The sequence below is a fragment of the Acomys minous genome, assembly GCF_964271855.1.
Source record: "Acomys minous genome assembly, chromosome: 17".
Lineage (NCBI taxonomy): Eukaryota > Metazoa > Chordata > Mammalia > Rodentia > Muridae > Acomys > Acomys minous.
Window position 1 is genome coordinate 57,547,053 of NC_140500.1, and position 143,067 is coordinate 57,690,119.

At 50.0% G+C, this 143,067-nt stretch overlaps 2 protein-coding genes across 5 annotated transcripts; both read right to left on the bottom strand.

The window, feature by feature from the left end:
- Positions 1 to 3,777: 3,777 nt before the first annotated feature.
- On the bottom strand, positions 3,778 to 104,761 carry ADD2 (adducin 2). 4 transcript variants are annotated; one of them, XM_084765945.1, is made up of 16 exons: positions 104,514 to 104,761; positions 49,469 to 49,567; positions 45,905 to 46,121; positions 44,101 to 44,239; positions 38,470 to 38,621; positions 37,961 to 38,041; positions 33,011 to 33,160; positions 31,423 to 31,566; positions 28,603 to 28,701; positions 24,115 to 24,291; positions 22,506 to 22,763; positions 21,346 to 21,465; positions 20,856 to 20,945; positions 18,940 to 19,096; positions 17,834 to 17,956; positions 3,778 to 9,700 (listed from the first exon to the last, which is right to left on the bottom strand). In XM_084765945.1, the coding sequence occupies exons 3-16, from the start codon at positions 46,085 to 46,087 to the stop codon at positions 9,390 to 9,392; spliced, it is 2,184 nt and encodes a 727-aa protein (XP_084622071.1). In that variant the 5' UTR covers positions 46,088 to 46,121; positions 49,469 to 49,567; positions 104,514 to 104,761; the 3' UTR covers positions 3,778 to 9,389. The 4 variants fall into 4 exon arrangements, with proteins under 4 accessions (XP_084622071.1, XP_084622073.1, XP_084622072.1 ...); XM_084765947.1 differs by lacking the exon at positions 104,514 to 104,761 and adding an exon at positions 100,114 to 100,134; XM_084765946.1 differs by lacking the exon at positions 104,514 to 104,761 and adding an exon at positions 78,004 to 78,046.
- On the bottom strand, positions 79,363 to 121,256 carry FIGLA (folliculogenesis specific bHLH transcription factor). Its single transcript, XM_084765949.1, has 3 exons — positions 120,908 to 121,256; positions 115,424 to 115,576; positions 79,363 to 80,937 (listed from the first exon to the last, which is right to left on the bottom strand). The coding sequence occupies exons 1-3, from the start codon at positions 121,118 to 121,120 to the stop codon at positions 80,584 to 80,586; spliced, it is 720 nt and encodes a 239-aa protein (XP_084622075.1). The 5' UTR covers positions 121,121 to 121,256; the 3' UTR covers positions 79,363 to 80,583.
- Between the last annotated feature and the right edge of the window lie 21,811 nt (positions 121,257 to 143,067).

Genomic DNA, 143,067 nt, shown 5'->3' on the forward strand with positions numbered 1-143,067 from the left:
CCTGTACCTAGGCCCAGTCTTCCTTAGGGAAGCTGGGATCTGGGAGAAGAAATAGCGTAGTAGTGATTGTTAGGGCAGTACTCCAGGATGCCAAAGAGCCCCTTTCAGAATGATGGTGGCCATGGAGTCTGGGAGTGGTAGAGACCTATGCCCCAGGTTCCTGTGAGCCAGATGCCATATGCAGTCCCCTCTGTGTGCTGTGTGTGCTAGGACAGTCCCGGATACCTCTGGGGAAGAGTTATGGAAACCCAGGCTGTCTTTACAATGTGACTCTGTGGTCAACAGTGCATGGGAAGAAAATGATGGGTGTGTTGCACAGATCTGTAATCCTGGCACTTCAGAGGCGGGGAAGGGAGGTCTGCTGCAAGGTCAAGACCAGCTAGGGTTATACAGTGAGAACTTGACTCAAGAATAAATAAAGAAATAAAAGGAAAGGAAAGGAAAGGGAGGGGGGAGAGAGAGAGAGAGAGAGAGAGAGAGAGAGAGAGAGAGAGAGAGAGAGAGAGAGAGAGAGAGAGAGAGAGATATTCTATCTGTATTCCAAACTGAGTAGGTGGGTCTGGGGTGATATTCATAGGCAGGAGGGGAGGTCCACAGGCCCAGAGCAAGAGGCTGTGCCAGCAAACACCACTGCCCACAGTGCTACCAGAAGTAGCACTCTCAAATGCAACCCACGGCGGGGGGGGGGGGGGGGCAGGGGGAGAGAAGTGTACCCGAGAGTTGGGTCACCCTGGGTGACGTGAATGGCACTTTTGTGTCCCTCCAAGAAGGACCACCAGAAGGGCAGTGACAACACAGTCAGGGGCCCGACACTGCTCTTCATCTGTGCTGATCAGCCACCCCCAGCCAGCACCAGGGAGATCTAGATGGCTCACCATGAAGATTGTGACCAGGATGCCTCTGGAACAACCCCATCCCCCACCGCCCCTCCATCCCTGTGTAGCAGTCTGGCACCCTGTCTAGACCGAGCTGGGGCCATTGGGGTGACTACCCTTAAGTGGGTACCGGGTAACGTGTGGTATCTGGTCTGTTCTGAGATGAGTGAGAAAGCCCAGTGTTTTCAGTTAGTTCTAATGCTAGTGAGGAGAAAAAAGAAGAGAGAGAAGCTGCACGTGAACGCTTCGGCTGGAAGCTGAGTAAAAACAAAACCCGAGGAAGCAAGGAACTGCTGCCATCTGGTGGGAATCTTGAGGAGTGCTGGGGAATTGAATGGGCTGGCGGCTGGGCTCCTTACCTGGTCTTTTCTTTCTTTCTTTCCTTCCTTCCTTCCTTCCTTCCTTCCTTCCTTCCTTCCATCTACTCCACAGCCGTTTTAAAGGAATTCACATTCTGCTTATAGGCTATTTTCACTTCCATTAAACCAATATGTTTTTATTGCTGCATTAATCAAACCTGTGATATCCATGCACAGGCTTGTGTGTATGTACATATTTGTGTATGTTTTTTATCTACTTGGTATAGAGGTGAGGACGCATAAGACGTCTTGTCTAACGCTGTTATTTCTCTTTTACCTTCACATTCCTATTTATTTTACCTTCATTTAAAAAATCAGCCTTTTTTTTTTAAACGGTTGTTTATATTGTGGGCAGGAGTGTCGCTGTGCACACGTGGAGGTCGGAGGACACCTTGCTGGAGTCTGTTCTCTCTCTCACCATGTGAGCCCCAGGGGTAGAACTCACCTCATTAGTCTCAGAGGCAGGAGCTTCTGCCCACCGAGCCCCTGCCCTTCCCTCCATTCTGAGAGAGCTCACACTGCCACAAAAGCCGAGGTTGGTAGCTTTTGTCCAGTCCTTTGAAGATGTCACTCCAGTCTTCTTCCTGGCTTTCTTCCCAACAAGAAATGGTCCTTAACTTCTTTGTTTCCGATGCACATTCTGGGCTTTTTGTTGTTACTTTGTGTATGTGTGCATGTGCGTAGGTGTGCTCACATGCATTTCTGTGTGTGCATGTGCGTGCACAGGTATGTTGGTGTGCATGCATATGTATGCATGAACATGTGTGTGCACCTGTGTGTGCATTCATGTGTGTGTGCATGTGTGCATCCCTGTTTGTATGTGTGCCTGTGTGTCCATATATGTGTGTATTGTACATATGTATGTGATGTGTGTGCTTGTGTACATGCCTGTGTATGTGTGCCTGTGGGTGCATGTATGTGTGTGTTGTATATATGTATGTGATGTGTGCATTTGTGTACATGTATGTTGTGTGTGTGGAATGTGTGTACTTATGCATGATGGAGGCCAGCAGTTGGCATTGCGTGTCTTCCTTCATCTCTCTCCATCTTTATTTTTGAGACAATGTCTCTCATGGACTTGGTGAGACTGCCTAATGATAGCAGAGGAGCCTGCTCTACCTCCCAGCACTGGGATTACACATGCGCAGTCACACTCAGCTTTAATGTGTGTGGCAGGCTTAAATTCAAATCTTAATGCTTGCCTGGCAAGCACTTTGCCAACCAAGCCATTTCCCCAGCATGCTGATTTGTTTTTCATGTTCAACTTTTACGATTTGGAAGCTGAGTAGCCTTTTAGAAAAGATCAACTTTACATCTTTATGTCATCTCTATGCTAATAATTATCATGGACTCCTAAATTTATAGGTTGAGATGAATTGATCCAATGCTCTTGGATCAATGTATTGACTACTTTCTCAATGGGAAACTTAGCATATTTTACCTCCAGACTCCTCCAAGTTATTATTTATATTTATTCCAAAAACTACTTTTAAAATGTTTGCATTTCTCTGTAATTGTGACATTAGACTTGGCCGTCATTTAAATTGCTCACTAACCTGTTTTAATTTCTTGGGTGTTTATATTGATTTCTCAGTCATGTGAGTCCCAATGGCAGGTGTTCATAGGTGGCCCTGGGACCCATGTCTAGACATGTCTTATGTTTTTCCTCATTCATGACCAACTGCCTGTGTCCTTCCTTAAAACATGGTAGATATTTTAGTCAAAGGTTGCAGTAAGATGCTGGTCGCCCTTTGCTCCTCCCTTGCACTGGACACGCCCCTTCATGCTTTCTATTTCTAGTGAACAGGAGGATCTGCTCCCCTTTCTGTTTCCTTCTAGTAACTGCAGGGAAACACGAGGAGAAGGGGGCTATCCCCATCCTTAGGTATTTTTTAAAATTCTAATTTATTATAATTTATTCAGATTACACCCCAAATGTTATCCCCTCACTTGTATCTTCCCATTCCCACCCTCCCGCCCTCTTCTGCCCTATTCCCCTCCCCTAGTAAACCACGTGTGTGTGTGTGTGTGTGTGTGTGTGTGTGTGTGTGTGTGTATGTAGTTTGGAGGTTGACATCAGGCCTATTCCTTAATCACTTTCCACCTTATTTTTGAGCCATCACCTCTCACTGAACCTGGAGCTTAGATTCAGCTAGACCGGCTGGCCAGCAAGGCCCAGCAGTGTATCTCCTACTTCCCAGGGCTTGGGTGACGGCACACCCGCCTTTGCTAGTGGTCTAATGTAGTCCTCCACTCTGGCCTTCACACCTGCAAGTGCAGGACCAGCTGTCTCTGCTGCTCCTCATCTCATCTTCACCTGCACAGTCTTTGCAGCTGTGTCAGAGCCACCTAGCCTCTCTCTCCTCGGAGGCCACTGTTTCACAGCCTCCCCTCCCCCACCACAGCTCAGCAATACACCTGTTCATCTTCCTGTGTTAAAGTAAGATTAAAGTTCTCGGTGCGGATTTCCATACATTACCCCCCCTCTAATGTCCACCTCCCCAGGAGGTCCCCACGTAGCCGACAGAGATGGGTCACACACATTGGGAAGCCAAGCACATCTGGTTTACTAGGGTAAGATCTGCAGGTGAAATAACAGCACACACACACACAGAAACCCACGGGCAGAGTCCACCCCAAACACAGTCAGACACCAAAGCAGCAAAAGGCCTTTGGAAAGTTCTCATGAAAAATCAAAGGGCAACTTTGTCGCTCGTAGATTCAAACAGAAAACCATATAAAACCAACCCATAAATATATATATATATTATATATGTATATATTATAGATATAAAATTGCAAAATAAAACCCAAGAGCCTAACCATCCAACGGCATATCAGTGGCTCAATGTGTTAGCATACAGAAAGGCAGAACCATTGGTGGGGATGGTGTGTGACCTTGGGGGAGAGTGGCATATCAGAGCACAGAGTATGACATGGAACCCCTCTTAGAAACCTCACAATACTAGGAGAAGCCAAACACAGACAGCCTATATACAAGGGAAGACAGTGAGTCACACTCTGGTGTGACGATTGTCAGACAGACATTTCACCAAAACCACCCACAGCATTACTTACAAAACACTGCACTCCCTGGTCAGCCTGGGTTCCTATGACCCTGCACCCCATGGGTCCCGTTAGGTACCTGCTTCATCCATTCTGCCCAACCTCTTCTCTGAGAGGGAGGACCCTGGGACACATCACTTGCAGCAGTTCAAATAATTTACAGACAGGACAATCTTGTGGTATGAGCCAATGCACCCACTGGCGCAAGGCAGCAGTAAAATGAGGGTCTTTGGCCTTCCCCAAACATATGGCCATGATATAAGGGTCTGTGATGTTTCCCAAGTGTGACCCCCCGCCCCTGGTTTAGGTCCAACTGCCACCCTGGTTCCTATTAAAGGGGCCTTCACAAGATATACAGGCTGGTTTGCTGGAGAGGAGATGAGTTCAGATCCTTCTCTTCATCCCTTGAGCTCTGCCGATGTCATCTCTACCCAAAAGATGAGGGAAGAACCCGCAGGATGCAGCCCCGCCCAGGTGCATGGGGCAGGCAGGATGAGGGAGGAGGCGAGGACCTGACCTCTATGGAAGACTCTGCCTTCTGAGGCTCGCCTGTGCCTGAGCTCTCTCAGCATCAAGGGCCTCCTATATCTCCAGCCCTAATTTCTCAAACTGATGACCCGATTTGTGGGAGAAACTTGAAGACAAGTGGCACAAAAGCCGATTTGGCAGAACTCTAATGTCACCCACACGTGAATGAGGCAGAACGGGACTTCCATCCTTTCTAGGGACACCCAAATACTGAGTCCTGTTCATTGTTACCATGGAAAGAAGCCCGCCCTTGGCAGGGCGCTGTCAGTGCAGAGACAGCAAGTGAGAGGCGCTTTGTCCAATGAAGGGCATCCCACCGGGTGAGATCCCCACAGACTTCTGGACAAGGTGGCTTCCTCAGTGAGGGGCAGCTGGGCGCCTTGAGAATACAGCCTCTCATTTCTGACAGGAAGAGCACCACATCCTGGTTCTATAGGGCTCTGGGAAGTAATCACAGCACAGTGGGCATTCTGGGGTGCAGAGCATCAACGTACCTCTTCACATTGAAAAAAGGATGTGTACACACACACTAAAATGGATGTGTCTCATGAATTGCAGTTGTCTCTGGATCCTTCCTTCTCGTGTTAAATCACCCATTTCTAGCATGCATTCCTATGACATTTTAAGCTGTGAGGTGCCCTGTCCTTTCCATAGGAGTGGAGAGCAGTTATCTGGCCTCACCCTCAGTCCTCAGACTTTGTGAGTTATATAGGGTCTTAGAGAGTTCAGCTGGACACAGTGATAAGAAACAATGTAAGAAGCTCCAGGGCCTCACTGGCTACAGTTGTTGGCAGCTACACCAAGAGCCAGGGTTGTTTGTGGAGCCACATGTGTAAGCCAAGGGACGAGTGTTTCAATAGTCCCGTTTGTCTATCAAGAGCTCCTGACGTTTGGCCTAGAAGTAAGACATAAAATTCACTCTTACGAAAAGGCCCAGCACCCTGGCCTATAGAGGGCCATGTCCTGTCCCTAAGCAAGCTTGGACTTCCTGACCAAGTCCAAACTTAGGTCTTAACCATTCACACTCTCAGGAGCGAACGGTTCTTTCAGATCCATCCCAGCATTTCTGCTCATGTCACCATAAGGCCGGGTGTCTGCCATCTTGCCATCCCACAGGGGCTGGGTTCAGGCACTGTCTTGATGAGTGGTTGGATGGCTCAGAGCAGTGCCTTGCAATGGGGACTGTGAGAGACCTGAGGTCCTCGTCCATAGCCCTCACATCCCCTGTCCACGGAGGAAGGATTTCACAGTCATTACCAAGTGTCAGCTGGCTCTTCTCATGGCTTAACAGGGACCAGACCTTGGGTCAGCTGCAAAGAGCCCAGATTCAGACTGGGGTGCAGAACATCTCTGGGCAGGGTTTTGGGGTCTTTTTTTTCCAGTTTTGGGGGATGGTCACACAGAATGGGTGGCCCTCAAAGATCACAACTGCTCCCAGCGTATGACACCACAGGAGCCAGGATTGCCTCTCTCCCTGCACTACTCTACTGCGTGTGGGAACAGGCTGAGAAGCCGGTTCACTTTCTGATCAGCTGGCTGTGCAGTAGCATCAGTTCAACCGTCCTCCCCTTCTCTGCAGTAAGTGCAGTGGCTCGGCAAGAAACAAGCCAGTGACCGCTAAAGCCTGAGCTTACAAAAACCCCTCCTCACCAGTTGAACTTTGAGCCAGGCAAAGAAATGTCCTGCCTCGGCGGCACAGCCTCGGCGGCACAGCCGTGTCTACAGCCCACAGAGCCGTGCCGTCACATCCCTTATTCACAAGGGAAGAAGGAAATTGACAAAATGTCTCTATGCTTCTACTATGATCTCATCCCAAAGCAAAATAGGGCCTGAGGCTGGGAACCCAGCGTTATTATCTCAGTTAACCCCTTTTCAGCTGTTTTCATCGTGCAGTGGGTGAGAACACAGAGTGTGAGGCGAGCCAATGGTCTTACCCATACACCCTCGCTCAGCCACCAAAGGAACTCTATAAAACTTTTCTATTTATGATTCTACCCTAATTAACTGTCCTCAGTGTCCAGGACATGGTAAAATTCAGATCTCTCACACTGTCTACAAGTGTCCTTACAACCCAGCCTGCCCCCGCCGCCCCCCTCTCCGGGATGTGAACCACTTCCTGTCACCTTTTACATAATGCTCGGGAAATACTGAGTGGCCCGGAAGGACACGGTGTGGAGTTCCAAGCTCTCACGTCTGTCTGTCTCTGCTAACTTTCTTTTTCCTAAAAGTTTCTCTCCGTTTTAAAAAACCTAGTTCAGCCATCAGTTTTCCAGATGGCTTCCCTGTGCCCATCCCCAGGACGATTGGATGTCCCGGGCTATCTGTGGACCCTTCCTGCCCTGTAATTTGTCTGCCTGCCTCACATGCTTACAGATGAGCGTTTTCTGAATGCTCAAGGAATGAACAGAGGCTGGATATGAGCTGAACACGTGGCCTTGACCCTAGGGACACCACTCCAGCAAAGCTCTGACATGTTAGCCTCCACAAGCTTCTCTGTTACAAACGGAATAAAGAGAACAGATTGGACAGCGGCAGCAGACCTCATCTCTCAGCACCAGCTCACACAGATGCCACCTCTGTGCGATCGACTCCTCTCATGTGTTTTAAAATGCCTGACACAAGTAGATGCTTAATGAAGATTAAGAGAGAATGAATGAACAAATGCAAAATCTTATTTTTAAGAAGGCATCTCCTACAGAAGCATAGGAACCTCTGAGCATTTGCATACAGGGACACTGAGTTGTCTGCCATAAGACTTGACCCAACCAGAAAGCAGAGCAAAACTGGGGCCTGGGCAGCAGCCCCACATCTGCAGTAGGCTTTTGGCTCTGATTGAGAGACAGCCAACTGTGACGGGATTTCCTGCTTCAACCAGAGGGCCCAGTTTTCTGTTATCAGAGGCATAGACACTACCCACATTCACCAAGAGCTGACTGCACTACTGAGGGTGACAAACCGGTGGCTTCTCTATTTCATGTCAAGTGTTAACACTACCCAGCCAAGACCAGTCGCAGAGATGGCTAATGGGCTAAAGCCACTGCCCATTCTCCACAGCTAGGGAGAGGCAGGACTCAGCTCAGATGGACCTGGGTTCGAAGCCAGCCTTTAGATCCTGCCCAGCAAGTCAATTATTCCTGACGGGGTTCAGTTTCCTTACCATAAGCAGGGAGGAATGGAGTACCGAGAGGGCAGATGGTAAAGCCTGTACAATGTTTGTAGACACAAGTGTGCAAAGTGAAAAAAGATGATGAGTCAAGAAATTTCAAAAAATACCTTTACAAGAATCAGGACAGAAAAAGAGAAACACTCTTTGAAGACACTGTGCTTTAAGGAAGATGGATTGTCTCGGAGCCAGAAGTGTTCATTAACCAACACTACTCCTTGGGAGGATATGGAAAAAAACCCGTGTTGGCATTTAAAATAACAGCTCTGCCTATTGCCCAGCAGCCCCAGGATGCAAGAGAGTTACTGGGTTGTGAATATCAGCCATGCCTCTGAAAGTTGGTGAGAGAATTAGCCCCAAAGGACTCATTTCTGACTGCCTTCTGCTGGACCCTCCTGTGACTCAGAGTTGGGACCCAGACAGTCAAAGTCAAGGGCCAAGAGTAAGATGGTCTGTGGGCAAGGGCTCTTGGGCATGTGGGAAAGCCAAGGAACATCTGGCTGCCAGGCAGGAGTGAGGCAGGCACAGCCCTGCATAGCACGCAAAGCCAAAGTGGTCGCTGACCTACTCGCACAATGGATCCCAGCAGCTGATTTAGATTTCCCCATAATTTCTGCCCCAAGTAGGAGACTTTTTCTTATGCTACGGTTGGGTTTAGTTTCTCAGCCTGTGAGATGCACAAGTCAGATAGGTCAGACTCCTGGGCTCATAGACTGATGACCCCCTGCCCACACATCAGACTGACTTGGCTTGCCCCCTATCTGTTGGCTCTTGGATTCTTCTATCCATCTCTCAATGGGTTCCATGGAGAAAGCTCAGGGTTAGTGTTTGGGAAAGTGCAAGCTAAGCCATCAGCCTGGGGATCAAAGGTTAACTTCTATTGGGCGGGGAGAGACCGGTCAGTCTGCCTGGTTACTTTGAGCAGGGAGAAGGGACCCAAAATGGAAGAGAGAGGCATGGCTTCTTGCTGTGGAGGGAGACACCTCCATCAGCAGGAGGCAGGAGTCCTGGGAAGAGATGGAGCTTACTCAGAGGAAGCCTCGGCCAGTGAGCGTTCGTGATTGTGCCTGGTGTTTGGCCTTCCTGCCCTGGGCTCAGGTGGGCAGGCGGTGTCCTAACAACATAGGCAGCCCAGGACTAGGCAGTGTTGAACAGAGGGCAGACAGAGCATGACCATGGCAATCAGGAAGCTCAAATCTAGGGCGGCCTCTGCCGCCAGCTAATGGTGACTGTGGGCAAGACACCTGGTGGCTCTGGGAAGGCGGCTTTCAGCTCCCCTCTGAGTGGGATCCCAGGTCCTCCCCTACCCCTCTTTGGCCCTGTGCTCCAGGGATGGAGTTGGGAGAAGGAGGGTAAGGAAGGAGGGCAGGGGTGCGGCAGGACCCACTGAGCCACGGATCAGGATTCCACCTTCTCCTTCTTCTTGCTCTTCTTCAGGAAGGAGGGGGTTCGGAATTTCTTTTTCTTTTTGGAGGGCGACTTGGAGGGTGAACCCTCTGGGGACAAGGGGCCGCTGGTGACTGACTCGGTTTTGTCCTTGCCGCTGTCGCCGCCGTCAGTGTCTGCGTTGGTGGTCATCTGGCCCAGTCCTTTGCTCAGGGCCTCTTCCACGCTGGGCTCCTCCTCCTTCCCGTTCACCACCGCCTCTTCTGGTTTCTCCGGCTCAGGCTCCGTGGTGGCGTCGCCGCTGATTTCTGTTTTCTTGGCATCTAGGAAAAGACCAGAAGCCCCAGCCTGTAAGATCTCATGAAGGTGAGTGTTCAAGGGGTTCAACAGAAGCACTTCTAGGGGTGGATGTGCAGGCTGCCGTGGGGTGGGAGCAAGGGTCCTGTGACAGAGGAGGGACGGTGTTCTCGCCTCACCCCACCTGCCCTGAGGAACACCTACTGGGCAGGTGGTAACTCTGGGTTCTTGTCTACACATAGAAACAAGTGTTGACTTCTGAACACGCACTTAATGCAGAGTGAGTGAGGAGACACACCCAAGAGAGGAGAGCAGCTGGGGCCTGCACGTCACGGTCGTCTCAGTGGAGGCACCATGACAAGCAGCCCAGTTGCCCCAATCAGAACGAATCGCAGGTCTTCATGCCTACCCAGCAGCAGGGAACTTAAGGGGTAGCAAGGAGGGGGACCCAACATTTCCATAGAACCAATAGTCCAAGACGCCTTTCATTGCAGGGCTCAGGGCTCTACTCGGCCTGGGGATCCACAGGCCCCACACCCAAGGGCAGCATGCTCAGACCCCAGGCACTCAAGCCCCCAGCCGTCCCTTCTCCACAACTATGCAGGCTTTGCAACTCCTGTACGAGGAGGAGGTAGGGGAATACAATGCCACAGACTCTGAAACACAGAGTGCGACTTAAAGCTGTCTGGTTCCCTCCTTCCCGTTTCACAGCTCAGAGCGGAGAGCTGCACAGCACAGGCTCAGGTCTGGGCTTCGGCTTCCACATGCTCCCATGCCAGAGGTTGCGAGGCCTGCTAGTGTGTGTACAAGTGTATTGTGTATACCTAGCACAGCTGTGTGCTGTGTGAGCGATGAGCATCTGAGTGTGGTGTAGACTGTGCGTGTATGCGTTTATGTGCTGTGTGAGGTATATGCATGCGTACATGTGTGTGTGGTTTGTGTGCTTATGTGTGCGTATATGCATGTGTGCGTGTGCATGTGCTGTGTGAGCTGTATGTGTGTGTGTGTGTGTGTGTGTGTGTGTGTGTGTGTGTGTGGTTTGTGTGCATGTATGTGTGGCATAACAGTGGGTACCTTCAAGTGGGAGCATCACCATCAGGGTTGGCACATGCCCTGTTCTATGGGAAGGTGAACAGGAGGGGAAGGTGAAAGCATGCTGCAGAAGTCGGTGAAGGAAAGACCCTGGAGTCCACGGCGCAGAGGAGCTTTGTGAATGCGATCCGTGTGGATGGGGGTGGGTTTACGACAGAACAGGCTGGCTCAACAACGTGGAAAGAGCTTACAGCGAGAGGCCCTTCCTTCCGTCTCAATCTAGCCTGCCAAAGTTCTTTCTAGGCTCCCCTGGGAGTATTAGCGCAGGAGACGCGCTGCTGCCTCCTGTTTATCCGCTTTCCAGACTGGAGCCTGCCAAAATCTACGGTGCTGATCCCCACAGCCTGAGCGCCTGTCCCTTCACTTCCATGTGTACTCCCAGGGCTGTCACCTGGCAGTGCGCCTCAGTGCCATGGACCTGTCAGGCCATGGTCCTCTCTGTTCATGCTCCCCCCCCCCCCCCCCACCCCCGACACCTTCGACTTGGTCTCATCCATTGCTAGTCCCTCAGCCCTGGCCTGTGCTGTCTGGGGAAGGCCCCTCTCTCCTCTCTGTTCTGGAAACGTAACCTTATATAATAGGCCTGTTCAAGTGCTTGGCCTTCCTCAGTGTCTTTCCTGACCTCAGTCTCACCCCCAGGTAGAACTTATCATTCCATCCTTTCTGCATTCACCATAGAAACTTCTACCCCCAGCTGTGAGGCGATCACAGCTGTCTGTTAGAGCACATCCCACTGTAAACACAGAGAGGACGAGGCTGTGTGGTTATGTGCCCAGCCCCTGGAAGGTACCCAGGGAGTATCTGTGCAACCCACAGATGGCAGAGCGCGTGTGTGACTATTGAACATGGTAATTAAGTGCCTCGAACTCTGTCACCTCATATACCTCATCCCCGATCATGTCTGTCCCAGTGCATGGCTTCTAAGTTGGGCTGGAGCCACACATACAAACACACCCGCCCAAGTGCCACTATTTGCCCTCTGATATTCTCTCTCCCTCCCTCCCTCCCTCCCTCCCTCCCCCACCTCTCTCTCAGCATCTTGGTTCTCCAGACTCCCAATTTTTTGCAACTCCATCTCACTTGGGTGACATACTTTTTTTGTTGTTTTTTTGGTTTTTTGGTTTTTTGAGACAGGGTTTCTCTGTGTAGCCTTGGCTGCCCTGGACTCGATTTTTAGACCAGGCTGGCCTCGAACTCACAGCGATCTGCCTGCCTGCCTCTGCCTCCCGAGTGCAAGGATTAAAGGCGTGTGCCACCACCACCCAGCGAGTGACATACTTTAGACACATTTCTCAAACTCCAGCATGCCTTCTGTCCCCTAAGATGATTTCCACTGTCTGCTAGGGGGGCTCTGCTTTCTGCTCAATCTGTCATTTGTTGACCCCAGGGCACTGCCCATGTCTCTTCACCTACACCAATCAGGTGTACAGACCCAGACCCTGGTGTGTGTGCTGTCTTAAGAACACATTAAACAGGCCACGCCCATTGTACTCACCACCACAGGGACGGAGACCACTGGAGAGTTGGCTAGAGAGGTGGGGCAGCTACTGAGCACCTGGTGAACCCCACGGCTCCGAGAGCCAACTCCTCCCCCTGTGGGCAGCTCAGAAAATGAAGTTAAAAATTATCTTGGAGAGATCCCAAGAGATAGGTGCAGTGGAGCTCATGTTTGCTTGAGTGGGGGTGCTTGGAGGTGCTCAGGGAATAGGGGACACTTGGAGGATGTAGAAGGGACAGGGGCTGGAAAGTTCTGAGTTCTGTCTAAATGACCAGGAAACTGGGAGAGAAAACGGAGGAGTCAGGGGGAGTGGATGATTCAGGGCAAATCTGGGCACAGGGAACCTGGGGCCACTCCTAGACCCTGTGGGCTGGAGGTTGGGGGAGGGGGCACAGAGGCGCCCTGAACTCTGCCTTTCAGATCTGATTCCTTCCCACCCCACAGCCTCCAACCTCTGCCAGCAGCCCTGTGATGGTTCTGTGTTGATTTTGCTCAAGAGTTAAAGACTATCAGGCTAAGAACTGAGAAAACATCCTGGGTGTTTCTGGGAGAGATTAGTACTCAGTGTCAGAGATGAGTGGAGAACTACTTTATCAATGTGACCAGGTGGCAGCCAGCCGCAGCAGCAGGGGAAGGCAGAGCGCCCTCTCCTTGGGCTATGACATCTGTCTTCTGCCTTATCAAAGCTTCAGTCCTCAGACCCTCTGACTGGGGGAACGAAACGCCTAGATTCCCTGTTTGCAGCCCACAGACACTGTGGTGGGTATGCAGCCTCTATGGCCACATAAACCAATGCTCTCCCCTTCCGGATCCACACATGCTCCGTTGGCTCCAATTCTCTGGAAAGCCTCACTTCGGTCTCCCCCTTCCAGGAATATCCACTCCCCCCTCCTGGCTTCTACCCCAACACAGTCCACTCCACCCCGACCACCAGTCCAAGTACTTGTCTCCCCAAAGTTGGGCTCAATGACACTCTGTACAGCTTCCACTGAGACTAACAACAGCCTTGCCCTCCTCTAAGGGCACATTAGCACATGCTGCCTTTGTTCTCCATTCAGCGCTCTCTCCCTCCCACCTACCCACCCTCTCTCTCTCTCTCTCTCTCTCTCTCTCTCTCTCTCTCACTTTTCTGCAGACATCTCCCAGTCAGCAACAACAAGCTTGAGAATTTCTTTGAGCAAGGTCAGCTGCAGGTTCCGTACTGGGTACCTGGCCTCCCCTCACAGCTGGTAAGTCTGCGGAGGAGTTTGGACCTCATCTTTCCTCCCTGGGTAAGGCGCATGACTGCTGGCCTGTCCTGTCACTTAGGCAGTCACAGCAAGGGAGCTAAGAGAAGGGCCTGAAAGTGCGTTAGCTCAAGTCAGGGTCAACCAGACTAATCCTGACCTATATCCCAGGGCATGCAAGACGGGTGACTGCCATGCGTGGTTTACGTTTCCCTAATAAAAAGGATGCTCTTCCCCATTGCATGCAGAAGCCAAAGAAAGGTTTTAAAGGTTGGGGAAAAGTGTCATTCATGGTCAGTGCTGACACGGGGTTGGGGTACCATGCTGCACCAATCACAAAGGCCCACAAGGCACTCAGCGCCAAGCAGGAAGCAGGGGGCAGCAAGCAACTGCCTTCTGAGGCGCTCTGAGCAGAAGACAAACCAGCAGAGCTCGGCACCAGTTTCTGTCCTCATTTAAATTCCTGAATATCAAGGTCTGAAAGAATAATCCAGATTCAACTTGTGCAAATGCAGTTTTTCTCCATGTTAGGACCTGAAGCAGACAGTGGGCCACAAAGTGTGTGTGTGTGTGTGTGTGTGTGAACGTGTGTGTGTGCATGTGTGTGTGCCTCATGTGTTAGGCAAGTGCTCTACCACTCTCTAACTTCCTGTTTTTATCAAGCCATCAGGCCATTTTGATATAAAAGGACAATGGCTGCACAGTGGGACATTTGCATTGAGAATATGTTCCTTTCACCTGCTCACCTTGGCTGAGAATTAAAGTTCCCCTAAGTACCGGATATACTGCTGACATGTGGGAGAGCTCAGGCCCCAGAGTGCAGAGCCTCTAAGTGTGGACAGCTCTGTGGAGCCCTCGTTGTCCCCATGGCTTCCTATAGCACCCAGAATGCAGGGAAGTGCTGCAGAGCTGGGCTTCAGCCAAAGACCTAAGAAGGTCTAGAAACTTCTGCCTGACAGCTTTGGGAGACCTAAACCACCAATGATAAAGTCCAGTGACAGCAGTGGAAATGCAGAGAGACCACATGGAGAGAGAAAGGGTAGGAAGAGTGAGACACAGAGACAAAGACCAATCTAGCCACCCTAATGTCCCCAGTGAGCACTGCTTCTTCCTGTCCCTGCCAAGGTACCATCCATGAGTGTGCACCATCTTGGAACTCCTGGCCTAGGCATGCTCGTAGCTGGCTGTGGTCTTGGCTGATATCACACAGGGCTGAAGGCCCTCTGGGCTAAGCTCAGACAACTCCAGCTTAATCTACAGAACTGGCTTCCACTGTGGGCCACAGCTGGATAGTGATCTGATGCTACAGAACTAGTTTGCGCAAGTCTTGGAGGTTGACAGCATCAAGGTCTTGTAAGTTCTCACAAGTCAAAGAACACGGTGCATAATCAGAATGGATTTATGTGAGCACATTGCAAAATTGCTCATTTTTACCCTAACACACACACACACACACACACACACACACACACACACATACACACACACACACAGCTGATATCAGCTCTCTTCCTTGATGGATATCCATTTTATTTATTGAGTCAGTGTCTCTCAATTGAGCCCAGAGCTCATCAATTGGCTAGACTAACTAACCAGTTTGTCCTGGGGCTCCTCTGCCTCTGCCTCCTGAGTGCTGGGCTTCCAGGGACTGTCATGCCTGGCTGGAGTTCACATGTTTGTGCAGCAAGCACTTCTATTCACTGTGCTGTTTCCCTGCCCTCTGACGTGTTTTTGAGTGGCTTATATGAAGTAATGGATTAACCGGTGACCATGTGATGTGATACATGAGCTATGTCTTTGCAGCTCAGTCTATAGCCCTGGGTATTCCCCGGGGACCAGGGTGAGCAGGGATAACATCCGTGTGCACCTAGTCAAAGAGAAGGAAATGTCATGGTGAGCAGATGTGGAGAAGGAGACGTCAGGGAGGCAGGATGCAGATTCGGACTCAGCAGAAGAGCACCTGCAGCACAGTGACAGGTAGCTGGAGACAGTTACCCTCCATCAAACGGGGAAGACACATGCGGGAGCACAGCTACTGGGCAGGAGTCCAACCTGCCTGCCCCAAGGAGCCTGATCCAGGCCACCCAGCTCCACCACACTGCAGCTTACACCATCACCATGTTGTGTCAAGGTAGCTGTGCTTCTAGTTGTCTGTGGCACAGAACGCATCTTTAGAGAAAACTAGAACGCGTGTTATTCTATAACTCAAGCCAAGTTGGACCAAAGAGAGCGGGAACTCCGGCCACGGTGAGTGAGATGCCCCACGGTGGGTGAATGACTGTTGCGCTCCTCCACTCTTTCTGTTTTCTCCTCCTCTCAGGAACCGAATCTCCTGATTTGTCCCCTTTCTGCCAGGATCCCTTCTCAGGCTCTCCCTGCACTTCCTGCCTGTAGCCTACACAGGTGTGCCTGCAGCCTACACAGGTGTGCCTGTAGCCTACACAGGTGTGCCTGCAGCCTACACAGGTGTGCCTGTAGCCTACACAGGTGTGCCTGCAGCCTACACAGGTGTGCCTGTAGCCTACACAGGTGTGCCTGTAGCCTACACAGGTGTGCCTGCAGCCTACACAGGTGTGCCTGCAGCCTACACAGGTGTGCCTGCAGCCTACACAGGTGTGCCTGCAGCCTACACAGGTGTGCCGGTAGCCTACACAGGTGTGCCTGCAGCCTACACAGGTGTGCCTGCAGCCTACACAGGTGTGCCTGCAGCCTACACAGGTGTGCTAATGGACAGACATAGGCCAGGTCCTCTGCATGTCTCTAGGATGCATCTGGGGCCCTGGGAGAATCCAGGTCCTGCTCAAAGTTCTAGAAGAGGCTCCTTAGAGGAGTCAAAGCAGGGTTGATGATTAATTAATTCTTGCTGACCATGACCTCTCCTGCACTTCCCTACCCCTCTCTATGGGATTTGTTCCATGCGAGAGTGAGTGAGCATGAGTGTGTGAGTGTGTGAGTGTGTGTATGTGTGTGAGTGTGTGTATGTGTGTGTCCATGTCCTTTTCAGGAAGCCTAGTTCACGCATACAGCACAGGTGGAATTGGTCGTGGATTTTACATTTATGAAACATTCAAAGGCGGAGCTGTGAGCTGCAAGAAGAAAACCTTGGAGGAAACAGATTTCTTTTGAGAAGTTCCTCCCTGCTATTGCAAGTGCGAGGTGGGCTAGGGAGTGGCCTCTCTATACTTACTACAGAGACAAGTATTCAGACTCGGAGGAAAGTCCTTTGAAGGCACGGATGGGAAGAGAAGGGAAGACGTTGTGGACAGATTGACAACACACCACGGTGGGACATAATGAACACGCACAGCCAGTGGAGAGGTGGAGGGGGGCCATCTACTTGAAGAGCTGGTCTCAAGCAGATGGGTTTTCTCCAGCAAGGCTGGGCCTATATGCAAGGCGGTGGTTGGCTTGGGGAGGAAGCTCAGCGTGGAGGTGCTACCAGCATCACACAGGTGACCAGTCACCTAGGAAAGGGATCCTGCAGCCCAGCAGAGGCTAGTCTCTGGGTGGCAGGGTGCCCTATCTGGTGGAGTTTTTTTGGGGGAACCCAGTGGAACAGCATGGAGGTGGCATGGAACTCAACAGCATTGTCACAATGTATGTCTTAATTATAACTAGGTCCTGTGTTTAAATTATGCTCTGACTCCTTCAACGTATGCTGTCACCAATACTCCCCTTAGACACAGAACTGTAACAAGGGAAAAAGCATTAATAATTCCATTTGACACACAGGGAAACTGAGGCACAGAGGGTTCTCAGAATTGCTAAAACTAGCATTTTGGTTGGGCCTGGAATTCTACTGTCTAATCTAGTGTCTCTCTAATGACACCGTTTTCAACTGATTCACGTTTTAGAGAGCCCTGGAGAAGTGCTGCCAGTGGGCTCCAGGCCACAGGACTACCTAAGTTCACCGGAGGATTCCAATATGCAGTTACGGCTGAGAGCCACACCATCTGGCAACACCATCGGTATCACACCCCTGAGAAATGCAGAGTCTCAGGGCCCACCTCAGACCTGACAGAGCAGAGCCTTCATTTGAAAGAGCTCCTTCCCCCACATCAGCACCTGAGGACCAGATGGGACAACTGGCCAGCTTGGGAGGTGGTGGGGGGCTCTATGGGTCAGTCTGCTTGGCCTGGTTTTAGCTGCAGCAGCATGGCTCTCTAATAAGACAAATTTAGTCTTACCCAGATTGCCTAGAGCTGTCAGAGAGGACAGAAGCATTTCCCATGGGAGTGTGGCCACCAATGCCCCCCCTTCCAACTAACAGCAGTTCTCCACAGTGTACAGACCACCCTGCCTCCCACGCCGGCATCTTCTGACGCCTGCTCAGCTCCACTCACCCTCCAAAGTCTTGGAAGGAGAGACCGCTGGGCTCTTGGTGCCTGCTTTTGTCGGGCTCTGCACCGGAGACGTAGGTGTGGACTTCACAGGTGAGCCAGGCTCCTCCTCGGCTTCCTTCTCCCCTGAAAACAACAGAAAGCCACCTTAGCACACACGGAGACAGGGTGAGTGTGAAGCCAGTGCTTTTCTACGTAGTCACTTCTGGCTGGGGAGTTACTGGGTCCTCCTTAGCCCAGGTTCATCTGGGCTCCTTCCTGGGCAGGACCTGGCTCTGCAGGTGTTGCTGAAAAGAACCAGCCCCAGAACGCATGCATAGATGGAAGTTGGGGGGGGTAGTGAGGTGGGGTGACCAACAATCACTGGCTCTCCTCAGGACACCCAGGGCTTGTTCCCAGTAGCTAGCTTACTAGTTAACTCAGCTAATTCCCACCTTCCCTCCAGACAATCCCCAGCACGGTTTTCTATTTCCCCCACTGGCACATCTGAACTCCGAGCAAAGCAGGAAGCAGTACTTGCGAAGATGTCTAGCCCTGGGTGAGAAGAGGTGGCGGTGGAGGACCCCTCTCTGCTTAAGTCACAGCTTAGTCTAAGTGGGTTTCAGACCCCGGGGTGCTCTAGAAGAAAGGAGACAGACAGCTCCTTTGGGCAGAGTGGGATGGAGAGAGGGTGCCTTTCTAGCCAAAGAGAGAGATTTGAGGTAGAACCTGTGGTGTAGATGACTTAGTTCAGGCTAGCCCAGAAGGGAACAGAGCACGACCCAGCATACCACGATACCAGGAGCTTCAACAACTGAGGGGCAGCCTGGACTCCAGACTCCGCAGCAAGGCCGAGAGGTGTTAGCTGACAGAAGCCTGGCTACCAGGCTGATGGACTCCTGCTGTTGTTTACTGACCTTCATCATGCTCAAAGGCACAACTCTAAGTACTTTACAAGTGCTAACTCCTTCACATCCAGTGGGCAGGGCCAGGGAGGCCAAAGGTGCCTGCCTGTGCAACTGATCAGGCTTGACGACATGCTGCTCACAGGAGTGCTGCTTGGTGATGGGGCGCCAGAGCTCCCCCTGCTGGGCTGGCAGGAAGTGCAGCTCCGGCTCGCACCAGCTCACCTTCTTCCTGCTCCTGTTCTAGCTTCTTCCTTTCCACCTCCTTCTTGTACTCCTCCAGCTCCTGGTCGGTGAGTTGGCTGAAGGGGTTGGGCACCGTCTCCTCCGAGTCGTCTTTGGTGTCTGCTTCGCCCTTGGACATCAGCTGGCTCTCTGTAGACTGAAAGTTAACCAGAGCGTGTGTTGCTCTCTGACCGCTGTGCTGGGGCCCAAACTGGAGCTCCTCTCAGACTTAGGCTGGCAGTCAGCTGTCTTGCTAGGGAAGGGACATGTAGCTTCTTGGAACCGAGCTTGGGGACTTGGGGTAGGGTGTGTCCATCTCCCCATTGCTATATCCTCCCGACACTCAGACTTTGTAACTGCCCTGGTCAATATAGGGGTCCACCCTTTGCCCTTGAAATGAAATCCAAAGATGCTCCCAAGCAGAAGACATACCTTTATTGCAATCCCATCTACGGACACTTCCAAGCCACGACTGTGCATACATTTGGTGGCCCAAAGTCAGACAGAGTCTAGCAAGCATAGCATCGGCTAGAGCAAGCAGCATGCCGGCCCCCTCCCCTGCCACCCCCTCCTTGTCCCCCAACAGCGGCACAAGCCACAGTACACAGCATTAAGACAGCAAGACACAGGGGGGGAGGGGTGCTGCAGCATTCTCAGTCCAAGCAGTGCGTCCCGGAGTCACCGTGAGGGTCTTCAGCTGCCTGTTCTGCAGGCCCTGGCAGGGGCGCTGACAGAACCTCTGTTCTGCACCTTGGTCAAGTCCCTGGCTCTGAGATCTGACTAGGTGGACACTTGAAAGCTTCAAGAATCATCTGGTCCTGCTCGCTCAAGGGAGGACTGAACCACAGACCCTTTTCCTAAGCTGGCATCCTCGCTGTAGCCTATGCAAGGGTATCGTTTGCTATGGGGGAGCGGAGGCAGCTGAGTGAAGCCTCAAGGCAGGTGAGCCCAGGACAACCAAGGGTTCCGGTCGCAGGGTCACAGCGTATGGGCGTCACTCATAAGGGAGGCGGCCACTGGCTTATTGCAACGAGTTTCAGAGTCAAGGGTGAGTCTAAGACAGATTCCAAGGAGGAGGAGGGATGCTAACGCGCTCCTGCTGCGGACGGCACAACTGCTTTTAGACACTGCTGCTCCGTGCCTGGCTTTCATTCCTCTGGGAGCACAGGCCATTTCTAACCTTGACCCTGTGGTGTGTTCAGAGTTCCCCACATGGCTGAGTTGGGGTGAGGGGCGTGGGGTGGGGGAGGTCAGGAGGCAGATATGAGGGCATAACCTGCTGCCACCTGATCACAGCGACATGCTCTACAGAGAGGAAGGGCCCTGGCACGTCCCATTTGCAGCTGTCTAGGAAAGCGTCATGCCTTTGGCCATGAGCCATGAACAGCCACGATGCCACACAAGGAAGAATTGCAATGCCACTCTGCTACTAAGCCCTAGACGGGATGCCGTCCCATCAAACACAGAAACAGTGACTTCACGCTTTCTAACTCTAACTATGTTTTTATGGCTACTCTTTTACCCTCCCCACCCTAAAGCACAGCGGTCCCGTCCACACCTCCCTCCTTGTGTCTGGAGCACCAGCCAGATGATGCCACATCCAACCCAGGGGTCAGAAACACTTGGGCCCCCATAACTCATCAGGACACTGAGAAGGCGTGGAGCCGGCCAGCGGCCTTCCCATGAGCAGACGGGCTACTACGTGTTGCTCCCTATCTGGTGCACCCAGGAGTGAGCCGGCTTTATCCTCCCTGGACCTCAGAGCCACCCACGGTGTGGTGGCTCTTCACCATGTAGTGAGAGCCCGGGCACCTAAGATCACGGGATGAGCGGGCCCCGAGGACTCAGGGGTCCCACTGCCCAGTCCCTGGAGGCAGGTAAGCTTCCCCTTCAGTTGGGGGTGGCATCTGCTGTACCGGGCTCCGGCTCTTCTCGGCAATGACGCTGGCCAAGAGCTGGGACTGAGGCCCTGCGGACTTTATGTCTTGTCGGTTCTGCTCTCGGATCTGTGGGGCGAGGGGAGAAGATGAGGTCAGAGCATAGAGGGGCACTCTGGGGTCCAGTGAGGTCTGTGATGGGCCTAACGAGGTCCTCTCTGCTCTAACATGATCTGCCCATCCTGGGAGCTGCCTCCACGTCTGGCCCTGAGCCACTGAGCTCACAAAAGGCCATTCTGCGGACATGTCTTCAGGCACACCTAATGTGTAAAGCAAGCACCTTGCTACGTAAATGAGCTACAGAGAACCACAGAACCTTGTAAGTCTAGCATGAGGCCCCGAGCCCAGGATGTAGTCCATACCCAATGTCACACCAAGGATACTGCTGAGTCCCTCTAACCTAGCAACTCAATTGCACTTCTGGGACCCTAGATTCCTTCCAAAAAGCAAGGCGGAAGAGCTGACTCACCTTGTTCCTCATGTCCAGCACTTCTTGGGGGTCAGTGTAGAGAGGCACAAATTGGTTTGGGTTTTCGATGCGTATGGGCATGCCACTGCTGGACTTCTCTACTTCATCAGCCTTCATCCACTGACAAGACAAGGCAGGCCAGTGAGGGGTGGGGCCACCGGATGTCCCGCCCACCAGAATGGAAGGTCAGCAAGCCATTCAGAGTTGTTCTCTCTTCTTGGGTCAGAGCCGAGATGAGTGGTAGACGACCCAGATGTCAAGGAAGGGCGGTGGGTCACAAAGGACACCAGGGAGCTGGGGCTGAGGTCTGGGCATGCCACCACTGGGCTCCAGTCTCTGGGAAGTGGATCAGCACTTGGTGGAGGCCTATTCTGACTGGCTGTGGCCACTTTTTTGTTAAGGAAAAAATCAAATAAGGTGGAAGCTGAAGAGATGCCCAGTGATTAAAGCACCTGCCACTCAAGCCCAGGGACCCTCATTGGATGCCCAGGGATGCCCAGTGATTAAAGCACCTGCCACTTAAGCACGGGACCCTCATTTGGATGCCCAGGGACCTGAATGGGCGTGGTGGTTCACTGTAACTCAGAAGGCAGGGGCAGGGCAAGTGAATTTAACAATATCAGCAAATTATAGGTGTATCCTCAACAGTATAGAAGAGCCTTTGAGGATGGTTCCAGCCATCAACCGTGCGCCACATACATGTGAACCCATGTACATGCCAAAAAAAAAAAAAAAAAAGCACATTCACATGTGAAAAACAGGCGAGAAAAAAATAATCAAATAGGGAACTGTGTGAGTGAGGAGAAAGGGAGAGAGGAAAGGCAACAAGTGATCAACGTGTCCCCCTGGGTTTGTGTCAGACCCTAGGCCCAGTGCTCAGCCACCTCTCCCGGGAGTTTCCCAAAGCCCTCTGTGGGTGTGGGGTGAAACACAGAACCCAGTCTCTCCTGAATCTGTGCTGATGGAAGGGGCTCTGTCCTGTGGCCCTCGGCAGAAATCTGCTCCTCACACCCCAAACCTCAATACAGAAGTGCAAGAAAGAGGAGTTAGGGGCGCTGGGGCCCGAGCACAGCCTACAGGCACCCGGAAGACCACTGCATGCCTTGCTTCCCTTCAAATGCAGCCCACCCGACCCAGGCCGGCCTGACTTCCCCGCTTACCGTGGTTTTGGGCCGGGGACTGCCCATGTTCCTCTGCACCTCATCGGCCACGTTCACCCGCATGTAGGTGTTGGGCGTGTTAAGCCAGCGGGTCTTTTCCTTCTGCTGTTTCTGGGCATGCTGGCGCAGGGCAGGCACTGGGGCCCCATCCTCCTCAAACACAAAAGCAGTGACCGTGGCCGGGATCTCCACTTCGCTTTTGTGTTTGGTTTTCTCTTGGACAAAGGGGTGGCGGTATGTGTAGCCTGTTCTGTAGCCCTGAGAAGACAGAACCAGAACCAGGTGTTGTGGGGGACAGAGGTGCACACCTGGAGTCGGTTCAACCCCAAATATCCACCAGACAACTGAGCGGCCAGGCCTAGGTCACGGGGCTTTCAAGTTGCGATGGGCCTGGTCACTCAGCCTTGTCATCCCAGTTGCTCGGGCAGCTGAGGCAGGAGTGTGACAGGTTGAAGTCCTGCATAGACCACAGAGCAAGCTGGAGTTCAGCTTGGTAGCTTAGTGATTCTCTGTCTCAAAATAATTATGATAGTCAGTTGCCCTTGGATCATAGGAGCAAGCCCTGGCTTGGTTGGGGCATAGAGCTGGCTGAAGCTCCTGCCTCACTCACCAGCAACCCCCCCCCCCCCCGCGCCACCCCCCAGCCCGAGCGTTCGCAGTGAAATCTGATGGCGCTAGAGCCCTCCTTTCTCGCTGCTTCTCACAGCGTTGCGAGGGTTCCTGCAGGAAGCTACCAGCGAAGTCCTGGCGCTTTGCTTAGGGGCGGTGACTCTGCGCGCAGATGGGGCCAGGAGCTCCCTTCTCACCACGGAAGGCACATTGCACTGTTGTAAAGCCACCCTCATGGTCAGCTTAGCAGCAGAAAGTGCTTGGAGTTGACGAAAGGAGGGAAAGTATTGATGACTGCAATGACCTTGACCTGACTAAGCCGAGAAGAGGCCTTGAGAGTGACGACAGTGACGACAGTGAACCAAACAGGAAAGCCCTCAAGTCAGGGTTCACTTCTCACCGCTCTGAAAAGTCCTAGCTCCTCACTGCCCCCTCTATCACGCCTCAAGTGTCTCCTCTGATTTTCCACATTATTAACCCAATCATTACTTCCAAGAAGGAGGAGGCTGTCCGTCTGCGTCCTTTAATGAGCCATCCCATCTAATTCCTTATGGGCTGCTTCATTCATTCATTGTAATAGAAGACTGTAAAATTGCTGCTTGGGATAAGGGAGCCAGTTGCATGCTGGGATTTCAGTATTAAAGCTGCGGCATTAGGGAGGCAGCAGGACCAACTCTGGAGGAGGTGTGGACAGATGGATGTGAGGATGACAGTGAGGGGCTGTGGGCATGAGGACGGGGCACTCTGACTTCACTGGACTACTACTACTTCCTGTGGAGAACACGGACGGACACGGGGATGCCTCAGCCCTTCGCGGAGGGAGGAAACGTGAGTACTGGAGAAAACACAACAGTTGTTCAAGTGAACACAAACTTGGAGGCCTTTACCAGCTTGACCATGACAGAGGCAGTTCTTGTGCAACCCCAATGCTTTGAGCTGTCTGGTTCCGGGGGTGCTCAGTCTCTATGGAGTGCTGTGAGGGGCAGCACGGGGCACTTACTAAGTTGTCCAGCATTCTCATGAGGGCTTCAAACTCGTGCTCTCCCAGCCGGCTCTTCTGCATGGGCCCAAAGGTGCTGCCGGCCCACTGCACAGAGCCCACCTCATGCGGCCGGCGTTTCTCCTGTTCCAGGAGGATGAGGTTCTCCGTTCCACCAGCGCTGGACAGAGCCGACACCTGCAGAGAATCAGAGTGCAGGCATCTATGAACCCCTTAAACTGTTGTGGGGTACACCAGAGGGCAGTGGGGCCACAGAGGAGAACTTGGGGTCCAGAAAGGCCTAGGGAGCTGGAGGAAAATCCCTAGATGCTTGTTGGCTGTGACTTGTGATGGAGGAGCAGAGCATTAATAATTTCTCCTTGGGCTCAGTTCTTAGAGAAGCTAGAGAGGAAGAAATAACAAGTGTTAAACCCCAGGAATGAAACTGCACAGAGGACTGGATATTCACGTCTGGGATACAACACACCAGAAAGAAAAAATGGTACCTAGGACATAGCACCCCAGAGAACTAAGTATACCTAAAATATAATGCCTCAGAGGAGAGGAAACAGTGGGCACTGCAGAACTGTAGTTGTTTCTGGGGAAGATGACACTGGGGTGGACTCCAAAGGGGACTTTTTGTTGTCTTTTAGACAAGGTTTCATGTAGCCCAGGCTGGCCTGAATTTGCTATGTAGTCTAGGCTAGCCCTGAACTTCTGATTCTTCTGCCTCTACCTCCTGTGATCTGGGATTAAAAATGTCTTCTATTGTGTCCATCTGAAACCTCAATCATTGTTTGTAATATTTTATTTCTTTGAGAAGAATTAAAGACCTCTGCTACTGCGTTCTGAAGGAACTTCAATTACTGTTTGTGATATTTATTTCTTCAAGAGGAAACTATCTGAAGCAAAATGGCTGGAGACATTTGTTAAGTCAAAGTGGCTATGTCACTATCTTATTCTCTTTCTTTCCTTGTGTGTGCGTGCGTGCATGTGTGTGTATGCGTGCATGTGTGCACATGTGTGAGCATGCATGCGCATGTGTGTGTATGTGTTCATTAGTTTTAAGTCAATGTGACATAAGCTAGAATCGTGAGAAGAGGGAACCTCAGTTCAGTTAGATTGGGCCATAGGCAAGTCTGTGGAGCATTTCCTTGATTAATGATTGACGTGGGAGGGCTCCACCCACTGTGAGCAGTGATAGCCCTTGGCAGGTGGTCCTGGGGTATATAGAAAGTAGACTGAACAAGCCATGGAGGGCAAAGTCGGTGAGCATCATTCCTCCATGGCCTCTGCTTCAATCCCTGCCTCCAGTCCCTGCTCTGAGTTCCTGTCCTGATGTCTCTGCGTGATGAACGATGACCTGAGAGCTGTAAGAGGAAATAAACTCTCCCCCGCCAAACTGCTTTTGGTCACAGTGTTTTATCACAGCAATAGAAAACAGACTAACACAGTGAGAAACATAAGACTCTTGCCTGTTTGTCTGTCTGTCTCTCTGACACTTGAAAGGAATAAGGGGACTCTTAGGCCAATAACCTTTGAGTGTGGCCTACTGCAGGGACAGCAGTCTACAGAAGAATGCCCTGGGCAAAGGAAGAAGCCAAAAAATTTTTCTTCAGTCTTGTTACCCAGAATGAGCCCGTGTGCCTGTGCTGGAGTGATCAGTCACCAGGGCCAGCATCAACAGGACACAGCCAGGTGCAGTGCAGTGCAGTGTCAGACAGCTCTCCCCCAAAACACAGAGCCTGTCCCACTGTCACAGTTCCATGGGGTGAGGGCAGTGCAGGTGGCTTCAGGCAGCACACTTAACTATTAGGACAGAGGTATGTGTACAGAGTGGGCCATTTAAATCTTAAAAGCATCCATACACACCACCTAGTGGCTCTTAGTCAGGTGGCCTTGGGAGAGGGGAAGGGAGACCTAAGCCATGTCACTACAGCAGCATGTTCTGTCCTCGTACAAGCTGGGCTCTGATGGTCTAACCTGTGCTGCCTGAAGTTTCAGGATGGGTTGGGAGTTTGAGTTGTGGTTTTGGTGATGTTTGTTTTGACCAGAGAGAAAAGGGTCCATAAAAAGATGCAAGTAAATGGGCTCCAAGTTTCTAGGCACCACCTCCAGTACATGGCATTCTCCTGTGCCAACAGATGACCCCACTCTGATCCTTAAAAGTCAGCCCTTCAGATCTCCTCAGGCGAACCCCATCACCCTGGGAGAGGAGGACACCAACTACAGCGCTTTCCGTGCCTTAGTACTCGAGATGCGTGTCTGCATGTCTCCACTGTCCCCTGCTCCCCTCGAGAGGCAGTGCTAGGGTGTGTTTAAGGGGTGGACCTGGGTGGGAGCCAGGTTGACTGGTGCGTCACGCCACCTTCTCGCCGTGTGGCTTAGAGCAGCCATTTACCACCCTTGTGCTTTGGTTTCCATGTGAGTAGAAAATGGCAATGCTCTACCCCATGGCCAATCTTTTAAGGTAATATGGTAAAGTGTTTAGAATGTTTTGGACCTCAGGAGCTGCACACGGATGTTGCTGCTAAGTTAACACTCAGGAAATGAGAGGCGGCCTGGGACTGGCTGCTAATGGAGGAGGAGGGAGGGAGAGAGCACCCACAACTTTGCCCCAGCTGCCTCCCTCCATCGCTTCCTCCAGCAGTTTCCATGGCGATGGGTAGCAGATGGAGAAGAGCCGCCTGTGCTTCCCATCTGCCTCTCAGCAGAGCGGGGAGCTGCCTCTCAGCGAGAGATGACCCACTTTCCCCCAGAACTCCAAACCCAAACCGATAGGCAAAGAAAACACTGTGCCCAGGAGAGGTGAGCAGCGCGTGGGCTTGGACCACGGATATGTCCACAGCCACGTTCAGCTGTCCACCAAGGCCACTGAGGGAGCAAGCAGGGCCGATGGTGGACACGGGCCTTCAGAGCTGGCTGCCCGAGTACAGTTGCTGCAGGCTGTGCCCCCTGCGCTCACTCGCGTCCTAACCTTGGTGTCTAATCTTCCTTGTCTTCTAGACTAAACCTCCCTCTAGAAACCTCTCTGTTCATGAAACTGATGAGGAGCCACTGATGCTTTCCTGGGCTGGTTGCCAGAGGGATGTGGGTGGACAAAGTACACCATCAAGCCAGTCCCGAGCAGAAAGTGACAGCAGCCGGGAGGCTGTTAGGGACCAGAACTAACAGCCCTGCTCTAGGGCTGCAGGTCGGTGGGTTAAAGTGACCAGGCACCACTTCTAGGGTTGAACGTGGGAGAGGACCCTTCGCTGTAGACCTGTAGGAGACAGGGCTTTCCATCTGTGCAGAGGGCTGGGATATCTCTGCAGAGAAGAGCTTTTCTCGTGGGCTGTTTCCTCACAGAAGCTTCTGCAAAGGTGTGGTATGGGGCCCTTTACCGTTCAGATTGAGGAGAGACAGAATCTTCCTTTGAAGGCTCAGTCAGTTCTGATGCCAGCCAGTGGCCAGGTCAGTCAACATTCTTAGTAGAGGGAGACGGTACCACAGCAGAGACATGGCCCAGATCCAGGGCCCCATCCAGGTCTCTAACTCTGACCACTGCTGTTTCTTGGGATCCTCACTCTGTTTCCTGTAACGTTTATTCCTCTCTGGATTCCCAGCTGTCTATGTGATGCTCCACGGCGTGGGTACCAAAGTTCCTCCTCCTTCCTCCCCACACTGTTGGGCTGGCCTTACCCCATGTGACACTGAGAAAGGTGGCGACCTTCCTTCTGTGCCAGGCCAGCCAGAATGAAGGCAGAAGGGGACCACGTGGTGCTTGCAGAGAGCTGGCTTGCCCTGGAACTGCAGCCTCTGCAGTGTCACCATGTGTCCTAGCCTGGAGAGGCCATTCCTGCCAGCCAACTTTGATCCATACCAACATGGAGGGCACATCTCCATGGGCTGAAGATGATGGAGCTGAGGGAGCCGGACCATGAATCTATCCAGGGCTGGATAAACATCCTATACACACACACCCAACGTGATCACCACAGAGTGCATGCTCATGGCTGACTCTCACTATGCAGCTACCTGTAAACCAGTGAGGGCACAGGGACATGAGCTGACTCCCTGCATACCTTTGGGGGTGTCTTGGTTGTTCTGCTTGCCATGACAACACTGACTGGCTCACTGTCACTCCTCTCTCCATGCCTGACCACACTCCTGGCCCACGCACAGCCTGCCCTCACTCCATCCCACTCCTTGGCAAAACAAGAACAACCTCTCTCTGAGTCCCCCGGTACAGTTTGGTGTAACAGTCACACCAGGTGACACACACAGCAGGTGTGGTAGAGCTTGTGTGCGCCTTGGGATATTTTCCCCATCTTGGCCTCAGGGCCCCAAGATCTGAGTAGTACCGGTCAGATGTTGTGATGGATTCTTCCAGGCTATGGGTCCCATGTAGGCAGGAAAGCTTCAGCGTAAGGAGTGGTGACAGGTGGGGTGAATAGCTAGCAGGCCTACAGTTCCTAGGGACCCCATCAAAACAGCTCCCAAGCTCACTCCCCAGAGCACCTTACATACCTGTACCTCACATGCAGCCTGTAGGTGGAAGGCCTTATAGAAAGCTTCCTCCACGGTGTCACCCAGGGCCACCATGCCATGGTTTCTTAGCACCAGAATCTGTGGAGGAGGGAAGAGCCAGTTAACCTAAGCCTTGGCAACTCCCTCCTGGGCCAGCAAGATGGCTCAGCGGGGAAAGGTATCTGCCACCAAGTCTGAAGACCTTAGTTCAATCCCTGAGACCCACATGGTAGGAGGAGAGAACTGAATCCTTTGTATCCTCTGAACTCCACGTGAGCTGTGGCGGTTTAAACTAAAACCCCCACCCAACACTCCAACACATACAAACAGAATGAGTAAATAAAAATATACAATAAAATCAACCTTTAAAAAAAGCTTCACTCCAGCCATGCGTGGTGGCGCACGCCTTTAATCCCGGCACTCGGGAGGCAGAGGCAGGCGGATCACTGTGAGTTTGAGGCCAGCCTGGTCTACAAAGTGAGTCCAGGACAACCAAGGCTACACAGAGAATCCTTGTCTGGAAAAACAAAAACCAACCAAACAAACAAACAAAGCTCCATTCCTAAGAGACTTTCATCTTACTAAGGTTCCACCCCATCCCCAAGCCTGGAGCCCCCTCCCCAAACTCCCTGCTCTTTCTCTGTAACCAAGAACCCCACTGCTAACCTAAGTGTGGTCGGAGCCCAGTGCATCCAACTGCAGGAAATAGAAAAGGGCGTTTTAATCTGATTCTGTACGGCTTGAGTGACTTTGGGGGGCAATGCTTTGGTTTGGGACCTTAGAGAACTCAGAAGTCTGAAAAGGTTGTGAACAAAATCATCTGACGCCCCGAATAGGGCCGGGACCTCAACAGTAACCTTCTTCCCTGTAACTTAGTTGACAGTGGTGCTCTGAGAGGAGGCCTTGCAGGAACAGGCAGCCAGACGTCACCTCTTTGGACTCGTGGGTTATGTACTCCACAGACTTGGCTCCGGCACTCACAGTTTATTTCAAATACGTTTTTCAAGTGAGGAAAGAGAAGTCAGGAGAAATGGGAAGTCTCCTGGCAAACTGGAGGCACACTGTGGACTACCGGTGAAACAGTTTCTGATTTGGCAGGGGCATCCAGTAAAAGGGGTGCGGTGAAGAGACCAGAGATATGTTTGGATCAGGATCGAGACTCCGCAAGGGTCAAGCTCTCCTTCCTTCTCTGAAAGAAACAGTCATGGTTGGTTTTACCCTTGGCAAGGCTGAAGCCAGGCAATGTCCCTGCAGAGAGCTGAGTCCTCGGGGCTCAGCGCCTCATCGCATCCTCTCTTGCTAAGAATAGCTGGAGTTTCCCCTCTAGTGCCAGAGACTTAGAAGGAGCACACGGGAGCCTCCTCCCTTAGATCAGCACGCCCACACAGGTGCGCTATTTCAGCCTACTCCCAACACTGCTGAGAACACCCCGAGGCTGCTGGGAAGTAGCAGGGTTCCGCCCCTAAGGTGGAGATGGGGAGGCAGGGACTCAGGAACTCTGTCTGAGATGGCACCCCAACTCTGTGCTAGTAGTTGGTAACTAAAACATGGTACTGATTAATGAATATAGCACTAAGATTTGGGGAGACTGTAGGGAAACAGCCTGTATATTAGGCACGGGGAAAGGGCCAGAAGGGACAACTTTTGTGGGAGGCAATTGAACAATATGAAGTCAGAATTATAAAGTGTGTCCCCTAGAAGTGTCTAAGGGAGCCTCCTCAAGCCAAGTGATTAGCTGGAGAGATTTCCTCCTGGTTGTGTGAGGTGGAATAGAAAGAAACCCTCGGAAGGTTCAACCAGAGAGGACTGCTCAGATAAATTAGAGCTGTTCATAAGTGAAGTGCGATTTAGTAGTCTGACTGATGGAGAAAATAATGAGAATACAAAGTCATTGAGTGTGCATTGCTGAAGGGTAGGAGAACTGATTTTCTGCTTTTGTAAATACGTGTGAACAGCCTTAGAGCATGCATCAGCATCTCAGAGCAATGTGGGAGAAGTGGTTTTTTAAAAATCTCTTTTCTTTCTTAAAAATATAAAACTTGGAGGCTGGAGAAATGGCTCAGCAATGAGAGTATTTTCTGCTCTTGCAGATGACCCAAGTTTAGGCCTGAGCATTTATACCAGGTCACTCACAATTACCTGCAATTCCAGCTCCAGGGGCTCTGACGCCCCCTTCTGGCCTAAACATGCATTGTACACACACAAGCAAACCTTAAAAAATATCTATAAAACAAATATTCTCCAATAAGTAGATGTTGCTTTTGTGATGTTAATGCTCTCTGTGTCTGTCTGTCTGTCTGTCTGTCGTCTGTCCCCGCCCCCCTGTGTGTGTGTCTGTGTGTGTGTGTGTGTGTGCGCGCGCGCGCGCGTGTGTGTGTGTGTGTGTACCAGATGATTTTGGAGACACAGTCTTTCTTTTCTTTTCTTTCTTTCTTTTTTTTTTTTGGTTTTTCGAGACAGCGTTTCTCTGTGTAGCCTTGGCTGTCCTAGACTCGCTTTGTAGACCAGGCTGGTCTCGAACTCACAGCGATCCTCCTGCCTGGGATTAAAAGCATGCGCCACCATGCCTGGCCAAGAAACACAGGCTTTCATTAACCTGGAGTTCACGAACACAGTCAGACAGATTGGCCACACAAGCCCCAGGGATCCGCCTCCCGGCACTGGTGTTATAGGTCCATAACCGCCACACGAAGCTTTTTATGTGGGCACTGAGGATGGAAGTCAGCTCCTGTACAGCAAGCTCTTTACCAAGCTGTCTCCACAGCCCTGTGGTATCAGCTTTGGACAGTACCACTGCCTAGCACCCTCCCAGAAACAAACCTTGCAGGTGGGTCCAAGGCACTTCTGCAAGTTGATTCGATCCACTTCCTGCTCCATTTCTCCATTGAAGTCATAGTAGGCCATGTCCCCCACCAGCAGGGCATTATGGGAGACAGGCAGGAGGCCACACTTCATAGCTGACACCTACATGGAAACAACAGTTGCTTAGCAACTGCAGCCCAGGCCCCAGCGGGCACTGGCCCTCTCTCCTCAGAGCACATCAGGCCAGCCCTGCTCTGGGGCCAGGGAGTGTGGGAGAATCATGAGGAGGTAGAATTCTGCACCAGCCAGGATGCTTTCCCATTGAGGGCTTTATCGGGGGTCCGTCACATGTGCACATCACTGCAACAGCTGTGAGGACTGCTGGGCAGAGCACACCCGAGGAGGCTCCTGGTCTGTGACTCTGCGAGGAGGCAGGAGTGGCAGAAATGTTCTTGACCAACCAGTATCTCCCCCCCCCCCCCCCCGTGTGGTCCTGGGGCAGGATTAGTGCTGGACGTGGAGTTCTATGTTAACTCTTGACACAAGATGGAGTCATCTTAGAAGAGGGAACATCAGTTGAGAAAATACCCCCCCCCCCCACACACACACACAAAAAAAAGCTAGCAGCATCCTACCCTATCTTTCACTAAAAGCAAACAGCATAGTGAGGTGCAACGGGCCTCACTCCCCCTTGCCTCACTGGTCCAAATCAGCCCAAGACTGCAGAGACCCTCCACACAGAAACACCACTGAGTCTTGGTCCTAATTCTGGCCGGTGTCTGCCCTCCTGGCCTGAAATGTGTTGGAGCCATGTGCTCTGCCCTACAGGTGTGTGGTCTAGTGTCAGCAGAAAAGAAAACGGTGCTCAAGGCCATGCCCAGAGTCTACCATTCCTCAAGCGACCATGCAGGGTCCTCTGCACACACAGAGAGGTGGCCTCAGGCGCTACCTGCCATCTGTGATGTGCCTCTCTCTCTACTCCTTCCCAGTTTTACTGGACCCTTCTCCAGACCTCAGCTGCCTGGAGCTCAGTTTTCAACAGCTCCTTGTCCTCTTCTCTGAAGGTCTGGGGCGTGCGGGGCCAGGGCAGCCCTGAAACCCAACAACACTCATGTGGGGGGACACGCGGGGGGTGCAGCTGTCCGGCTGAGTGGGAGATGCTGTGAAGTGCACTTTCCTCGCGTCACCTTTCACCAAGACCTTGGTACATGAAAGGAGAGCTAGAACAGAGTCCTTCACTGACCATCTGCTCTCCTGGCCTGAGTTCTAGATCCTGCTAGAATTAAAAAAATTTTTTTTAAATTTTATTTTTATGTGTCTGGGTGTTTTGCCTTCAGGCCTGTCTGCGTATCACATGCTTGCAGTGCCTGTGAAGGCCAGACTAGAGGGTGTCAAATTCCCTGGGACTAGGGCCATGTGAGTGCTGAAAATGGGAACATGGGAGCAAGGTCCTCTGGAAGGGCAGCCAGTGCTCTTAACCCCTGACCCATCTCGCTGCCCCCTTTCCAGAATGTTTAAATGATGGCATTGCTACCCCGGATGATGTCTCCTCAGGAGATACGGGCTGCCACGGGAATCCTGGCACCGGGTGGGAGGCCCTACTCACCGCTGCTGTGGCCGGTGTGTGCAGGTGGATGGCACACCGCACGTCGGGCCTGGCGGCATAGATGGCTGAGTGCAGACTGAAGCCCGTGGTGTCCACCGGAAAGCAGCTGCTGCCCTTTTCCACCACCTCTCCCAGGATGTTCACCTTGATCTAGGCAGTAAAGAAGAGAACAGACTCGGAGTGGCGGACCCACGCGCTCCTAACCGTTTCCACACATGGACTCAGAGTGTTCCCCAGCCCGTGTCCACCGCTCCGGACAACAGGAGTAATGACTGGCTTTGGTGTTAGGGAAGAGCAACAGGGGGTCCTGCCTGCAGTGAGCCTTAAGGGGTGGTGGGTGGCGCTGATTTTATTATGCATTGCTTCGGGAGCTATCAAAATAAGACTTTAAGCATAGAGGAATTGGTGCTTTTAACAATTTCCCAAATGATGTCCAGGCTGTAGCCCCTAGATCCCCAAGCTGAGTAATGAACTAGAAGAGAGACAGTGATAGAATCTTCTAGAAGCAGTCGAGAGGAGTCTTGAGTGCCAGGAGAAACCTTCCCAGAGGAAGCCATGTCTAAGCTGAGCCATCTCATTTTAGAAACATCGTAGCACACAAAAGTAAAGAGAATGATATACCGGACACCTTTCACCAGGCACAGGAAAGAGCCCTGTGGAAAGAAGTCGCCCTCTTAGCCTGTTCTCTACGCCAGGAGACCAGCAGGTGGCTAAGAAAGGTCGCACACAATATGTGTGTAAAGGAGACAGCAAGAAAGAACGGAGGGGGAGGGAGAAAGAGGAAGGGGGCGGGAGAGGGCACATCACAAGCGGCCTCCTGTGTAGAAATGGGAGGATGTTTCATCCTCAAGATGGCCCCCACCAGCCCTCCCAGCGCACTTCAAGGCCCACCCCTCAAGTACCCAAATCACCCAACACAAAGCCGAATTCGGAGGCAAGGCCCTCCTAACCCAGTGGTTCTCAACTTTTGTAATGCTGGGACCCTTTAATACAGTTCCTCATGTGGTGGTGACCCCCAACCATCAAGTTATTTGGTTCCTACTTCATAACTGTAATTTTGCTAGTTATGAATCATAATATAAATACCTGATATGCAGGAAATCTGTGACCCCAAAGAGGTCCTGACCCACATGGTTGAGAACTGTTGTCCTAACACTTCAGCGAGCACATGCTCTGGTCCCCACCCTGCAAGCCTGGGCTCACTTGGATATAATTATACCTTATACACAAACATGCTATATTTTAGTTTCTTAAAAAAAAAAATCAAACTGGGCGTGGTGGTGCACACCTGCAATCCCAGCTCTCAGGGAGGCAGAGGCAGGTGGATCTCTGTGAGTTTAAGGCCAGCCTGGTCTACAAAGGAAGTGTAGGCTAGTTAAGACTACAGAGAAACCCTGTTTTGAAACACGCCCCCCCCCCAAATTCACTGTAATGTTAGCCCTCAAAACAGAAGCACCTATGACACCCAGACTTAACACTGAAGGCAGCTCCACAAATGGCCCCATGCCCCATGCCCAAAAGGCCACAGGCAAATGTAGGACAAAAAGACAGCGGCATCGTGGTGTGGGGAAAGGTGCATCATGTGCTGACATCCAACAGACCCCACTGCAAACTTCTCTGTGGAGTGAGTTTTATAAAATGAACCTGTCTCAGGAGTGGCCTGATGCTGGCTGGGTATCACAGTGGCTCCTCCAGCTCACACTCCTTAAAACAAGCATTTATTCTCAGTCTGATTCTCCAGTTCCTCAAAGTGGCCCAGTCAGATCCCCCTCTCTGTGGAGGCCCCTCTCTCTCTGTGGAGGCCCCTCTCTCTGTGGAGGCTCCTCTCTCTCTGTGGAGGCCCCTCTCTCTCTCTGTGGAGGCTCCTCTCTCTCTGTGGAGGCCCCTCTCTCTCTGAGGAGGCCCCTCTCTCTCTGTGGAGGCCCCTCTCTCTCTGTGGAGGCTCCTCTCTCTCTGTGGAGGCTCCTCTCTCTCTGTGGAGGCCCCTCTCTCTCTGTGGAGGCTCCTCTCTCTCTGTGGAGGCCCCTCTCTCTGTGGAGGCTCCTCTCTCTCTGTGGAGGCCCCTCTCTCTCTGTGGAGGCCCCTCTCTCTCTGTGGAGGCCCCTCTCTCTCTGTGGAGGCCCCTCTCTCTCTGTGGAGGCCCCTCTCTCTCTGTGGAGGCTCCTCTCTCTCTGTGGAGGCCCCTCTCTCTCTGTGGAGACCCCTCTCTCTGTGGAAGCTCCTCTCTCTCTGTGGAGGCCCCTCTCTCTGTGGAGGCCCCTCTCTCTGTGGAGACCCCTCTCTCTGTGTGGAGACCCCTCTCTCTCTGTGGAGGCCCCTCTCTCTCTCTGTGGAGGCCCCTCTCTCTCTGTGGAGACCCCTCTCTCTGTGGAGGCCCCTCTCTCTCTGTGGAGACCCCTCTCTCTCTGTGGAGGCCCCTCTCTCTGTGGAGACCCCTCTCTCTGTGGAGGCCCCTCTCTCTCTGTGGAGGCCCCTCTCTCTCTCTGTGGAGACCCCTCTCTCTGTGGAGACCCCTCTCTCTGTGGAGGCCCCTCTCTCTCTCTGTGGAGGCCCCTCTCTCTCTGTGGAGACCCCTCTCTCTGTGGAGACCCCTCTCTCTCTGTGGAGGCCCCTCTCTCTCTGTGGAGACTCCTCTCTCTCTGTGGAGGCCCCTCTCTCTCTCTGTGGAGGCCCCTCTCTTTGTGGAGGCTCCTCTCTCTCTGTGGAGGCTCCTCTCTCTCTGTGGAGGCTCCTCTCTCTCTGTGGAGGCCCCTCTCTCTCTGTGGAGACCCCTCTCTCTGTGGAGGCCCCTCTCTCTGTGGAGACCCCTCTCTCTCTGTGGAGGCCCCTCTCTCTCTCTCTGTGGAGACCCCTCTCTCTGTGGAGACCCCTCTCTCTGTGGAGACCCCTCTCTCTCTGTGGAGGCCCCTCTCTCTCTCTCTGTGGAGACCCCTCTCTCTGTGGAGACCCCTCTCTCTGTGGAGACCCCTCTCTCTCTGTGGAGACCCCTCTCTCTGTGGAGGCCCCTCTCTCTCTCTGTGGAGGCCCCTCTCTCTCTCTGTGGAGACCCCTCTCTCTGTGGAGGCCCCTCTCTCTCTCTGTGGAGGCCCCTCTCTCTGTGGAGGCTCCTCTCTCTCTGTGGAGGCTCCTCTCTCTCTGTGGAGGCCCCTCTCTCTCTGTGGAGACCCCTCTCTCTGTGGAGGCCCCTCTCTCTGTGGAGACCCCTCTCTCTCTGTGGAGGCCCCTCTCTCTCTCTCTGTGGAGACCCCTCTCTCTGTGGAGACCCCTCTCTCTCTGTGGAGGCCCCTCTCTCTCTCTGTGGAGACCCCTCTCTCTGTGGAGACCCCTCTCTCTGTGGAGGCCCCTCTCTCTCTGTGGAGACCCCTCTCTCTCTGTGGAGACCCCTCTCTCTGTGGAGGCCCCTCTCTCTCTCTGTGGAGGCCCCTCTCTCTCTCTGTGGAGACCCCTCTCTCTGTGGAGGCCCCTCTCTCTCTAGGGAGGCCCCTCTCTGGCTCATCTTTTCCTTATCTCATCAAGGATAAGGAACAAGTGTGGGAAAGACTAAGTTTTGTCACAGGTGAAAGCAATCTTGGCGGGCTTTACCCTTGGGCATACCATGGATACTCCCTGAGATTAACCTTGAGATAGACTGTGTGGAGCCATCCTGGGCCTGGAATTCAGGAAGGGGGCCTGGGGACTCCACCTGGACTATTGTGTTTCTAATCGACCCTCAATGGGAGAAGGAGACTGTCCTTCACAGGCGAGACAGGCAGGCAGAGACGGGAGAGCAGCAACTGGTTGAGACCGGGCTTGAGCTCACTTGGATGGGAAGGAGGATCAGCCAACAGGCTGGACCAGCGCGTAGGCCAGAGACACCTAGGGACCGATCCCGTGGAACGGATACCAGAAGGTTCACTCTTTTTTTCCCCTTTAACCTTTTTCCCTCTTGTGTAAGCTAGTTGTGTTGTATAATGAAGTTTAATTGTTAAGAAACAGAGCCAACAAACAAGACCTGTGACTTGTCATTCAAGAATCCCCATAGCCAAATAGGATGGTGGCCAGCCCATCTGGTGCCTCCGTCTAGAGGAGAACTCTGAGGACTGCCCCCAGCGACACGGGCTTTGCTTCAGACTCTGCTGCTGTGCAACTTTATAAAAGAGGCCAACTGGTAGGATAGCGCAAGAAATGGCACCCCAGTAATGTCACCTCCTCCTTTCTCCCTCATCAACCTCACCCCCCTTTCGAGGGTAGGAGTTTCACATCCATACACAGCACCCCAGACCACCTCCTGCTGGCGACCCCCACCAGCCTGCAGCATCTGCCCACACCCCAGACCACCTCCTGCTGGTGGTCCTCCTTAAGCCTGTGTCTTGGGGACAAACTGCTTCTGAACCCACTGCAGCCAAATGCCAACTGCCTCTGCTTCAGGGAACACCCCTCCCTTCTCATATTCACTCTCAGATGCCAGCCCCGCTGATCACAAGGTCCACTAAGCCCGCAAGCCCAGCCTTTCCCTCATAGATCACAGAATGAGCACTGAGCAGTCGTCCTAATGCTCCTGGCCTCCTCATCCCTGTCAAGGCAATCCATGAGCAAAGGAAACACACTTTGCCTCCACCTCCAGATTCCGAATGCTAAGCCACACTTGCAAGTCTCTTGTGCCCCTGTTCCAATGTGTCCCTGTCCAAGGAAGCCTTCCTTACGACCTGTGGTCTAACCTTACGACCTGTGGTCTAACCTCAAGCCCGCAGTCTACACGGGCACCTACCAACCCCTCCTCTCTCCCAGCCTGCACGCTGGCTGCATCGTGCCCTAGGCACCCACTGTGCCCATGCATCTTTGCCCAGGACAGGTGTAAGTTCCACAAGGGACAGAGCAGTAGGCTCTGATGTGGAGATGACCTGTCCCTCCTGGGTCAGATGGGTACTGTTGCCTCAGTAAGGGTCAGCACTGATGCTGGACCATACTTACCAGGCTAGATGCTGTGACCTCACTGCAGGAAACCCCCTTGGGGCTGATCAGGAAGTGGTCCTGCTCCTTGCTCACTCTCAGCTGGGGGAAGACAGGTAAGCATTTCAGAGCCACGCAGAGAGGCAGAGGGCATAGTTTCAAGGGCACTATTTAAATCCTTTCCTCCTTCACCTCAGTGTGCCAAGGCCTCCTCCAGTGAACCCTCCTCCGTGGAGACATGACAAGACATGAGTTCGGTTTTTATTTAAACTGTAGAAGCAGAGCTTCCAGAGGAACCACACGCAGTTAGGAACAGCCCTGGATACAGGAGCTGGTTCCCATCAAAGAGGTACCCACTGGGCGGGTTGTCTAGTCTGTTGACCATAGTGGTTAGCAATTTTCGAAGAGGTGAGTGGATTTTAAGCAAGGACCGCTAACAGCACTTAGCCGTGCTAACAGTCAGGAGTCTTCCCTTCAGGTTTTGTGGGGATAGGAGGATGGGGAATGGGCAGAGGGCACCTGCTCCTCACCGTGACATAGGTGTCGCTGAGCTGCGCCCAGCCATAGAGGTCCAGGAGGCGGTAGACGCTGCTGATCTTGCACCGCATGAGCCGCTCCCCCTTGGCCAGGTTCAGGGAGTCGGCAGTGTGGAGGTCATTGATGGGTGTCATCATGGAGAAGTCTGCAGGGATGGGAGGGGACAGTGCATCTCCCTGAGGACAGGAGTCCCCGCCAGCCAGCCTGGTCCTTGTCCTGTGTCTCTCTAGACCTCACTGACTGATGCTACCACTGTGCGGGAGACACCTGCCTGAGGGCCAGACCGCCGTTGACTCACACATGGAGGACGAAAAGCTGTAGAGTGGTCGTGTGTGGCTTACGGAGCTGTCTGCTCAGGTGAGTGAGACTGGGGCTGCTTCTGGAGGAAAACTGTGCCAAGAGCTGGGACACCACGCAGGTGTTTCAGTGCTTGCCTGACATGCGCATGTCTCGAGGTCTGATCCCAGCGCTACATAATATCAGGAGGTTGTGACGCATATCTGTAATCTCAGCACTCACTTGGGAAGCAGAAGCAAGAGGAAGAGAAATTCAAGATGACCCTGGACCAGCCTGGGCTACATGTGACACTGTCCCGAGGCAACAAAATAGGCAAAGCCCCATCAAGGTTCAAAGCCATGAACAAAGTGTTCCTGGAATGCCAAGGCTGCCATAAACCCTAAGTAGGGGTATCGAGTAAATGTGGAGTAAAGTTTCTGAGCAGGAATACGCAGAGATGTCAGCAACAGCTTTAGGCCTGCTGTTGCTGTGTTTTGAGTAGCCACGCAACAGGACTTATTCTGTGGCTTGGATACAGGACATATAGAAAGTCACATCATCTAGGAAGAAATTTCTTTAATTTTTCCCCAACTCATATTTGAGAGCCACAGACCCCAGAAGCCAAGGCTGGCTAGAGAGCTGCAGTGTCTGGTGGTGCACATCTGCTTCTCTTAGGACAGGCCGCCATTGAGGCATGTGTTGCTTTTCTCTAGGAATTTGAGGGGAACAGCTGAGAGATTTGGAAATGGGCTCCAGTGGGTAGGGGCCTAGACATTTTGTCCCCAGAGCACCCCAGATGTAGGAGGTCATGATGGTCACTGCCTATGAGCTTCAGGCAAGGGAGCAAAGGAAGGCATACAAGTTAAAGGCTGGAGCCATGTCAGCCGTCAGGAGCAGGTGTTGGTATTGCATGGACTGAGTTCAGTTCCCAGCACCCATGTCAGATACATACATGTATACACACACACACACACACACACACACACACACACACACACACAGTGCACCCACCTACTCCCCCACACTTTTTTTTAAGTATACTGGTTGAATAAAAAGGTTACAGTCATATTATTATTATCAAACCGAAAGTTGGGAAAAATAATCTTTTCTTGGGCAGAGACAGCCATTTGCAGGCCATACTATGCAGAGCAAGGTTCTATGATGAGGCTGCGGCTGCAGTGCGCGCCTGTGCTCTAGTGTACTATGTCAAGGCTGCTCGGGTGTGTTGGCACACTTCTGCAATTCCAGCACTAGGGATGTCGGGGTGGGAGAATCAAGGCCAGCCTGCTCCACCCAGTGAGACCCTGTCTCAAAACAAACAAGACATGATGTAAAACGACACTAAGTACAAAGAGAAATGAAGAGTAAGTGAAATGAACGGACCAACCCTCACTTTTGACAAAATCCAATGAAAATGGAGATACAGATGAAACAGAGTGTCCTGGAGTTAGACTCTAACCATAGATCACCTAAAAATAATTATATTAGGCTGCAAAAGGCTCTCAGCAAATCCTTGACATGGAACTTAAGCAGGACGTGTTTTCTAATTCTATGAAGCCTGACATTAACCGACCTATAGAAGAACAAGCATTTAACTGCTCTGCAATGAGAAAAGGCAGCTCCTGGGCTTAAAAGCCAGGCCGACTGGGGCTGCTCAGGACACGCTTGACACGCGTGCCACTGTGGCCCAGGGCCAGCACTGTCACACAGAACTAAAGCAGCAGCTGCAACTGTCCGTTGCATGAAGCCAAAAGACGCTCCCAAGTCCACAGCCACAGGTGTCCTCAGCACTGAGCTAAATATGAAAACACACCCAACTCAGTTTATTTTATCATAGAAAAAAACCCACAAAGGATAAAAATCATTCATAGAGAAGGTGCTTTTGTGAGCTGGATACAAATCTAGACATATCTAGGAAGAGGGAATCTTATCTGGGGAGTCACGTGCATCCGATTGACCTCTAGGCAAGTCTGTGGGCACCTTTCCTTGTTTAATGACTGATGGGGGAGGGTCCAGCTCACAGTAGGTGTGGCCAGCCCTGGCCCTGTGGTCCTGGCTTATTAAATACCAGGCTGAGCAAGCCATGGCAGCACACTCCTCCGTGCATTCTGCCTCAGTTCTTGCTTCCAGGCTCCTGCCCTGCGTGAGCTCCTGCCTTGACATCCCTCGGGGATGAGCTGACACGTAAGCCAAATTAAAGCCTTGCCTCTCCGCTGCTTTTATCACAGCAATGAGAAACAAACTAGAGTAGAAATACTGTGGAAGATAGTAACTACAAAAGCAAAGTTAGCCAGATGTGGTGCTGTCTACCTGTAGTCCTGGTATTTTGTGAGGTGAAGACAAGAGGGTTGAACTTTTTGGCCAGTCAGAACTGTGTGACTAGACTCTGCTCCCTCTCTTCCCACAAAAGGCTGTGGTGGAGCTGGGTGGAGCAGCGCTTGCCTAGTATGTGTAAAGCTCTGGGCTTCATCCCTGCTGCTGGAAAAGAAGTTAGTAACCAGGAAAAATTTTAGAACCAATAAGTAAATCCAAGAATTAGTGTCGAAGACCTATGAATAGACAAATGTGATTTGATCAAAAGGGAAACTGAGAACACACGGCAGCAGAAGCCAGCACAGAGCCCAGCCACCACTTGGCACAAAATTCAACAATGAAAAGAAAATTGTAAATCACTTCATTTTAAAGACAATCCATTGAAACAGATAACTTCATATAAAATATATGACCAAATTTTACTGACACGACAGCAAAACAAAAAAATCTAAATGCCAGATAAATTGATGTGGGGTAAATTTCAACAATTTCTGAAAATTTCCCAGATCTGGATGATTTCTCAAGAGAGATGTTCCTGCCTTGTTTAAACTCCGTCAGGGCAGATGAAAGGAGAAAGGCGGAGTCTCCTTAGGTCCTGATATAAAGTCGTGGCTGACTGCTCTGGAGTGGACTGCTCAATGCCACATTAGAATATGTGTGTACAAATCCTTAGCAGAATTCTAACAATAAAACCCAGAGCAGTGTATCAGAACAAGGAGTTGGGGCCGAGTAGACGGCTTGGTGCGTCACGAAGCTGCCATGCATGGAGGAGGGCCTGTGTTCATCATCAGAACCAACGGTGGGGGAGTCGAGTATGTAGTCCCAGCCCTGGGCAGGAGGGAACAGGAGCACTGGGGCTGCTGGCCTTGCTGACTTGGTGAGTTCTAGGCCTCACCTCAAAAAATGTGGTGGGCTGCTCCCAAAAAACTTCAACCCCTAAGATGGAACTTTGGTTTCCACATGTATATATGCTTACATGTGAACATGAATGCATGTATACACACACACACACACACACACACACACACACACACACACACACACAGAACCTAGAGGTGATTTATTTCATGTATCTCAAAATTCTGCATATTCCAATATTCAGAGATCTATTACTATAACTCATTGTGACAGTTGCTCAAGGGGGGGCGGGGGAAGAATCAATGCCCCAAATGCATTTTATAAACCTAAAAATCTATTTCTGAGAAAGAGTTGCTATGAGCTAGAAGAAAAAGACATTTTCTCAACATGATAAGGAATAATGATCTCCAACTCTGTGGTGAATTTCCATTAAAGTCAGATACAAGACAAGGATGCCCACTCTAAATTATTAAACATCATCTAATGCCTTGGGGGTAAACCCAGCCAACTAGAAAAAAATAAGCCCAAAGGCAAAATGCTAGCAGACAGAGGTAAAATGGTAACATTGCAGATTATGTGATTTCTTATATACAAAAACACAAGGCCAGTAAGATGGCTCAGTAGGTAAAAGTGCTTGCGACAAGGGACTCACGTGGTAGGAGGAGAGAAACAGCTCCTGTGGGCTGCTGTCTGACCTCTACACTCACATCATGGTGTATACATAACTCCAAAATTTCTTTATAGAATACATTTGTACAAGAAGTTAACATAAATTGGTGACTAACTATGGCCCTTTGTCCTACTGTCAAGGCATGTGGCTAAAGCAGAGACACATGGAAAATAACAGAGGGCTCTGTTCTATAAAAATATATTCTACAATAAAAAAAAATGCTGTGAACAAAATTAAAAGCCAAAAGAGAAACTGAAAAAATAAGTGTAATATAATTTGACATGTCACAAGGAAGTGGCTATCCTGGACTCACTTTGTAGACCAGGCTGGCCTCAAACTCACAGCAATCTGCCTGCCTCTGCCTCCTGAGTGCTGGGATTAAAGGCGTGTGCCACCATACCCAGTTTGCATATTTCTAAAGATTTGAAAACCTATTCAAAATACACTAGTAGGAAAATTGGCTAAGTATGGGCAAAAACATTTTGCTATAAAAAAGCACAGATGAAGTTCTAGGTACAGCCTGTCTCCGGGAAAGGAAATGGTAACTAACTGTCTAAGATAAAACGGGGGAAGGCGAGGCCCACCACACTCTGTTGAGAGCAAGGCTGGCAAGTCTCTTTCCCCAGGATGGTGAGAGGGCCCACTCTGCATTAGACTGTATGTCCTCAAGCACATATTTGCATTCCTTTAGCAATTCTTACAAGTTATCTTCAGAAGGCAGCTCAGTCAATTCATTATTGTCTAATTATAATTTATCTTCAGGAGACAGTTGCGCATATAACATCAAATTTATTTACCAGGATGTCTACCCCGTTGTGGTTCATAATAGCAAAAAGCTGAGCACAAGCTGAAAATCTAGTAAGGAGCAACTGATTCAACAGCACACATCCACAAAACTTCCATTGCCGAACCATACTTATGATGCAAACATTTAGTTGCTATACCATTAAAATTATGTATGATATATTCATATTCTTGATTCCAGTAAACTCTATTAAAAGAAAAAAGTTGAAAAGATACATCAAAATAAAACAGTGATTTTTAGAGTTCCCAGAACACAGTGGCGAATGTTTTGGCTTTTCTTTCTCAAATGTTTTTCTTAGCTCCAACCATTACCCTATACATCTGTGTCATATGGAGCGAGGGCAGCTTCAAGGCTGTGGGCAGAGTCGCATAGTCCCGGAAGGGAACCCACACACAGCCCCAGCTCCTCTTACTGCTCAACAGCCATTATCCCGGCTGGCCTCCTGGCTCCACTCGCCTCTTCTCATCCCCTGAAGTCACCTCCCGCCTCCCTACTCCTGGCACCATGAACAGTTCTCCTGTGGGTCTTTAATTCACAGCAACATCAGAGGCAGAGCCAGGCATCTCTCTGCTCGGGCCTGCTGACGCAACTGCAGCTTGGCCATTGCCTAGCAACCAAGCTGCCTCTGGTGCTTCCTCCTCCCTTCCCTCCCTCCTCCCCGCTCCTCCTCTGCTCCTGGCAGACGCCCAGATGCCCACGTACTCATGGAAGAAGCTGGGAAGACTGCGTGGGAGGTGCTGGCCATGAAGTCTGCGATCTGTCGCAGGGCCCAGATGTTGGACGAGTTGTTGCCTTTCTTCATCTGCTCCTGGATGAGGCCTTCCAGCTCCTCCCTGAAAGACTGCAGCAAGCGGGGGGCGCGGGGTTGGTGGCCTGCTAATTATGGAGGGCAGAGGGCCCAGCAGGTCCTCACAAGAGGCTGAGGCCCCACACGTCCCCGGGGACGGGTGCCCAGCTCCTCACAGGAGGACTGAGGCCCCTGCAGGTCCCTTGGGGCTGGTCCCTGAGCTCTGCACAGGGGATGACTTCCACCCAGTTCCCTCCTGCAGCTCCTTCACAGGCCACTGCTCCGGTGGGGGTGGGGGTGGGGGTGGGGGGCTGGTCTCCCAGCTCTTCAGTAAGGGCTAAGGGCCTGAGGGCTCCCCAGAGGCAGGTTCACTAGGCCCTCAGGTGCCTCCTCAGCTTTGCTGGGTAGGTAATCAAGGAGACTCTGGTAGTGGACCTGGGCCCCCCTTTCCTCTGGGGGCGGGGTAGTCCAGAGTCCAGCTCCCTCCTATATGAGTGATGGCCAAGGCCGTACCAGGCGTGGCAGGACTTGACTTCAGAGAGAATTCACTGCATGACAAAGTGTGCTGCCCTCCCTCCGCATTAGCACACCCAGGGCTCTGCTCTGGAGGAGAGGAGGACTTCTGCCATGGCTTCCACTGGGATGTACTAAGTTAAGCTCGGCCTTTCAGCTCACTGCTCCGTGAGCTTCTTATCCCGCCGGCCAGCCGGCAGGAGGAAACATGAGAGGGGCAGGAACTATATGATGCTGAGGAGCCTAAAGAAGCCAGGGTCCTGTATCCCGATACCCTGCCCCACTCACTGACCATGGCTGCTGCTGCTCTACTCTGCGGCCCCTCCCTGGTGATTCTCTGGGTGCCTAGGGGTTATCCCACCCTAAGGTCTTTAAGCACCTGCTGTCTTCTCCCTCCAGGACCCTGGCACGTGCCATGAAGGCTCTAGGCTCATTCCCTCCCATTCTTCTGAACACTCTGCGTGCTTCTGGAGAAAACTGCCCACAGACCATGGGGTGCCCTATTCTAAAAAGCCCCTGGAGATGCCAGCTTCCTCCCTGGGCTTGCCAGCCTGTGCCCTACAGAGCCCCAAGGGCTCTCCTCTCCCACTCTTCCCCACCTCTCTCTCTCTCTCTCCTTTGCTCTTCTTCTCTACCCAGGGTTCAGCGGCACTCTAGCCTCCTCAGCCATCCGCCTTTTCAGTGTCCTGCCCGCCTGGGTAATGCGCTCTGAGGCCCTGGGAGGCAGGCACCAACCCACCCTGGTCTGGAGACTCAGAGGCATCCACGTCAGGCTGGCTCCTGATCCCTTGCTCCTCTTATCTCTCCTCCTCAATCCTGGATGAACCTTCAGCCTCTACTTGCTCTACAGCTACTCAGCACGGGGAACCCCAGAGCAGCCCCATGGCGACCCATCCTTCAGCTTACACAGTCCTATCTGTGGCCTGTCTCAGGAAAGGAGGACTGGAAACCGAAGCTCAGCTGTGGCATAGGAAACTGGGGCAAGGGTCCTGTCTCTCTGCTACTTTCTGAACCAGAATTTATGCACACCTCCAGGCTTGCCCTTGGCCAGTGATTAGGGGTGGGGGTGGGGGGGATCAAACACGCACAGGGCCAGGCCCGTCTCACTCAGCAAGCCTAAACTGCCAAGATCCCGAATGAGGGAAGAGGAGCCTCTGGTCTTTCAGGCCTCTGGGGAAGCAGCCCTCCCTGCCCCCACCCACTCACAGGGCTCTGCAGGATCATGGTGACACGCTTCTTCTGCTCCATCAGGTTGAAGTCCTGCCGCAGGCCAGCTGCACGGTTGCGAAGCCGCAGGTACTCAGGGTCGTCTTCAGAGAACCGGTCAAAGTAGTGCTGCCCCTGAGAGGGTGGCGGCGAGGCCGCCTCGGGCACCGTGTCCTCACTCATGTTCCTGCTACGGCTTCAGTCCACTCTGAGAACCCTGCAGAAGAAGGAGAGAGGGTAAGCATAGGCTATGCTTCTAGCAGGCCAACCTCGTGCTGAAGCAGAGGGTGGTGTGATTCATCACGCCCTACGGCCGCACCCAGGTGAGAAGGCAGGCTGACCTCCTGAGATGATGACCCATCGGGGATGCTGATGCACCTTCAGGTTCTGGGCAAACAAGGGTCCAGGCTAACTGGTCAGTCTGGGGAGTGGGAGGAGACTTTTAGGGGGAGTGGAAATATGGCCTGCAAACCTTCTTGAGCCTTTCTGTGCCAAGCCCTTACAGAGTAGGGCAGAAGCTACTCCAATACCTATGGGCACTTTAGTAAAATGCTGGTCTCATTGTAGTGGGCTGGAGTGTAGTTCACAGTGAAAAATACTTGCCTAGCACATCCAGGCACTGGTTGGGGTCTGTGCTCAGCATCCTGTACAAACTACATAAATATTCCTTTTTTTTTTGCAGGCCTCCTCAAAAGCTATGGTTAATAAATTCACAAAAGAACACAACTGCCAGGAACTGGGGATGTAGCTCAGTTGATAGAGTGCTTGCCTAGCATGCTCCAGGCATGGGACACCCTTCCCCTCAACCACATAGACAGGGTATGGTAGCACATACTTACAATCCCAGTATTCAGGAGGTAGAAACAGAGGACTCAGGAGTCAAAGTCATCACCGGCTACATACAGAGTTCGAGTCTAACCTGTGCTACATGAGACTCTGTCTTTTAAAAAGCCCTGCAAGAGGCACCAACTGGTCCTATCAAGCAAACGTTTGGCAACAGGGGATGAAGAGTGAGGGACTGGGGTTCAGGAAAGATTGGAGGGGAGAAGGGAGGGAGGGAGGGGAGGAGGAAACATCGCTTAAGCTTCTAAAACAGATTTGGCAGGGTGCAAGTCAGATGCAGAGAACTTGGAGACATCCAAACACAGATTTGTTGCTTTCGTCTAAGTCAGGGGCGTCTGCCCCTGGGCTTCCCTAAGCCAGTCATCCATTCAGAGTCTAACAACTGAGTTACAGCAAAACAAAAACACAAAAACAAAAACAACTCACAGTGTTTTAAGTAAGTCCATTATTTTGTGTTGGATCTGTCCGTAGCTGTCCTGGGCCTCATATATATTCTAACTGAAGAGAGAAGCCTGGGGCTGGGCCATTTAGGTGAGCAGGTCTGGACTAGAAGTCAGACACCTGCACTTTGAACTGGCTGACTTGTACCCTGCCGATCTGTCCCTTGACACCTGCATGAGCTCGGTGGGTCTCTTTCCCTCTCTGCCTCACCTTCCATCCCTCTGCCTCACCTTACCCATCTCTCATGAGGGGTGAACAAAATGACCACCGCTGGGCTCCCTCCCAGCTCAGACCACACGTGTTTGTGAAAGTTGGGGACAGATGGACCCACGTAAAAGAGACAGGACAGAGGATCCAGGTGTAGTGGAGCAAGGGGACACCCTTCCTGCCCATCATCCCCGGGAGCCTCCGGTATGCTCATACTGCTCCTCCCTGGACCTTTGAGGTGAGAAGGAAAGGGAAGACAGTTGTAGAGGACATCTCCCATCCAAGCTATGAAGGCAGAACAGCAGCTTCTCTGGGCTTTAGCCAGAAGCCTCCCATGGGCCCTGCCCACTCGGCTGCTAGTGCTCTACCTGGTACCACTGTAGCAAGCCAACCTCCACAGCACTGTCAAAGCCCTAAGCCTTGGGTGTTTTTTAAATAGAATCAAGCATCCCCATCCTGGGTGTACCTGGGGTAACCATGGATAGATGAGCTGTCTGCACCCCAACACCCCCCCCCACAGGACTCTAGGCAGCCAGTTTCAGGAGCACCAAGCTTTCTATTTCAGCCCATTCTGTCTTCGCAGCTGCCCTGTCACAACTGGCTGCCCTCAGGCCATGGTTCCAGATGTGCTCCCCTGAGGACGGCTGTAACTCTGTCCCCATGGAACAGGGACTCTGTGAAATGAAGCCTCCTTTCTGCTACTCCCTTCCACCAGTTACCTGCAGATGGATCAGTGGGTAAAGGTGGCAATGCTGAAGCAAAACCATGAGGGTTCAAATCTCAGCAATGCCACTTAGAAGCTATGGGGTCATTGGCCAATTCACCTAAGTGCACTGAGCACCAGTTAAGGGATAGCAAAGTTTGCGTAGGCAAATGCTTAAGACATGGTACATGGCAACTGTGGCCAAGTCCTTGTCTTTAGTCTTCCTAGGCTCAACTGGGGTGTGGGGTGGGATCTTCTCTCATTAGGAAATTCGTGAGTATTCATCTGTAAGCAGGCACACACTAAATAACTATAACGAAGTGTTTTGGCCCAAGAAGCTAATTCTGTCTCAAGCGCTGCTAACACAAGGACCATAGACAGGAAAATGATGCAGCATCCCAGAGATCACAGGGGCTGCTAAGTTTCCCGGGCCAGGTATGAAGGAAGCAAGCTTCCGGGATGCTTCCTCTGTCCTTTCACCAGCTTCAAAACTTCCTTGGAATTTGTTAAACATTCAAAAGATAGCATTTTCTACTTCTCAGCATAAGCTCCCTGATTTAAGAAACACCTCCCTGTCGGCTGGGGCCTGAAGGTTCATCCTGGTTGGTGAACAGGACTACACGCTGGGAGAAAAGAGCCACATTAGACCCCGCATGTGTCTCTTCTACTGGCTGCCTCTGACTCAGATCCTTCGTGGTGACACCATGATTGCAAATGCAGCAGTTGGGCATGTTTTCAGTCATTCCAGAGAGTTGCTGCATCTGAGGAAGGCTTGTAGGATCCCCCCGCCCTCCACGCCTGTTTGTGGCCATGCCAGGCAGAAGGGAGAGTGGTTAGGGCCTCCACCTCTGGTGCCCGGAAGGTGGTCTAGTTATCTCAGGGATAGGATACTTTGCCAAAATGAGGTTGTGGGTCCAGGAAACCTCTATTTCCCATCGTGGCTTTTATACTCAGGCTCTCCCCATGTGTTGAGTGCCACTGTCCTTGTTTTCAGAAAGAAACAAGCCACCACTAAGAGGTTTCACAGGCAGCATTTATTTACATGGGACCCCGCCTAGCGCAGGCCTTTACTCCTCTACTCCTTCCTACTGCGCCCCCAACACCCGTTAAGCCACCTTGTGGGCAGAGAGCATAGGCTAGCTTCCTGGTCTGGGGGCCGGCTGGGCAGAGCGGGGGCTGCTGGCAGATTCTTTTCCTGGAGTCAGTGTCTCTGGGTGCTGTGCACCTAAGGATGGGACCAGGTGTGGAGTGCTAACAATATTCTATGTAGCTCCCAGTCAGATAGGGGAGTACAGAGCAAAGATCTGAGTGTCTAGAACATCCCCCTTAGTCAACTTTCCCCACGGTCTCCAAAAGCCATGACCACTTACCAGTGGGTTGAACCAGGCCTGTCCAGTCTCCGTCTTCAGTGTCAGGTCTTCACGACCAGGATGGCTGGCACAGCCACACTTCACGCAGCCAGGTGGGAACTGCCAACAAAAGTGCAGGTGTCGGTAACTCAGGCACACATTGATCCCCACCGAGAATCTTCACCCGAGTTATGCACAGATACTGGGGCCCACTTAGAAATGATCTGGAAATGGGTGTTTAAAAGCTACCATGACTACTGACAGGTTAAAAAGGCTCGGTCACTTATATAGCTGGAATCAAACTTCCTTGAAAACCCCATTTCCTGGGTGCATGCTGAGGGAGGAGTGATAAAAGGAAGGAGAAAGGAGGGTAAGGGAGGAAGAGGGACAGGGAAGACCTGAGGAGGAAGACAGGAAGAGAGGAGAGAGGGAGGAGGAAGAGATGAGGAAGACAGGAGGAAGAGAAAGAGAAGAGGTAAAAAAGAAGGGACACAGCAGAGGGAGAGGAGGGAGGAGAAGGAAGAGGAGAGAGAGGAAGAGGAGGACGGAGGAGAAGAAGAGGAGGGAGAGGAGGAGGGAGAGGAAGGGGAGGAGGGAGAGGAGGAGGAGGGAGAAGCCACTACAATTGCTCTGAGAGTGGGAGCAGCGGAGTATGGAGCCAGGAGATAGGCCTCTTGCCCAAGGCCCCCAAAACACTTTACTAACAGCCACTGGACTCACAGGTACTAAGGCGAAGAATTTGAGGATCACTCACAGAGACAGAAACAGCCTGAAGGATACCACACTCCAGGAAAGAGGGAGAGCCTTGTCTGCAAATAACTTCACATAGAGTGCAGGGGAGGAAAGGACCTGGCTAAGACTGGTTGGGTGTGTCATCTAACAGGGAAAGTCACTGACATTCAACAGACACAGGAAGTCATCCCTGCAAAAACCCAGGGACCAAAGATCCTCAAAGATTAATGAGTGGCGCACACACGGGTGTACACACACGCACGTGTGTGTGTGTGTGTGTGTGTGTGTGTGTGTGTGTGTGTGTGTGTGAGATAGCCTTTATTTTCACTTGGATGTCCTGTTGTCCAGTCCCTACGTGTTTTGGCGACTGGGCCAGCCTCCCCTATGTGCCCCACCCATGGCTGTGGCTTGGCTCTACTCTTCCCTGTCCTGACACTGGAGAAGGGGCCATCTGGAGCTTGGCCTCTCAGTGAGGAGCAAGGAGAATGGATGTGGGGGTACACATGCCTGTGCTCACCGAGGCAGCCCCCTCTGCAGCCCATCCAGCGGGCCTAAAGCTTTACATCTCGGTACCCTGCAATCAAGGCCAGCTCTAAGGTTCACCCTGCTACCTCAGGGACTGGAAATGCTTCTAAGAGCCAGGCTCTGTGTGTGCATGTCTGGCACCCACTGGTGACCAGTGAACAGGGATGTTATTAACTATTTTATCTACAACAGGGCCATAGCCATTGTAACACCCTCTGGAGCCCTGTCTTCCTTACTTGACCTCATGGTGGAGCTGCTGATATCGCTGAAGCCCTTCCTAAGAATTAGTCCTGCCTCAGAAGTTAAGACCCACTAAGATTTGAACTGCTGGAGGCTGAACAGTGTCCATAAGCTTTACTAAACTGCACAGTAAAGAATTCACCCAAGAAGTGACAAGGAGGCCGGCATCTGTCTCCCACGACCTATCTCAGTGCCCCAGAGCTCTGTGCCTGGGGTCATGGTGTCTCACCTGACTGAAGTGAAATATTCCTTCAGTTCTTTCTCATTATCTGTAACCCACCACCTTGGGGTGACAACTCAGCTTAAGTTTCGACTCAGGCTGCACTGGGCTGGAGCAGGCAGGAGATCCACACAGTGTAAAGATGGCTTTGCATGGGCCAGAGCACTCCCAGCAGCACCAGCTCCTGTGGCTTCCCAGTACATGCCTCAAGAGCTGCCCTGTCTTAGCTGGGATTTCCAGTGCTATGATAAAACACCATGTCCAAAAGCAACTGAAGGAGTCAGGGCAGGAACTCAAGGCAGGAACCTGGAGGCAGGAACTCAAGGCAGAAACCTGGAGGCAGGACCTGACACAGAGGCCATAGAGGGACTCTGCATAGCAGTTTGCTTATTGGCTGGCTCAGCCTGCTTATTACCACCCAAGACCACCAGCCCAGGGTTAGAAACACCCACACCGGGCTAGGCCCTCCCACATCAGTCACTAATCAAGAAAATAAACAGACTCATCTACAGGCAATCTCAATGGGAGTATTTTCTCAGTGGTGAACCCCTCTTAGTAAGTGACTCTAGCTTGTGTTCAACAGACATAAAACTAACCCCAAAACCTCTACATTTAGCTTCCAGCACCCCAAAGAGCTGGGAAGCAAAGGATAGAGTGGGCTATAGCACACAAATTGGAGGGACACTGCTAGGTGCCTCAGAAGGCCAAACACATGGCGCTCCAGGACCACCCAGTCTAGGTATGCTGCCAGGCTGGCACAGAGGCACCAAAAGTCTCACAGGGGATTCCAGCCCATGGCTGGAGAAGAGAAGGTGCACCCAAGACACAAAAATGCTAGTTTTCCCAGTTTTAATGACAGCCTTGATGTCAGCACAAGCAGTGGACCTTGGCTTTGGCCGGTGCATACTACGGCCTGGATGTGCCTGTACTGACCCACCTCTCTGTCCCACCAGCAACTGCCCCCAAGCAAACCAGAGAGCCAGCCTCCCCTCTCTTTGCCCTGTGGGTTTCAGCCACAGAGATCTAGTTTTATGTCCCTCTGTCTCTGTCCTTCAATGGGAGGCGGCCTGTGTGACCTTTCCTGTCTCCTGACTGCTGTCCAACTGGTTGCTGGAGTCACTGTCCCAAAATCGCAACCTGGCCCCTTCCTGTTGCGGTCCTGCTGAGTCCCGGTGCCCTTGGATAGGGTCCCCGAGTTGGCGTCTTTAATTCCTGCTCTTTCAGTCAAAACTTAGTCAAACTGAGGCCTGTTACAAAAAGAGCAGGCATTCTCTCCTTTTGCCTTTGCTAAATACAAAACTGCAATTATGAATTTGCTTTTAAAAAGCCAAATGCATGTTTCCCCTGTGTTGAATTCAAACTCATTGACCGCCCCCTCCCCCTGCCCTACACACACACTAAGGGAGCCATGGTGTCTATGCTCACATGTTCTCTCTCTCCCTCTCCCACTTCCTCCCTCCCCTCCCCCTTCTCCTCGCAGAGGCCACATATAATGAAATCATACCCGGATGTGACACTTAGTGCCTGCTCCATCCCACTTCCCATCATGCTTTGAGGCTTCTCGTAATTCATGGGCAGACTCTCTGAGGAGGGTGGGGTCGTCTAGGAATACCTTTTCCTATTCATCGCCTGACACTCAGGTGTCTTCTCTCTGGGGACTCTGTCCAATCTTCAGCTGTCATTCACTTTCCTTTACTATTTTCATTGTTCTTCTAACCCGACGGCAACAGCTATGACCCAGAGCTCCTAGCAAGTGGAAGGAGTTCTCGGTGTGTCTCTGCCCTGCGTGCTGGTGTAAGGCAGGTGCTGGACAAATGCTGACTAAGCAAACATATGACTAATGGTGCACTGGGAGGCAGGCAGTGCCAGCCACAGGCACTTGCTCAAAGTCTCAGACATGGCATCATAGCCCACACTCACTCATCCTTAGTCCTGCCAAACAACTCCAAGTTCACATGCAACACAGACCCCAGGGGTCTAAGAAGCAGGAAATGTCCAACCACACCCCACAACCTCTCACTTTCCAAAAACCCGTTACCCCCAACTTTGTCTCCCACAGGACCTTTGCTGTTGGCTCAGGAAGCCCTGGACCCCTGGATGCCCCTCCCAGCGTGACCAGGACTTTGTTCTGCCCTCCACAATTCCAGGTAAGCTGGAGGCACAGGTAAGCTGGGCTGCAAGTCACTGCCAAGGGCATTTTCCTTCCTGTCTCACTAACAGCAGGTCCCTTGTGGTCCTTGGAAGGTGCACTGGCTCCCTGAGGCTGGAAAGAACTGAGCAGATGCAAGAAAGAACAGATAGGAGCCCATATGGCCAGATGCTGCTAAAATCTAAAGATTAAGCTCTGTGTAGCTTAAGAGGTGGGTGCCGGTCTCCTACCAGTTCACTGGGGCGTCTCCGCATCAGAATAGACAGTTGTATGCTTGGCACACAGAGCCTGAACAGCCATAAGCTGCCCTCACCCTGCAGGTCACCACTGCCACAGGCTCAGCTGCCTGACCGCTCAGCCCTGCCCCTCCCAGGTCAGTTATGGACAAGGCTAGCCACAGGCACTTGCTGCAGGCCTCGTGCATAGCATCGGAACCCACACTCACCTATCCCCCATCCTTGTAGACTCCCACAAGTGCAAGAGGCGGTGGCTTTGCTGCTGTTATTCAGAATGGATGTGGGCAGTTGAATAAGAGACTCAGCCACACCCTGCCTGCCATGTTCAGATAAAGGCAGGACCCCGGGGGACACTTATCAGTCTCTCACACCACATGGTTCTACTTTCTTCCATGTTCCCCTGCATATAATAACCGCTGTGGTCACTTAGGACCAAAGTACTTAAAAAAGGAGGAAGGAGGATAAAGGAAAGAGGTAGCAAAACCCTCACCGGTCTCCTGAAACCCTGCTGGCCGGAAGAAGTTCATCACTGCTGCCTGCCTTGGGTGCCCCCTGAGTACTGATTTTTCAGCACTCCTGGAGCATGCTCCTCTGGAGAGGACCAGGGGAGTGTTAAGAGCGTCTGGCTAAGGGCCTCACACCCCGAGGGGCTAGTAGACAAGTTCCCCCATCCACCTGTTGCCGTGGATGACAGCTAGCACTTCTTCCCATGGGGCTGGACTCAGTCTGCTTCCTCTCACTGTGAAGCAATGGGTCTGGTCAGGAGCTTCAGAAGCCAGGAGTAAACAGGAACTGACACTGGATACCAGAGCAAGACACCCAGAAGAGACAGACATCTCCCAGCCCTCCAGAGAGCCATAGTCAGGCTGTGTTAATTGAAAATGAGGGTGTATATAACATACAGAAACACAGAAACACGTATGTAGACGTGTTAATTGGTCATCTCATACGGGATCTGGAACTGAAGGCCAGGCTAATCTGAAACAGACCTTGCTCAGGGCTTCTAGGGACAGAGTGCTGGAGTCTTTGGGTCCACATTTATGAGAATCAAGGTCTAGACCTAGATCTTAATCACAGATATTATTCAGTGCACAGAGCTGTGAAACCCAGCAGCTGCCTTACCACGAAGAGCCAGCACCTTGGCTTTCCAGGTGAGGAGCTGAAGCCTTGGGAGCCTCAGTGACTAGATCTGGGGTGCTGACCTGGTTCATAGAAGGGCCTGGATTTGAACACACCTAATTGACTGTCAGCTTGTTGTTTCTTAGTTCCCTGATCTACCTCCCCCTCAAATGAACGTGGATAGATGCCAAAGACCAACAAGAATGGTGGTGGTGGTGGTGGTGGTGGTCATGGTGGAGGTGGTGGTGGTGGTGGTGATGATGGTGGTCATGGTGGTGGTGGAGGTCATGGTGGTCATTCTGATGGTGGGGTGGTGGTAGCAGTGATGATGGTGGTAGTGGTGATGATGGTGATGATGGTGATGGTGGTGGTATAAAAGGAATAAGGAAATTAGCCAATGGCCAGAGCAAGCCCAAAGCCCAGTCTTTGTATCCGTGACAGAAGCCCCAACGTTCAGCCTGGGAAGGGAAGTCTGGCTCCTGCTCCTGACAAACAGGCTGAGAACTGATCTGGCTCTGGCCTAGGAGGCAGGGGTCAGGGAGGCACTTCTGGTGCTCACACTAACACAGTGGGCTGCAGGGGTGCCAGTGGCCAGAGGTCGCCCACACATGCTACCATGTCTGCTGACTCACAAAGGTAGATGGAGTCAGCTCTGGGCTCCACTAGACCTGGGCTCAAAAACAGTCCTCTCATGAAACACTCAGCCCGTGCTAGGCCCTGCCCAGCTGCTGGAGATGTTAGTAGCATAGCCCCAACCCCTGCTCTCAAGAGGCCTTCTCAGGGGTGGGGCCATTACATCTTTGGCGGTGGTGTGGAAGTGGACAGTTCTCAGCATGGAAGCTTTGCTGTTGCCAACGTTGAGGCTCCAACACTGGGCTTTAACCCACACAATAGGTACTTCTGCTATGGATCCCCAAAACCAAATGGCTTTCATGCCTTTGTGAGGAGGGAGGCGGGCATGTGGGAAGCTCTGGGTTTGCAGAGATTGGGAGGAACTAGCTTTCCACCACAATCCTTCCAGGGAAAGAGTCTGTGACCTTAGGACCTGTGCAGGTAACCACAGAGGCCAAGTCTCCCCTGAGTCACCATGTCTCATCAGCAATCCGTCCAGGCCATAGGAGGCAGTCACCCTGTCTACCCATTGCCTTCAGGCAAGAGTGCTAAAGCCCAGTGGAACGCACCTTGAAACCCTGGCCAAGTGCAAACATCACAGTGTTTTTATGTTTGGCCCAGGGTGACAGTGCTGCTTGAGGTCCTGTCTCATACCCTTCCATGCTCCCAGCCAAGAGCTCCAGGGAGCAGCTTCCCATGATGCCTTCTGCCACTAACAGAGCAAACACCACTGACCATCCCAGCTGGAAAGAAACACTCTTTTAATACATGGAGGTCAAAATCTTTTAGTTGTTTTTATCAAGGTTTGTGATAGGTAGTGTCTTTGTTTTGTTTTTCACAAAATGGGCACAAGAGAAAATTGTAATAACACCTTTAAGAGGTGAGAGGTTTTCAGATCATGGAAGTGTGCTCCTAAAGGAGACTGGGGGATGCAGTCAGGTCCTCTCTTTTGTACCCAGCCATGATGCGAACACTCGCAGACCCAGAGCAATGGGACCATCCAGCCATGAGCTGAATCCTTGACACCTGTGGCCAAAAGAGACATTTCTTCTTTTTAAGCTGATTGAACTCAAGTGTTTACGTCACAGTTACAGATGCAGACTAACAGTTACTGGGAGTCCAGGGGCCTTATCCCCATGTTTCCTCCAATGGTATCTTCCTTGCAGGATGCAGAGGACCAGATGAAACAGTCTGGGCAATGGATGCAACCAGCAAATGGAAGGCAGACCACGGAGCGGACGGGCGGACCACGGAGCAGCCAGTTGGACTTTCTAGGCCTGATTCCGCTGGCATCCTTCCTTAGCAATGTTCTCACACATGCCCTCTCTTTCTCTGAGACAATCGCCTGTGAACTCTGGGCTTCTGCTTCCCTCCCGCCGATGTGGGAGTCCCTTTAGGACCTAGGCATCCAAGTGTGGAATCTCTGGACTTAGTTTTCCTCTCCCCGGCTGTGGCATTGGCATTTTCCTTACCATCTCACTGCCCCTCACAACTTTTGTTTTTCTTTTACTATAATTTCAGATAAGATGAAATCAAATCCCCTGAGGTACAACCTTGATGGAAAATAGCTTCTAGCAAAAGTTTTCAGGAAGCCACATGTTCTCCGGAATGACAACAATGTTTACACAATTATCTCAACCTTCCATAGCTCCGGACAATGTCTGCACTTCATGACCAGTCCATCTCAGGGTAGAGACGTGAAATAATAAGGATGAAGGAGCCAGGCCACCCTACCCCCAGCTTAGAAACGGGAGCTCCACTTGTGGAAAACTAAATTCAGCTAAGCTCATCTGTAGTGATGGGGGACTGGGCTCCTAACAGCAGACGCGAGGGAACAAGGAGATAAATAGCCAGTTCTTAAAATATGATCTTCCATCTTAACTCTCAAGAGGCCGTAACAGTATTGATAAATAAAGAAGGAAGAAATGAGAAGTCAAATTAGGGGGACCAGGTTGAAGGTTGAGAACAGATACTGTGACTCAAGTCAGCCTCGTTTTCGGTATATCTCCTGTTTGAGAAAAGGACACAGGAGGTGAGTCACACGGGCCAGCATGGATGCTTGTCTTAGAAGTGGGGGTAGATGTAGGGGAGGCATCAAATCTGGGATGAGGGTAAGCTGCAAAAATAACCATCAGCCCCACCACGTTCATCTAAATCACAGCTTGAAGGAGGAAACCATCCCCCTCGGTTATAAGTTACCTCTGGTTAGAAGACACATCCCAGTCTCAGAGATCATTTAAGTGTGGAGGAGCGTGTCTTAGAATAAAACATGGGAACCCAGGTTATAAGTCAGTGTCACTGGAGCTGTGGAGATGGCTCAGCAGTTACAGCCTTTGCCTCCCAAGCATGAAGGCCAATGTCCTAACCCCAAGATCCTAGTAAAGGTTCTGTGGGGGGGGGGCGGGGGTGGCAATCCACATGCAGAGACAAGATCCCCAGAGACAACCATGTTAGGGAGCCCCACATTTCACTGAGAGACCCTGACCCAATGAGTGAGGTGGAAGAGTGGTCAAGGATAGTTTCCAACACCAGCCTCGGGTCTCAGAGCGTGCCCACACGTATCTAGACACGTGCACGCTCGCACACGAGAAAGAAAATGGTGTCATTACATTCCCATGGTAGAGAGCGTGTCATTACCCGGTGAAGGGGCTAAGAGATGCCACGAGAGAAACAGACCATGTTGCCTGTCTGTCAGTGTCTGCTTCTCCCTCATGCTGCATCCTGAGGTCCAGGACAAGGGCAGGCTTAGGATCTCACACAGCTTTTGTTTGTCTGTTTTAGGATGAGGAAGCCACTTCTCTTCTGTGAAACAGCAGTGCAAGGTCATAAGTGAGGAGAGCCTAGTACAAGATGGAAGAGGAGACTCAGATTTGCTGAGCTGAGGAAAACACAAGAGGACCTAGAGACACAGCTCCCTGGGTTTGATTCCAGACAACACACACACACACACACACACACACACACACACACACACACACGGAGGAGTGTGGGGGAGAGGAGGAGAAGGTGAGGGGAGGGGAGGAGCCCAGCGTGTAGCAGATGCTCCACTGGGCGCAGTGGCCATACCAAATCCCTCTGGGGTCTGCCATTCATTTCTGGACTACATACTTCCAACTTTGGAGGAAGAATGGGAAAAAAAATGAGGAGCCCTAGAAAATGCTAAACAATTTCTAGAGTACTCCAAAATTGTCTTTTTACAAAATTACGCAGAGCCTGGGTCTACCCACCAGTGTCAGGGTATGGCCATGCTGATGGTATTCTTGTGCCCCCCTCTGGCTAACAGACTGTTGGAACAATGGTCCCCGGGGAATTGGCATTTTCTCCTAGAATCTCATGCTGAGAGATAAAAAGGCTGAATGCCAGCCAGAGGCAGAGTTTATCCTCTAGGTAGAGAGTTTGCCATTTTTAGAACTTGCCAGACTACCTTGGGGGAGAAACTGAGGCAGAGGCTGTGATGGGTCAATATTGGGGTGGACTACAACTTGTCCAACACTGGTTACATGTCAGCCCTGTGGCCTCTATTTACACCTAACCCTCCTGTCAGTAACCTGAAGACAGCCTTGGCTGGGGCGGGGTCACGTTGAACACATCTCCACTTTCTGCTTTACACTGTTGTCTCTTCCACTGGCTTCCTGGGGGCAGGTGGCCGAGTCTGCCTTGTTAGGGCTACCAGGGCCCAGGCACTAACCCCAGGAACCCTGGAAATAAGAGCTCAGGCTTGGATCTCAGTTCTCCCCACCCCACTCTGTGTCTGTGCCTCTGCATGTGCATGTGTGACAGTCAGAGGTAACTGGAGTAGAAGAGCCAGTTTTCTCCTTCCATCATACGGACTCTGAGGGTCAAAGTCCGGTCATAGACTTGGTGTCGAAAGCCCGTACCCACTGAGACAACTCATTGGCCCTGACAGCTTCCATTTTCTAACTTCAGCTTATTCATTCATCTACTGTGGACAGGACACAGGTAGGATTATCCGAGGTACCATACAGAAAGCTCTGGCCTTGCGCAGGGCCTGACAACTACGGACTCACCCAAGCCAGGGGGCTACTGTTCAATCACGCCTAGTGTAGCTTACTGACAATCTAACAGTTTAAAATATAAAAACAAACCACTGCCCCAACTCCATCCTGCCAGTGAGCATGCGTCTGGACAGGCTGCCTCATCCCCCCGTCCTCAGGGGGAAAGTTAATGATTCTGAGTCTGAGATCAATAAAACTAAGAAGGCAGTGTCTGTGGCTGGATTTCTGTACTAAGGGGGAAGATTTCAGACCATACCTTCCCTTCTGAGATGTGTTGCTTTCAGAATGTTCCTTCCTCATGTTAAGACTTAATTTCCATGGCAGTGGTGTTAAGAGGGTTGGCCTTCGGGAGACTGTCGGATCAGAAGGGCAAGATGCTCGTGACTGGCTTAGATTAGGTCATAGTCTCCAGAGCCAGCTCTTATCCAAAGGATGGATGCAGTTGGCTGACCTCTCCGCCTGTGTCTGCTTCCTTGGTGCAGGATGTCTGCAGACTTCGCCTCCAGAACCATAGTTATGTAAGCTTGTGCTGTAGCTTCTTTTCTTGGTGCTGTGATAAACGCCGTTCAGGAGATCCTGAAGAAGGAGGTGGGTCTACTTTGATTCACAGTGTGAGGGTACAGCTCACCATGACAGGGAAGGCACAGCGGCAGGGGCTTGCGGCAGCTGGTCACATGGCACTCGAACTTAGGAAGCAGGGAGCAACCAACGCTGGTGCTCAGCTTGAGCTCTCTGTTTTTACCCAGTGTAGAAAATCCAGTCCAGGAAAGTTATCATCACTTTTAGGTTGAGTCTTCCCACTTCCATTAAGCCAATCCAGACACACCTACACAGGCATGCCCTGAGGCTTGTCTAGACCCAGCCGAGCTGACAATCAGTATTAAGTATCACAACCTCTATTCTTGATAAATGACTCGGTCTCTGGAATTCTGTTACAGTAGCTGAAATGGGGGCCTGCTGCAATGCTGTTTGCTGGTGAGAACTCTAGGCTGGGCTGTGGGTCTTCCAGCCCATCCCCCATGTCCCTGGCCTGAACACTTACTATAGGTATAAAAGGCTATGTCCTGCCAGCCCCTGGCACATTTGTGTCCTGGGACTCCTGGCTTTTCTTGGGAGTCAAGCGTGGAACACACAAGTGAGGGATGAGATTTTTAAGTGTGAGAAAACCAAAAAGTTCAAATGGCAAAGTCTGAGGTTTATGCAAGGTAAAAAGAGAGGACCAGGGCAGGGGACCTCATCTCTCACTGCACAAAAGGAGGGGAGAACTTGTGAGGTGAATTCACGGAGGGGTCACATGCAGGGGAAGACACAGAAGAAGTGTGTTAGGATGAGGCGCAGCATAGATGGAAAGAAATAGCAGAGAGACAGACGCATGTCAGATGCCCATGTAGCAGGCATCAAGTGCATGGCTTCACGCCGTCAACGCAGTTGGTGGGACGCTGTGCACATATGGTGGGAACCGAAAGTTATTGGAATGGAATAAGCATGTTTATACTCTCTGGTACCTGCTCCACCAAGAGCTGAGCCCTGCTCCAGCTCTCCCACTCTGTGGACACGAGGAAGCCAGAAGTTGTGGGACCTTGGCCAAGTCCTCTATCACCGTGGGTCTCATCTCAACATGGCAGCTATCGAAGGAGAAATGCTCAAGAGTGTCTCCGGGTGACCTCCTCGTAAAGAACAGGGCAATTAGCCACCAGCTTCCCAGCAACGCCATGCATAGTCGAGGCATCTGTGTCTGCCCCCTCCCTGGCTCTTTCATCCACGCACAGCACTGTGGGCTTTCCAGGGCCGTGAGTCTTAGCAGGTGCAATTAAGTTAAGGATCTCATGATGAGATTATCCTGGATTACTGAGCTGGACTCTAAAAATACCATCGCCATATTAGCGGAGAGCTGTTTTACACTGAGAGGAAAAGCTCATGAGCCCACGGAGGCCATGTCACCTTGACTGGCTTTATGATCACTAAGGGGAAAGACCTCTGTGGGTGTCTTAGATTAGGTTAACTGAGCTGGGAAGAGGCATGCTAGCTGTGAGTAGCACCATCCTATGCCCTGGGTTGAACACAAAGGAGCGAGCAGGTGAACACCAGCACTCAGGTCTCTGCTCCGACTGTGAACACAGTGTGACCAGCAGTCTTGAGTTCCTGCCACCATGGCTTCCCTCAACCATGATGGACAAAGGGGAAAGTGAACAGCCATGGTGGTAGAGTGTTAGAGTGGCATGTGTGTGTGCAGAGCTCTGGGTGCACGGCCTAGGACCAGAGAAACAAAGGAACCGGAAGTGCCCTGTGACGGAGGATATGACGACTCAGGAGCTGGGGATCCAAGCCGCCATGATTCCGGGCCAGGGTTTCAGCGTGTGGAAGCTCTACCTTTAGCAGTGCATGAAAGGCACTGACCTTCCCTGGCACTTGTTCCTGTTTCTGAATTGAAGAGCAGCTCAGCCGGGCAGCGCTGATGGGTCCTGATGGCTCTAGTTCATCGCCCTTGAGCAAGTCAATCAAGAGCCAGCTTGTTCTTTTCCTTTCTTTTATATAAAATCACACTATTGTAATGAACTCACAAATGAAAACATTATACGGCTAGAAGGAATTCTCTCAAACACGTGCCCATCGCTAATGCTATACATCTCAGCAAGCGTCTGTACAGTGAGTCTGGCTGTCCCTAACTCTATACATCTCAGCAAGCGTCTGTACAGTTAGTATGGCTGTCCCTAACTCTATACGTCTCAGCAAGCGTCTGTACAGTTAGTATGGCTGTCCCTAACTCTATACGTCTCAGCAAGCGTCTGTACAGTTAGTATGGCCGTCCCTAACTCTATACGTCTCAGCAAGCGTCTGTACAGTTAGTCTGGCTGTCCCTAACTATATACGTCTCAGCAAGCGTCTGCACAGTGAGTCTGGCTGTCCCTAACCCTATACGTCTCAGCAAGCGTCTGTACAGTTAGTATGGCTATCTTGAAGCCACAGCACTTGTGGCACTCAGCTTGGATTTTTATATTTCCATGAGGCTTGTTTCTGGTTTTGATAGGAAGAAAATTTAAAAGAACTTCTGTGTCTCTGGTTTTTGGAGGCCTGGGGAATTCCTGGAAGGATAGGAGCCTACGTCCCTAATTTGATGAGTTTGATCTGACCCATAAATCATCAGTTATCTTGATGTTTTGTAAAGTGAAAGCACCTGCGCCACTGAGATGGCACAGCAGGTCACACAGAGCCTGATGACCTGAGCTCAGTCCCCAGGACCCGTATGGTGGAAGGGGAAAACTGATTCCTGCAAGTTGTCCTCTGGTCCCACACACCCCCATGGACACACACAAATAAACAAATATAGCTTTTAAAAATAAAAAATAAGCAAAACAGGCTGGGCGTGGTGGTACACACCTGTAATCCCAGCACTCAGGGATGCAGAGGAAGTGAGTTTGAGGCCAGCCTGGTCTACAAAGTGAGTCCAGGACAGCCAAGGCTACACAAAGAAACCCTGTCTTGAAAGCCAACCAAAAAGAAAGAAGAATAAGCAAAGCAGTTGATCCAAGAAGACTGGAGCTGTAACTCGGGCTCCCAGGCACCTGGGCAGTGGGCTCAAAGCGTGCTAGGCAGGAGGAGAACCACTGATGTAAGGCTGCAGGTCGAGACGGAGTGTCTTCAGCCCTGTCATGGTCTACTCCCTCAAAGAAGGACAAGCAGATGGTGCAGATAGATGCTCGTGGCTTGCTTTCCCCCAGACTGTATCCTCCCATCCTCCCAGGCCATTCCATACACATGGTGACATCTCTAAAATGCTTCACAACAGTCATCCGTGACAGTTTCACTGTCCGTAGCCATCAGGTACCAGCCTTCATCCCCTGGGAACCACCATCCTAAAGCGAGGGAATTCATGCCTTGGATTTAAATATGGCCAAAACCACAGTTAGGGGGAAGGTATGGGACAGAACCTATTGGTGTCTTTGCCTAAAGACTAACGATGTCAAACTGCCTTCTAAGAACTTATGGCTTAGGCATCTCTGACCTTCCAGGTCAGAGGAGCTTCTCGTTGCAGTGGGCAGTGATCGATGCAGAGACTCATGGTTGTCAAGACTGCTGAGCACAGGAGACTGCTGAGGGCTCTGGCACAGACAGGATATCACCTCAACTGCCACCGTGGCTCACTCACATGTGGTGGTATGGGGGTGAGGGGTGAGGCGGGGGGAAGACCAGGGAGCAAGGAGGAGAGCTATGAGACGACGGCTCCTATTCACGACATGGATGCTGTACACGCCAACTCACAGCAGCTGTGGCCACCTGCACGAGATCAACCCAGTTAAAAATCCAACACAGGCCAGGGAAGGGCTCACAAGGCCCCGCCACTAGCTGAGGAGCTATCAGTTTCTGGGGAGGGGCACTCACTTGTCACTGGGGGGTGGTCACCGGTAGGTTGCCCATGCCCCAGTGGATAAGCCCACACCCATGTGCATATGAGCAGCAACTAATAAGATGCAGTGGGTTATAAAAAAGACATGAAGCTGTGAGCGACACGTGGTGGGGGGAGGAAGGGAGCTGGCGGGAGGGAATGCGGGTGGATACAGTCAAGATATAGTTCATCCATTTAATACATTTTGAAAATAACAAAGAAAGCAGCTGTATAAGTCATCTTGCTGTGGTCCACATGTTCCCCCATCTCATAGGTGAGAAAGACAAGACCTCGACTTGCCACCATGAGTTTCTCTGGCCACTGGTGCCCATCTTTAAGGCCACAGCGTGCTGTCAGTGTAACCTCATAGGGCATAGCCTCCTGTGCCAGCATTATGTTAACCCATCATACCCCATCTCAGCCGTGAGCCTTGTCACTTAGCCAGGCTGACAGGCACAGGGAGCAATGCAAGCTTGCCAGGCCACAACTGTCACCGCCTCATGGCCTGCTTCCACATCTAGGGAACTAAAAAAAAAAATGCTATAAAACAACCACTTCCAGAAGGCCCTAACATGTTTCTTAATATATGCACCAAAATTTAAGTCCTCAGATTTTTCAGACCAGATGGTTTTACAACATTGCAAAGTAGGTTTGATTCCACAGTTATTTAAACATGCCGAGCATTTTAAATACGCAGTGCTTTTGCTAATTAACACTTCATAATTTCTCAAGAGTCCCACAGGCAATTGCTACCATTTGTAACCAGTGCAAGATAGTGTCAAAAAAAATATTCTATTTCTTTTCTGAATAGTTGTCCTGGGATGGAAAATGTGAACTATCTCAGTGTTCCCTATCATGTGAATGAAGTAGTGTGAAGAGTCGTGTGAAATTAGGGGTGACATGTAAGCACAACAGCACATCAGGGCCTTGGACACTGATGCTGTTCAAGACAGACCCCCCACTGTGGCCACATGGCCAGGAACAGTCACAATAATGCAAGTAAGCCAAATAGCCACTAACAAGAATAAGTGCGCGCACACACACACACACACATGTGCACATACATGCACACACATATGCACTGAGGGCAGAAGGCATCATGGCTCAGCCAGACAAGCTGACCACCGGTATAGAAGACAGTAGTGGGCATTCTTTCCACACTCACTGAGTATCTTAGTTATTTTCCTATTGGTGTGATAAAACACCATTACCAAAGGCTGCACACAGGAGGAAAGGTTTATTTGGGCTTACAATTCCAGGGGGCTAAGAGTCCATCACGGTAGGGGAGCACAGCAGCGAGTGGCAGGCATGACGGTTGGAGCAGAACCTGACTATTCACATCTTCAGATGCACGCATAAGCAGAGAGCTGAACTGGAAGATCTCCAGGCCGCCTCGCCACCAGTGACACACTTCCTCCAGGAAGGGGGCAGCACCTCCTGAGTCTATACAAACACCACCACCAACTGGGGACTGAGTGTTCAGATACTTGTGCCTACAGGGGACATTTCTCATCCGATCACTCCCCTGAGGCAGGAGTAGAGGCAGGGAAAGAGAGGTGAAATGGGAGAGGCAATCTGGATGAAACAATCTCTCCACAGAGAGTCGATTCCAGTACAATTAGCAAACTGTGCTGTGAAGGGCAAGGGCTCCTCCACACTCCTTTTATAGGAAGATATTTTAGACAAGACCGTTAAAACAGCGGTGAGCCATGCTTAAGGCCTGAGCATCTATGACCTTCAGTGTAGCCTGCTTCTCTGCCAGATGTACATCTATGATTTTCTAGGAGTCTCACAAGCAAGATGAGGATCTCTATTTCTAGTGAAAGACCCCAGTGCGGCCCCTGTGACCCATGATTTTACCTTCTCAGATTAGAACCCTGTAAAGAGACTTCAGAAACCACCCTATGAGATCATCTACCAAAGGAAGGTGGAGGAGGTGGTGGAGGAGGTAGAGGAGCCAGGGGAGGAGAAGAAGGAGGAGGTGCAGGAGGTGGAGGAGCCAGGGGAGGAGGAGAAGGAGAAGGTGGAGGAGCCAGGGGAGGAGGAGAAGAAGGAGGTGGAGGAGCCAGGGGAGGAGGAGAAGGAGAAGGTGCAGGAGGTGGAGGTAAAAGAGGTGGTGGTGGAGAAAACCTCCTGAGACAACACTTTGCACTATGTCACACTGGAAGCCACCAAAACAGTCTACTGGGGCATGGCTTATCCTTTCCTGGGCACTTCTCTATTTACCCCTATGCTTAAATTCTTGTTAAAAATCTCTTTTTAATGAGATACAATTTTGCTTCATGCTGACTCCTCCTGAAGTTCTTTTTTGGCACCAAGGCAGGGCCAAATGTGTCCACTGCACCAGAGTGAAAGTCCCTGAACAAAATCCCCTAGAGGCAGTGGGTGAATGGAGCTATGTCGTCTCAGGCCCTATTGCCGTGGACATCATCAAGCCACCTGCCCCACCCCTCCTCCCTCTCCCTGGGCTTCGAGCATGAGATGTCTGTTTGGCAGCCAGTGTCCTAGGGAGACTTGGCCAGACATCTGCTCATCCATCTGACATCAATGTGACCTGATAAGATGGTGTTCTTCCTAACATTCCGATGACGTCAGGGTTACAGGGGACTCACGGGCAGCATGCCACAGCTAGGGAGACACATGGAGGTGGACACAGGCCTCCTTACTGTAATGGCACAGGGGACCCTGGGGACAATGGGCTTATTAGAAAAACTGATGAGCACCAAAGATGAAAGGCCTTTCTGGTCCACCTACCGGAACAGGCTGTGACCACCCACACCTACTCTCAATTCAACAGGGTTCCTCGTTGCGGGAGGAGATGTGGGCAGAAGGCAGGAGACAAACAGAACTGTGAGAATTCGGCAGAAACTCGTAAGCCGCTGAGACTAGACCAAGTTGTCACTGATGCTAGACTAAAGGTCCTCAGGGGACAGAGCTCACCTGACATTGACCCCCACAGTGTCTTCAGGCGAGGCGTATAGGCACCTAGAGTGTTCTCACTGGGAACTGTTTTGATGAGAGGATGGTGCAGACCAGGAGGGGATGCCTCAAGCCCCTCTAATTGCATTGCTGCACACTAGACCTCCCCGTCCGTGCATTCAAGCCTTTGTACTCTCACCAGAGTTATGGACAGGCCTTTGCAGGAAGAGCCCACAGACAGGCTCTGCTGAGCTGACGCTGCTGCTCTGAGTGGCTCTCTTAATTAGGCAGTGTTTGATTGACGTGTCCTGGGGGGCAATGTGAGAACACCTTCCCCAGGCGCCATCAGAGATTCCGCACGGGAAGGCACAGCACGAGCCTCCTTAGGAAGTTCTCAACTCCTCACTTCTGAATCACTGTAGACAAAATGAAACTGCTAATATTGTTAGACCCAATACCTCAAGGTGGTATTTTCTGTTCTATTCCCCTCTTTATCTCCCAGGGCTCAGAGCTTGGCAAGATGCAAGAAGCAGTAAGAGCCAGCTATAGTACTGCAGGATTAGGGAACAGGGTTCCTCACGTAACCTTGTTGTGAAGCAGTAAACACACACACACACACACCACAGTGAGGCCTAGCTGGGCCTATAATCCCAGCCCTCGGGAGGCAGAGGCAGGTAGGATTTCTGTGAGTTTGAGGCCAGCCTGGTCTACAAATCGAATCCAGGATAGCCAAGGCTCTGTTACTCAGAGAAACCCTGTCTTGAAAAAACAAACAAACAAACAAAAACAAAACAAAATCCCCCAAACCCAAAGTGAGGCCTTTGGGATTTTACAGTTTGCAAAGGCATTTGTCCTGCAGGTTTAGCTGGGGACCACCAGCACGCAAATCCACACAGCTTTACAACACTACTATGGGTGATAATGATTAACTCTGCCCAACGGAGAGGCCTGGGATTTGACAGGGAGCAGAACCAATGCAGAGCTCACCCTCATGAACAGGAAGCACTGCTCCCTGGCTGTACTTCTGGCTCATTGATCCAGGGTGCCAAGCGGGTAACAGGGGGCTCCGTGTCCAGGGGAAAGGCAAATGGGGCAGACAGACAACTGGGAGCCAGGTCCCTGATTCCCCGAAAGAGCCAAACTCAGATGGCCCTCAGGGAGGTGGGAGGCGGGATAGGAAGCTGGATCCTGTCTAGTCAGAGGAGCAGAGCCCCAGGGGAAAGGGTCTCCATCAGACAAAGAATGCTGGCAGCTCAAGCCTCCTCTAGGCTAATAAGCCCAGCATTTGCCTGGGAAAGTCAGTGGCTCTCTGGAAGGTGAGGGAAACAAAGGAATTGTGTAAAAAGTTTTAGATCGCTCAGTTCATCCGAACCCCCCACCCACCCACCCAGTAATGCCTGAGATACACTTGAGCCCTGGAGCTCTGACTGTCAGGAGAAGCCAGGCTCCCTGAGAGGCCTGGTGGAGAAGGTGCCCGTCTGGTATGCATTTTTTGCCACTGACACATTTGTCTGAAGCCACTGTCTCCTGTCATCGGAGCCACTCTCATCCACAGTCCCCATCTGTGTCCTTTAGCACTCAGACACCCAGTACGCTGACACAGACATAAAGAAACGTGACATTCATATACCTCTGAGCCTGAGGTCTGGGGCCAGCTCCTTGAGAGTTGCCACAGGCTCCAAGTCACTAGATTATTTCCCCGAAGCAGATGCTGCTCCTGCAGACAATATGAAATCTCCACTGGCTGCCTCCTCTCATGGTCCCTGAATGCTTCTGAAAGAGGCTGTAATAATGCATAGGAAGGGAAAGCATCCATGAATTCAACGCTAAGCCACTACCCAAGATGTGCTGCCTCCACGGGGCCCTGCTTCCGCGCTAAGCTAACTGGCCAGCATTGTGCCTGCAACTTCTGGTTTGCATCAAGAAGGAGGGATTGGCCCCTTAAGCCTTGTCTGAGGATGCCACCTGACAAGTGCAGGTGTGAGCCTGGCCCAGCTTGCCAAATGCTGGTTATCACACACACTGTTGTCAGGTGAGAAAGAGAAAGATGCTTTGGGTTTAGCTTTGAGAGTGGTAGTGACATTGTAAAAACATAGTATCAAAAAAGTATGGCTGGCAAGGTAAAAACAAAATAAAAAAGAACAACAACAAAAAAGCAAACAAACAAAAACCATTAGGGAGCAGAGGCAATGTGGTGGAAAGAAACAAGATTCTATACCTAGATTCCTAATGCGCAGATTATATAACTGATGTCCCTTGGCCACCTGGGAAGGTTTTAAATATTATTAATACAAAAGGCTTGGCACATCTCCAGAAATGGCTGCCTTTCTTGTCCCCAAGTCCCAGAGCTTTCTGTAGACACACAAAAGCCCATCCCAAGCAGTAGATGAGCAGACTTTAGCTCCGTTGTCAAGGAAACCAGTCTGCTCTTAGCTCTAGAATTAGAAAGCCTGGGTTTGGCTCCACCAAGCCTCCGCTGCCCACCCCTCCCGATGGAGCCTGCCATCTCTTCAGCACCACACCCCTGCACTCTGAGACCCTTTCTCTAGCAAAATCCCTAGCATTTTTCAGGAACGGGAACTCCTGTGACAGCCCAGCAGGCATGTACACAGATAAGCCCACGGGGAAAGGAATGTCTTTACACAGAAAGGCAAGACTCTGGGACCAAGGACAACAGCTTTACCAATGCAAGACCAAGGACTTGAATTACCAGTAACAACCTAAAGAAACACTGATTTACCGCTCAGCGCTGGCCCACATTTCTCTCTCCAAAACCCCTGCCTCACACCCCCCAAAAGGGGAGCCTTAGCCACAGCATCCACCAATGGGCTGAACCCACTGCTTCCTGGGAGGGCAAGGTATGGGCGGGAGGGATGTATGGAATCAAAACACTGCCCCATGAGAGGTTCTCAGAGCCTCCGGAGTAGTGGGAGATATAAGAGGAAAGAGAGAGAAAGCCAGTGTTACTAATAACAACTTAGGAGAGGCAGGATGGAAGCAATCGGAGGTGGATGTGGGCAGCTAGGGCAGGGAATGTGCTCCTGCAACGCAGGTGCAGGGGAGACAGTAAAGGAGGCTGCGAGAGGGTGCCTATTAAGGTCTTTGATTGATACGGATCTCCAGGGGACATCCACGGTGGTGTACTTTATAGCCATATTTCCCCCAGTGACAAAGTGCAGGAGTGGAGTCTACGCTATGTTCTAGACACACAGATATTCAGCACAGTGTGCTTGGTATTGTAGCATCTCCATGTTGTGCAGGTTGGCTGCCCGAGAGCCCAGGCACTAACTAGCAGAGTGTCCATGTGGGCATATGTGTGCTGTATGATGCTGGCCCATGACAGAAACATCAAACACACATTTCTTGAGACATCCCCATCATCAGGTGGCATATGTCTGTGCCTGACCTTCCGAACATCCTAAGCCAGTGTTTGTCGCTCTCCCGTCCAGGCCCTCTCAGCCCTGCATTAGGTCCATTTTGATACATGTCACATCTATCCTTTCAAGCCAAGAGCTCCGAAGAATCCCATGCTAGCCCATCTTTCCACACGACACAGCCTTGGAAGAACGGCCTGTGTTAAGCACTGGGGGATGACTGGCTTTGCCGAGTCTTTATGAGTAGGTCATCTCTTACTCTAGACAATGAGAAACCGCCTGCAGAAGTGTTCAGAATTTGGAGTTGGGATGTGCAGCTCAGCTGGTAGAGTGCTTGCCTAACATGCATGAAGCCCGGGCTTCAATCCCTAGCATTGCACACAAGCTGGGTGTGGTGGCCCACGCCTATAATCCCAGCACCAGAGAAGTAGAGGCAGGGGGATCAGAGGTTCAAGAACACTATCATCTACCCCAAAACAGTTTAGGCATAGCCTGGTACGGTGACACGTGCCTCTATTCCCAGCACCCCAGAGGCAGAAGCAGGAGGATCTCTATGAGTTCTAGACCAGCCTAGGCTACATAGAAAGACTCTGTCTCAAAAAACTACCAACAAGCAAACAAAAATAAATAAAAATAAAAAAGAAGCTAGCCTGGGCTCCATGAGATACTAAGAAAAGGAGGGGAAGAAGGGAAGAAGGGAGAGCTGATGCAGAATTTGGAGTGATGCTCAGGAACAGTCATCTCTGGAATCCCAAACATATTCATCTGGGTTTCTTTAGTGCACTATTCTGTTCTCCCAGTAGCATTTCATATGTGGCCGCTCTGCTATTCTTCCTAATAAAGACAATGCTGGTTTTCTTTCTTTCTTTCTTTCTTTCTTTTTTTTTTTTTTCTGTCAGCACCAAGAAGCCAGGAGACACCTGAGTAGGGAAGGGACCGGTCTTCCTGCTGGCAGCAGAAGAAATTTGCATAATGATTAATGAAAAAGAAAATGACTCTTTGTCTAGTAGGACTAGACTTTAATTAGGCAGACATGCACCTGGATCAGTCCTGAGAGGATGCCGTTGTCATGGGAACACAGTTCCTGCAACCCCCAAACTTAAAAGCTTGAATCTTTTGCTAGAACTGTTAAAATACCCCTAGGAATAGTAGACAGGTGGGGCTTTTGAAAATGTCATTTTCCATTTCCCACACGAGGCAGCTACCCACAGACCTTTCCCCAAACTTTAACCCTCTTTCAAGCCCTCTGTCTACGCTGGGGCCTGTCCCTACTTTCCTTCTCCTCCTGGCAACTGCAACATAGGGAAGCAAGTGTTAAGAATTCATCCAGTTGCCTTCCCTAACCACCTCCCCTCCCTGCCTTCTTCCCCCTCCCCCACCTTCCCCCACACAAGACAGGCGTGGCCCTTCTCCTCTAGGAGGTTGGACCTGCACAGAGTACAGGGCACAGAGCACAAAGCCAAGTGGGCATCAAAACAGCCAGGGTATTGAGTGTCGAGGCAGAGAATGGTCCAGCAGATGCTGAGGAGCTCTGGTGGGAAAGAAGTGGACCAGTCTGAAAGAGTGAACAGAGAACCAGAGGGCACATGCCCAGGGAGAGCTGGACTGGTGTGGGGCTGAGTAGTGGAATAAATGAAACAACAGCAATTTCCCTGGAGGCCACTCACACACTACTTTATGTATTGCGCCAGCCAAGAGGACAGAAAGTGTCACTTGCCTGGGCCAGCTGAACATCTTTAAGCATCTTTATAGGATGTCCCCCCTGGCCTTATGATGGTAGTTTTCTGAAGTCCGCCACTACATTCATACCACACTTCTAAAGACCACCACGCAGATAGATCAGTTAGCCCACTGTATGACTTCTAGAAGCTGCCCAGCTCTGAAAATCTTACTAACGCATTCCTTATTTTAGAAAAATCTACTCTGCTATACTCTTAACTTGTTTTTAAAGTGAGAGCTGGGGAGGTCGCTGTAGATAAAGGATTAGCACCACAAGCATGAGGACTGGACTTCAGATCCCAGGCCTATGTCAGCCTCTTTAATCCCAGGACTTGGGAAGCAGAGACAGGGGTTCGATCCCAGGAAAAACTAGCTAGCTAGACTAACTGCAATTGGGGGGAAGGGGGCTCCAGGTTCAGCAAGAGTCCCTGCTACGCTAAAAAAGTGGAGAGTGACTGAGAAAACTCCTGGTGTGAACCTGTGGCCTACACACACACACACACACACACACACACACACACACACACACACGCATACACACATACACACACATACACACACATACACACACACACATACACACACACATACACATATACACACACATACACACACACATACACACATACACACACACATACACACACACACACATACACACACACATATACACACACATACACATACACACATACACACACATACACACACACACACACACACACACACACACACACACACACACGACCAGGAGGGAGGACAGCGGCGATGGCAATAAAGCTCATTATACTATGACAAGCCACAGGGCGAGGATCACATGGAGATATCGCAGATTCCCAGAAAGGCCCCCTTTGATCCGTGTTTGACCAGGTGATGCTTTAAGTCTCTCCTCTGGAGACGTGGGGTGAAGAGAAGGGCTGGATTCATGTGGATAAGACCATTACACCATCGAGCAAGACCAGGAATAATCTTTACAAGTAAAACCTGATGCCATTTTCCATGGCTGCTGGGATTAAACACAAGCTCTTCTTGAGACCAAGAGACAAGAAAACAATGATTTCTCAGTCAGGAATATCATGTTAAGATTTTTAAAGAGCCATTTCAATTGTGTCATTACACATCTCCAAGAAAGCACAGGACGCTCAGCCTCGCTTCTAAAGGAAGCTGTTGTAAGGAGCTGTCCCTGCCCATCTGGATAGTTACTACAGAAAGAAATCAAATGGCACTGAACTCAAAGGAAACATCATCGCTGACTAGTATTTGTACAGATCAGCCTGAAATTGTGAATCATTCCCAAGGCACTGACCCACAGAAACATACTGACCCTGGAACCCAAAATGTGTACAAAGATAGATAAGGAAGATGGTGGCTTAGTTCAAGACAAAGGCAGGATGAGAGAGCAAGACGCCCACACAAGTCCATCTAAAAGTTTTGCGGACAGCTGTGAGCAGTGGCTGGGAGCCCAGGAGGGGACCATCCCACCAGCGAGCGTGGGTAAGGGCAGGGCTCTGGTGAGGCACGAGGACATTAAAGGCCAGAAGATTTGGCAAGTGTCTTAGGGGAATCAGCTACCAAATAGAGACCTGACTAGCCACTGGTCCAATCCTTCCCAACAGAGCCAGGCCACCTGAGTCAGAATCTGTGTTGTCCCTGGTTACTAGTGGTGTGACTGGACAGTGTTCTTGGCTCTCTTGAGTTCCTTTCTCCTCTTGGTGACCTACTTTCTCAAAGGGACGGTGAGGATTAATAGTTCACATTTGGCGTGCCCGCCCCTTTCCCAGGTTTGAGTGTCAGCAGCTGCTGGTGCAGCCCCACCAATGCACAACATCATCCATAAACTCCAGAGTGAACGGGAGCTGAGCTGAGGAGCTTGGGGATGCTGAAACCAAGACACCCACCAAAGTCACCTCTCTAAAGTGTTCCTGCGATCCAGGGGGGCAGGAGACAGGGGAGGGGCTTATTAATTCTACCCTGATGATCAGAGAACATGCCTCAAAAGGGAGGGAGGGCACAGAAACAGGGCCAGAAAAACCTTCTCCTTTCTATTTCTACTCCAAAGACTCCTTTCAAGTGCAAAAGCCTTTATTCTAATTGTGAGACACAACAGGTGACTGTCATACCTGCATGTTCACTAGCTCATTATAATTTGACAGGGGAATGTGTCTTAGTTACAGGCCCCCCCCCAACATTTACATTTGTATCACACACACACACACACACACACACACACACACACAACCAAAAACAACAAAACAAAACAAAACAAAAAACCAGACCGCTCTTAACAACAGAAATCTACCGGAGAGACATGCATGAAAAGTGCAGTTTCTCTATGGGGAGTGTCTGTTGTGCTTTCTCAGACAAGGGCAGCTCTCACAGCTGCTCTCCCTGGGGGGTTGGGAGGCTGTCTGGCTTCCCCTCCTTCACCCCAGTATGGAGCTTTGTGCTGGGACTGGGACTTAGAAATGAAGCCCCTCCCTCACATAAGGCACAGGTCTCTAATTCTGTTCTTTGTGAAGCAAAGAAAAACACAAGAACAAATCCCACAACCTTACACACATCAGGGGTGGGGTGGGGGTGGGGTGATATGTCTCAGGCAGTTCACTTTGAAATCCCACCTTTGAGGCTCTGCCCCTGCCCTCCCCCCACCCCCCATTTTGCTATTGATTGATTGACACAGTCTCACTACATAGCCCTTGCTGGCCTGGTATTGGCTATTCAAACCAGACTGGCTTCAAACTCAGAGAGATCTGTCTGTCTGTCTGTCTCTGCCTCCTGTGTTCTGGGATTAAAGATATGTACTACCACACCTGGTTCCCTTTTAAGCAAGAGATGTTTATCCCAATTCAGAGGTGAGATCTGGGGAACTTTAAGGTTTTAAGGCTTCTTCCGGCTCAGACTGATAATGCTTCCTGCTAGCATCCGCAGGGCTGGACACACAGGGTATTGGTGAGGGCATGGCTGAGGGTGGTCCAGCACACTCGGCTCCCTGTGCCACCACAGCTGGCCTCTCCAGGCTTCTTGCTCTGTGTCACTGCACTAGCTTTCTGTAGTAGTTGGACTTCTGTCACTGTGCTAAGACACTGACCAAAAGCAACTTAGGGGAGGAAGGGTTTGTTTGGTTTACACTTTCAGCTCACAGTTCGTCACTGAGAAAGTCACTGAGGAATTTGAAGGCTGCTCAACAGCTCACTCTAAAGTGTGTGCTTAGCTAGCTTTCTCATGCAGCTCAGAGACATCTGCCAACAGAATAGTGCCACCATGGTGGGTTGGGCCCTCCTATATAAATGAACAACCAAAACCATCCCCAACAGACATGTCCACAAGCCAACCTGGTCTGGGTAACTCCTCAGCAGAGGTTTTTCTCTCAGGTGACTCTAGGCTGTGCCAAGTTAAGAGTCAATGCTGCCCCTTCACCTTCTTTGGATGCTATGTCCACTGTGCTCCACCCTCGCACAGGGCCTTTGCACATACTAGTGTTTTGGGCAGCACTTTCCCCTGTGTCACTACTTACGCTTCCTACAAGATCAGCTCACCTGCCACTTCCTCAAGGAAGCCGTCTATCTGCTTTGATGAGGAGGCCATACTCTCCACCTGACAGCAACACTTTAACCAGTGGCTAGCCCACGAGCTGGGACAAGGCCTGGGTGCGCAGCAGCTCACATTATTGAGTTCGTGTTTAGACACTCTGTGGTGTGTGAACAGTGATGTAATCACCCAGAGGCACCCTTCTCGGACCATGCCCAACCCCAGGATTCAGGCATGGTAGCACCCGCCTGCTGGCCCCAACCCATGAGTTTGAGGCCAACCTGAGCTAAGTGCTGAGAGTCTCCTTCAAGAACCCAAAGCAAGGGCAGTGAGATGGCTCAGCAGGTAAAGGCACTTGGCACCAAGCCCTACAGTCTGAGTTTGAGTCCCAAAACTTACATGGTGGAACAAAGGAACCAACTGCTGTAAGTTGTCCTCTGACTTCCACATGTGCACCATGGCATAGTCACAGTACACACACACACACACACACACACACACACACACACACACACACACACGTACACGCACACACACGTGCACACACACACGCACTCGCACACGCACACACACACACACACACACACACACACACACACACACACACACGAGAGGGGGAAGCGGGGGTGGGGGGAGAACAAGGAACATACCTGTTTTGTTGATGGTTATATAACTATGCTGTCGTTCTCAGCACTGTTGCCCAAACTAAAGGAACTCCCACATTTGCTGGGTTACTGCTGCCTGCAACTACGGTAGTTTTGCCAGCTGCTTTTTCCCTCTCGGTAAGTAAGTGCCAACATCTGGCAACAGAGTTTGTTTCTTTAATACACGTGTACTGTTGTAGATTGAACAAGCTTCTTTGCCAATTAAATGATATTTGGAAGAAAATTCTTCTCAATGTACTTTTGATACTATTAAGTGTTCAACAGCAGTGTTAGACCTTTCCTCAGCTTTTGCCTCTGTCACCTACTGGGGCTTGATAATAACCCAAAGTATTTTTGCCTGGATATTAAGTGTAAATTTAATTTTCAATGTTCCACGAGTTTATGAGCATGAATATTATGATCCTAAATTGCCAAATTAGGGATTATTTGATGTATTAAAAATACCCCAAAGATATCCAAACTAGGTCACTCTTGTTATGCCCCATAGGTTTTTAGTTCAAAGTTTCTCATTAGAAAAACAAGAGAGTCCGCTTGTCTTAATGAAGCAAACTCTCCGAACACTTTGCCTTGAAACAGCTAATAATTTTATAGTAAAAAACAAAACAAAACAGCAACAACAACAACAAAAACCAAAACAAACAAACAAAACAGAGATTGGGGCTGGCCAGATGGCTCAAAGCCTAAAACTACCTGCTGCCAGGAGAAAAACCAAGCCCTGCAAATTGACCTCTGACCTCCACATATGTGCATAATTGTATACATACATCTGCTTACACACACACACACTGAAGAAATATATATGTCATGCATATAAAAGAGGCCTGTTCTATTAAAAAAAACAAACAACAAAAAACCCCAAATTCTAGAATTCACTGCCCAAAGTAGGATGCGCCCTTTAAAACCAATATCTCAACTTGCCTGGCAAATCAAACCTTGCTTTGAAGAGCCTACAGACCTCCTGAGATTCCACCTTTATCCTAAGTGGCACGCAGACACAACTTCTTTAAACTCTGCTAATCTTTCAGAGATTTAACAGCTTTAAAGCGATGACACGTACTTACTGAGAAGGGATGAGCCACTGTCTTCTCTTCTTGTGTCAGCTTCAGTATTTTGAAGCCACTTTCTCCCCCCCACCCCCACCCCCTGAAACAGGGTTTCTCTGTGTAGCCTTGGCTGTCCTGGACTCCCTTTGTAGACCAGGCTGGCCTCGAACTCACAGAGACCCACCTGCCTCTGACTCCCGAGAGCAGGGATTAAAGGCCTAGTAGCACACGCCCCTAAAGCCACTTTCTCCTGTGAATTGCAAATCTGCATGTGTAAAGTAGCAGCAAGTTATCTTTGTGTTCACGGGAAGCTGTTAAGTTGCTGTAAAATTCAGCAAGCAGGAATAAAAACGCAGGTGCAGACTTTCTGGCACAGGGCCTTCCATGTGTCAGGCACTCTACAGCAACTCACGCCCACTGTCCACCCTGCTGAGACAGTCAAAGGATAGTTCTGACTGTTCTGCGGGGGTAGGTCTCTACCTTGTCTCAGGTGTGACTTTGCTGTGACGTTTTGATCTGGTTAGCTGTAAGTGAGCAGAGCCACAGCCCTAGGGTCTTGGGTGAACTGTACTACCCACAAGCAGTCATAGTATTTCAGCAGTTTGCTTAATTTTTTTTTTACAGATTTATTTGTTTCGCCTTATATGTATAAACGTTTTGCCTGCGTGCGTGTAGGTGGCTATGTGTGTGCCTGTTGGATCCCCCTGGAACTGGGTTATCAATAGTTATGAGCCATCATATGGGGCGTGGCTTCCTTGGTCACAAGGCTGCAGTGTCTACACTGGCTGGAAGGAGTTGAGGCACACGGTGAGGGTGGAGGTGGGATGGGGTGGGGGTGGTTTTAGCTTCTACAGCTGGACAGGGATTCCCACTTCTGAATTTTATGTTCTTTGCTCCGTTACTTTTGCTAAGATGTGTCTGTATTCACTATTCTTCCTGTTGCCCTGGTAAAATGCCATGACAAAGCAACTTAACAGAGAAAGGACGAGCGTGAGGCAGCAGTCACATCCCATTCACCGTCAGAAGCAGAGCGGAATGAACGCACGGCGCTGCCCAGCTCCATTTCTCTACTTACATAGTCAGAATCTCAGCCAGAGGATGGTGCCGCCCATGGCGGGTGGGTCTTCCGGTCCACAGTGGGTGGGGCTTCCGGTCCACCCATGCCAGAGGACCATCATCCATGGGCTTCTAGATTCCATCAAGTTGACAGATAATACTCACTACCACAGTGGCCGACTCTGTATTTAAACCAACTCTTGGGTTTCTTGGTTTTCTATTTTGGCTTTTCATTGATTTCTTTTTTTGGTGGTGTTCTGAGACCTGATTTCATTTTGGACCGCAGTCTGGCCTGGAACTGACTGTTGCCTAGGCTGCACTTGAGTGTGCACTCCTCCTGCCTTGATCTCTTGAGTGCAGAGATGTAAGGCACCAAGATCACCACTTTTCATTGGTTTATATGATTCTAACTCATTCATTTCTTCTCTCCTTAGGCTTCTTCTATTCTTTCTAGTATTTAAAGTATTTTTAGACTTTTTTTTTTTCAGTACTGGGGATTGAACCAGGGTTTTGTGTATGTTAGGCAAGAGTTATACCACTAAGCTAAGTCCCCAGGCCTCGTTTTACTTTTTAATTTTGAGACAGAGTCTCGTGATGCTGCCCAGCCTGGCCTTGAATTCCTGAGTTTAGATAGTCCTCCCTACCTCAGCCTCCCAGTGGCTGACTAGCAGAGACTACAAATGCACAAGACGCCTGGCCTGTGTACCTTACCGTGTGTAATCACTACTGCTAACTGTGACCCCACTCAGGCCACCCTGGGATCTTCATGGTGCTTGGGTTCAACAAGTGAGGGTGGGGATAAAGATTTATTTATCCATTCATTTCTGGTACATGTATGTGCATCATGTGTGTGCAGAACCCACAGGGGTCAGACGAGGCATTAGATCCTCTGCAATGGCTGTGAGCTGCCCTGCAGGTGCTGGGAGCTTCTCCTCTGGAGGAGCAGATCCCTCTGTTCCTTTGCATTTATATTCTGTTGATCATAAGCTGGAAAGGATAGGGACTTTGATCCTCTCCTGCAGGAGAAGGTGGATGGATGTGCACTGGGAACACGTGGTGCACTGAGCCACTCTCCTCACCCGGGCTGCACTGAGCACTGTCCTTCCTTCTCCTCAGCTTGGTTCTTCTGTGTGCAAGAATTTTAGTCAAAGCCCTGGGCATCTCAGAAGATTCTAAGGGTGCAGGGACTCTCTGCATTCATATTTAAAGGAAAACAAAAAAACAAACAAAAAAAAAAAAAAACAAACCTTAGACCAAACAAAAACAAACAAACAAAAAACAAAAACAAAACCATCCTCCCGCCCTGGACAAAGACTTTTTCTATAATAAAAGAGCATTAATACAACACTTATTTTGGCTGGCATTTTGCTCAGCAGTGCGTTGAAATTTCTAACTAATTCTTCTGACTTACTCACGAATTTAACCCATAGTGTTTAAATTCAATGCCGAATACCTTCAGTCTTGAACTTGGCTCTTCTCTCTGTTCCAGGAGAGTGGTGGCACCGGCTTTCTTTCTGTGCCCAAGGGGCTTCCTTGGTTCTCCTGCCTGCCCTCACATCTCCTGTTGCTTTCTTGTCTGCACTTAGGTCATCACTTAACTTTTCTTGTTACCTTTTGCAGCTGTTGTCTGAGGCAGGTTTCCCGTGCTGTGTAGTCTACGGTGACCTTGAACTCTGCTCTTTGGCCTCTACCTCCCAAATGCTGGGATTCCAGGTTTGCCCAGCACACCTGGTTTCTGCAGTGCTGGGATGGAACCCTTCCCTTTGTTTAATACCTTCTATGTAAAAGCTGGTGATGGCTTACAAAGGAGGTGGGGACTCACTGTGTTCATATTTAAAGGCAAACAACCCACAAACAAACAAACAAACAAACAAACAAAAAACCTTAGGTAAAAAAAGGTCAAAACTAAATCTCCATCCTTCCCCCTGGACAAATACTTTTTCTAGAATGAAAAGGCATTAATAAAGCTTTTTGTTTCAGCTGGCATTTTGCTCATCTGCGTTTTGAAATTTCTTACTGTAATGTCAATACTCACTAGGCATCTTGCTAAGCAGTCTGTCAGCTGGCCTTGTCCTGTGAGACTGGAGGTAGTGGGGAGTGGCTTTAGGCCTGTTAATCAGGCTGTTCGGGTGCCTTACTGTCTTTTTGCCCCAAGACCTGGAATATTTGAGGGACTGACAAGCGTATTAATGTGGCCCATTATCCGTGATTTTATTTTCTCTCTCATTATTCCAACACAGCCCAACACTAGGTTATTTGGTATGCAATTATTCAATTTTTTATTATAGGATTTGCTTGGGGGGCAGGGTTACACTTTGAAGCACAGATTAGCCTTGAACTCACAGCAGTCCTACTGCCTCAACCTCCCTAGTCCAAGGATTAAAAGTCTGAACCATCTGGCTCCTTTTGTTTTGTTTTGAAAAAGAATGGTTTTGAACCAGAACTGCTGCCTGTGTCTCCCAGTGCTGGGGGAGGGACAGGCATGGACCACTCCATCCAGCCACAGGGTCTAAGCTGTGCACCTTGAGCTGTATTGTCTGATATAAATGTTGCAAAGGTTTAGCTTCCTGTTCATCCAGCTGATCATTGTCACCACGTTCTATGACCTTGTTGTGCTCCGTGTGAACTCTGTCTGCCTCTCACATCCCTCTTGGCATAGCCTGTTCTCATCAGCATCTTCAAAGCTGTGGCCACAACGCAGCCTCGGAGGAGGCCACGGCTCACTATGGTCACGTGGCATGACCGACACCCGCGCTGTCCTGGTGAGGAAGGGGTGTGAACAGTGGGCTCGGAGATCGTGTGGCACACAATGCTCTCTGTGGTGGGAAGGTGGGTTAGCATTCTGACGGTGGAGGCTTTGCTTGAGCTGGGAGGGAGGGTGGCTGCGAGGCAGGGTGGAGTCGGGGAGAAGACGGCTCTCCCTTCCACCTTCCAGCTGGGAGCTGTCTCTTTGCTGAGTGAAGAAAGAGGAGTGCTTTTTCAGATGCTCTTCCTGCCCCTCCTTCCGTCCCCTCCTTCCATCTAGTGTGTCTGGTGGTAGCATCCTTTGTTTGCCAGTGGCTCTGAGGTACACACCAGCCCTGATCCTTGCAGTTCTCCTGAGCTCTGCTTGCAGTGTGGGAGCTGACATTGGGTTTTGACTGAAAATTTTGTGTGTGTGAGGGGTGGGTCATCCAGACCCCATCCTAACCGGAGTTTCCTGGGCCATTTGGGAGATTCTTTGTATTCTCACCTATTAGGAAGGCTTCTAAGTGATGTTTATTTTGTTTTTAATTTTATTCTATTTTTAGTTATGTGGATGTCTATGTGTGGATGTGTGCACGTGCATCCTGGTGCCCCTGGAGGCCAGAACACTCAGGTCCCACTGGAGCTGGAATTGTAGGTGATTTGTCTCCGCCCAAGACAGTCAGAGCAGGGGATTTTGAGGAATATGAGCATTTCAAGTCAGAATCAGATGTGTTTCGCAGGGCCCGTCTCCCCCTCTCCTAAATTATATGTCTATAGGCCGGATAGCTTTATGTCAACTTGACACAAGCCAAAATCATCTGAGAGGAGGAAACCTTAATTAAGAAAATACCTCCATGAGTTCAAGCTCCACACAAGCCTGTAGGGCATTTTCTTAAATAGTGATTGATGGGGGAGGGCCCGGCCAATGGTGGGTGCGCCAGTAAGCCACGTACAGCAAAGCTGTAAGCAGTGCCCTCCACGGCCTCTGCATCAGCTCCTTCCTCCAGGTTCCTGCCCTTACTGGTTTTGATGATGAACTGTTATATGAAACTGTGAGTGAGACAAACCCTTTGCTTCCCAAGCTGCCTTTGGCCGTGGTGTTTCATCACACCAATAGTGACCTTAAATAAGACAGCATCCTAGGGAATACTGAGCCTGCATTCCTTCAAAGTCACGCTATTTAAGTAGTCACTCATGGCGTTTTTTGTCCTCTTGGCTGGTGCATTACATTGTGTGTGTGTGTGTGTGTGTGTGTGTGTGTGTGTGTGTGTGTGTGTTTTAAACAATGGAGAGGAGACCAAAAGCCAGGGAGTTTCCTATCCACTGCCCTTACTACAACAGGCTCTTGTGGTAGGCCACCTTGGAGACAAGACAGGACATTTCCTGCCTAGGACTAAAGATTTGCTCCTTTGGGGTGACTGACAACCAAAGATCTGAAAGCCACACTGCAGCATCTGTTGTCTGAGCAAGTGTTGTCAGTGCCTTTTCACTGTCTTGAATGCTGTCCCGAATAGACAGCCTGGCTCCTCAGATTTACTATGAGATGACCATGTTCAACATGGTGACAGTATGTCCAAGAGCTTTGGCAGGGGGTGGGGGTGGGGGTAGGGGGATGGTGTCTGGAGAGGTAAGTTCCAAATTCCATTAGAGCACATTAGAAACGCTCCAGAGCACAAGCACACATCAACCCACTGAATAATTCAGAGAGCTCTCAGAGAAGAGTCCAACTGCCTGAGTTGCGCGCGCAGCTAAAATGTTCAGCAGGGTCAAATCCGGCAGCTAATGCTAAGAATCCATAAGACACAGAGGATGCATGTTCCCGAGAAGGGTGGCTAGTACCACCCACTGCCTGTGTGCTGTTACCTCCGTGGCGTTCAGCTTGACTTCTGCCTCTCCAGCAGAATCTGTCTTGTCAAACCAGAGACAAATGTACCCACTTAGAAGCTGCACATGCCCACGTATCCTAAGGCCAGAAGCAACTACTTGCTATGCTATTGGCTCCTGATGGAAATAGCACTGGCTTTCTCTCACGTGGTCTCTCCTCTATAATGGGAAGGCAGATAAAAGGCTGGAGATGGCTTAATTTGATGGAATAGGGAGTAAAGGCCGTTACATGCTAGTCAAGGCAGAGGCTGGCCTGGCGTGTTAGTGCCCTTGTGAGGTGATGGGCCTATTTCCTAAGTGCTAGCCCCCTAGGTCAGAGAAGAAACCCCTATTTGGCTAAGCCTCCGTGGCTGAGTTTCTGTTTCCCATGGCTGGAGAAAAAATCTTGGTCAATACAGAGCACAGTACATGTTAACAGTTCCCAGCCCAACAGCTCTGGGATCTGCAGAGCAAGCACAGGGCCACACTGAACTGTGTCTGCTCCAGCTGCATGGCAGAGGAGGGCAGAGTATGGCCTCTCAAATTCTGATGACCACAGGGCCTTTTTAAAAATAATTCCTCACATCCTCTGTGGGGAACTGGGCTTGACCAATGTGTCCCAATGCCCCAAAGGTATTCTTGACGCACATACCCCAATCCTGAACTGCAGGAACAGCACACCCTCCTAGGGAACACAAACATAAATCCTTAGCAAAAGTTAAAACAAGGAAGCATACTAGCTTGACTCATGTCTATTAAGAATCCATGTCCGTGTGAAACTTTCAAATGTGTCTTTCCTTAGAAATAAGGCTCATACACACTCAAGGTAAGGCAAGGCCATAGTGGGCAAGAGTAAGTCCGAAATCAAATGGCCAAAGTCGCAGAGGGGATGTCCACAGAGGAAGGAGAATGTGTGGTGATGGCGGCAGAGACTGGTATGACTCAAGGATAAGGTGAGAAAAGTCAAAGGTCACTGGCCAGGCAGCAAAGCAGGAAAAGACAGAGGAGGCTCCTCACCCCCCACCCCAGAGCCCATGGGAGAGTCCGGCTCTGTAACAACTTGACCTCAGACCAGGAAGCCAACAAGCTGCTCTCATCTTAAGCCTGTCCATCTGTGGTACCCAGCTGAGGTGACTCTGGGAAACAAGTTACCCTGGCAACAGCACAACCACTACAGGGCTAAATCACTACAATATTTTCCTGTTTCCAGGGAGGAGCACTGAGAGTCAGCATGAAGGCCTGGCCGGCTAAAGGGTCCACCCCTTCCCACCCCAGGCCCCTCCACTGCAGTTTGGCTTCTTGTAAGAAGTGTCTGTATACTCTTCCTGTCAGTTTTCCTTGAGCTCAAATAGCATCTCGAGGACTCACATTAAGAAAGGGAAAGTTGGGCGGGCATGGGGGCGCACACCTTTGAGCCCAGCACCTGGCAGGAAGAGGCAGCAGAACTATGTGACTTTGAAGCGAGCCTGGTCTACATAGAGAGTTCCAGGCCAGCCAGGGCAACACAGTGAGAATCTGTCAGAAAGAAACGGTGTGGGGAGAAAGAGACGGGAGGACAGGGGAGCAGGAGAGGAGGTATGGAAGGGGAAGGGAAGAAGGTCGGGGAGAGATGGATGGGTGAGGGAGGATGAGGAGGGAAAGCCTATTATTTAAATAGATGGTGTGAATACTGCGTCTTGTTTGCCGTGGTCAGGGTCTCCTTGCTCTCGCAAGCCATCTCCTCTTGGTAAGGGTTGGAATGGCCCCGCTGTGGTTCCTCTCACTTTGAAATCACAGAGTCCTACTGGGAATGTGTCATGTGTATGACAACTGACACATGTTACTTTGGCCATGAAGAGGGTTAGGACTGGCTGTGATGAAACAGCAGATGTAGCCATCCTTCAGTGATGCTTGGGGCTCCACTAAATTCACTTGCATGGGCTTGCCTGGTGTTCCCTGACAGGCCCATTCGGAGTCAAAAATGTCCCTAAGGTGAAAATGCTTTGACACAGCTCAGCATCGCCCTCCCATGGTGAGCTCAGGACACTTATAGTAGGCCATGGTTGGAGCAGTACCTTCGCACATGAGTTCCATTTTATGATAGAGTATTGGCCAGTTGGGTGTCATTAACTGGCCCTCTGACACTGGAGGGCAGAGTGGGCTGTAGGCTGCTCTGAGAAACTGCAGCTTGCTGCCACTGTCCAACATCTTGGGAGAATGTCCCAATATCTTTACCTTGGGGAAAGATCAAAATTGAAAGTATGGTTTCCTGCCAAACTTCAGTATTGTTAAATTTAAAAAGTCACACCGACTCGCTGTCAGGTCATAGAGTCCTGCCTCTTGGGACCAATGTTACAATTACACTGGAGGAAAGACTGTGGTGATGTGTGCAGATGTATTCACTGAGACATAATCAAAGTTCTGAGAGGGGTTGACCATTTACAGAGCACCCTACAGGCAGGGAAAAACTAAGTGTGTCTCCTTTTTCCAGTCTTAAGAAAATAGTCCCTTATAAAAACCAAAAGTTTCTTTATATTTGTAAGATATACTTACAAATACAAACAAGTATTTGTAAGATACTAATGATTTCCTGTAGAGCAAGTTTTCCAATCTGAATAACCCAAGTTCATTGAGATGGGTCCTGCGTCTGATTGGGCCCTGTGCTATGACTGTGTCGGTTGCTTTGGTTTGAACCTAACCATTTCCTGACATGCTCTGGGTCCTAGTTAGCATCAGCTGTCAACATGACACAAACTTAGACATACCTAAGAAGGGGAGGGGCTGCAATTTAGGAATTGGCCCATCAGATCAGCCTGTAAATGTGTCTATGAGGCATTTTCTTAATCGCTAATTGTGTGGGAGATCCCAGCCCACTGCAGGCAGACCCACCCTCGGCAGGCATCCTGGGTTGTATACAAAAGTGGACGGAGCATGGAAAGCATGTGCTTCCATGGCTTCCGCTTCCATTTCCACCTTGGCTTCCCTCTATAATGGTCTGTAAAGTGAACAATGACGTCAGTCCTTTCCAAGCCAAGTTGCTTTTGATTATGGGATCACAGCACTAAAGGCCAAACCAGGAAACTCTAATCCTGCTGAACACCACAGAGCAAGCAGCTCTCAAACTGATCTGTAGGAAGGAAACTGAGGGAAGGAGCAGTGTTCTGGGGCTCAGGTGTTACACTCCCACCCCCACCCCTGCACCCCGTTCCTCCCAAAGATGCCTGAGGCCCCAGGCCTCACAACAATTATCACACAAATAGCTCTGGAGCTGTAAAAACATGCAGCCCTTGTCAAAAGCCAAATACACTACCAGTTCTGTGCTGAGCAAACGCCTTAGTCATGTACCTGTGAGCATTTGCAATGTAATTTGTGCCCAGAAAGGACACAGAATCCTTACAATAACATACTGTCTCCATGATTTCCTGAGTATACCAATAGCGCTATTGACTGCTACAGTGAGAGAAAGAAAACAATGATTTGGGTTGGTTGTTGGTTTTTAAAGATTAGGGGGATGAGGTGCATGCATGCATGCACCTCAACACACATGTGGAGATTGTATGACAACTCATGGGGGTCAGTTCTCCTCTTCCTCCGCACAGCTTTCAGGGGAATTGAACTTGGGTTGCCAGGCTTGGCAGCAAGTGCCTTTCCCCCCAGAGCTTTCTCCCCAGACTGAATTTGGTCTCTAAAGTTAGAGACTTGAAGGGCTACATGAAGCTTCTTAGCTACAGAGTTTCCTCATTTACCCAGCTGCGGACCCGGAGAATAAGATGTTCCCTGTAAGGAGCTGTGCTGTGATTCCATTCTCAATGCATATAAATGTGAGCACATGGTGTGAACAGAGCCCGGCGTGTGGGAGGACCTCAGGAAAGCTCCAGCCTCTGCTGTCATCATGGGGTGAGTGGGAGGACTCTGGGTACATTTGGGAGGACTGAGGCCACAGCAGTGCTGGCAAGGTTGGTCCAGGAAGGGGCTGGCACACAGTGCTACTGCCTTATATGAACCATTGTGAAGGATCCAAAGCATCGAGGCACACGAGAGCCTCAGGACATAGGGAGCCTCATGCCATCCACACTCAGACTCACAGGACCAGAATCTGCATTAGATCATTTCCTCAGGTGATCCATAGGCAACAGGGGGCTAGAGTTCAGCGATGATGAAGACTGTGGACCTCACGGCCTTGTAGATAGAGCCTAAAGCCAAGACCTGGGTGAGCTCTTGTCAGGGAAGACAAAGTACTATGCACAGCCCTATAGCTCGCTCACATTTAAACTCTCTCAGGAAGGTGGGGCTGGCTGCACAGGGACGTCCACTGAGGCAAAGGGGAACCTAGGGAGCAACTGTCCTGGTGGCAGCTGTACCAGTGCTGCCAAGCGGTCCAGTAAGATAAAGCAGAGAGTTTCCACTGTGTTGGCTAACGTGGGCACCATCCCCCACGGTACTCTCAAGAAGAGCGGCCTCGATGACACAGAGAAGACCGGTCAGTGCAAATAGAGGTATGATTGGGGAGACATGGAGAACATAGAGGAAAATGGGGTGCTGCCATGAAGGGAGATAGTGGAAAGGAGGAAGATCTGCTATGGGGGTGCTTTTGAGCTGAGAGAAGGGGGTCTGGCTCAGAAGGAAGGGCAGGCCTCCTTGCAGGCCTAGCCAACCACAGCAGTAGGCAGGGTGGGGGAAGAGCCTGGAGCTCTGGCTCAAAATGAAGTCAGGGGCACCCAGAGGCAGGTGGGGGAGGGGAGAGGAGGCCCTGGAGAAAAGAAGAATGCATCTGCCACCCGTGGAAGTGGGGGAGTGAAGGCCACGGACTGCCGGGCAGCACAAGGAAGTTTGGGGGAGATGTTTGGCCATCACTTTGCACCGGACAGCCACCTCCCTCTGTTTCCATTCCTTTGAATGCCCTATTGCACGCTGGAGATGCAACTCAGTTGGTAGAGAGACTGCCTGGTGCGCACAGCTCTGGATTTGACTCCCAGCACTCAGGATGTAGAGGCAGGAGGATCCGAGATCCAAGGCAATTCTTACCTATAGAACAAATTTGAAACCGGCTTGGGCGAAGTGAGACTATGTTGTTTGAATGAGATGCCACCCCCATACGCTCTGATATTTGAATACTTGGTCCCCAGTTGGTGGTGATGTTTGGAAAGGACGAGGAGGCGTGGCCTTCCTGGAGGAAGTGTGCCCACTGGGCGTAGGCTTTGATGACTTTGACACTCCCAGAGTGAGCCACCCCACACTGCCTCCTATCTCCAGTGTCCGAGTCCCCCTTTTTTCGTCCCTCTCATGGGAACCTGCATCTCACGTCTCCTCTAAGGCCATTCAACATGCATGCCACTGTCCCTTTCTCTGACTGCCACTGCCCTTCTTTTCCCCCTGCTCCTCTCTAGCTGGGCCAGCCCCCTGGCACAGCACCTCTAACGGCTAGCCTTCTCACCTGGAATAACCCTGTCCTTGGCTAAGTCTTCTATGACCTTCCTCCCGACCTTTCCCTGAGCAGCTGGCCCTTGTCCCCAACTGCCCAGAGGAGGCTGGCTTCAGAATCCCCTCCATCCCTCTCTGATGTTGCTTTGTCACTCCATGCAGCCTGTCTTTCCAGCATAGACTCTCTGAAAAATAGTTTCCCCTGTTTATCTCCCCGGGTCCACACACCTTCCTCACACCATTATCGGCCCATGAAGTCACCCAAATGGAACAATAAAAATGCCTAGGGCCAACCTTGTCCCACCAACTACCTGCATAAGCCCCTCGTTCCCTCAGCATGGGGCATCCTGGCTACTTAGCCAGGAACAGCCTCCTCTTGTCACTCCCCTGTTCTGCCTCAGTGTCTTCTCTTCAGCGCAGGTGCACTGCGAGCACTGCTCAGCTGCTATTTCCAGACTCAGCCCTCTCTCTCCTGACTGGAGTGTGAAGCCCAGTTCTGCCAGACAATCCCACACCTGGGGCAACAGCTACACACCAGGGTCCAGTGAACACACACTCTCTGGCTGATGGGTATGCACAGCCTAGCCACAGTGACAAGTCATTTATTGTTGTTAGCCCATCTCAAGTGAATTTAAATGTTCCTTTTCTTGGATATCTTTTGTGTGTCCCTCCTTTCCTCTCTCTGCATAATCAAAAGATCAATCAAGGGCTGCTGCTGTCAGAGCCAAAGATACATTTATTTTTCACCTTTTTTTCTTAATATTTATTTTTATGAGTATGTGTGAATTCCTCCACATATGTATATGTACCACATGTGTGCCCGGTGCCCTCGGAGGTCAGATGATGAAATCCAATCCCCTGTAGCTGGAGTTACAGACTGTTGTGAGCCAGTGTGCTCTGGGAGCAGAACCTGGATCCTCTGCAAGAGCAGCCAGTGCTCTTTAACTACTGAGCTATGCAGACCAGGCTGAGCCCAAATCCAGAGATGGCATTAAAGGCATGTGCCACCATACCCAGCCACAATACATATTTCAGAAGATACTCACTTAGCTAAAACTATAAAACAGAACGTGTAGTAAACAAATAAAGCAGAGTCCAGTGGCAACAGAGTGACGACCCGCCACCAGCAGCCTGCACAGAGGAAGGGGCCAGAGATCCTGGGCCAGCTCCCAACTTGGTCTGTGTGCCAGGCAGCTCCTGTCAAGCCCCTTTGAAACCAAGGAACACACCTGCTAACCTGAGAACAGTAGAACCTGGTGAGCCATCAAGGTCAATTAAGCCACAGAGGGATAGTATATTGCTTAAACATTCAGAAAGACAACGTTGCTGACTGTTAGCACATGAACTAAAGCTGCATTGAGAGACAGCTCTATACCTCCTGTGATAGTTAAAATTCACACACACACACACACACACACACACACACACACAGAGAGAGAGAGAGAGAGAGAGAGAGAGAGAGAGACAGAGACAGAGACAGAGACAGAGACAGAGACAGAGACAGAGACAGACAGACAGAGACAGACAGAGAGAGAGAGAGACAGAGAGACAGAGACAGAGAGAGATGGAGACAGAGAGACAGAGAGAGACAGATACTGAGAGACAGAGAACAATACCAAACACAGAGTCACATGGCTGTGGTCAGTAGGTATGTCCAATAGCAGTAAGAATACACATGCTTCCCTCAAGGTATTTACCCAGACAGCTGAAATGGCAGGTTCACATGTATACCTACATAAACAACAGCTTCACACCCACCCTGAAATGAAGATGACCTACATGTCATTCATCGCTTTGTTTTTGAGATAGTCTCTCGCTGTGTAGCCCAAGCTGGTCTGAAATGAACATTCTTCCTGCCTCAGGCTCATAAGTGCTGGAATTATGAGTGTACAGCTCTCTGCCCAGGCCATGTGACCTTACTGGGCACATATCTAAAAAGTTGCGGTGTTGCTTCGAAAGACACTGCAGAACAGTCAGTAACCACGAGTGGGCTAAGGAGACGGCAGAGCAGGCACAGAACTTGCCACACAAGTCTGAGGCCTGAGTTCAGGTCCCCAGGACCTACATAAAGCTGCATGCAGTGGTTACGAATGCAATCCCAGTGCTGATGAAATGGGCGGAGGAGACAGAAGGGTCCCTGAAGCTGGACTGAAATGGCAGTTATGTGGTCCTGTGTGTTTGTAAAATCTACAGAGCTATACATCTGGGGATGGTAAAATCTGAGGTAGGCACATTAAACCCAGGCATGGAGATTACACAGCAGGTTTCTATGATATGGGGCAACAGTTGGCTATAGAGCAGAGGAGCAAACTGCCTTTGGAGTACAGGCATCTGGGCCCGCAGCAGCTGCACCCCCACAGCAGCTGCATCCTGCATCTGGAGAACCAACAGAACCCCCGAGTGCTACAGAACCCAGCTGGCAGCCCAGCCTCAAGTCCAGGAGTCATGTGAGCCATCTACATATCCCTGCCACCCAGAGCTCCACCTTAAATAGCACTCACAAAACTGCACGCCAGGTCCACAGCCACCTGGGCCCTTTGATTGGTAGAACCAAAGGACTGACATCTTGAAAAGGCAGGCCACATTCCTGTAGCCCCATCCTAGTGCATCCTCCACGACTTTACCCTGCAACACGGGAGTTACACAGTGGGAACCCAATCTTCCTTTTTCGAGGCTAAAATCACTCTTAAAGGGAGATCCCACCAGATCCCAGAGAAGTGCTGCAGAGTCCCAAGCTGGGGACATGTGGCCAAGACAGACAGAGACAACAGCTTCGCCGCCTCTGATGCGGATGCCCGCCCCTAGTCCTGCTCATTTCCCAAGGGACTTGGTCTTTTTCAAGGTGCCTCTGTTCATCCGTAACACCCCAGGACCCAAGTTCCCAGCAGAGACAGCGTTTCTCCTGCATGGGCTGCAGCTCTTGACCCCTAAGTCTCTGACTTAACTGAGGGTTGCTTGCTGCATGCCTCGGCTGCAGAATCTATGGATTTATACCCCATTATAAATCATCTTGATAGGTTTATCCTCTGATGACATTCTCCAGTTGTTTTCTCGTTGTGTTTAAAGCTGGCAATGCTGAGCATCACCGGTCAATGTCAAAAGCTCGTGTTTATAAAACAGAAAATGAAGTAAGACAGTAGACGTCTTTAAAATTTTAGAAAATAGACAAAATTAAAGAGTGACTCTAATGGACCCCAAAGACCGGTCATGTAGCATCTTCAGAAGATGGCCGCTTACCCTAAGTTCCATTCATGGCCCCTGCCCTGATGTCCTTATGAACTGTACCTCCTTCCCCGTGACAGTGTATGAGGGTAGATAATGGAATATGTTCAGTTCCAGCAACTCACGGTCCACTGTAATCCACCTTTCAACCCATACAAAATATTGCTTTGAAACAAATCCTAGATATTACGCCACTTCATCCATAGATATAATACAGATGTTAGGTTGACTTTCAATTCCTTCGTATCCTCAATCCTGATACATCCATGGCCTTGAAACAAAGCGTAAAAAGTACAGAATGGTCTCACAGCCTGAGACTTTAGCAGAGTCAAGCTGTGTGTTGGAATTCTGAAGCCTGTGTCCAGCCTTAAGAACTTGGCTAATATATTTGAAATGCAGATTTAAGATGTTTTTTTAAAAAGTTTTTTAAAGACAGGGTATGCTCTGGGTAGCCTTGGCTGGTCTGGAACTATGTAGACCAGGCTATCCTTTGAATTCATAAACATCTGACTATCTCTGCCATCCAAACACTGGGATTTGAGGTATGCATGACCATACCCACATAAAATTATTTTCACTGTGAAAAATTTCCTCCTCTTCTCTTCCCCTTGTGCCCTGTCACTTTGTAGACCAGGCTGGCCTCGAACTCATAGAGATCTGCCTGCCTCTGCCTCCCGAGTGCTGGGATTAAAGGCGTGTGCCACCACATACAGCTGTGTCATGTAACATAATTTCAGCACCCATTTATCAGCTGATGGACATCTAGGCTGCTTCCACTTGCAAGGGACTTCAAATAGAGCAAACTGAGCACGTGGCTCTGTGCTAGGATAGCAAGTCCTTTGGGTTTACACACAGGTGGTATAGCAGGGTCTTATGGTAGGCAGGTTTCCCCAATGGCTACACGAGTTTGCATCCCACCAGTAGTTGAATAAGGGTCCCTCCTCCCCCACATCCTCACCGGGTTTATTATATTTTTCAAATTTTCAGTTGGTTCTGACTAGAGTGACATAAAATTGCCAAGCAGATCTAAATCACTGTCCTAGTTGGATTCCTACTGTTGTAATGAAACACCATGAACAAAAGCAAGCTGGAGAGGAAAGTTGGTGAGGAAAGGGGTTTTGGGGGTTTTGGGGGTTTTGGGGGTTTTGGGGGTTTTGTTTTGTTTTGTTTTGGCTTACACCTTCACAGGAAAGCCATGACAGAAACTCAAAAAAGGGCAGGAACCTGGGACCAGGAGCTGATGCAGAGGCCGTGGAGGGGTGCTGCTTACTGGCTTGCTCCCTGTGGCTTGCTCAGCCTGCCTTCTTATAGAACCCAGGACCAGCAACCCAATGGGATGGGTCCTCCCCCATCAATAACTAGTTAAGAAAATTCCCTACATACTTGTCTACAGTCATAGGGATCTGAGGAGAGGCACAGATAAGCTTCATTCTGGACAGTCATGGCAGAGGCTACTCTATAGTTGTGGGAGGGGGAATTTAAAAGTAGAGGCATGTGTGGCTTGCTTGAAGAGACTGACAGAAGATGAAAAGCACTAGCTAAATGTTTCTTGGCTTAAGGTTTGGGGTGATCAGGGGCAGGTGGTCCACTCCAGCCCCATTACTCCTGTCCGACTCATGCATGTGTGTCAGGTACAGTAAGGTTGGCCTGTAATCTCAGCCCTCGGGAGGTCAGAGGATCGGGAGCTTGAGGCCAGCCTGATCTGCAGAATGAGACTCCATCTCTAAAGACAAAACAAAACCTTGAGAGGACAGGTAAAAAAGAAGAGGAAATGTCAGATTCAATGTCTAGAAAGGAAGCCTGGCATGGAAGGGTTAAGGCACATCGTGTAGCTATGGTAACACATGCGTCTGACTTAGCACCCACATGAGGAAAGAGCAAGAGAAACAAGAGAGATGTGCTGTCAGAAGAAAAGATGAACAGATTCTAAATAAAGGGCTGCTGAGGTCACCAACATAGGTGCTCTGTCATCCTCACAGTGTGGAGGAAATAGCCCAGCCACCTGGAGGGTCCTGGAGTCTTTCACTGTAGTGTTTTTTCAAGTTTTCCTTCTTTTTTTTATTTTTTAAGACAGAGTTTCACTGTGTAACTCATGCTGGTCTGGAACTTGCTGTGTAGACCAGACTGGCCTCGAACTCCCCGAGAACTACTGGCTTCTGGCTTCTGAATGCCGTGATTAAAGGTGTGTGCCACCATGCCCAGCTTCAGATATTTAAACTGTTTTTATTTTTATTTTTTAATAATTGTGACACTGTTAAGGCAAGTACTTTTATGGGTCTCTCCCACCTCTGCCACACCCTGCTACTGTTCCCTGCTTCACACACACACACACACACACACACACACACACACACACACACACACAGGCACATTATTTTCCTCTGTCATGTTCTCTGTGCTCCTTTGCCGCTGCACCTCATCCTTCCTCACTCTTGGTCTCCTTTCTAGGTTTTTAGACTTTCCTTACATTTATACTTGTTTACATGTGTGTGCGCATGTGTGTGTGTGTGTGTGTGTGTGTGTGTGTGTGAGAGAGAGAGAGAGAGAGAGAGAGAGAGAGAGAGAGAGAGAGAGAGAGAGATAAAGTGTGTGTGTGTGTACATTAAAGGCTAGGATCCACAGATGAGGGAAAGTAGTTTTTGCCTTTCTGAGTTTGGGTCACCTTGTTTAATATTATACTTTTTAGATCCATCCATTTTCCTGCATACTTTATTTTTCTTCCCTGCTGAATAATGTTCCATTGTATATATGAACCACATGATGGACATCAGAGATGGTTCCTTTTCCTGGCTATTGTGATTAAAACGGTAATAGACATGGATATGCAAGTGTCTCTGTGGTGGTTATAGTCCTTTGGTTATACACCCAGGATCACTGCAGACTTTTTTAAAATAAAAAACCAGATCTTTTGGGGTCTCGTGCTGAATAAAGAGTGCAAGAGTGATGAAAATTAAAGTCATAAGATAATAAGTGGGAAAACACACCCACGGTTAAATGAAATTATCTTCATGAAGTCTCCATACACCTTAATGTTTAAGAACTCTGTTCTTTGAGAAAAACAATTTATTGGTGACATTCAAATGCATTTTCCCTTTCAATATAGAGTCACAATTGAGCATAGGCATTTAACACCCCTTTCTGAGCACCACAGAAAATTGCCAAAGGAATGTAAAAATAGTAACAGCTTCACATCCCTTCGGGCTACCAGGAAGCCCAGCAGGAACTGTGGGGGACTGACATCTTTGCAGCGTGGTTCCTCCCATCCGCAAATACCACGTTCTATTTCCTAAGTCAATATTGGTGGTTCACATTTTCAGTGAAAATTGCCCATTTTGTCAAGAGCTCACACATGTGGGACCAGATAACTCAATGCACCTGCTATTTTAAATCTTTTCCCTATTGTTCCGTATGCTGCCTCCAGTGTTCCAAATTTGCACCTTTTTGTCTTAGCCGGAAATTTGTGTTTTACGGACTTTCCAAAAGAACTTGCTGGACACGAAGTGGGGGAGGGGCTGGGAGGAGGAGGAGGAGGAGGAGGAGGAGGCGGGTGGAACTCGGGAAAGGTGTAGGTGTGGGTGTGGAAGTGGGGGAAGGCAGTCGGGTACATCCCCTGGACACTGGAATGAAGAGAGTCCAATTCTGTTTCGGATGATCAAGTGTGGACCCAGGGAGGTTGAGGCGGACTTGGGGGTGAGATTAGGAGGAGAACAACACCCTCAGCATTCCATGCTCCAGCTAAGAGCAGGTGAACCAACGAGACCCAAGAGAGCCCAGCCAGCATGCCAAGAGAGATGCAGGCAGCCTTGTTGGCATAGAAACCAGAGTCTAACTCGGTTTCCTGGAAGCTCGACCTTACAGTCGCTTCTGGGAGCTGAGGCTTCCCATGGGGGAGGAAGGAACCCTGGGATCTCTCTGTCCAGGCTACAGCATGCCCTCTCTTCTCATTTGAGTTGTTCCCTCTTTGTGAAAGGCACAAGATGACCACGAGCCCTGACTGGCCTTCTGTGAGCACAGGGGATGTCACACAGTCCGCAGAATGGCCACTGAGAAGAGCCAGGGGGATTCGTTACCCAGCCTGATAAAAGGATGGGCCCAGGTTTAGACTATCTAGGTAGTAAGTGAAATTTGGCCCAGCTCTCGGGGAGGCAGAGGCAGGCGGATCGCTGTGGGCTCAAGGCCAACCTGGTCTACAAAGAGAGTTCAGGACAGCCAAAGGAGAAATCCTATATTGGAAAAAAAAAATAGAGTGAAATTTGGTTTGGGGCAGACACATTCTAAATGTGGTGGGAAGCCTGAAGCTCAGGGAACAAAAGCCTGCGTCAGACCCAGTATGTCAGCCATATTTACTCCTGCACCAAGCAGCCTTTGTTAATGAACATTGCTATTTTCAGCCTCCCCATCTGAAGAGATGACCTTGCTCACAGCTGCTAGGTTACAACCCAGCATGCTGCAAGCCTTTGCTCATCAAAACACGGGTCCACCACTCCACACAAACGCGTTTCATTGGCTTCTGCCCTCACCTGAGACTCACTGACTGTGCCACATGGAGCACCAAGCCTGTGGTCTATCACTCTAGAACTCAACTAGACTTTTCCCATGCAAGCAAGAGGACCTGCGTCAAAGCCCCCAAGGCCACAGGAAAGCTGGGTGTGGTGAAGCATGCTCGTAATCCCTGCACCCGGGAGGCAGAGACAGGAGGATGGTGCTGAAGGTGAGAGCTCCAGGCCAAGAACACATCTTGTCTCAAAAAACAACATCTCAGGTTGACTTCTAGCCTCCACATGGCTGAGCACACACATGCTGAACATGCACATGCACGTGCGCGCAGACACACACACACACACACACACACACACACACACACACACACACACACACAACGGAACTGAAGGAATCCCTCAGTGTGAGAGTACTTGCTCAAGGGCTAGAGACTAATAACCTCATATGACAATATAAAAAGCATCCATCCCAGGGCTGGAGAGATGGCTCAGAGGTCAAGAGCACTAACTGCTTTTCCTGAGGACCTAGGTTCAATTCCCAGCACCCACATCGCAGCTCGCAACTGTCTGTAACTCCAAGATCTGTCACTCTCACATAGACATACATGCAGGTAAAACACCAATGCATATAAAATATAAATAAAATAAAAATTTACAAAGGCGAATCCACCCCAGTGATGTTATAGATAGCACAGTGTAGGAAGACAAAAATGGTGCAGCTGTGACCGCTTAAGGCAGTACATTTGACCTGCTTTGCTTGGAGATGATCCCAGTTTAAAGAAGAAAGCAAGTAAGTAATTCCTATAGAAGTCGGCTGAGTGGTTACTTCTAGGCAGGAGGAGAAAATGGGGTCAGTAGGAAGACAGTGCTCTTGGCCAGCCATGCCCTTTGCTGCTGGTTGTTCTGCATAGTGGTCACCCAGGCACATTGTATGACTCCTGTAAGTTGTACTTTTCCATATTTTCTATTTTCCAAGGTTTGTTTTTATTTTATAATTATGTGTGTGAGTGTGGGCACGTGTGTGGGCATGTGCATGTAGGAATCATGCCCATGGGGGCCAGAAGAGAGTGTCAGACGACGGCCTGCAGCTGGGGTCGCAGGTGGATGTGATCCACCCTTTTTGCTGGTGTTGGGAACTGAACTTGGGTCTTCTGCAAGAGCAGTGTACACTCTTACCAGCTCTCGTGTTTTCTAGTCTTAAGTTTTTTGAAGAATAAATAATCACCAGAGAACTAGGGCTGTAGCAGTGGCAGAACGCTTGCCTAGCATGTGCAAGGCCCCACACTGCAAAAGTAATCAGCTAATTAGCCACTCCATGGAGGGAGAGCTAACAATTTCCTGGCCTTTCTAGTAGTGTTTTTTCTTTCCTTTGGCAGGTGAGCGTGTAGTGTGCATGAGTGTTTTCATGTGTGGGTGCACATGTGTGCAGCTTTGTGTGCACAAGACTAATGTTGCGACCTCTTCCTCGGCTCCCCGCCTTGTTCACTGAGGCATGGGCTTTCATTTGAAGGCGGAGTTTTCCAGTCTAGCTGGTCCAGCTCACCAGTGTGCCCTTTAGACCCCTCCCCCAGTTCTGGGTTTATGGGTGGGTCACATCCACCTGGCATTTTTGTGGGTTCTCAGGGGGCAAACCCTAATCCTCATGCTTATGTGGGAAGTGCTCTACCCACCAGACTGCTGCCTCAACACTGAGCTATATTTTGATGCAGATAAGAAATATATCTTCCATAACCTGGAAGTCTCTAGAACATTAGAATATGAAAAAATAGTATGTAGGGTATTAAGGGGAAAAGAATTTGATGAGGAATTATAAAAGTACTGTTTTCTGAACAGAACATTAGTTCTTATAGAAGTGGGAACCAGCCATACATCATATTCTCAGGGGAAAAAAATACAAAAAGAAAATGAAGTAAAAGTAAAGATTGAGTACAGGAAAGAGAGTGAGCAGAGAAGCCTGTATAACTCAGGGTCTGACCACTGTGAGCACAGCTGGGGGACCAACATGGCTAGAAGCACATGGTGTTAAAAGTCAAACAGACACCAACTGGCTTCCTCAGGTGAGAGGTTAAGTGGGTGTGAGGGAAGCAGGAAAGAAATAAAGTAGTAAGTCTTTCATTATTTGGTAAAGAATATATATATATATATTTTTTCAAGTAAGACTAGTAACAAAATAAATGCAGAGACGCAACTTCTTTGATTCCAAGAACAAGGAAGCCTTAGGCTGCATTTAGGGGGAAAAAAGTGAGAAAATTAGTCTGCAATTTTTTAATGTAAAGTAAACATTTTAGAACAATAAATCTGCCATGTACAACAAATTAATATTAATTTTATTATTATTATTAATATTGACTAGAAATCCAATTCTGTTGTTTCAAAATAGAGAAGAGCAAAGGTACAGCTAGCTCAGCACCAGTGTATGTACTGAACATGGATGAGGCCCCAGGGCTCACCGCTGAGCATGGAGGAAAACACAAAAGGCAAAAAATCAATATGACATGGAAGAGTCAGATGCGCTGGCTCACACCTGTCATCCAGCACTCAGAAGGCTAAAGTGGGAGGCGTGCTAGCTCAGAGCCAGCCTGAGCTAACAACACTGAAACAACCCCAAAAATGACATGGAAGAAGAAAGATTTAAAATTTACAATAATGAGCCCCATACTGGGGAGATAAGTTTTTAAAGGAAGGGTCTTGTTTTCATTATCACACAGTAAAATTTAAGACAGAACAAAGCATACAAGGGAACAAGATCACTTGGGATAAAGATTCAGCCTACAATGAAGATATGGGAATCCCAAGTTCTGGGTCAAGAAGCATATGTCCCGGGAGCTGTCCCAGACTTAGTCCTGAAAGACCCCTTCCAGGAAACCCCAGGGTGGGCAGCCAGTGCCTCACATAGCACCCCAGACTGGATAGCCAGTGCGCCGCACAGCACCCCATGCTGGGAGGCCAGTGCCCCACACAGCACCCCACGCTGGGCGGCCAGTGCCCCACACAGCACCCCACGCTGGGCGGCCAGGGCCCCGCATAGCACCCCACGCTGGGTGGCCAGGGCCCCGCACAGCACCCCATGCTGGGCAGCCAGGGCCCCGCACAGCACAATACCAGCAATGTTTGTTGACACCTCTGGGTGTTTTGTTCAGGATGACCCACTAGCCTACTGTCTCAGTGAGTTCTGCATCCAGATTCAACCAACCTCACACTAAAAATATTTTGTTTAAAAGAACTAGGACCAGAGAAACGGCACAATGGTTAAGAGCACTTGATTTTATGGAGGACGCAGGTTTGGTTCCCAGCACCCACATATTAGGCAGCTCATACCTTCTTTAACTCCGGCTCCAGGGAATCTAAAGCCCTCTTCTGGCCTCCCAGGGCACTTGCATACATATGGTGCACATAAACTCATGTAGACACACACACACACACACATAAATAAATAATTAAAAATTGTGCCCCTGCCATGTGGCCCAATTGTCTTGCTCTGGGTGCAGATTCAAAGGAAATAGCCCTGTCATGTCCATTATATCAAAAAGCCACCTTGTACACTCACCTACAAAACTCAGAAAAGCCCTGTGTGTTCTCTCTCACGTGCCTTATGTGGATGTCTTCATTTCTTTTTTCTTCTGTCTCTCTTTTTTTTTTTGTATTGGGATGGCGGCTTATGTGGCCCACACTGGCCTCAGTCTAGACTGACTATATAGTGAAATGCTGCTCTGATCCCTCGGCCTCCATCTGCCCAGTGCTGGGACTATAGTCATGTCCCTGCCACTCCATACCCGGTTCCCGCAGTGCTGACAATCAAACACAGGGCTCCATGCATGCTAGGCGAGGACTCCGTCAGCTGAGTCACTTCCCCTGGCCCGGGTGCCTCTTCAAAAAGACAATGGAACTGTGCAATAGTGACTTTCAGAGGCTGGAATGCGTGAATTAGAGAGGGTTAGGAGGAGGTTAGAAAGCAGGTTCTGGTTTCCATGGCACCATGAGGAGATGACAGCTTGCAATAACCTATTCCAAGTGCACAAGCAGTTAAAAGGTAGGGCCTGGGAGGCTGCAAACGTGTGGTCAGGAGAGGGTGGAAACATTACTTGCTTCTGTTTTGCCAGAACCCATCATAGACACGTGGGAATGCCATATCGAGCCCACAAAGATGCACGCTAGTGCATGGTGGTCAAAATCAAAAGGCATCTCAGGAGCCAAACACACAAACTATCTTGATTGACTGGTGACTCACTCCATGTAAGGACAAGACACTGCACCATAACGCATAACTTAATCTAACTGAAATAATGACTTTTTAAAAAAAAAACTAGAGAGATAAGAATAAGACTGTCAATAGATTAATTTTAATTGATACCACTGAACTTTGCTCGTTCTTTGCAGTTCGTTCAATGCCTTCTGCAAGCCATTCCCAGGGGACTCACCTGAGAATCGAGGCCAGGGTAGGTGGCCTTTCTTGCCATTCCATGGATACCATCCAAGTGTGAGGGACTTGGGTGCGGTGGTTGAAGACGGAAGTCATGTTTGGTGCTACGGCCCTAAAATTCTTTCAGGCTACTTCTTCAGGCAGGTCAAATACCAGCACTGCAATTTCCTTTAGAGATTCAGAATTGTACCTCAACCATGCCAGCTGCGCCCCGGAACACAGTCCAGAAAGCGTCAATAGGAAAGAGATCCCTCACGAGGGGAAACAACTCTTCCTGGGGACCACGAAGCCCAGCTGAACGTTGATGCCTTCAGTAACATGGACCTTGAATGTGTGTGTTCTTGTAATATGTAAGTCACTAAAATGCCAACAGGGCCAGCAAGATGGCCCGATGGGTAAGGGCACTTGCCAAGCAACAAGCGTGATGATCTGAATTCCACCCTTGGGCCCACGTGCTGGAAAAGAAGAACTAAGTCCTTCAGTTGTTCTCTGACCTAGACATGCACACCGTGCACACACCACATACACAAACACACGGACACACTAAACATGTGTAATAAAAACGCTAATGCCAAACAAGCCAGGTGTGATCACTCATGATAATCCCCGCATTTCAGGAGCTGAAGCAGGAGGATTGCCATGAGTTTGAGATCATCCTGCCGCTGCCCATGTCAATGAGTTTCAGGCAGCCTAGGGCACGATGTGGGGGAACTGTGCCTCAAAAATAAATAAATAATCCAAACAATACAATAATTAAATTTTAAACAGCCCCACATACAATCTGGTTTACTAAAACAAGGAATAGAGTCTTGGTAAAAATGAAAACACTATTCTGATTTTAACAATGGAAAAGTGGGCGCGGTGACTCAAGCCTGTGACCTCAGATCACAGAAGGGCTGTTTGAGGCCAACCTGGGCCACACAGTGATTCCAGGCCAGCATCAGGTATGAGCTAGTGCTATGAAATGTCTCAAAATACGAAACAATGGAAAAATGATGTCTCGGGCCATTTTTCACCTCCCTGTCATTTTCTGCACTTGACTTTGACAACAGTACTACAGACATGGCTCACAGCACGCCTGCAAAACAATGCTAATAGCCCCAGAACACACAGCCACTTGAAGATAATCAGATATAATTTAAAATTCTGCCACCAAGCCACCCCTGGAGTGCCTACATAAACAGGTTGCTGTTTCATTTTACAGTAATCAAAATAGTCACTGCCTAATGTCTAAGGAGTGTCGGTCTGTGTCCCAAGACTTCCCTGTGTAAAGCCCATCAGTTCTTAGGAAAGCGAGATGGTGTGCTTAGTCTCTTGTTGCCACCTGAGGGTTCTAGAAAACAGAGAGGCAGATTAACTGCCCCAAACTGTCACAGCTAGTAAGCACAAGCACTGACTGGGTGGCTGGCTCCACTTCACTATTGCATCCACTTGCCTGGATGTAAGGTACTTAATCGGAGCCCGTCCATTGCAGTAATGGAAATCTAGTCCAGTCATGCAAGAGTCAACAGGTGCGCCTTCTACATCACACTTCTACTGTGGCAGCTGCTACTAACAAATAGCTCCAAGTCGTCCATGGGGAAGCGCATTTGGCTTGACCCTCTCATTCCTTACCAGTCCTCTAAGCCTGGCCAACCACTGCCCTGTGCAGACCAGCCTCTTTCTCCCCGGTGTGCTCTATTCAAACTCCCCTCTGTTCACTCACGCTGTGACGGACTCATCAGGCCTATACCCTGCTCTAACGGGGCGATGAAGAACCAAAGTCCAGCCCCAGACAATCTGGAACACATTTTTCATATTTAATTAGCCAAGATTATCAGTAGGGTAAAGTGACTCACTTTAGAGAACAAACAGGTCCCTGGAAATGTATATAACCTCAGAACACCAGGGGACGTGAGAGACTGTGAGGTCTGACCAAGCCTACAAAACCCACTGTGTGCCTGACGAGGAGAGAGGGAGCCTCGCCCCACATGCTATGTCTGAGAATAGGGTCTTCTGGTCCTGGAATACAGGGACTTCTCTGCTCCCTGCTTCTCTTTACAAGCTGTCCTGTTTTATATTCCAGATGAGTGATGTTTTGTGTTTTTTTCCCCCCTAGGACAATGCTTATCACAACTGGCAATGATGCATTTGAGAGATTCCTTTGTGACTGTGCGTTTGCCATGAAATGCTACCAGGGTGGAGTCCATGGCCACCTCTGTCACCTCTTTGTTTCCAGAACTTCTTACCAAACCAGGTGTCTAGTAGCTTCTTATAAATTTTCACTGAATAAACAATGAGTAGATATGTTTACAAATAAAACACAGACATGTGGGTTGGTCAGCTACCTTCCCCAAGTTTCTGGTAGATTCCTCAGCTGCCTTTAATTCTATCCTGTTTCCTCTTTTCTACACTAGGACACCTTGTTATATTTTTATGAATCCCTGGAAATTGTCTCAAATCCCTTGTGAAACAAGGTAGGCATTAAACAAATATACTTTCCAATGTCACATATGTTTAAAATCTTAACATAAATCCTCTGCCAACACACACACACACACACACACACTTGACCATCTGTATAAAAAGAGCTGCAGTTTATCTGAGCCTTGTGGTGCAAGCCTGACATCCTGTCACTCAGAAAACTGAGGCAGGAGGATGATGAGTTTGAGGCCAGCATAGGATATATATTGAGAACTTATCAAACAAAAATTTTAAGAAGCTGAGCTTTGCTATCTCCAACAATATAATAATGTTTAAAGTGAGTTCTACCCCATGCCCAGGACCTGTGAACATAGCAGCATCCACACACAGGTCAATAATGTATGGGACAAGCCCTGCTAGTCAGTGATTTGATGGACAAAAAAGAACATGGGGTTTCCATGAAACTGTCGTAGATTTTGGATCAAAGATTGATTAGCCTGTAGGTTTTCAAAACGTGTGTGCTGCCTTCACAGTGACAAGCACCTTAGGTAGGGAGGAGAGAGAGTGCTAGGCAAGGTCTGTCCGCTTTACACAATAAAGCACTGAAGGCAAACACGCTGGGCTGGGGGTGCAGCTCAGTGGCAGAGCACCTGCTCACTGTGCTCAACGGGCTCCGTCCCCAACACCACCAAGTAATATTTTGAAAAGAGAAAAAATATCCCATAATCCAGCCTCCTATCTCCAAACAACAATTTCTGGCACAGTATCCTCGTGACAGTGGGAAGGGGCACTGCAAGTCTGACATTTCGGTTGCTTTCCACGTCCATATTCAGTTCAGACGCCTTTACTCCAAGTGTTGGCTGGGTATTCTTTCCGTAAGGGAAATATAACTTTTAAATGCAGTTACCTCTCACGGCACAAGTTAAACACATGACAGTCCCAAGCAGCCCTAGCGCAGTGAAAGGAGCTGAGCCACTCTCTCTCCGTGCCAGCTCTTCCTCCTGTTAGTCAGAAATCTCCACACAGAAACCAGAGATTTGATTTCTATGATTTATAACTCATTCGAGACACTTAGCTCTTGATGACAAACTGCCAGAGGAGAGGTGGGAATGAAGAAGGGGGTGGTAATGATCTGTGAGCCGTAAAGACAATTTTTTAAAAGAATTTGACAGTGTGGGTGAGACTTGAATTTTTTTTTTTTTAATGTTTATCTATTCACTTTTGGCAGGGGATGGAGATGGAGGATAGAAAAGAAAGCAGCCTGAAAAGCCAGACAATAGGCCAGTTCCGGGCCTGACTGGCATCCTAAAGCAGCCTGCCCTGCCCTGCCCTCCCTTCCCCCAACACCTGGCTGCCTGTGGTTGTGGTTTCAAAACAAGTACTGGACACCCCCCCCCCCACCCTCCTGGACCCTGGACCCAGAGTGGCCTCTTCTCTGCTTCTCCCTGGGGTGCAGGAGAGGAGAGGAGGCACGGAGAAAGAAAAGATGGGCACTACAGATGAGCTAGCTGATAACACATCCTCAGGGACAGCAGCCGCCCCAAATCCTCCTCCAAAGCTTTGAGACAACGTAAATACTCAACCCCTGGGTGCGTCCCCCCCTCCCCCCGCGCCGGTGTCTCGTCCTCCCGCATCTGCCCTGCAGCCCCTTTGCACTCAGCCAGGCTGGAGAATCTTGTGAATCTGGACCCCAGCGCGCTCAGCTGGGCAAGCGCACATCCCTCGTGGATCCCACAGGGCGGCGGCCCGGGAGGCCCTCTGAGAAGGCTAAAGCAGCAGGCATCACGGACCCAGGAATGCCCCCATGTCCTTGTGCAGGCCCATCTCCACAGCTCAGTGTGACAGATCCGCATAGCCGCAGGTGTACCCAGGCAGCTGCGCTCTTGCGCGGGCGCAGCCACTCCCAGGCTGAAGCTGAGCTCGCCGTCATTCTGCAGCTCAGGCACCCTGGGGGATCCGCCTGCGTGAGCCCACCCTGTTCCCTTGGTGCCCTACCTCGCATGCGGCGATCTCGCATCCATCCCCAGATGCCCCCAGCACGACTGGGCGGCGCTCCTCCGCTGTAGGACCTGCTTCCTTGGCGCACAGCTACTCTGCTGCGTGGCGCTTCCCGCGCATCCCGCAGCTCGGGACAAAGGCCCTAGATCCTCGTCCCCGTGGCCGGCGCTGCAGTCAGAGTCAAGTCCAGAGCCCGCGGGAGGCTGGAAGATGTGTGAGCTCCCGGCAGTGCGTGCTGACAAAGGGCCGGGCGAGTGCGCAGCGCCCCCTCCAGAGCCCGGCTCGCTGCAGCGTCCCCGCCCGCGCCCTGCAGCAGCCTGGGTCCAAGGCAGGGCCAGCACCTCAGGAGACGCCCCAGCAAGACATACTGCACTCTTGAGTTTAGAAAGGTCTTACAATCGGGATATGTTTTATTTTTATTTAGTGTCTCAGACATCTTGCCTTTGGGAGGTAACTTTCAGTGTTGCTAACTAGTGACAATTGGATGACTGAATTCCAAACAAGAGATTGCTCCTGATTGTAGTTCTTCAACTAGGGTGGGGACTCACTTCTGCAACCTATACTGCCTCTGCCTCCTCTGGCCCCTTGTACCTCCCCTATCCTCTCCTCCCTAGAGAGACCCCAGTGGCTGAGTGGGGAGCTACCTTCAGACCTGCCACTACGGGCCAGGCATGTGACCTGAATCTAATGTATCTGTCCCATGAGCCTTTTCTAAGGCTTGTGGCAGGATTCTTTAAGGCCTACCCCTTGGACCATAGGATGCTGCAAGCAGTCAAGACCTTATACCTCTACCCTGCTTCCTCCTCCCTCCTCCCCCTCCCCCTCCCCACCACCAAATGTTAGCCACTCCCAGAGTTCTACGTTCCTGTCAGCTTCCAGAACAGCCACTGGCCACTGATGTCAAACCAGACTAGGGCAGCCCTGCTCTTCTGGCACTCCTGATAGCAGCTTTCTAGATTCCAACACAGGTGGGCAAGACTCAAATCTCTGAAAGTGGCCCAGGAATGGACATCTGTGTACATGTTCGTGTGTGTGTGTGTGTGTGTGTGTGTGTGTGTGTGTGTGTGTGTGTGTGTGTACGTGAAAGCATAGAGGCCAGAAGTTGACCTCTGGTGTTTTCTATCACATTCCATTTTATTTTACGGCATCTTTAATTGAGTTTGGAAATTGCTGTATGCTGCCTGCCACGCTTGGCTCTTACACTGGTGCTGCGGGTCAGAACTCAGGTGCTTATGCTTGCTCCACAAGCGTCTTTACCTACCTACTGTCCCGTGAGCTTTGACACAGTCTAGAGCAGTGGTTCTCAACCTTCCTAATGCTGCCACCCTTTAACATGCTTCTTCATGTTGTGGTGACCCCCCAACCATAATATTAATCATCTTGTTGCTACTTCACAGCTGTAATTTTGTCACTGTGATGAATCATAATGTAAATATCTGACATGTGACTCCCCCTCCCCCCCGCCCCCGTGGGGGTTACAACCACAGTTTGAGAGCCACTGGTCTAGAGTCATCTAAGAGGAAAGTCTCAATTGAAGGACTGCCCAGATTAGATGGGCCTTGGGGGACGTCTGTGGGGCGACTATCTTGAATGCTAATTGGTGTGGAAGGCCCAGCCCGCTCCAGGCAGCACAACCCCTTGGGCAGATGGTCCTGGCCTATACAAGAAAGCCAGCTAAGTATGAGCCTGAACGAACCAGGCGGCAACACTTCTCCGTGGCTCTCCTTCAAGTTCTTGCTTGGCTTCCTCGCCTGACTTTCCTCATAGGTTGTGATCTGGAAGTGTAGTTCAAATAAACCCTTTGCACCCCAAGTTGCTTTTGGGCATGGTGCTTGTCATAGCAATACACTGAAACAGAACATTCGCCAAGCTATGTCCCCTGCCCACAGATATCTTAAACAAGTACTCTGGCGATTTCTTTGCAAACAGGCTTGTGAGAGCTCCCGTTCTAGGGCTAGGACTGCAGCCAGGTGGTAGGGTATATGCTTGATATATATGAGGCCCCAGGTTCCAGTACTCATAGTAAAGAGGAGGGGCAGGTGGGCGGGGACTTTATTGACACAAACAGCCTCTCAAGCAGAGCTGCGACTGATGTGGAAATGTGCAACGTGGAAAGACCCACCACAACCCCGGAAGAGCCCGAAGCCATGCGGCTCAGATGGCAGGACCCCTGTTCCTCTCTGGTCCTCCCTAACCCCACATACGTCCCTGACCCTCACAGCTCTTCCTCCTCCACACCCTTTCATGCGTTTCCATGTCTTCCTCGGATGCAGTCATAGACTCTCTCTGACAACCTGACAGCAGGACAAGCCATCAGGCTGAGCTCTGCCCTCTCTGGTACCTCGCCCAAAGCTCTGCAACCAAATATGAAGTATCATTCCCTGTCAGAACTCCAGGGAATCTGGGAGCCCCTTCTTAGAACTCCATGATATGGTAGGTAAGGCAGACTCCCTTTCTAAACAGAACCTGAGGGAGGAACCAGAGACCATTTCCTAAATCCTCCCACGCCAGCCCTGTTACACTGAAAGTTCTCTTTTTCAGGCACTGGTCTTCCAAACTAACAGCAGCAGACCATCCTTGGCTCGCAGCACTGTCTGAAGGCTTAATGCAACGTCTTCCTCAGACCTCAGAAAAACTCCAGGAAATATTATCATCCTCCTCACTGGGGAAACTGAGGCAGAGTAGCTAGGTAACTTATCCAAGACCACACAGCTAATACATGGCAGAGCCAGCCGGGGTTCTAGGTCAAGCTGGTGACGGCCTCTGCTTCCCAGAGAGAACAAAAGCGGGTTGCCTGAAACAGAACTAGAGGCTGGCTGTGGTAGCTCCACCTGTAATCCAAGCACTCAGGAGGCTGAGGCAGGAAGATTGTTTGAACCCACACATTCCAGTTGCACAGCAAGGGCGAGGCCACACTGTGCGACTCCACACCCTCTCCCACAGGCAGAGCCAGAACAAAGTGGAGACTAGCTCTCCTCAAGCCACGCAGAAGGTAACCCTCCTTCCAACCCACCACAGCATTGTCAAAACAGGGAAAAAATGCACCCGTTTTCTCCTAAGGCTTGGGGGCTTGTTCACGTGTCTCGTGGAAGCAGGAATTACTTCAGCGCTGCATTAGCAGGCTGTGAGATCTCCACTGATGTCCTTGGGTGTTTTCACTCCCTCAATTCCGAGCTCATGTTGAAACCCACACATGTAGAAATGGTGGTGGTGGTGCTGCTGCTGGCTGACACAGAGCACCAGGAAAGCCCAACAGTGCCTGGCCCTCCTTGACCAGGGACAGAAGAGCTCTGAATACCCTAGGTCAGACCTGGATATTACAACTAGGTAACCCCCCCAGGGGACAGATTCATTTTTAAAGCTTGATTTTCTGACAGATTTGCAGTAAGATAGTTTCTCAGCTTCACGTCTTTTGGGCGTCTCTGTCAGCAGTAGCTGTAGGGAGAGGAGACGGCAAGCGGCAGGCGCCCCCTGCTTTGTTATAGAGCTTCTAAGATGGCCTCAAGGATCCCTATCCTTCTGGGATCCACCCTGAGTCACTGACAGGACTGATTTACCTCTCACTGACCTCTTCAGCTAAAGTACTACTGGGATGCTGTCTGTCTTAGAGTTTCTATTGCTGTGACAAAGCACCTGGACCAAAATGCAAGTTGGAGAGAAAAGGTTCTATTTGACTTACACTTCCATATTACCATCGATTATTGAAGGAAGTCAGGACAGGAACTCACACAGGACAGGAAGCTGGAGTCAGGAGCTGATGCAGAAGCCATGGAGGGGTGCCACTTAGTAACCTGCTCCTCATGGCTTGCTCAGTGTGCTTTCTATAGAACCCAGGACTGCCAGCCCAGGGATGGCACCACCCACCATGACCTGGGCCCTCATCCACCAATCGCTAGTTGACTAGCTGGCTGACGTAGAGCAGCACCTGGGGAGGCAGAGGCAGCTGGACCTCTGCTGAGTTCAAGGTCTACAAAGCGAGTCCAGAGCAGCCAATGCTACACAGAGAAATCCTATCTTGAAAAACAAAGCAAAACAAGTCACTAATTGAGAAAATGCCTTATAGCTGGATCTCATGGAGGCATTTCCTCAACTGAGGCTCCTTCCTCTCTGATGACTCTAGCATGTGTCAAATTGACGCACAAAATCAACCAATACACTATCTTAGGGTTTCTATTGCTGTGATAAAACACTTTGACCAAAAAACAACTTGAGAAGGAAAGGGTTTGTTTCATCTCAGAATTTGTAGTCCATCATCCAGGGGCATCAGGGCAGGAGCTTGAAGCAGGAACCAGTGCAGAGGCCACGGAGGAGTGCTGCTTACTGGTTGGCTCCTCATGGCTTGCTCAGCCTGCTTTCTTATACCACCCAAGACCACCTGCCCGGAGGTGACACCACCCCCACTGGACTCATTAATCTTCCCATATCACTCATTAATCAAGAAAATGGCCCACAGGCCAATCTGGTAGGGGCATTCTCTCAAGCAAGGGTCCCTTTTTCCAAAGGATTCTAACTTGTGTCAAGTTGTCAAAAGACCAGCAGTACAGATACCACCTGTGGTTCCGGTCACACAGTCTTCTCTTGTGGCAGACTCTCTTGGTTGCCTTCCTATCGTGAGTGCTTTTGTAGAATAGGCCTATTGGGGAGGCCTTCATGGCGAGAAGCTGAGGGCTACCTCAGCCAGTCACTACACAGAAGCAGAAACCCTTGACCCAAAAGCTCCAGCGGAAATTACTTCTGCCAATAGCCATGCATGTATAAAGTCAGATCCCTTCCCAGTGGAGCCTTCACACGAGACTTGTCCCTGCCTAACACTGTGAGGCCCCCAAAACAGTACACCAGGTGACACCACATGCACATAAGTCCTGGACCCACAGGAACTGCAAGGAATTGAACATGTTGCTCCAAGTGTGACAGCTTGCCACAAGCCTGGGAACAGATAACCACTGCGGCATTCACATCCACCGTCCTCCAACTTGGTGTCTAGCAGCCTCCTCCAGGGCAAGCTGGGGTCGCTGAAGGGTTAGCAACCTGGGATCAGCTTCTCACGCCTATGGATTGGAAAGTCCCCAAGAGGGACCTTCTACACTGTCTCCTAGTCACCTGCTCGGCAGGAGTCTCTTCCCCAGGTCTCTCCTGTTCCACTGTGCTTTCTGAGCTCGTCCCAGCTTACGCTCGGACACAACTACCCGCTATAGCAGTGTTGAAGGTGGGCATTTTCCTGAGATACAATATCAATAGTTTCAGAAACTGAGTCTGAATATGATTTGGAGCCATGTATACTGTGAGATTCTTGGCAAACGGCAGCAAGGCAGCTGCCACACTACCATCAACATGTTGCCAACCTTCACTCACCAGGAACCCTGTAAAAAAGTCTCTCCCAAACCTTGAAATCAACCCAGTTCCTACTTATACCAGGTACATGGCTTCTCATGGCTCAGGCCCCCCCACTCCCACCCCTGCACCCAGTAAAGCAGGTGGCTTTAGTCCCCAGGGAGCCTGTTCCAGCCCCAGAAGCTAGAAATGCTACCCCTGCCCCTGCCTCAGCAGATGCTCACACACTTCATTCTGGACCCTGCATCCCAGGAATGTTGCTGATCTCGCACAGCCCTTTCTGCCTCTAAATCCCCCCTAAATGCCATCGCTGCCGGCCCTGGGAATTCCACCCCACAGACGCTAACTGAAGGCAAGAAGAGCAGGTTCTCCTTGTGTGAAGCAAGGCTGGGAGGCCACAGCGTACACCCAGAGCCCTCTGGAAGAATACTTCAGGCTAGAGAGCCTTGAGAGCCACCAGCAAGTGTGCTCAGTCAGGGTACCCAGGCAGTATTCTGGAACTTTATGTGGTCACCCCTTTGAATAACCAGGGCTGAACCCTTCTAAGAATCCTGTGGTTAAATACAAGCTAGCTTTAGGAGGTGACTCAGTAGGTAAGAGGACTTGCTTTGCAAACATGAGGACTTGATTTAGAGTCCTCTAAATTTTCTCTTGGAACTGGGAACGTGCTCAGTGGTCGCAGCACTGGATGCTCTCCCAGAGGACCTGGGTTCAGTTCCCAGAGCCCACATGGTGATTCAGAACCACATGTAACTCCAGGAGGACCAATGCCTTCTTACGGTCTCCACAGGCGCTGCATGCACATACATAACATGGAGGCAAACAGTCACACACAGTAAAAATAAACCCCTCCTGCAAGTCCACAGTAGAGGACAATTCCTGTTGTCCTGTAGGAGTGGATGGGCATGACTGAGCCTGAAAGAAAGGGAAGAGCGCCCCCTGCTGGGCGTTCCCCACCTTTATGCACCCAGCATTATGGGGTGGAGAGACAGGAAGACTCTTGGAAGCTCACAGTGCAGTGCCTGCCTACCCTGCACAAAGTGCCTCATAAGCTGGAGGTGATGGCACAAATCTGTAGTGCTGGTGTGCTGGTGGTGAAGGAAGGCTATCAGAAGTTTAAGGCCGGCCAACCTGGGCTGCATGAGATCCTACCCACAAATACCTCTTTTAGATGTCAGTGGGTAAGAAATTCTTAAGAAAATGAATAAAATCCTAGAATATGGCTCAGAAAAATAGTGCTACTTACAAGCTGACTCAGAAGTCATCCCTGACGGGATCCACAAGCCCAGTGGATCAAAATCTCAAATACGGAGCATTTTCTTTGTTCACAGAAGTGGCCTGCTCTTGATTAGCTAAAAAGACCAAACAGTGCTGGACGTGATGGCATGCATCTGAAATCTCAGAACTCAAGAGGCTGAGACAGGAGGACCATGAGCCTAGGGCCAGCCTGGGCTACACTGCAAGACCTTATCTCAAACCAACCAAACAAAAACCAAACCAAAGAATCAGAAAAAAAGAATCTTGTTCCTTTTTCTGAAGAGAAGTCAGGAGCTGTTATCCTTAGAAAACAAGGACCTCATTCGTATACACTTGCCTCAGTGCTGCTGAGCCAATACCCAGAGCCCTATCTGACCCAGGCCCGAACTAGAAGAACGGTACATAATCAGGAAGATGCCGGTGTGACCCCCACCTAGCGAGGGCTAGTGAGAACTGAGCACGAGTGGAGTCTGTCTCCTTGGTGCCCTGTATTCACCAACACTCACACCTGGGGAGCACCGTGCTTGTCAGCTTAGGAAGGTGGGGAACGCCCAGCAGGGGGCGCTCTTCCCTTTCTTTCAGGCTCAGTCATGCCCATCCACTCCTACAGGACAACAGGAATTGTCCCCTACCGTGGACTTGCAGGAGGGGGTTTATTTTTACTGTGTGTGACTGTTTGCCTCCATGTTATGTATGTGCATGCAGCGCCTGTGGAGACCGTAAGAAGGCATTGGTCCTCCTGGAGTTACATGTGGTTCTGAATCACCATGTGGGCTCTGGGAACTGAACCCAGGTCCTCTGGGAGAGCATCCAGTGCTGTGACACTGAGCACGTTCCCAGTTCCGAGAGAAAGTTTTTGTTTTTATTGTTGTTTGTTTGTTTGTTTTTTTCACACGGTGTACTAGGAACACCTAAGCTAAGCAAGGATTTGGGAAATCTTTAGAAAGCCAACCAGAATGGAAGCCATGCCAGCTGGGTAGACAGGAGGCCTAGGGCACCCTGAAAGCAGAGCTTCCTGTGTGTTGGTGGAGGAAGCAAAGGCCATGTTAAGTGGATACCAACCTGCCAAGGACTGTGCCAGACACATTACCCCACCTGAATCTCCCCGATAGTCTATCTACAAGATAGATACAATTATTATTTCTGTTCTACATGGAGAGCAACTAGGGAGGGGGGAGAGGTTCAGTAGCTCAGGCAAGGTCACGCAGCTAGCGAACGACAAGCGTTTGAATCTCAGCCTCCAGGCTTACTTTCCCTGCCATTTCACCATTTCCCAGGACACCCACTCCACCTCTGCTTCTCAGTGGACAGGCAGCATGCTGATGACAGTAGGCTTGGCTCAGTCAACGGCAGCCTTTCTTGTTTCAGCAATATTTGCTACAGGGCATGGATTAAATGGTCTATAGCACAGACAAAAACTGACACAAACACCTGGGGAGAAACAACCAACTAATATCACCTAAAGAGACATGGTAAGCTATATATTTCTTTTTCTGGAGGCCATAAAAAAAAAATCTAGAAAGCCTTTCAATATGGCAAATAAGAGCATGAAAGAAATAAGCTACAGGGGCTGGAAAGGTGGCTCAGCAGTTAAAAAGTGTTTGCCCCTTTTCCAGAGGTCCGGAGTTCAGGTTTCAGCACTCACTTCGGACAACTAACAGCTGCCTGTAATACTAGCTCAAGGATATCTAGCGCCCTCTTCTGGTCTCAATGGGTACTGCACACATAGGTGTGTATACTTGTACGTACACACACACACACACACACACACACACACACACACACACCTTTAACAAAAGAAGAAACAAACCTTCAGTATGGGCTGCGTGGCTCCCCATGTGCCTACTGATTAATTGGGGAACACAATCATCTCCAGGCAATCAAACTTCTTTCCCATGTCATCTCATTTTAATCATATCTTACATGAAAAATACCCATCTCAGTAATGCTTTTTTTTTTTTTTTAGCTTTTCAGTTTATACATGACTATTTTAGAAGTAATCTTTCATCAGACTCCTGATGAATGAAGTAACTCCTAGTCACAGGTGCCGTGCTCTGATGACAGGTGTACAGTGGCTCACTATGGCCACCAAATGCCCAGGGCTCCTCTTCTTTCTTCAAGCCACTTGCACAGCTGGTAGGCTGGGTAGCATTTCCCAAGAGCTCTCTAGCCGAGGACACATGAGGGTCAGAGGGTCTGCTACTGTGTATCTGCTCCTCGGGGCCTTGTTTCTAGAGACCACAGTGATTGCCAAACAGTATAGCACATCAGTCAGAAATATTAAAAATTTAAAATCAGCATATTCTAAACTCCTAAACTCTGAAGGTTTCACTTCATGCATAAGAATAATGCTCAAGCTGAGAGAAGAGGCCCATCAGGCCGGGCTGTTTTCTAACCTCTGGGGCTATGCAGCGGCAAAGTGCATTTAGCACCATGTGTGGGCAGTGCCCATGCTTTGTAAGGAGCACAAAACACAGCACTTCAGTTACGCAGTTGCCACACAAGGGAGGGTTAGTCTTGTTGGTGTACGCCTGTTTTATCCCAGCACGGCAAAGGCCGAGGCAGAAGAATCACATAAGGCCAGTCTTCCTCAAAACAAGGCAAAACATGAAACCACACACACACCAGTAAAAATTACGACAGCTGCCTGCGTGTGCGTGTCTTAGGACGTCAACTGCTGTATGATAAAGTGCCACAGTCAAAGGCAGCTGAGGGAGGGAAGAGTCTGGAACTCTCACGTCACACTCTATCACCTAGGGCGCTGAGGGCAGAAGCTGAATCAGAAGCTGGAGAATCATTGCCCAAGTGGCTCCATCGTCCTTCTCTGCCCCTGGGAATGCTTACCTAGGAGGGGGGAACAGTCAGCGCGCCTCGCAGTGGTCTGGGCCCTCCTACACCAGTCACCGCTCAAGAAAACGCCCCACAGACTTGCCTACGGTCCGATCTTATGGAAGCATTGTCTTAAATGATAGTCCTGCCTCTCAGATGACGCCATCTTGTTTCATTGACAAAAAAGCTAACCAATGCAGTGCACAAACACTATCACTCTGCTCCCACCATTGTGGCCAAGAGAAAAGCCCACTCCCACGGTGTCAAAGCATCCTCCTTCCCAGCAGATGCCTGAGTAGGACTTGTGGACACGCCCCCCCCACCCCCGCAAAAAAAAAAAAAGTCTTCCCCACTAAAACCTTCTACTTCGACTACACTTAAGCTTCTAGAAGTTTCATCCTATCTACAAATCTCCTTCTTCTGCACCTAGAAAATGCCTCTACTTGATCTGCCTGCTTTCTTTAGTCCTTTGGCCCCTTTTGCCCATCCTCAAGCTGCCAGGATAGATTGACTTGATGTTTGCTTAAACCCAAATAACTTCCTGACAGTGCCCCCTCCACCTTTCAAGAGCTGACTCTTCCCACCTTCCAGGCACTGGGCCTGGCGTCTCCCCCACTGTAGCCTCATAGTACCTTCAATGCCCCGCATCCCCATGTGCCTTCCACAGCGACAGATCTACACCCAGGCCTGCCCATGAAACAGACCTGCTGCTTACAGGGTGCTGTGGCGTGGATGACCCTTCTGATATTACTGACATTCTGGTGCCTCATGGTTTAGAAAGCATGGGTCAGCAGATGCTCACACAGCCTCTTGTGTCCTGTCTGGTGGCCAATCTGGCAGGAAACAGCCACCACAGAGAGCTTTGATGGGAACTTCTCCTGGTGCTCCAGCTATCAGGGTCCTTAAAGATCCAGCAGTTGGTAAGCGGATGTCTTAGCCAGTGTCAGGGAGGCCACAGATAGGTGACCAGGCCTGGGTTCAAAGCCAGCTGCGACACTTCTTGTGATCTATATTTTTGTATTATGTTTTTTGGTTGTGTTTGTTTTTTTTTTTTTTCAGTTGGTTGGTTTTTGGTTTTTGGTTTTGGTTTTTGTTTTTCGAGACAGCGTTTTCCTGTGTAACTTTGGATGTGCTGGACTCGCTTTGTAGAGCAGGCTGGCCTCGAACCAGGCACCTGCCTCTGCCTCCTGAGTCCTGGGATTAAAGGCATGTGCCACCACGCCTGGCCAGTGATCTATATTTTTATTTGCTCCAAGTGTGGATCAAATAAAACAAATGTTGACTGTTTTCTGTAAATTGCCTAGCATGGCACCTGGCATGTAGAAATGGCTCAGAAAATAGTGGCCACCTCTGTTCTAATTTACTTTTTTTTTTGAGAGAAGATCTTCCTCTATAGTATAGAAAGGCTTTGAACTTATAGCAGTGCCTCTGCTCCAGTCTTCCAGGTATAAGACCTCACAGCCCTTTACTTTAAATTCTTAAATATTTACCTCCGAGGCCTTTGCTCCTTCCAGAACACAGCCAAGCACCTGTATGTATTCCGTTGCACCTTTAAGGATGTCAACTTTACTGGGCTTCCTGTTCTGTGGTAGAAATGGCACCAAAGCCTTCAGCTTGGCAAAGCCTCGGTTGAGATTTTTTATCTAGAAAACAAAGACACAGGGTACACTGATACATTAACTTGCACAGACATTTCCCCAAACCACAAAAGAGGGTGGCGAGGGTGCACCACTCTTTAAATGAAAGTTCAAAAATACAGCAGCCACAGTATCCAAATCAACAAAATCAGAAATGAAAAGGGAGACATAACAACAGACACTGAAGAAATACAAAGAGTCATAAGATCCTACACTCCGAAGGCATATATGCCACAAAATTTGAAAATCTAAGGGAAATGGATGATTTTCTTGATCAATTTCACTTGCCAAAATTGAGTGAAGAACATATAAACAAGCTAAATAGTCCCATTTCCCCTACAGAAATAGAAGCAATCATTGATAGTCTCCCAACCAAAAAAAGCCCAGGGCCAGATGGTTTCAATGCAGAATTCTACTAGTAATGCTGATACTCTTCAAGTGACTCCAAAAGATAGAAATGGAGGGGACATTACCAAATTCATTCTATGAGACCATAGTAACATTGATACCTAAACCTCACAAAGGCCCAACAAAGAAAGAGAATTTCAGACCAATTTCTTTTATGAACATTGATGCAAAAATACTAAATAAAATACTTGCAAAACGAATACAAGAACACATCAAAGATATCATTCACCATGACCAGGTAGGCTTCATTCCAGGCATGCAGGGATGGTTTAATATATGGAAATCCATCAATGTAATCCACCATATAAACAAACTGAAAATAAAAAACCACATGATCATCTCCTTAGATGCAGAGAAAGCATTTGATAAAATCCAACACCCATTCATGTTTAAAGTTTTGGAGAGATTGGGGATACAAGGCACTTTCCTCAACATAATAAAGGCTATATACAGCAAGCCAATAGCCAAAATCAAAGTAAATGGTGAGATACTCAAGGAAATTCCTCTAAAATCAGGAACAAGGCAAGGCTGCCCACTCTCTCCATATCTCTTCAATATAGTACTCGAAGTTCTAGCCAGAGCAATAAAACAACAAAAGGAGATCAACGGTATCCAAATGGGAAAGGAGGAAGTCAAACTATCCCTATTTGCAGATGATATGATAGTGTACATAAGTGACCCTCAAAATTCCACCAGAGAACTACTACAGCTGATAAACACCTTCAGCAAATTGGCTGGATACAAAATTAATTTTAAAAAGTCTGTAGCCTTCCTATACACAAATGACAAGCTTGCAGAGGAGGAAATTAGGAAAATCACATCCTTCACATTAGTCACAAGCAATATAAAATATTTAAGAGTTACTCTAACCAAGCAAGTGAAGGACTTGTTTGAAAAAATTTTCAAAACTCTGAAGAAAGAGATTGAAGACGACATGAGAAGATGGAATGATCTTCCTTGCTCATAGATCAGGAAAATTAACATAGTAAAAATGGCCATCTTACCAAAAGCAATCTACAGATTCAATGCAATCCATATCAAAACACCTACACAATTTTTTAAAGACATTGAAAGTTCAATCCTGAACTTCATATGGAAAAACAAAAACCCAGAATAGCTAAAACAATCTTGTATAATGAAAGATCCTCCGGAGGAATCTCCATACCTGATCTCAAGATGTACTATAAAGCAACAGTAATTAAAACAGCATGGTACTGGCACAGCAACAGGATGGTTGATCAGTGGAATCGAATCGAAGACCCAGATATGAATCCACACACACATGGTCACTTGATTTTTGACAAAGAAGCCAAATCTATTCAATGGAAAAAGGATAGCATCCTCAACAAATGGTGCTGGTCTAACTGGATGCCTATGTGTAAAAACATGCAACTGGACCCAAATTTGTCACCTTGCACAAAACTCAACTCCAAGTGGATCAAAGACCAACATAAAAACAGAGAGACTAGCCGGGCGTGGTGGCGCACACCTTTAATCCCAGCACTTGGGAGGCAGAGGCAGGCGGATCGCTGTGAGTTCGAGGCCAGCCTGGTCTACAAAGTGAGTCCAGGATGGCCAAGGCTACACAGAGAAACCCTGTCTCGAAAAAAAAAAAAAAACCAAACCAGAGAGACTAAGTCAGTTAGAAGAAAAAGTGGGGAAGAGCCTGGAACACATTGGCACAGTAAACAACTTCCTGAACAGAACACCAACAGCCCAGGCCTTAATGTCAACAATTAATAAATGGGATCTCATGAGGCTGAGAAGCTTCTGTAAGGCAGGAGACACTGTCAAGAGGACAAAGCGACAGTCTACAGACTGGGAAAAGATCTTCACCAACCCTACATGTGACAGAGGTCTAATATCCAAAATATATAAAGAACTCAAGAAATTAAACACCACCAAACCAAATAACCCAATTGAGAAATGGGGCTTGGAACTAAACAAGAGAATTCTCAACAGAGGAATATCAAATGGCTGAGAAATACTTAAAGAAATGTTCAACCTCCTTAGTCATCAGGGAAATGCAAATCAAAACAACTCTGAGATTCCATATTACACCCTTCAAATGGCTAAGATCAAAAATTCAAGCAACACCACATGCTAGCGAGGATGTGGAGAGAGAGGAACACTTCTTCATTGCTGGTGGGAATGCAAACTAGTACAGCCACTTTGGAAATCTATCTGGCACTATCTCAGAAAACTGGGAATAGGGCTTCCTCAAGACCCAGCTATTCCACTCCTTGGAATATACCCAGAAGATGCTCCAGCACACAACAAGAAAATTTGCTCAACCATGTTCATAGCAGCCTTATTCATAATAGCCAGATCATGGAAACAGCCTAAGTGTCTATCAGTAGAAGAATGGATAAAGAAACTGTGGTACATATACACTATGGAATACTACTCAGCTATTAAAAACAAGGAATTCCCGAAATTTGTGGACAAATGGATTGAGCTAGAAATGATCATAATGAGTGAGTTAATCCAGAAGCAGAGTCAAATGGTATATACTCACTTATATCTGCATACTAGCCCAAGGAGCATGTCCCATGAAAGTCTCTACTTACCAGGAAACTGGGACAGAGGGGAGGACATCCTATTGGGACTCTAGATGAGCATGGGAGAATAGTAAAGTAGAAGGATCCAGAGGGTCCTAGAAACCTACAAGAAGAACATTATGATAGGCAGATTTGGGCCCAGGGGTCCCGCTCAAACCCCTGGCCCCTTGGCACCAGCCAAGGACAATACAGGCTGTAAACTTCAAACCCCTACCCAGATCTAGCCAATGGACAGGACATTCTCCACAGTGGAGTGGAGAGTGGGGTATGACTTTCACATGTACTCTGGTGCCTCATATTTGACCATGTCCCCTGGAGGGGGAGACCTGGTGGCACTCAGAGGAAGGATAGCAGGCTACCAAGAAGAGACTTGATACCCTATGAGCATATACAGGGGGAGGAGATCCCCCTCAGTCACAGTCATAGGGGAGGGGAGTAAGGGGAAAAAGGGAGGGAGGGAGGAATGGGAGGATACAAGGGATGGGATAACCATTGAGATGTAATAAGAATAAATTAATAAAATAAAATTAAAAAAAATAAAAATAGCTTTGTGAAAAAAAATACAGCAGCCGTGCCAGGCATGGTGGCACACACGTTTAATCCCAGCACTCACTCAGGAGGCAAAGGCAGGCGGATCGCTGTGAGTTCGAGGCCAGCCTGGTCTACAAAGTGAGTCTAGGACAGCCAAGGCTACACAGAGAGACCCTGTCTCTAAAAAACAAAAAACAAAACACGCAGCAGCCTTGAAATCACACTGAGGCTCTTTTTCTAGTGTCTACTGGCAAAAGCATTCATTCTTCTCCATTCTTAGCTTTCCCCTAACTACTGTTAAGTCTTCTGCCTGATGTGCTTCTTTCCCTATGGCATTCCTGGGCGTTCATTTGTGAGGGGCTTGGCAGACAGGTTTAGGAACAAGAACTAGGCCTAATGATGCACTTCACTCTGCCTCCTCAGTTCCTGCTTCAGAGTCACCTTTGCCAGACCCAAAGGTGAGCCAAAGGAGCAGGGACCTTGACTTCTTTGAGGCCAAATTTTAACTGAGCTACTAAAACCTACCAGCAGATGCCACTCTAACCACAGCTCACCATAAATCCCAGCTCCCTATGGGGAAGATTATGAGCCATTATTATTATTATTATTATTATTTTTTTTTTTTTTTTACTTACAGAGTGGGGTGTACCGGAGAGATGGCTCCATGGGTAAAAATGGTTGCCTGCTTGCCACAAAGCCTGATAGCCTGACTTTGATACTCAAATCCCATTTAAGATTAAAGGAGAGGGCCGGGCAGGGTGGCACACACCTTTAATCCCATCACTCGGGAGGCAGAGGCAGGTGGATCGCTGTGAGTTCGAGGCCAGCCTGGTCTACAAAGCAAGTCTAGGACAGCTAAGGTTACACAGGGAAATCCTGTCTCAAAAAGAAAAAAAAAAAAAGATTGAAGGAGAGAACCCACTCCTCTGATCTCCACATTTCACACAGCGCTTCCCCCATAAGAACAACAAACAAACAAACAAACAACCTTCAAGTAACTTCCTTGAGGGCTGGAGAGATGGTTCTGCGATCAAGACAGTGTATTGCTCTTGCAGAAGACCTGAGTTCAGTTTCCAGCACTCACACCATTACAGTTGTTTCTAACTCCAGCTCCAGGGCTCTCTCCCAGCCCCTGCACTCAGGTGCACATATTCGCATGAGACACTCACATACACATAATTTAAAATAATTTTAAAAATAAATAACTTGGACTGGAGAGGTGTCTTAGCAGTTAAGAGCGCCTGTCGGTCTCTAGTCCGAGTCTCAGGGACTCTGACCCCTCCCTTCTGACTTCCTCGGGTACCAGGTTCATGCACAATGCACATACACCTATGCAGGCAAAATGCTCACAAAATATAAACAGATGAATTTTTACATTAAAAAAAAATAATAAGTAACAGTAACTTCCACAAGAGGTCCCCCACTCACTCTTTATTTGAGGTCAGGGTGGACTAGGCAGGAAAAGGACTCAGAGGACCCCTTTAGTCCCCAAACTGCACCTACAGATGTGAAGGCGAGGAGCAGCTCCCATTCACTGTTTATAAAGCATCTGCCCCGGTGCCCGGTCTGATGTTGGCAAGGGACTCCCCTGTCCTCCTCTGTCCCCGCTGGGCCTGCACTATTCCGGAGGGATAGCAGGTGAGACAGCCATTCCTATGGCCCTTAACACACAGCAGCGTGCAGGTACCGTGTAACAAGGCCACTGGGGAGACAGACCAAGCCTTGAAAAGACGAAGTTACACAGGAGGGCGGGGAGGGGGGGCGGGGGGCGGGGGGGGGGCAAAGGTTGAGCAGCCTTTAGCATGGCAGTGGGAGTATGGTGGCCCTGGACCCTCACCCGCTCACGCTCTTTGGCGTTAGCCACGCGCCTGCGCTCCAGCACCAGATGCAGGTCGTCTGTGGTGGAGTAGCCGCCCGACGGCAGCCGCTTGAGCCTACAGATGGCAGCGAGGCGGGGAAGGGGCCCCAGCTGGACCTGCAGCAGCTCCTCCAGCACCTCGGCCTGCGGGGTAGCCAGGAAGGGCTCTGCGAAGGCGGGTGCCGCGTCCATGGTGACACATCAAGACCTCCGAAGGGCGAGAGGGCCTTGCACCTGCTGCGCCTCAGGGGCTCCACGCCTAGGAAGGCAGGGAGGCACGCGGAAGGCACGTGAGGGTGGGGCGGGCGCGCAGAGGCCCATGGGCAAGGGCCTTACCCCTGGCACACTTAGCACTTGGGAATGAAAGGCGGGTCGCGGTGGGGGCGGAGCCTTGGGTGGGAGGGGCTTGTAGAGGGCGTGGCCACTCACCACCCACCCTCAACCCCAACCCCCTCCCCGTGAGAGCATAAAGTGGAGGGTAATGATCAAAAGGCCTTACACCTCCTTGAGCTGGGCGAGGGTGGGGCTGCAGGGACCAGGTGGAGGGTGAAAAGCCCCTTAGGAGGCCATGATGAAAAGGTCTTAGACTCTGGCCCACAAGGCCTGAATGCGGCCAGGAAAGGACGGGGCTGGCACGTAGAAGTCTGCAATCAAACAAAGGGCCTTAGACAACTGAGCCTGGAAATTTAGCTCTGAATCCCCTCCCTGGAGTCTACCTGGTAGAAGGCAAGAATCGACTCCCAAGAATTCTCTCACTGCCACTCAAGCGCTGAGGCGCGTGCACTCGCACGCGTACACACATAGGTAAAATAAATAAAGAAAAAAAAAGGCCCATTGTCTGCCACGCGCTTCCTGCGTGGAAGAGCAAGGGTGAGCGACAGAGCCCATTGAAGGCCATGGTCTACCACTGGCCTTATACCTGGTTCACTAAGGAGCGCCAGGCAGGGCTCAGGGAGGGTCTCAGTAGGATTGGGGGGCGGGGACATGGGAGCCTGAGAAATGTCAGCCCTGGGTGGATCCTGCAGAGAGTTCTAATCCAAATGCCTTTCATCTGTGTGGAAGCAGGAGACTGGGGGGGGGGGGGGGTAGGGGTGGGGGCGGGGGCGGGATCTGAAACCAGGTGTCAGCCTCAAACAGAGAGTGGTGAAAAGCCTTAATCTGCTTCACCTGGCCATCAGTAGCGCCACTGAAGACTGGTTCTCCGGAAGACTTTATAGGAGAGTCCCTTTGTTGGGTGTGAGGAGGGTACAGAGGGTGGGAGGGGTCGTCCTGGGACTGAATGCCAGGATTGGTCAAGAAATGTGGCACAGCATTAGAGTACGGAGGAGTGCCGGGGAGACTAACTGGAGGACAGAACACGGTACGCTTACCTCCAACCTCCCAACTGTCCCCAGCCCTATAATGATGTTCATGGGTCAGGAAAGTTGTTAAGGGTGTAGAGGCAATTCCTCACCCCATGTTAAGCAGGATGAAGAGAACCAACTCCAAAATGTCCTCTGGCCTGAAAAAAGCACCTGTAAATAAATATGTATTTACAGAAAAATTTATAGAAAAATGACAGTAGCGCATCCCCCCCCCCCCCCCTTACCCCCGAGGCCTTGGTGCCTTTTCAAGAGTCTCAGACTACATCTAACTTAGTGGTAGGGGTAGAGTTCACCTGTTGATCTGGCAGGACCACACCTCGGACGGTGTGTGAAGCTGAAGACACTACTGAGCTCTTCTTTATGAACTAAGCCGATGTTCTAAGACCATCTAGAGATTTGTGAAACTAACAAGGCAGGCGTGAGTGCCTTGGGTAGAAGGACGTTTCCCTCTGGGATGGTCAAGTGCGGCCAGGGTTGGCAAGTGCTGCGCTAGTCATTCATTCATGCCTGAGAGAGAAGCTCTCACCCATCTCCACGAGTGCATGCTACATGCCAGCCGTCATGTTCTCTCACCTCAGGCCCTGTGGCTGTCTCTGACTAGACACAGGACACAGGAAGTGGATCTGTAGGTGTCCACTTTGCACACACAGGAAGTGGATCTGTAGGTGTCCTCTTTGCACACACAGGAAGTGGATCTGTAGGTGTCCTCTTTGCACACACAGGAAGTGGATCTGTAGATGTCCTCTTTGCACACACAGGAAGTAGATCTGTAGGTGTCCTCTTTGCACACACAGGGAGTGGATCTGTAGGTGTCCTCTTTGCACACACAGGAAGTGGATCTGCAGGTGTCCTCTTTGCACACACAGGAAGTGGATCTGCAGGTGTCCTCTTTGCACACACAGGAAGTGGATCTGTAGGTGTCCTCTTTGCACACACAGGGAGTGGATCTGCAGGTGTCCTCTTTGCACACACAGGAAGTGGATCTGCAGGTGTCCTCTTTGCACACACAGGAAGTAGATCTGTAGGTGTCCACTTTGCACACACAGGGAGTGGATCTGTAGGTGTCCTCTTTGCACACACAGGGAGTGGATCTGTAGGTGTCCTCTTTGCACACACAGGGAGTGGATCTGTAGGTGTCCACTTTGCACACACAGGGAGTGGATCTGTAGGTGTCCACTTTGCACACACAGGGAGTGGATCTGTAGGTGTCCACTTTGCACACACAGGGAGTGGATCTGTAGGTGTCCTCTTTGCACACACAGGGAGTGGATCTGTAGGTGTCCACTTTGCACACACAGGGAGTGGATCTGTAGGTGTCCTCTTTGCACACACAGGGAGTGGATCTGTAGGTGTCCTCTTTGCACACACAGGGAGTGGATCTGTAGGTGTCCTCTTTGCACACACAGGGAGTGGATCTGTAGGTGTCCTCTTTGCACACACAGGGAGTGGATCTGTAGGTGTCCACTTTGCACACACAGGGAGTGGATCTGTAGGTGTCCTCTTTGCACACACAGGGAGTGGATCTGTAGGTGTCCACTTTGCACACACAGGGAGTGGATCTGTAGGTGTCCTCTTTGCACACACAGGGAGTGGATCTGTAGGTGTCCTCTTTGCACACACAGGGAGTGGATCTGTAGGTGTCCACTTTGCACACACAGGGAGTGGATCTGTAGGTGTCCTCTTTGCACACACAGGGAGTGGATCTGTAGGTGTCCTCTTTGCACACACAGGGAGTGGATCTGTAGGTGTCCTCTTTGCACACACAGGGAGTGGATCTGTAGGTGTCCACTTTGCACACACAGGGAGTGGATCTGTAGGTGTCCTCTTTGCACACACAGGGAGTGGATCTGTAGGTGTCCACTTTGCACACACAGGGAGTGGATCTGTAGGTGTCCTCTTTGCACACACAGGGAGTGGATCTGTAGGTGTCCTCTTTGCACACACAGGGAGTGGATCTGTAGGTGTCCACTTTGCACACACAGGGAGTGGATCTGTAGGTGTCCTCTTTGCACACACAGGGAGTGGATCTGTAGGTGTCCACTTTGCACACACAGGAAGTAGATCTGTAGGTGTCCACTTTGCACGTGCTCTCTTCCCATCCCCGCCCCTGCCCTAGAACCCGTCTTTCTCTCCACTTCTCCCATTCTATCCCACCCCTCCCCCACCGCCCCGCCCTGCTGCTGCTCACCAAGCTCCAGGCCAGTGCAGGGTTTTAAGTCTACTGGTACAAGAGTGGGCTGCGCATCCCAGGCCATCACTTGTACGTGCTCCTAGAGAAACAGATCGGGGAGTGGAGGTGGTGAGGGAAAGAAACCCTTCTGCTTTGCAGTGCTCTCCAGAGACCACACACTTTAAAGGCAGTGTGCGGGGCTCTGAGGAAGGCTCCATGCTGAGGAGATCCGGGGGCAAGCATGAGGATCAGAGTCTGGATCTCAGCATCCACTTGGTGGCTCACCCTGCTCTGTGCTCTAGGTCTTGGGGATCTACCTCCCTCTGGGGGCCTCAGCTATCACCAGGAAAGTACCCATGTGCTCATCCACAAGACAGAAAAGCAAAAGCTTGCTGGGCGTGCTGGCTCGTGCCTGCAGTCCTGTACCCGGGAAGAGAGGCAGTAATGTGCCCCGACTCAGCCTGTTTGGGCTACATGGTGGGACCCTGTGTGGAACAAAGCCAATTCTAGAGAGGAGGGGAGACACTTCCTGAGATGCCTTTGCTTCTCCGTCAACAGGTCCCTAACACAGGCCACCACAGAGCTGTCTCTATGCCCTGCTGCTGGTGGTATTTTCCTGTTAGCATAGTGAGGGGCACTAGTAGTCTCTGAGAGGTGAGGCCTATCGACAGTTCTGAGTAGATGCCTAGGCATGCCTTTGCTTGCTTGCTTGTTTGTTTTGGTAGGATTTCTATATAAGGCAGGCTGGCCTCAGATATTTGGTGATTCTCCTGCCTCAGCTCCCCTGAGCTTTGAATGGCAGTGATATTGATGTTCGGTTTAGGCCAGAGATTTAGGATGTTCACAATCTGAAGTAGTGAGGAGTCACAAATTCTGACTGTAGCTGCCAGAAGCCAAAAAGACACTGGATAGGTAGGAGAGGGGGGAAGTGGCTATAAAGGACTTCCTTATTGCTCACAACCCAGGGTCAGTGCTCCAGTGGTTGACAGAGATTTAGAGGGAGCGGAGGGATGGAGTTCTTCTCAGACTGACTGGAGCCATCTGAGGAGAAAGAGGTCCTCAGCTGACTGGAAGTGACATGCTTTTCACTTCCTCTTGAGTGTCTTGCCCCCGACTGCCCTGTGAGAACTCCATACATCTGCCTCTGTCTGTGACGTTGGTAGCTTGACAGCAGTGGCAGGCTGTAACACTGGCCACCACATTGTTGGTGCTGTTGGCATTCTGGGTCCCCCAGCCTTCTCATCCAGAAGTTTCTGAAAGTGAAAACACGATTGGACTGCTGATGGTGTCCCACACACTGTGACAGAAACCTAAAACAAGAAAGAAGCCATACATCCCACAGTTATCACAAATGACACCCAGGCCTGGTTTCCTGGGGAGAAGGGGGCAGTTTCCCCAGCAAAAGAGTACACACTGGGGGAGTCAGTCTTACTGTTACAAAGAAGCCTGTTTAAATGTGTCTGTATTCACGTGTCTTCGCATGCACAGGCGGTTTCTGCATGTGTGTGACATATGAGTGTGTATGCAGGTAAGGGTCTTCATGAGTGTAAGCATGTAGTTGTAAGTGTGAGCATTCATGCGTATGTGCTTGGGTGCACATGCTGGAGTGTTCACACTCATGTTGCTTTAGTGTGTGGGTGTCTGGGTACGTGGACATGTATTTGTGCATGACAACACACCACGGTTCACGGGGCATGGTGTGAAATGGCACAGAAACAATGTAAGAGGTGGAGGCTGGGGAGCAGTGCTGTGACAACCTCTGCTCTGGACCGAACAGGCAATGCGCTCATGAAAAGCCCAGAAGCTGTGGTTACCTCCACTAAAGCAGCACAAGGTGGCGCCCTTCAGTATTCCACCCCTAAATGAGGCACTATTGATACTTAACTGATTTTTTTTTCCGGGGGGCGAGGTGAGATGAGTCATTTTTCTTTAGGGGTGTAGAGAAAGGGAAGTTGCCTAGGATCCAGTAAGACTCCACAAACGTGCAAAAAACCCTAAACTCAGTGTGTTGTTCAAAAGCAGAAAATGGGGCAGGCAACTCGGCTTCATGGGACAAGGCCCTTGTGGCCAACCCCAACAAGCAGAGTTTAAGCCCAGGATCCCACATGGTGGGAGAAGAAACTGATTCCTGCAAGTTATCCTGAACTCCACAGAGCCTCTCTGTCTGTCTGTCTGTCTGTCTGTCTGTCTGTCTCCCCCTGTCTCTGCCCCTATCCCTCCCTCCCTCCCCCCCCCCCAGAGAGTAAATAAATGTACATTTGCCAGGGGTGGTGGTGCACACCACCTTTAATCCCAGCACTCGGGAGGCAGAGGTAGGAGGATCACTGTGAGTTCAAGGCCAGCCTGGTCTACAAAGTAAATCCAAGACAGCCATGGCTACACAGAGAAACCTTGTCTTTAAAAAATTAAATAAATAAATAAATAAATAAATATACATTTAACTAAGATACATTAGTAGGAGGGGTGTGTTTAGAATAGGGCTTTCAGAAGGATTTGCAGGGGCATCAAGCAGGAATAAATATGATCAAGATGCATTATAGACAGTGTCAACGGATAAGTTTAAATTTTACAGCCACAGTCTTTGATCCCAGCACTTGGGAGGCAGGAGCAGTTGGATCCCTATAAGTTCCAGGCTAGCCTGGACTACATAGTTAGTTTCAGGTCAGACACTGCTGTTCATACTGAGATCCAGTCCCAATGAAAATCAAGCAAGACAGAAAGGGGGGAAATGCAATAAAGGAGAAATAAATAAACAGCTAGGACAAGGTTGCCCCCGGCACCCCACTGGTCCTATTTACTGGCCATCACGTCTAGCATGACAGAAAAGTTAGCTTTTATTATAGAGTTAAATAGTGTTTTAAAGAAACCACTTAAATATACTTAAATAACACAAATATACTTAAATAAAACACGGGTCTCTGTGGACTGGTGGAGAATGGCTCTGTGTTCTGGTAGCTTCTTTTCTAGGCAGGGCCACCATTAGCAGAAGCAGCATAGAGAATGTGCACACAGTCACAGTTCAGAGTGAGCTGCTTTTGCCACTCTGCCACTGACAGTGCGTTTGTCCTGTCATCTCTTTGCAGAACACCAATTTTGTTGGCGGAAGGAAGCAAGCACTAGCCTCAGCGGTAAGGTTATTAAACCTTCAGAGCAATTCTTGACTTCCAGGAAACCTGTCAGGCAAGCAGACTTCTCTCTGTAGACCAGACAGACTTTCATGGCTTGCTGTGTTGTGTTTGGTGGCCACAGCGCTTGGGCAGGATGATGGTCATTGGGACAGCATGGCTGCAGGACTGGACAATCTAGAGGGGCTGACATGGAGTTTGGGGAGGAGAAGAGGACTGCCTCGTGCTGCTTTACCTGAGGCAACTGTGACACGGTCCACAGAACTGCAGTCATCTCCTCTTGTCTCGCAGGGCTTGTGAGGTGGTCCACGTTGTTCCAGAAACCCTCTGAGCAGAGTCAGGCATGTATGCTGATGTCTGGGACCTGCAAAGATTTTCATCCTTCAGTTGGTTTGTGAGTGGCGGCATTACAACCTGTCCTCGGGCACCCTGAGGCAGGAGAGACAGGCCAGCTTTGGATACTCTAGGCCCTTACAGCCATATTGGTTCCTAACCAGATAATATCATCTTAACCGTTAGAAAATACACTACCTAACAAAACCCGTCTCCAGCTGCACTGAACTCCTCACATACTGTTCTACCCTGAAATAGCCTTGGTTAATAGAGGACACATCAGTGTCTTCCTCCTGGCTCTGTGAGTGAGCACAGTGTGCCAGCCATACACACGAGTGAACATACATGACACAGATGTAACATACGTGACATAGGTTGAACATATACATAGATATATATATACCATCCTATATACACACATATACCACACTCACATATACACAAAATCTACACACACACACACACACACACACACACACACACACACACACTCCCACTGATGTAGGTGTTTGTGATTCAACTCACTGCAGATCTGGGACAGACACCATGATGTTCTGGATGGTGACATGGATGCAGCTCTGTAGTAGAAGAAAAGAAAATGTGAGTAAAGCATAGAAAACTCCTTTTTAAAAAGCACTTATACTTTTTATATTATATAGCTGAGTTCTTGGCAGACACCATCACGACAAATTTAAGTAGTGCTGGGAACTGAACCCAGGGTCTTGCGCTTGAAATATGAGCACTCTCCCACCTGAGCCACATCCCCAGCCGTAAGGCTCGGGTGTAAGCAGCTCCCTGAAGGCCAATAGCTCTCAGCCTGGAGGTGAGATCATGGTGTCAGTGGCAGCTACGGCAGTGGGTCTGGGACCCACCACTCCCGCCTAGCTCTCCTCATAGTCAGAGCCAGTGTCTTTTCAGGAATCTTTGCACATGTTTTCCAGAGTCACTTGTGAAATGTTATTGATTAGAAAGGACCAATATGTTCCCTGCAGCGTTGGAGTCAGATGCCAATCAGATGGTAAAGAACCTAACAGTCCCCGAGGGGATGCTTACATTTGACATGCAAACATAAGGACTCATCAACCTGACACAGCCTGGCTACGTAGCCTCAGCTGCCACAAGCTGGTGTGTTTCACCACGGCCAGGTTTGGAAAGGTTCTTTGCATTGGGAGCATTGGCGCTGGTGTTCCATGCATTTTATTTTTAAGTGTGCAATCTCAATCTATTTCAAAATCCTGGTACCTAGACATCATTATATCCCAAGAGGAAAGCTAGGTGTTCAGAACACCTTAAAAGCCACAGCTAAGACTTCCGCCTGAGAAGTCAGGAGTCCTTTCTCTAGACGTTGAGGTTTGGCCCCAATGTCAGGGAAACTCTGGAGGAGGAAATAGGATACGAGGCGTTGTTTTCCATCTGGGGCTCGGGATCCAGGTTGGTATATTGTAAGAGGACCTTCTTAAGGTGCTCTAGGAATTGAGATGGGTTTCGTGGTTGTCCTGGATGACGACGGCTCAGGAGGCAAGTTACAGGTCGGTCTTAGCTAGAATGCCCCTGGAGTATTGTAGTCCCATTCATCCCGGTTGGGCGGGCAGCATTACTTTGGTGAATGTGTCTGCATGCGTCCTAACCTGGTCCCGGATTCGTCTGCGCTCCTGAGGAAGGAGGTTGCTGGAGAGGATCCTGTAAATGCCATGGAGGGTGAGACTGCAAGACTGGGTGACCTATGGGAACTCTTTAATGAGAGGGGAGGGGGGGGGGTGTAAGGTCCCAGTGCCACTTCCACCTGAGAGAGATCACTTAACAGGAAAGGGACGAGTACCCTGACCGTGCCATCCTCCTGCAAAGGGGAGAACTGGGGCCAGGGTAGGGGGAGGTAGGAGGAGGCAGGGGGAGGTTAGGGGGAGTCCCACAGAGGAGCAAGTTTGAGTAGTGGGAAGACTAAGAGCTGCTGGTGTGCTGAAAGTGAGTGCCAGGAGGTTTGATTAGGGAAGGGAAGGGGACGCTGGAGGGACAGGAGGAGGAGGAGGAGGAGGAGGAGGAGGAGGAGCTGTGAGTTGAGGCCAGTAGAGGTGGCCACACTAGCTGAACCAGAAGCAGTTAGGTGAGGAAGAACAGAGCAAGGGCTTGGAGGGGGGTGAGAGAGCTGGGACATAGGGAATGGGGGGATGGGCGGTCTCTGTACTTCCCTGGTCACTTGCAGGGTTTGTAAAGGTCCCGAATGATATGAGGACATAGGATGCCAGTTGGTGGCCATTTGGATTGATTAGCTAAGGCACATTGAAGTCAAAATCTATTGTGGAAGTGCATAAATGCAGGGTCCCCTCAGGTCGGATGGCAGGCGTAGAGGCTGGGGTTTCTAAGATGCACCCCAATGGGGAACGAGAGAACATGGAGACACCATTGCCATGGACGAGAAAGAAGAAAAATGTCACTGCAGCCTGTGGTTGTGGGCCTCCCCGGGACTCAGGGAAGACTGAAAGAGGACTATGCTGTTTAGTGTGGGTCATCATCACACTCAACGGGGCTCAGGAGAGGCCAGAAGGTGAGGACAAAACTCTAGCAGTAGGGTGCCACCCACAGGAAAGAGTTGGGGAACAGAGTTGCAAAAGCCGCCAGGGCCTAGAGGAGCTGTGGGACTTACAGGCAGCTCCAGAGTGAAAGTGGGGGAAGAGGGCAGGAAGGGGATGACAGCCCAGCTGGGCCTAAAGAAACTGCAGGATTGCAGCTCTAAGGGTGATGGGATGGGGCCAGGTGAAGAGGGCCAGCTGTACCCTAAAGACGGTGGCTCAGGGTACCTCTGGCTCCTAGAATACCAGAGGGGTGCCAAACACTCAATGGTCATTTCCTCCTGCTTGGGGAAACGTTTCCATCGACCAAAGGGAAGTTACCGAATTGCTGCAGGTGGCTGCGGTGCTGAGCAATGTGCCCTGGAAGGTGAGTCTGTTGCGGGTGGACTGGAGATGAGGGGCCCAGTGCCGCTCAGGCCACTAGGGGGCGCACAGGCACCGGGAGCGCCTATCCATGTCCCGTCACAGCAACAATGCAAGTTTAATAGCTCTGCTCCACGCGGCAGGAAGATTTCCCTAATCCTTTTACAGTGCACAGCTGTCATGGCTCCTGGTCTGTGACAACAGTGAAACTAGCTCTCAATAGAACGGTGGGTTGATACCGTTTTTGGCAATTCGATGGAACTATTAACATGTTCATTTCTCAAGATGCTCAAAGCAAGGCATTTTCTGTAAGAGAAGATGAAAACCCCACCCAAACCAAACACCCCCCAAACAGGGATATGCCTGAAATGTTGGACAGTTAAATGTGTCACTTTTAGCCACACTGACTATAATCAGTGAACTCTGAGGTTTTTTATAACAAGAACGGATATGAATAATTTGGGACATGTTGTAAATGTATAGTGTTTAATTTTGTCAAAAGAGCATATGTATGTGGAAGTAAATACTATGAACAATCTACAAAACATACATAAAGAACACAGAGACGATTGAACTTTTGTTTCTGGTCTGAGAAATCGACGTTCTCTGAGTGGGAGCGCCACCTAGGATATCAGCACTACCTGGCTCGAGCTGCAGAGGGCGCTGAGGACACAAACGTCAGTTGGAAAGTGAAGCTCTTCTGCCTCTGCTTTTCAACGAGCTCGCTTCAGGACAGTGCGCATGCGCACCAGGGATGCACGCGCTCAACAGTCCTCAGGTCGCTGTTTGGTCGCTGCTGGTGTGAGGGATCAAGTCTGAGTCGAAGACACCCAGGCCTAGGTACAGGCTGCAGATGTTCTGTCACTTCAAGGACGCTGGAGGCAGAGGAAGTCACTTGAGGGAGATTCCGCTGTCCTTGCCACAGGATGATTTTGCGACTTTGCGCACAGGTGCTGGTGACCCCTTTTTTTTTTTCCGTAATTTTATATCCATAAATTACTTCCGTGATTTTATATCCATAAATAAGGAGTCATTGAAGGCAAGCGTGGCCAGACTGGGTTCTCCCGGTCCCAGAATTCATCAAGTCCTTAGTTTTATGTCTAAGCAAGCAATACCCCCAACCCAGAAGTCAGTTAGCACTTCCTTTGAGATTCACAAATGAGCGATACCTAGAAGCAGACACAGCACAACTGTCCTCTCCCCCTCCCCAGACTTGGTCCCAAGTTTTATTTCCTGGATACCCTTAGGGTCTGGCAGCTTCCCTCCGGCTTCAGCATCCCAGCGCAAAACTTACCTGACCTAGCGCAGACGAGTCCTCCGTGGGCCCAATTATCTACTCTTGTTTCCCTCCAAGGTGGTTTTTTTTTTTTAACACAAGAAACTAAATATAGTGAATTCTTCCCTGTCATGGCCTGTGACACTAGGTTCTAGTGACCTGTGTCTCCATTCTGGTTCTTGAGACTCAGTCCTCACTTTGTCAGGTACACTGAATGAGGGACCAACTCAGCTCTGACCCCTGGCCTGACTAAAGTTCAGGTTGTCAATTTATGTCTGAACTTGGGGCTTTCTGCTGATGGAGCTGGTATCAGTTGTGCGAAGATTAAAGCCATTGTGTGGTGATTGCCTTTGAGCACTTTAGCCAGCATGTATATATTCACTGGACAATGTCTTCATTAGTATTTGTAGTTAGCACAGAAAACACAGGGTTTCCTTATGCTTTGATGCACGTAATTATTACACTTTGCTCATGTTCACCCCCCCATTACTCACCTTTTTGTCCTCTGCACAGCCCACTGGTTCTTTTCCCCAAGACTTTCCATCTTGTATGTATGTGCATGCACGCACGTGTGAGGAAATACTACTTGAATTTCTTCTGTCCTTAGCACTATCTTGTTATTCCAACCCTATTAGGACCCTTTCTTCCTCTGATAAAATCCCCGTTCTGATTTCTTGCCCCTTGTGTCACCTTAATATCTGAAGCCTGGATGTCTTACTGGGGATACAGAAATTCCATCCATCCCTGGTTTGGGGACATTGCACATCCACAGAGACCACTGCAAATTATTTTGCTGCCTTGCTTGACAAGGGTAACACACAAGTCAGCTAACCCAGATCTCGTGCAACAGATGGGAAGACGGTCTCCAGCAGACAGCGGATGCCTGCAGCTCACTTTGCTGTTTTGCTGTCTTCAAAGTCCTTTTGTCAAAGGTAAGTGAAAGTTAATCCAGGATTCTTTCAGAAATCTAAATGTCCCCCTTGTAGAATGCCAGTTCTCACTGACCCAGCCACTGACCATTTACCCTTCTTACAGTAGAGTGACTGTGTGACATCACTTCACTGACAGAGATTAAGCTTGTGCTGCAGTGGCGTCTACTTTCATGTTCTTTAGAAAAGACACCAGGGCAACGCCCTAACTGTAACATGAGGAATAAACCAGATTCCTGCTAATGTCTCTCAGTGTGTGAGCACACAGGCTCGGCAACACTAGAAACGTAAGTTAGGGCACTACTCCCAGTCTAAAAGCGTGTTTACTACTGGAAATTCATTGAACATTAGAAGTGTGCAGAAGAAAGGGCATTTATAAACGTGGTTTGGTTCCTAAGGCATCCTTAAAAGGAACAACTTCTATTCCTATTTTAATGTTGGCCTTCTGAACTTATTTGGGTGTGGGGCCCACATAACACACACACACACACACACACACACACACACACACACACAACTATATTAGTCTAGGTTCTTGAGAACAAAACATATAGAAAGAATCTGTGTATCTCTAGTCTAAATGGATGTACTAGAACGGCTCTCTGGCTATGGTCCAACTGGTCCAACAGTGACAATCTACAAACAGAAGGTCCAAGCATCCAGTTTTTGTTCAGTCCACAAGGCCGGATGTCTCAGGTGGTCTTCAATGTGCATTGGAATCTTGCATAAGTTGGCGCTGATGCTTGTAAAGGAATGGACTTCCTAGACAGGGCAAGACTGAGCAGGCAAAAAAGAGAGCACTTCCTCCTTCCATGTCCTTCATAGAGACTGCCAGCAAAAGGTGTGGCCGACATGAAAGGTGGGTCTTCCCACCTCAAAGACCTGGATTAGAGTTGGGTCTTCCCACATCAAAGGATTTAATTAAGAAAGCATCCCTCACTGGTGTGTCCAGCCATTTAGGTTTTAGTTAATTACAAATGTAATCAAGTTGACAACCAAGAAGAGCTGTCACAAGTGCACCATATGTCAACTTGACAATCATATCTTCGTATGTCCCACTTAATTTCCCAATGAAAACAATAACCAGGACACAATTCTACCTAACATGGTATAACTATACCTCATGTGACCATAACGCATTATAAATTTAGAACAGGTGGAATGTCCATTGAGGGACATTCTTTTAGTATCTCAAATTTAAAAAGATAATCACTGATAGTCTCTTAGTTGGTGTTACATGGCATGACAAAGAAATGGAGGAAAGAAAACACAAACATCAGTGCACACATTTTAACCACATAAGGCCGAAGCATTCATGTCCATTATAACCCTCATTTCTGCAACTGGTCAGTGGCCCCAGCTGGTACTTATAACCGCCTCCCTCTACTACCTGCTCTGTGTTCCCTCCACCCGCAGCAAGCATCCTGCAGCTCAGCTCTCGCCTCTTTTCCTGGAGGAGTGACTCACACCTTCACTCCTGAAGCACATCTGTGCCCTTTGCCATCCCGCCTTTAACCTCAGGGCATGGCAGCACCAAGAGGTGCTCAAAAGGATCTCTGGCACTCCAGACATAACCTTTCTTACCCTCATTGTGGCGAGGCAATACAGTCATCGTCCCTATGTCCTGCAGGGACATAGGCTGCAATCATCTTTATTTCTTCTCTGTTCTAAGTATGGAGAGGAGAGGCATGCCATGTTTACGTTGATGGAACACTCTTCATGGGCAGAACAATATTTCCTTCAAGCCATAATTGTTCATTTTAAAAGTCCACTTATGAAATGAGAGCACAAGAACACACTAAGTCTCTGGGACTCCTCCCATGATGCTCTCTTTCATGATGGCACAAAGTCTCTTCTCCAGCCTCTGGCCACAGCTCACTGGAGGTCCAGATCATGGAATTTAGTGTCAGCCTGACATTATTTCTGGATGTGAGCATGAGAGATTTCTAAGGAAACTGGTGTGTGGGTGCCTGGGCTCTGTGGGCAAAGTCCAGTCTCAACCAAGGTGAACATCATATACCTAGTGGAAGTGGCACAGGACAAAAAGAAAAATGAGATCTCCTCTGTGTCTCTGCTAGGATGGATGTGCTCTTCCTCTGTCCTTAGACTCTAGGCCTTCGAGGCTCTGGACTCTGGGCTGTGAACCTGTGTGGTCCTGTATCCTCGGGTCTCTGGCTTCAGCCTGAGATGCACATACGTGGCCCCCTTGTTCCATGTTTTTCAGACATGGGCTGAGCCAAGCTACCATTATTCAGCATCTCCACCTTGCAGAAAGCCCGCTGTGGGAAGGCTCAGCCATATTGGCCAGGGCCCATAAGAGCTGTGGGGCCCTGAGGCGTTCATTTGTATTTCAAAGGATGTTGTGGTCATCTGGGCTAACGGGGACTTTTCTCAAGAGCAGGCCTTCACACAGGGTCTCCTCTAAGGCAAGCTGAAGGAGGATGGCGGCCCCTTGAGAAGCTGGCAGTGTACAGTGCTCAGTGTGCACCTGGAGCCTGGGGAAACTGCAGTCCTGGCACTGCCCGAGAGAGCCTCCGGGGGACTGAACCCAGTTGTGGAAAATGCAGCACCGAAATGGCAAATGAGAACAGTTCTAACATCAAAAGAGAGAAAGGTGACAGGTTGGGAGGGGCAGCAGTGCCGCGCATGCGTGGAACCCCCGCCCTGCCGCCCTGCCGCCCTGCCCAACTGTGCTACTCTGCAGAGGCAGCACTTGCTCCTTTCTCCTACCCAGGATCTGAGGCTTTGTCTCAGCAGCTCTGTGCTGCTCTGGAGATGTCAGGTCAGCGAAGATGACAGTGAAGACCCACATGAGAATGTTCCTCTCCCTGGGCTGGCAGTCGTTTGGTTATTTGGTGTGTTGTTGCATTTTCTCAACAAGGAGTCTAAGGGAACAGACCAGAGTGACTGAGGCGTACAGAAAAGTGCAAGTATCCAAGGGAGGCTCTGAGGAGATATGGCCTCTGCATGCGGAGTTCCAGAGGTGCCTGGAGTGAGAAGAGGCACACCCCAAAACCTTGTCTACTTCATCCCTGGGCCCGGAGAGAGAAACAGCTGTGATGTTTTAAAAAACAAACACTTGGTTTTGAAGGAACAAGATGGGGAACAGAAAGGGTTAAGGGAAGGCTTGGAATGGAGGTAGCAGGGGTGCAGGGGTGGTGACATAGGGAATCTTGGGGGGGGGTTGGGTTGGGGAGGAACAAGGGCTTTCCCTCCATTGTCCCATGCCCACAACATTGTCAAGGTCACCACTTTGTTTGATAATAGGAGTATAAGAGCCATTCTTGAGAGCTAAGATACACCAGTAATGTCAGTGTGAATTGGGGACTCAGTGAGTTTTTTTTTTAGGAGGCAGCAACTTCATAGTGGTGGGGACAGATTCTGTCACTATTGGTAGCCATAGCTGAGAGTTAAGGGTCTCCAGTGGCTACCTGAACTCCATCACCAAGAGAGGGACACAGTGGTCCAAGGAGATAGCCAGGGATCTGTGGGCAGGATTTTTGGATGGTTAAGAACAGACATTGGATTTTGGCAGAAAGGTCACCAAAAGTGAAAGGGAAAACTGCAAACCAAGGAAAATTGAACAGAAGGTGCCTGCCAGCCCTCTGAGGGAGTCTGCCATGGTTCTCCCCACCCCTACAGCCAGAGCCAGGATGGCATATGAACCGAGGCCATAAGCCTGGAGACTATTTAGGATGGCTAGTCAGGGGAAACTCGCCAAGGAGCCGCAGGTGGATGAAGGAGATGAGTCTGGCTGGTCCAGAAAGTGTAGTAACTTGGCACGAGGGTGTGGGGGGTATGGGGGAGTGGGGGGGGGAGGGGGGTGCTGTACACACTCATCTGAGTTAGAGTACCAATGAAGGAGCCTGGGAGTAGTGCAGAACACAGTAGGCACCAGATTCTCAGCACAAAGGAGACTTTGTTACTCCAGAAAGGACAAGCAAGAGGGCTGACTCCAGATCTGGCAAGGATAGCAGCAGGTGGCTCTGCAGGACTGGGTTTTAAGAAGAAAAAAGGCAAGTCTGGCCTAGATGAGTTGGTGAGTCCTGGTTGGACATTCGAGGCAGTGTAGCCAGATGGTGAATTTTGGTTGCTGGACCTGGTAGTCAGCCTCAGGAATTAATTAGGCATAAGGAAGTCACTAAAAAGGAGATGAACCCTGGTGACTAACGTGAGGAATATGGAAGTAGGGGAGGGAAGACCTGTTTGCACTATGCTTGCAATGCTGGGGCCTGCCAGAGAACCCTCCAAGAATAATCATAGCATTCCTAATCAAAAAAACAAAAAACAACAAAAAACAAAAACACAAAACAAAAAAGAACAAAACAAAACCCACTCAGATACTCTGTCTGGTGTGCAAATTCAACTTCTAGCACTCAGACTCTCTTCATTTGCACCAAGTAGATGGGAATTCTTGGGGCCTTGTCGTAGAAAACCAGCAGTGCTGTCACCATGTCTTTTAAGAGCAGCCAGTGTTAGAACACGTGTCTCAAAGGAGGGCTTGTAAGACATCCTATCCTCTCTGTGGGTTTTATTTAGTTATTACACAGGTTTGAGCCACAGAGCTGTTTGCTCCTGTACATGCCAGAATTACATATGCCACATGCTCACCGTTTGTATTTGAGGGGACACACCACTGTGACTGATCATCCTTTGATACCCGAAATGGCGGTGTAGATCAGTGCAGCACATGGAGGCTGTCTGGGTTGGATGGGTCGGAGAAGATGAAAAAAGCCAAGAACTTCCAGGGAGCCCAGCCAGCCATGCCTGATCCACAAAGGAAGGTAGGCCAAGGAGCTTCAACCACTGGCCCTCACCAAACTCCCCAAATAATGCCAGGGAAGTATTCTGGCCTGCTAGGTGTCGAAAAAAGAGGGGACAGTTTGCTTTGTCCTAATTCATGGATGTCAAAATAAGCAGGGGTTCTCTCACTTTCTTCCTGGCTGGTTCTTCACTGAGGACAAGACTCCTTTAGTCATGTGGGCTTAGCTCTACCTGATGCCCAAACAGTAACCATGCCAATATTTGTCCTCCATCTGCTTCCCTCCTGCCAACAGCTGACTCTGATTTCATCTTCACCAAGAATTCCCATGACTACTTCAAACGTGAGTTCAACAGTCTGTCTGGGTCCTCAGCAGCCTGCCCTCAGTCTGGCCCATGGGACCTGTGTGATGTCTCCCTATGTGAAGAGGAGCCCCTCTGCCCTTCTGATGAGGTACTATAGGACTGTCACATCATCTCACCCCTCTTGCCTTCCCTCCCCTCCTCCACTGGCTCACCAGGTGTCACCCGTCAGATAACTGCATGGCTGAGTGGGGATGAACTTGCAGATGTTAAGCCCAGCAATCCAGATGTGAAGTTACATGCCTAAGCAGTGCATTTCAAGAAGGGGCGAGCCAGCAGTGCTGAAGAACAGCACAGAGGGAAGGAGGCACATTTAGGGGTGAACTTTAAAGAAAGCTAGGAAGGGATGGTGGGAGCCAGAGAGGCATCAGTCTCAGAGGAAGGAAGTGGGAAAGGTGGGCCAGGCTCCTGAGCCAGCTCCATGCAGAAGCTTTCCAGGTCCCTGCTGTCACCTGGCTTCCCAGAACCTGCTTCCAGCTGCCAGCAATGGCCCCACAGACCTGATACCTCACAAGTGCCTTAAAATGCACACACTAGAACTGAACCCCACTTCCAAGCCAGTCCTCCTCTAGAGGCCCTTACTCATGCTTATGAGAGGACCACTGACATCCCCAGGAGCCCAGCTCCAAGCCTGCCCTGTCACACACCTGTCTGCCTCTAGTCCTCACTCCCTGGTTCTCTGAGATCTCACACACACACACACACACACACACACACACACACACACACACACACACTCGCTTTCTCATCATCATTTGATATTAGCAGCTCCCAAACCTTAACTGACCTCTCAACCTCAACCAGCCCTGTGACTCCTTCACTTTCACTTCTGCAGTCTGACTTCGGTCATGCCATGGCTCTGACGGGTCATGTCAACCATGTCTGCCATCCTTTTCTGATACCAACCACAAATCCCAGCCAACAGGACTAATTGATGCAGGAGCACAGTGTACCTGCCCAGTGCAGACCCTCCCCCATGACACCCCCCTTCACAAGTCACCATAAGTCCCCTCAGCAGGACCCCTCTTCCTCTGAAACCCACAGCACCCTGTGTTTACCTCCTGAAGAGCATGGTGCACTCTGCCTCATGTGAGCAGGTGCTGACTTTCTGTGTGATCTCCCATTGTGTCCCCAGGGAGAGCCTGAAAACCAGTGAGGCTTTATACCCTTGAACAGAGAAAGATGAAGGCCCAGAGCCTGCCGCACAGGTCAGCGCTTGCCCTGGTCTGAGTTCAAGTAGCTGTGATTGCCCAAGTCTAGAATTAAACCCCTGACTGTGGCTTGCCCCTGTCACACTCCAAGAAAAGCGGTTGTTGCCTGAGCCTCAGGTCCTGAGACAAGAACAGCATTCAGAAGCAGTGTCTAGGGAGGAACTGTGTGTGCTTGCAGATCTTCAGGAGCATGCGTGGCACAAGCACACACGTGAAGTGTGCATGGAGGAGCTCTTGGGTGTGCACAACGGCAAGTGCCGCTCCATGAAGAAGGAAATGCCATCATTAGAATGAGCTCCCCTGGCTTACTTGAAAATTTCTATACACAGCTTTTAGGTGTGATCTCTAGAGCATGTTCACATATGTCCTATGACAGCTGACTTTCACCATCCAGACTCAAAGGGAGCTGGAACTCTGAAGAAATACTTTTAGTAACGTAAAGTTTACAAATATTTTAAAAGGCCTCAACGTTGGAGCACAAGCACTCTCAAGTGCTCAGAGACCAAAGAGATGGAATGGCTTGACTCTACTGAAAGATTTGCCCAGTATGCTTCTAAGAGACAAGAGGAGCCCTGCCCTGCGGAGGTCAGACTTGCTTACACGGCTCCAGCCTAGGGTGAGCAGCTGCAGGTCCCCCTGAATGAAGAACAGCTCTCCACATTCCACGTGTGACAATAGTCGGGCCCTCTGTTCTGCATGGGGACAATCAGGTGTGTTATGACTTAGGTCTTCTCACCTCAAAGAGAAAACAAGTTGTCACAATTTCTCTCTTGTTCTCATAGCTCCAGTCGGTGAAGCCCCGCCCACCCAGGCGAGGCCCCGCCCACCCAGTGAATGACTCTGGTCCTTCTCCCTCAGTGTTTCACAACCTTGGCTGCTCCTGGGCTCTGCTGGGTGCTGTGTAAAGGCACAGATGCTGAGAGGAACCTGAGATGCCCCTCAGCGCATCCTGTGCCTTGGCTCTGGCTCGTCCCTGCAGCAGCCAGCAGGTCAGCTCGGGGATCTTGAGGTGCTCTGGGAACAGCCCGTCCCTCTGCTGCCTGAAGCAGCTTTCCTGCCCCTGCCTCTTCAGTTAAGGCCTAGGTGAGGTTTGTTTCACAACACCCACTGGTTTGTTTGGGGCTGAGGAATGGGAGCAAGCTCTCCCCTTCGGTGGCCTTGCCTTCCTCACAGTGTCTGCGTCTCCTAGTGGACACACTGCTCAGCACTCTGTATCCCAGGGTCTCTTCCATCTCTGCAAAGGACTGCACACTTAGTGGGCAGCTACAAAGACCTTAGATGATTTGTATCCCCAGGCCTTCCACTGAGGAGGAGCTCAGAACAGAACCCAAAGGGAACTGAGTCCTCCACTTAGAATTAGTCAAGGAGCCTGCCTGCCTGCCTTCTTTTCCTGTGAGACAATGTCTGTCTCTATCCAAGGCTGCTCATGAACTTGTAGGAAGCCCCTCAGTTTGTAAGTGACTGGAACATACCACATTAGCTACCACTAGAATGAATATTTCTAACTATCTCATTGAAGCAAATTGTTAACTCAAGGGTCTCTGAAAATCAACTACAAAGCCATACGGTCCAGCAGGGCCCTGGCTTGCCATGCAGTGTGTGCAGCGATACGTATAGAGTCATAGGAAACCACGGGGAGGAAAGAGTCGCAGAGCAGGGAGGCGTTTTCTTTTCTTTACCAGTGTTCCACACAGGACTGCATGCTTCTATTCCCCTCTGCGTGTTCTTTTCAGGCAGATGGATGTCGATGTTTGGAGCTGCAACGGACAAAAGAGGCCACAGGGCCCTGTGTCACTAAACAAGCCCAGGCATCCTGGGAGAGAAATGCTAACTCACTGGGATTCTGTGACTGACCTCTCTTCTCAGAATGACCCAGAGTGAGCAGCAAATCCCTTCTCCAAGGTCAGGCCAAGGCTGACTGGGAGCTGTGACTGTGGACTTGGCTCTCAGCTTGAGTGGGCGGAGCAATGTTTCTGGATTTGACTGTAAAGTGAGTTTAAAGAAACTTATGTGTGGTTCATGGGCTCAGTAGGCAAAGGACTACACTGGACGAAGTGGTGCAGAAGACACTTGTTCTGTGTCTCTCCTGGAATAGATATGCTTTCTTTGTCCTTGGCTCAGCTCTCCAGGTCAGCTGGCCTCTGGCCTCTGAGGTGTGGGGCTTGTGTTTCTCTAGATCACTGGAACCCTCAGCTCAGACTGAGACTCACACAAGTGGCTTCCCTGATCTGTGCCTTTCAGATATGGACTGGGCCAAACTACCAGTATTCCAGAGTGTCCAGCTTGCAGAAAGCCGTTGTGGGAATCTCAGACATATAGCCACATTGTCCCCAGTAGAGCAATGCTGTATGGATGGGGCAGCCCACTGAGGCCCTGGAGCTGCAGGGTGACCTGTGTGCACATGCAGCCCGGAAAAGCTGCAGCCCGAGACTCCAAACAGTGAGTGAAGATGGGACACTGAACCTAGCAAAGCCACAGTGGCAGGGTTCTCAGCTTAGCGGGGACCAGTCACCCATCTGCTGCTTAGTTCTCCCAGGTGGACCGGAACCGAACAGCTTCCCTTTGCTCCTTAATTTCTGAAATCTTGAGCGCTCAGGCCCACAGCTGGAGAAGGCCTCTGACGTTCTTCCCTGCACCGGGAAGGGTACGGACAGCTGAGTGCACAGGCCCACAGCTGGAGAAGGCTGACTCTGACCTTCATCGGGAAGTGCAGTGGTTACAGCTGGGCAAGGCTGACCATCTCACCTGTGTCTGACTAAGACTGAGCGCTGCAATGTGAAGATCCTCACTGGAGCCGAGGTTTTGACTCATAGAAGTTAAAGGCCATTTTTTTTTTTTTACCAGACAAGGTGGCAGGACACTAGAGGATAGCACTCATCACACAGTAGCGTAAGTTTGACCATGGAAGCAAACGAGACTGAGGACATGGACAGCGGGACAGCGTTGTCTGTGTTGCTCGGTGCTCCAGGCCTCAGACCCCTGTCCACCAGCACCGCCTTACCTTACCAGTGAGCGCCAGCTCTCTCCTGTGTGTGGCTGAGCCAGATGCAATGGGGACCACGTCTACACAAGTCTTTTCCAAGTCAGGAACCTGCAGTAACTCTCATGGTCTTGTTGCTGTCACACTTTCCCCAGGCTGAGCGGTGATGCTGATGTGCCAGGGGCCAAGGCTTCAGAGGCTTCCTCTAGCCCCTCACCAGTGCTGGCTTGAAAGGCGTGCTTCCCACTGAAGAGGCTTCAGCCTTTGTGGGTGACTGTGCTGAACTGGGGCTCACCTCACCTCCCTTATTTTCTTCACCACTACCCACTGGCCCAGCTGGATGGGAGCCTCCTTTGGCAAATCCTTCTGAGGTTTTTGTAGGATGTTTTTGGTATCTTCCCAGAAAGCAACATTCTGTGCCACTTTCTTCTAACAGAAAGAGAAAAGGATTTAGGCTAACACTTCAAGTCCCAGAAGAAAGGCCTAGCACAGAGATGACCAAAGTGGAGTTCAGGCCTGACATCTCCTCATAGATTTCTTGCTCGCCTCCATAACCCTGGTCCCACGGAACATGGCCACCAACCCTTCCTCAGCTGCTAAACGGCTGTCTTCAGTAACAGCTAAGTCTCAGTCTTCTCAGGACTGTGTGTGTGTGTGTCCATGTGGGTTCCTTTCTTTGGGAGGCTGGGCTGAGAAT

Excerpts from the sequence above, each read along its gene's own strand:
- FIGLA (XM_084765949.1), bottom strand. The coding sequence starts at position 121,120 with ATGGACGCGGCACCCGCCTTCGCAGAGCCCTTCCTGGCTACCCCGCAG. Across the intron at positions 115,577-120,907 it reads ACGCCAAAGAGCGTGAGCGG|ATAAAAAATCTCAACCGAGG; the intron begins GTGAGGGTCCAG and ends TTTGTTTTCTAG. Across the intron at positions 80,938-115,423 it reads AAGGAGCAAAGGCCTCGGAG|CAAAGAGACAGCTCCCAGCT; the intron begins GTAAATATTTAA and ends TTCTTCACTCAG.
- ADD2 (XM_084765945.1), bottom strand. The coding sequence starts at position 46,087 with ATGAGTGAGGACACGGTGCCCGAGGCGGCCTCGCCGCCACCCTCTCAG. Across the intron at positions 22,764-24,114 it reads TGAGAATGCTGGACAACTTA|GGCTACAGAACAGGCTACAC; the intron begins GTAAGTGCCCCG and ends CTGTCTTCTCAG. Across the intron at positions 17,957-18,939 it reads AGAACAGGAGCAGGAAGAAG|GGGAGAAGGAAGCCGAGGAG; the intron begins GTGAGCTGGTGC and ends TGTTGTTTTCAG.